Source organism: Toxotes jaculatrix, chromosome 16 (assembly GCF_017976425.1).
Source record: "Toxotes jaculatrix isolate fToxJac2 chromosome 16, fToxJac2.pri, whole genome shotgun sequence".
In the NCBI taxonomy this organism is placed as follows: Eukaryota; Metazoa; Chordata; class Actinopteri; family Toxotidae; genus Toxotes; species Toxotes jaculatrix.
Genome location: NC_054409.1, coordinates 18,882,260 through 19,015,265, shown reverse-complemented (window position 1 = coordinate 19,015,265; position 133,006 = coordinate 18,882,260). Strand labels below are relative to the sequence as shown.

General features: G+C 36.6%; 1 protein-coding gene across 1 annotated transcript; it reads left to right on the top strand.

The window, feature by feature from the left end:
* Positions 1 to 55,789: 55,789 nt before the first annotated feature.
* Positions 55,790 to 115,518, top strand: LOC121195552 (potassium/sodium hyperpolarization-activated cyclic nucleotide-gated channel 1). Its single transcript, XM_041059093.1, has 8 exons — positions 55,790 to 56,145; positions 62,215 to 62,638; positions 82,068 to 82,229; positions 92,440 to 92,658; positions 98,287 to 98,433; positions 101,674 to 101,914; positions 107,242 to 107,406; positions 114,404 to 115,518. The coding sequence occupies exons 1-8, from the start codon at positions 55,790 to 55,792 to the stop codon at positions 115,516 to 115,518; spliced, it is 2,829 nt and encodes a 942-aa protein (XP_040915027.1).
* Positions 115,519 to 133,006: the final 17,488 nt, after the last annotated feature.

Genomic DNA, 133,006 nt, shown 5'->3' with positions numbered 1-133,006 from the left:
TTTTGTCCGAAAAAAACGCCATACTATACTATGACGTTTTTTATGACATTTTGAGGTCAAAATTTTTTTTGACTTTTTTTGTCCGAAAAAAACGCCATACTATACTATGACGTTTTTTATGACATTTTGAGGTCAAAATTTTTTTTTACTTTTTTTGGCCAATTTTGACGCCTTACTATACGATGACGTTTTTTATGACATTTTGAGGTCAAAAATTTTTTTGACTTTTTTTTTCCGAAAAAAACGCCATACTATACTATGACGTTTTTTATGACATTTTGAGGTCAAAAATTTTTTTGACTTTTTTTGTCCGAAAAAACGTCATACTATACTATGACGTTTTTTATGACATTTTGAGGTCAAAAATTTTTTTGACTTTTTTTGTCCGATTTTGACACCTTACTATACTATGACGTTTTTTATGACTTTTTGAGGTCAAAAATTTTTTTGACTTTTTTTGTCCGATTTTGACGCCTTACTATACATGACATTTTTTATGACATTTTGAGGTCAAAAATTTTTTTGACTTTTTTTGTCCGAAAAAAACGTCATACTATACTATGACGTTTTTTATGACATTTTGAGGTCAAAAATTTTTTTGACTTTTTTTGTCCGAAAAAAACGTCATACTATACTATGACGTTTTTTATGACATTTTGAGGTCAAAAATTTTTTTGACTTTTTTTGGCCGATTTTGACGCCTTACTATACTATGACGTTTTTTATGACATTTTGAGGTCAAAATTTTTTTTTTACTTTTTTTGGCCAATTTTGACGCCTTACTATACTATGACGTTTTTTATGACATTTTGAGGTCAAAAATTTTTTTGACTTTTTTTGTCCGGAAAAAACGTCATACTATACTATGACGTTTTTTTATGACATTTTGAGGTCAAAAATATTTTTGACTCTTTTGCCGATTTTGACGCCTTACTATACTATGACGTTTTTTATGACTTTTTGAGGTCAAAAATTTTTTTGACTTTTTTTTCCCGAAAAAAACGTCATACTATACTATGATGTTTTTTATGACATTTTGAGGTCAAAAATTTTTTTGACTTTTTTGCCGATTTTGACGCCTTACTATACTATGACGTTTTTTATGACTTTTTGAGGTCAAAAATTTTTTTGACTTTTTTTTTCCGAAAAAAACGCCATACTATACTATGACGTTTTTTAAGACATTTTGAGGTCAAAAATTTTTTTGACTTTTTTTGTCCGATTTTGACGCCTTACTATACTATGACATTTTTTATGACATTTTGAGGTCAAAAATTTTTTTGACTTTTTTTGTCCGAAAAAACGTCATACTATACTAAGACGTTTTTTATGACATTTTGAGGTCAAAAATTTTTTTGACTTTTTTTTTCTGAAAAAAACGTCATACTATACTATGACGTTTTTTATGACATTTTGAGGTCAAAAAAGTTTTTGACTTTTTTTGTCCGAAAAAAACGTCATACTATACTATGACGTTTTTTATGACATTTTGAGGTCAAAAAAGTTTTTGACTTTTTTTGTCCGAAAAAAACGTCATACTATACTATGACGTTTTTTATGACATTTTGAGGTCAAAAATTTTTTTGACTTTTTTTGTCCGAAAAAAACACCATACTATACTATGACGTTTTTTATGACATTTTGAGGTCAAAAAATTTTTTGACTTTTTTTGTCCGAAAAAAACGCCATACTATACTATGACGTTTTTTATGACATTTTGAGGTCAAAATTTTTTTTAACTTTTTTTGGCCAATTTTGACGCCTTACTATACGATGACGTTTTTTATGACATTTTGAGGTCAAAAATTTTTTTGACTTTTTTTTTCCGAAAAAAACGCCATACTATACTATGACGTTTTTTATGACATTTTGAGGTCAAAAATTTTTTTGACTTTTTTTGGCCAAATTTGACGCCTTACTATACTATGACGTTTTTTATGACATTTTGAGGTCAAAAAAAATTTTTACTTTTTTTGTCCGAAAAAAACATCATACTATACTATGACGTTTTTTATGACATTTTGAGGTCAAAAATTTTTTTGACTTTTTTTGTCCGAAAAAAACGTCATACTATACTATGATGTTTTTTATGACATTTTGAGGTCAAAAATTTTTTTGACTTTTTTTGGCCAATTTTGACGCCTTACTATACTATGACGTTTTTTATGACATTTTGAGGTCAAAAATTTTTTTGACTTTTTTTGTCTGAAAAAAACGTCATACTATACTATGACGTTTTTTTATGACATTTTGAGGTCAAAAATTTTTTTGACTTATTTGCCGATTTTGATGCCTTACTATACTATGACGTTTTTTATGACTTTTTGAGGTCAAAAATTTTTTTGACTTTTTTTTTCCGAAAAAAACGCCATACTATACTATGACGTTTTTTATGACATTTTGAGGTCAAAAATTTTTTTGACTTTTTTTGGCCAAATTTGACGCCTTACTATACTATGACGTTTTTTATGACATTTTGAGGTCAAAAAAAATTTTTACTTTTTTTGTCCGAAAAAAACATCATACTATACTATGACGTTTTTTATGACATTTTGAGGTCAAAAATTTTTTTGACTTTTTTTGTCCGAAAAAAACGTCATACTATACTATGATGTTTTTTATGACATTTTGAGGTCAAAAATTTTTTTTACTTTTTTTGGCCAATTTTGACGCCTTATTATACTATGACGTTTTTTATGACATTTTGAGGTCAAAAATTTTTTTGACTTTTTTTGTCTGAAAAAAACGTCATACTATACTATGACGTTTTTTTATGACATTTTGAGGTCAAAAATTTTTTTGACTTTTTTGCCGATTTTGATGCCTTACTATACTATGACGTTTTTTATGACTTTTTGAGGTCAAAAATTTTTTTGACTTTTTTTTTCCGAAAAAAACGCCATACTATACTATGACGTTTTTTATGACATTTTGAGGTCAAAAATTTTTTTGACTTTTTTTTCCCGAAAAAAACGTCATACTATACTATGATGTTTTTTATGACATTTTGAGGTCAAAAATTTTTTTGACTTTTTTTGTCCGAAAAAAACGTCATACTATACTATGACGTTTTTTATGACATTTTGAGGTCAAAAATTTTTTTGACTTTTTTTGGCCGATTTTGACGTCATACTATACTATGACGTTTTTTCTGACATTTTGAGGTCAAAATTTTTTTTTACTTTTTTTGGCCGATTTTGACGCCTTACTATACTATGACGTTTTTTATGACATTTTGAGGTCAAAAAATTTTTTGACTTTTTTTGTCCAATTTTGACGCCTTACTATACTATGACGTTTTTTATGACATTTTGAGGTCAAAAATTTTTTTGACTTTTTTTCCCGAAAAAAACGTCATACTATACTATGATGTTTTTTATGACATTTTGAGGTCAAAAATTTTTTTGACTTTTTTTGTCCGAAAAAAACGTCATACTATACTATGACGTTTTTTATGACATTTTGAGGTCAAAAATTTTTTTGACTTTTTTTGGCCGATTTTGACGCCTTACTATACTATGACGTTTTTTATGACATTTTGAGGTCAAAAATTTTTTTGACTTTTTTTGTCCGATTTTGACACCTTACTATACTATGACGTTTTTTATGACTTTTTGAGGTCAAAAATTTTTTTGACTTTTTTTGTCCGATTTTGACGCCTTACTATACATGATATTTTTTATGACATTTTGAGGTCAAAAATTTTTTTGACTTTTTTTGTCCGAAAAAACGTCATACTATACTAAGACGTTTTTTATGACATTTTGAGGTCAAAAATTTTTTTGACTTTTTTTGGCCGATTTTGACGCCTTACTATACTATGACGTTTTTTATGACATTTTGAGGTCAAAAATTTTTTTGACTTTTTTTGTCCGAAAAAAACGTCATACTATACTATGACGTTTTTTATGACATTTTGAGGTCAAAAATTTTTTTGACTTTTTTTGTCCGAAAAAAACGCCATACTATACTATGACGTTTTTTATGACATTTTGAGGTCAAAAATTTTTTTGACTTTTTTTGTCCGAAAAAAACGCCATACTATACTATGACGTTTTTTATGACATTTTGAGGTCAAAATTTTTTTTTACTTTTTTTGGCCAATTTTGACGCCTTACTATACGATGACGTTTTTTATGACATTTTGAGGTCAAAAATTTTTTTGACTTTTTTTTTCCGAAAAAAACGCCTTACTATACTATGACGTTTTTTATGACATTTTGAGGTCAAAAATTTTTTTGACTTTTTTTGGCCAAATTTGACGCCTTACTATACTATGACGTTTTTTATGACATTTTGAGGTCAAAAAAAATTTTTACTTTTTTTGTCCGAAAAAAACATCATACTATACTATGACGTTTTTTATGACATTTTGAGGTCAAAAATTTTTTTGACTTTTTTTGTCCGAAAAAAACGTCATACTATACTATGATGTTTTTTATGACATTTTGAGGTCAAAAATTTTTTTGACTTTTTTTGGCCAATTTTGACGCCTTACTATACTATGACGTTTTTTATGACATTTTGAGGTCAAAAATTTTTTTGACTTTTTTTGTCCGAAAAAAACGCCGTACTATACTATGACGTTTTTTATGACATTTTGAGGTCAAAAATTTTTTTGACTTTTTTTGTCCGAAAAAAACGCCATACTATACTATGACGTTTTTTATGACATTTTGAGGTCAAAATTTTTTTTTACTTTTTTTGGCCAATTTTGACGCCTTACTATACTATGACGTTTTTTATGACATTTTGAGGTCAAAAATTTTTTTGACTTTTTTTGTCCGATTTTGACGCCTTACTATACTATGACATTTTTTATGACTTTTTGAGGTCAAAATTTTTTTTGACTTTTTTTTCCGAAAAAAACGTCATACTATACTATGACGTTTTTTATGACATTTTGAGGTCAAAAATTTTTTTGACTTTTTTTTCCGAAAAAAACGTCATACTATACTATGACGTTTTTTATGACATTTTGAGGTCAAAAATTTTTTTGACTTTTTTTTTCCGAAAAAAAAAACGCCATACTATACTATGACGTTTTTTATGACATTTTGAGGTCAAAAATTTTTTTGACTTTTTTTTTCCGAAAAAAAAACGCCATACTACACTATGACGTTTTTTATGACATTTTGAGGTCAAAAATTTTTTTGACTTTTTTTTTTCCGAAAAAAAACGTCATACTATACTATGACGTTTTTTTATGACATTTTGAGGTCAAAAAAGTTTTTGACTTTTTTTGTCCGAAAAAAACGTCATACTATACTATGACGTTTTTTATGACATTTTGAGGTCAAAAATTTTTTTGACTTTTTTTGGCCGATTTTGACGCCTTACTATACTATGACGTTTTTTATGACATTTTGAGGTCAAAAATTTTTTTGACTTTTTTTGTCCGAAAAAAACGCCATACTATACTATGACGTTTTTTATGACATTTTGAGGTCAAAAATTTTTTTGACTTTTTTTGTCCGAAAAAAACGCCATACTATACTATGACGTTTTTTATGACATTTTGAGGTCAAAATTTTTTTTTACTTTTTTTGGCCAATTTTGACGCCTTACTATACTATGACGTTTTTTATGACATTTTGAGGTCAAAAATTTTTTTGACTTTTTTTGTCCGATTTTGACGCCTTACTATACTATGACATTTTTTATGACTTTTTGAGGTCAAAAATTTTTTTGACTTTTTTTTCCGAAAAAAACGTCATACTATACTATGACGTTTTTTATGACATTTTGAGGTCAAAAATTTTTTTGACTTTTTTTTCCGAAAAAAACGTCATACTATACTATGACGTTTTTTATGACATTTTGAGGTCAAAAATTTTTTTGACTTTTTTTTTCCGAAAAAAAAAAACGCCATACTATACTATGACGTTTTTTATGACATTTTGAGGTCAAAAATTTTTTTGACTTTTTTTTTCCGAAAAAAAAAACGCCATACTATACTATGACGTTTTTTATGACATTTTGAGGTCAAAAATTTTTTTGACTTTTTTTTTTCCGAAAAAAAAAACGTCATACTATACTATGACGTTTTTTTATGACATTTTGAGGTCAAAAAAGTTTTTGACTTTTTTTGTCCGAAAAAAACGTCATACTATACTATGACGTTTTTTATGACATTTTGAGGTCAAAAATTTTTTTGACTTTTTTTGGCCGATTTTGACGCCTTACTATACTATGACCTTTTTTATGACATTTTGAGGTCAAAAAAGTTTTTGACTTTTTTTGTCCGAAAAAAACGTCATACTATACTATGATGTTTTTTATGACATTTTGAGGTCAAAAATTTTTTTGACTTTTTTTGTCCGAAAAAAACATCATACTATACTATGACGTTTTTTATGACATTTTGAGGTCAAAAAAGTTTTTGACTTTTTTTGTCCGAAAAAAACGTCATACTATACTATGACGTTTTTTTATGACATTTTGAGGTCAAAAATTTTTTTGACTCTTTTGCCGATTTTGACGCCTTACTATACTATGACGTTTTTTATGACTTTTTGAGGTCAAAAATTTTTTTGACTTTTTTTTTCCGAAAAAAACGCCATACTATACTATGACGTTTTTTATGACATTTTGAGGTCAAAAATTTTTTTGACTTTTTTTTCCCGAAAAAAACGTCGTACTATACTATGACGTTTTTTATGACATTTTGAGGTCAAAAATTTTTTTGACTTTTTTTGTCCGAAAAAAACGCCTTACTATACTATGACGTTTTTTATGACATTTTGAGGTCAAAAATTTTTTTGACTTTTTTTGTCCGAAAAAAACGCCATACTATACTATGACGTTTTTTATGACATTTTGAGGTCAAAATTTTTTTTTACTTTTTTTGGCCAATTTTGACGCCTTACTATACTATGACGTTTTTTATGACATTTTGAGGTCAAAAATTTTTTTGACTTTTTTTTTCCGAAAAAAACGCCATACTATACTATGACGTTTTTTATGACATTTTGAGGTCAAATTTTTTTTTTACTTTTTTTGGCCAATTTTGACGCCTTACTATACTATGACGTTTTTTATGACATTTTGAGGTCAAAAATTTTTTTGACTTTTTTTGGCCGATTTTGACGCCTTACTATACTATGACGTTTTTTATGACTTTTTGAGGTCAAAAATTTTTTTGACTTTTTTTTCCCGAAAAAAACGCCATACTATACTATGACGTTTTTTATGACATTTTGAGGTCAAAAATTTTTTTGACTTTTTTTTTCCGAAAAAAACGTCATACTATACTATGACGTTTTTTATGACATTTTGAGGTCAAAAATTTTTTTGACTTTTTTTGTCCGAAAAAAACGCCATACTATACTATGACGTTTTTAATGACATTTTGAGGTCAAAAATTTTTTTGACTTTTTTTGTCCGAAAAAAACGCCATACTATACTATGACGTTTTTTATGACATTTTGAGGTCAAAATTTTTTTTGACTTTTTTTCCCGAAAAAAACGTCATACTATACTATGATGTTTTTTATGACATTTTGAGGTCAAAAATTTTTTTGACTTTTTTTTTCCGAAAAAAACGCCATACTATACTATGACGTTTTTTATGACATTTTGAGGTCAAAAATTTTTTTGACTTTTTTTTTCCGAAAAAAACGTCATACTATACTATGATGTTTTTTTTGACATTTTGAGGTCAAAAATTTTTTTGACTTTTTTTGTCCGAAAAAAACGTCATACTACACTATGATGTTTTTTATGACATTTTGAGGTCAAAAATTTTTTTGACTTTTTTTGGCCGATTTTGACGCCTTACTATACTATGACGTTTTTTCTGACATTTTGAGGTCAAAAATTTTTTTGACTTTTTTTGTCCGATTTTGACGCCTTACTATACTATGACATTTTTTATGACTTTTTGAGGTCAAAAATTTTTTTGACTTTTTTTTCCGAAAAAAACGTCATACTATACTATGACGTTTTTTATGACATTTTGAGGTCAAAAATTTTTTTGACTTTTTTTGTCCGAAAAAAACGTCATACTATACTATGACGTTTTTTATGACATTTTGAGGTCAAAAATTTTTTTGACTTTTTTTTTCCGAAAAAAAACGCCATACTATACTATGACGTTTTTTATGACATTTTGAGGTCAAAAATTTTTTTGACTTTTTTTTTCCGAAAAAAAAACGCCATACTATACTATGACGTTTTTTATGACATTTTGAGGTCAAAAATTTTTTTGACTTTTTTTTTTCCGAAAAAAAAAACGTCATACTATACTATGACGTTTTTTTATGACATTTTGAGGTCAAAAAAGTTTTTGACTTTTTTTGTCCGAAAAAAACGTCATACTATACTATGACGTTTTTTATGACATTTTGAGGTCAAAAATTTTTTTGACTTTTTTTGGCCGATTTTGACGCCTTACTATACTATGACGTTTTTTATGACATTTTGAGGTCAAAAAAGTTTTTGACTTTTTTTGTCCGAAAAAAACGTCATACTATACTATGATGTTTTTTATGACATTTTGAGGTCAAAAATTTTTTTGACTTTTTTTGGCCAAATTTGACGCCTTACTATACTATGACGTTTTTTATGACATTTTGAGGTCAAAAAAAATTTTTACTTTTTTTGTCCGAAAAAAACATCATACTATACTATGACGTTTTTTATGACATTTTGAGGTCAAAAATTTTTTTGACTTTTTTTGTCCGAAAAAAACGTCATACTATACTATGATGTTTTTTATGACATTTTGAGGTCAAAAATTTTTTTGACTTTTTTTGGCCAATTTTGACGCCTTACTATACTATGACGTTTTTTATGACATTTTGAGGTCAAAAATTTTTTTGACTTTTTTTGTCCGAAAAAAACGCCGTACTATACTATGACGTTTTTTATGACATTTTGAGGTCAAAAATTTTTTTGACTTTTTTTGTCCGAAAAAAACGCCATACTATACTATGACGTTTTTTATGACATTTTGAGGTCAAAATTTTTTTTTACTTTTTTTGGCCAATTTTGACGCCTTACTATACTATGACGTTTTTTATGACATTTTGAGGTCAAAAATTTTTTTGACTTTTTTTGTCCGATTTTGACGCCTTACTATACTATGACATTTTTTATGACTTTTTGAGGTCAAAATTTTTTTTGACTTTTTTTTCCGAAAAAAACGTCATACTATACTATGACGTTTTTTATGACATTTTGAGGTCAAAAATTTTTTTGACTTTTTTTTCCGAAAAAAACGTCATACTATACTATGACGTTTTTTATGACATTTTGAGGTCAAAAATTTTTTTGACTTTTTTTTTCCGAAAAAAAAAACGCCATACTATACTATGACGTTTTTTATGACATTTTGAGGTCAAAAATTTTTTTGACTTTTTTTTTCCGAAAAAAAAACGCCATACTACACTATGACGTTTTTTATGACATTTTGAGGTCAAAAATTTTTTTGACTTTTTTTTTTCCGAAAAAAAAAACGTCATACTATACTATGACGTTTTTTTATGACATTTTGAGGTCAAAAAAGTTTTTGACTTTTTTTGTCCGAAAAAAACGTCATACTATACTATGACGTTTTTTATGACATTTTGAGGTCAAAAATTTTTTTGACTTTTTTTGGCCGATTTTGACGCCTTACTATACTATGACGTTTTTTATGACATTTTGAGGTCAAAAATTTTTTTGACTTTTTTTGTCCGAAAAAAACGCCATACTATACTATGACGTTTTTTATGACATTTTGAGGTCAAAAATTTTTTTGACTTTTTTTGTCCGAAAAAAACGCCATACTATACTATGACGTTTTTTATGACATTTTGAGGTCAAAATTTTTTTTTACTTTTTTTGGCCAATTTTGACGCCTTACTATACTATGACGTTTTTTATGACATTTTGAGGTCAAAAATTTTTTTGACTTTTTTTGTCCGATTTTGACGCCTTACTATACTATGACATTTTTTATGACTTTTTGAGGTCAAAAATTTTTTTGACTTTTTTTTCCGAAAAAAACGTCATACTATACTATGACGTTTTTTATGACATTTTGAGGTCAAAAATTTTTTTGACTTTTTTTTCCGAAAAAAACGTCATACTATACTATGACGTTTTTTATGACATTTTGAGGTCAAAAATTTTTTTGACTTTTTTTTTCCGAAAAAAAAAACGCCATACTATACTATGACGTTTTTTATGACATTTTGAGGTCAAAAATTTTTTTGACTTTTTTTTTCCGAAAAAAAAAACGCCATACTATACTATGACGTTTTTTATGACATTTTGAGGTCAAAAATTTTTTTGACTTTTTTTTTTCCGAAAAAAAAAACGTCATACTATACTATGACGTTTTTTTATGACATTTTGAGGTCAAAAAAGTTTTTGACTTTTTTTGTCCGAAAAAAACGTCATACTATACTATGACGTTTTTTATGACATTTTGAGGTCAAAAATTTTTTTGACTTTTTTTGGCCGATTTTGACGCCTTACTATACTATGACCTTTTTTATGACATTTTGAGGTCAAAAAAGTTTTTGACTTTTTTTGTCCGAAAAAAACGTCATACTATACTATGATGTTTTTTATGACATTTTGAGGTCAAAAATTTTTTTGACTTTTTTTGTCCGAAAAAAAAAAACGCCATACTATACTATGACGTTTTTTATGACATTTTGAGGTCAAAAATTTTTTTGACTTTTTTTTTTCCGAAAAAAAAACGTCATACTATACTATGACGTTTTTTTATGACATTTTGAGGTCAAAAAAGTTTTTGACTTTTTTTGTCCGAAAAAAACGTCATACTATACTATGACGTTTTTTATGACATTTTGAGGTCAAAAATTTTTTTGACTTTTTTTGGCCGATTTTGACGCCTTACTATACTATGACCTTTTTTATGACATTTTGAGGTCAAAAAAGTTTTTGACTTTTTTTGTCCGAAAAAAACGTCATACTATACTATGATGTTTTTTATGACATTTTGAGGTCAAAAATTTTTTTGACTTTTTTTGTCCGAAAAAAACATCATACTATACTATGACGTTTTTTATGACATTTTGAGGTCAAAAATTTTTTTGACTTTTTTTTCCCGTAAAAAACGTCATACTATAGTATGACGTTTTTTATGACATTTTGAGGTCAAAATTTTTTTTGACTTTTTTTGTCCGATTTTGACGCCTTATTATACTATGACATTTTTTATGACATTTTGAGGTCAAAAATTTTTTTGACTTTTTTTGGCCGATTTTGACGCCTTAATATAGTATGACGTTTTTTATGACTTTTTGAGGTCAAAAATTTTTTTGACTTTTTTTTTCCGAAAAAAACGCCATACTATACTATGACGTTTTTTATGACATTTTGAGGTCAAAATTTTTTTTGACTTTTTTTCCCCGAAAAAAACGTCATACTATACTATGACGTTTTTTATGACATTTTGAGGTCAAAAATTTTTTTGACTTATTTTTTCCGAAAAAACCGCCATACTATACTATGACGTTTTTTATGACTTTTTGAGGTCAAAAATTTTTTTGACTTTTTTTGTCCGAAAAAAACGCCATACTATACTATGACGTTTTTTATGACATTTTGAGGTCAAACATTTTTTTGACTTTTTTTGGCCGATTTTGACGCCTTACTATACGATGACGTTTTTTATGACATTTTGAGGTCAAAAATTTTTTTGACTTTTTTTTTCCGAAAAAAACGCCATACTATACTATGACGTTTTTTATGACATTTTGAGGTCAAAAATTTTTTTGACTTTTTTTGGCCAAATTTGACGCCTTACTATACTATGACGTTTTTTATGACATTTTGAGGTCAAAAAAAATTTTTACTTTTTTTGTCCGAAAAAAACATCATACTATACTATGACGTTTTTTATGACATTTTGAGGTCAAAAATTTTTTTGACTTTTTTTGTCCGAAAAAAACGTCATACTATACTATGACGTTTTTTATGACATTTTGAGGTCAAAAATTTTTTTGACTTTTTTTGGCCGATTTTGACGTCATACTATACTATGACGTTTTTTCTGAAATTTTGAGGTCAAAATTTTTTTTTACTTTTTTTGGCCGATTTTGACGCCTTACTATACTATGACGTTTTTTATGACATTTTGAGGTCAAAAAATTTTTTGACTTTTTTTGTCCAATTTTGACGCCTTACTATACTATGACGTTTTTTATGACATTTTGAGGTCAAAAATTTTTTTGACTTTTTTTCCCGAAAAAAACGTCATACTATACTATGATGTTTTTTATGACATTTTGAGGTCAAAAATTTTTTTGACTTTTTTTGTCCGAAAAAAACGTCATACTATACTATGACGTTTTTTATGACATTTTGAGGTCAAAAATTTTTTTTACTTTTTTTGGCCGATTTTGACGCCTTACTATACTATGACGTTTTTTATGACATTTTGAGGTCAAAAATTTTTTTGACTTTTTTTGTCCGATTTTGACACCTTACTATACTATGACGTTTTTTTATGACTTTTTGAGGTCAAAAATTTTTTTGACTTTTTTTGTCCGAAAAAAACGTCATACTATACTATGACGTTTTTTATGACATTTTGAGGTCAAAAATTTTTTTGACTTTTTTTGGCCGATTTTGACGCCTTACTATACTATGACGTTTTTTATGACATTTTGAGGTCAAAAATTTTTTTGACTTTTTTTGTCCGAAAAAAACGTCATACTATACTATGACGTTTTTTATGACATTTTGAGGTCAAAAATTTTTTTGACTTTTTTTGGCCGATTTTGACGCCTTACTATACTATGACGTTTTTTATGACATTTTGAGGTCAAAAATTTTTTTGACTTTTTTTTCCCGAAAAAAACGCCATACTATACTATGACGTTTTTTATGACATTTTGAGGTCAAAATTTTTTTTTACTTTTTTTGGCCAATTTTGACGCCTTACTATACTATGACGTTTTTTTATGACATTTTGAGGTCAAAAATTTTTTTGACTCTTTTGCCGATTTTGACGCTTTACTATACTATGACGTTTTTTATGACTTTTTGAGGTCAAAAATTTTTTTGACTTTTTTTTTCCGAAAAAAACGCCATACTATACTATGACGTTTTTTATGACATTTTGAGGTCAAAAAATTTTTTGACTTTTTTTGTCCGAAAAAAACGCCATACTATACTATGACGTTTTTTATGACATTTTGAGGTCAAAAATTTTTTTGACTTTTTTTTTCCGAAAAAAACGCCATACTATACTATGACGTTTTTTATGACATTTTGAGGTCAAAATTTTTTTTTACTTTTTTTGGCCAATTTTGACGCCTTACTATACTATGACGTTTTTTATGACATTTTGAGGTCAAAAATTTTTTTGACTTTTTTTGTCCGGAAAAAACGTCATACTATACTATGACGTTTTTTTATGACATTTTGAGGTCAAAAATTTTTTTGACTCTTTTGCCGATTTTGACGCCTTACTATACTATGACGTTTTTTATGACTTTTTGAGGTCAAAAATTTTTTTGACTTTTTTTTTCCGAAAAAAAACGCCATACTATACTATGACGTTTTTTATGACGTTTTGAGGTCAAAAATTTTTTTGACTTTTTTTTCCCGAAAAAAACGTCGTACTATACTATGACGTTTTTTATGACATTTTGAGGTCAAAAAATTTTTTGACTTTTTTTGTCCGAAAAAAACGCCATACTATACTATGACGTTTTTTATGACATTTTGAGGTCAAAAATTTTTTTGACTTTTTTTGTCCGAAAAAAACGCCATACTATACTATGACGTTTTTTATGACATTTTGAGGTCAAAATTTTTTTTTACTTTTTTTGGCCAATTTTGACGCCTTACTATACTATGACGTTTTTTATGACATTTTGAGGTCAAAAATTTTTTTGACTTTTTTTTTCCGAAAAAAACGCCATACTATACTATGACGTTTTTTATGACATTTTGAGGTCAAAAATTTTTTTGACTTTTTTTTTTCCGAAAAAAAAAACGTCATACTATACTATGACGTTTTTTTATGACATTTTGAGGTCAAAAAAGTTTTTGACTTTTTTTGTCCGAAAAAAACGTCATACTATAGTATGACGTTTTTTATGACATTTTGAGGTCAAAAATTTTTTTGACTTTTTTTGGCCGATTTTGACGCCTTACTATACTATGACGTTTTTTATGACATTTTGAGGTCAAAAAAGTTTTTGACTTTTTTTGTCCGAAAAAAACGTCATACTATACTATGACGTTTTTTATGACATTTTGAGGTCAAAATTTTTTTTGACTTTTTTTGTCCGAAAAAAACGTCATACTATACTATGACGTTTTTTATGACATTTTGAGGTCAAAAATTTTTTTGACTTTTTTTTCCCGTAAAAAACGTCATACTATAGTATGACGTTTTTTATGACATTTTGAGGTCAAAATTTTTTTTGACTTTTTTTGTCCGATTTTGACGCCTTATTATACTATGACGTTTTTTATGACATTTTGAGGTCAAAAATTTTTTTGACTTTTTTTGGCCGAAAAAAACGTCATACTATACTATGACGTTTTTTATGACATTTTGAGGTCAAAAATTTTTTTGACTTATTTTTTCCGAAAAAACCGCCATACTATACTATGACGTTTTTTATGACTTTTTGAGGTCAAAAATTTTTTTGACTTTTTTTGTCCGAAAAAAACGCCATACTATACTATGACGTTTTTTATGACATTTTGAGGTCAAACATTTTTTTGACTTTTTTTGGCCGATTTTGACGCCTTACTATACGATGACGTTTTTTATGACATTTTGAGGTCAAAAATTTTTTTGACTTTTTTTTTCCGAAAAAAACGCCATACTATACTATGACGTTTTTTATGACATTTTGAGGTCAAAAATTTTTTTGACTTTTTTTGGCCAAATTTGACGCCTTACTATACTATGACGTTTTTTATGACATTTTGAGGTCAAAAAAAATTTTTACTTTTTTTGTCCGAAAAAAACATCATACTATACTATGACGTTTTTTATGACATTTTGAGGTCAAAAATTTTTTTGACTTTTTTTGGCCGATTTTGACGCCTTACTATACTATGACGTTTTTTATGACTTTTTGAGGTCAAAAATTTTTTTGACTTTTTTTGTCCGAAAAAAACGCCATACTATACTATGACGTTTTTTATGACATTTTGAGGTCAAAATTTTTTTTTACTTTTTTTGGCCAATTTTGACGCCTTACTATACTATGACGTTTTTTATGACATTTTGAGGTCAAAAATTTTTTTGACTTTTTTTTTCCGAAAAAAACGCCATACTATACTATGACGTTTTTTATGACATTTTGAGGTCAAATTTTTTTTTTACTTTTTTTGGCCAATTTTGACGCCTTACTATACTATGACGTTTTTTATGACATTTTGAGGTCAAAAATTTTTTTGACTTTTTTTGGCCGATTTTGACGCCTTACTATACTATGACGTTTTTTATGACTTTTTGAGGTCAAAAATTTTTTTGACTTTTTTTTTCCGAAAAAAACGCCATACTATACTATGACGTTTTTTATGACATTTTGAGGTCAAAAATTTTTTTGACTTTTTTTTTCCGAAAAAAACGTCATACTATACTATGACGTTTTTTATGACATTTTGAGGTCAAAAATTTTTTTGACTTTTTTTTTCCGAAAAAAACGCCATACTATACTATGACGTTTTTAATGACATTTTGAGGTCAAAATTTTTTTTGACTTTTTTTGTCCGAAAAAAACGCCATACTATACTATGACGTTTTTAATGACATTTTGAGGTCAAAAATTTTTTTGACTTTTTTTGTCCGAAAAAAACGCCATACTATACTATGACGTTTTTTATGACATTTTGAGGTCAAAAATTTTTTTGACTTTTTTTGGCCAAATTTGACGCCTTACTATACTATGACGTTTTTTATGACATTTTGAGGTCAAAAAAAATTTTTACTTTTTTTGTCCGAAAAAAACATCATACTATACTATGACGTTTTTTATGACATTTTGAGGTCAAAAATTTTTTTGACTTTTTTTGTCCGAAAAAAACGTCATACTATACTATGACGTTTTTTATGACATTTTGAGGTCAAAAAATTTTTTGACTTTTTTTGGCCGATTTTGACGTCATACTATACTATGACGTTTTTTCTGAAATTTTGAGGTCAAAATTTTTTTTTTACTTTTTTTGGCCGATTTTGACGCCTTACTATACTATGACGTTTTTTATGACATTTTGAGGTCAAAAAATTTTTTGACTTTTTTTGTCCAATTTTGACGCCTTACTATACTATGACGTTTTTTATGACATTTTGAGGTCAAAAATTTTTTTGACTTTTTTTCCCGAAAAAAACGTCATACTATACTATGATGTTTTTTATGACATTTTGAGGTCAAAAATTTTTTTGACTTTTTTTGTCCGAAAAAAACGTCATACTATACTATGACGTTTTTTATGACATTTTGAGGTCAAAAATTTTTTTGACTTTTTTTGGCCGATTTTGACGCCTTACTATACTATGACGTTTTTTATGACATTTTGAGGTCAAAAATTTTTTTGACTTTTTTTGTCCGATTTTGACACCTTACTATACTATGACGTTTTTTATGACTTTTTGAGGTCAAAAATTTTTTTGACTTTTTTTGTCCGAAAAAAACGTCATACTATACTATGACGTTTTTTATGACATTTTGAGGTCAAAAATTTTTTTGACTTTTTTTGGCCGATTTTGACGCCTTACTATACTATGACGTTTTTTATGACATTTTGAGGTCAAAAATTTTTTTGACTTTTTTTGTCCGAAAAAAACGTCATACTATACTATGACGTTTTTTATGACATTTTGAGGTCAAAAATTTTTTTGACTTTTTTTGGCCGATTTTGACGCCTTACTATACTATGACGTTTTTTATGACATTTTGAGGTCAAAAATTTTTTTGACTTTTTTTTCCCGAAAAAAACGCCATACTATACTATGACGTTTTTTATGACATTTTGAGGTCAAAATTTTTTTTTACTTTTTTTGGCCAATTTTGACGCCTTACTATACTATGACGTTTTTTATGACATTTTGAGGTCAAAAATTTTTTTGACTTTTTTTTTCCGAAAAAAACGCCATACTATACTATGACGTTTTTTATGACATTTTGAGGTCAAAAAATTTTTTGACTTTTTTTGTCCGAAAAAAACGCCATACTATACTATGACGTTTTTTATGACATTTTGAGGTCAAAAATTTTTTTGACTTTTTTTGTCCGAAAAAAACGCCATACTATACTATGACGTTTTTTATGACATTTTGAGGTCAAAATTTTTTTTTACTTTTTTTGGCCAATTTTGACGCCTTACTATACTATGACGTTTTTTATGACATTTTGAGGTCAAAAATTTTTTTGACTTTTTTTTTCCGAAAAAAAACGCCATACTATACTATGACGTTTTTTATGACATTTTGAGGTCAAAAATTTTTTTGACTTTTTTTTTCCGAAAAAAAAAACGCCATACTATACTATGACGTTTTTTATGACATTTTGAGGTCAAAAATTTTTTTGACTTTTTTTTTTCCGAAAAAAAAAACGTCATACTATACTATGACGTTTTTTTATGACATTTTGAGGTCAAAAAAGTTTTTGACTTTTTTTGTCCGAAAAAAACGTCATACTATACTATGACGTTTTTTATGACATTTTGAGGTCAAAATTTTTTTTTACTTTTTTTGGCCAATTTTGACACCTTACTATACTATGACGTTTTTTATGACTTTTTGAGGTCAAAAATTTTTTTGACTTTTTTTGTCCGAAAAAAACGTCATACTATACTATGACGTTTTTTATGACATTTTGAGGTCAAAAATTTTTTTGACTTTTTTTGGCCGATTTTGACGCCTTACTATACTATGACGTTTTTTATGACATTTTGAGGTCAAAAATTTTTTTGACTTTTTTTGTCCGAAAAAAACGTCATACTATACTATGACGTTTTTTATGACATTTTGAGGTCAAAAATTTTTTTGACTTTTTTTGGCCGATTTTGACGCCTTACTATACTATGACGTTTTTTATGACATTTTGAGGTCAAAAATTTTTTTGACTTTTTTTTCCCGAAAAAAACGCCATACTATACTATGACGTTTTTTATGACATTTTGAGGTCAAAATTTTTTTTTACTTTTTTTGGCCAATTTTGACGCCTTACTATACTATGACGTTTTTTATGACATTTTGAGGTCAAAAATTTTTTTGACTTTTTTTTTCCGAAAAAAACGCCATACTATACTATGACGTTTTTTATGACATTTTGAGGTCAAAAAATTTTTTGACTTTTTTTGTCCGAAAAAAACGCCATACTATACTATGACGTTTTTTATGACATTTTGAGGTCAAAAATTTTTTTGACTTTTTTTGTCCGAAAAAAACGCCATACTATACTATGACGTTTTTTATGACATTTTGAGGTCAAAATTTTTTTTTACTTTTTTTGGCCAATTTTGACGCCTTACTATACTATGACGTTTTTTATGACATTTTGAGGTCAAAAATTTTTTTGACTCTTTTGCCGATTTTGACGCCTTACTATACTATGACGTTTTTTATGACTTTTTGAGGTCAAAAATTTTTTTGACTTTTTTTTTCCGAAAAAAACGCCATACTATACTATGACGTTTTTTATGACGTTTTGAGGTCAAAAATTTTTTTTACTTTTTTTTCCCGAAAAAAACGTCGTACTATACTATGACGTTTTTTATGACATTTTGAGGTCAAAAATTTTTTTGACTTTTTTTGTCCGATTTTGACGCCTTATTATACTATGACATTTTTAATGACATTTTGAGGTCAAAAATTTTTTTGACTTTTTTTGGCCGATTTTGACGCCTTACTATACTATGACGTTTTTTATGACATTTTGAGGTCAAAAATTTTTTTGACTTTTTTTGGCCGATTTTGACGCCATACTATACTATGACGTTTTTTATGACATTTTGAGGTCAAAATTTTTTTTTACTTTTTTTGGCCAATTTTGACGCCTTACTATACTATGACGTTTTTTATGACATTTTGAGGTCAAAAATTTTTTTGACTTTTTTTTTCCGAAAAAAACGCCATACTATACTATGACGTTTTTTATGACATTTTGAGGTCAAATTTTTTTTTTACTTTTTTTGGCCAATTTTGACGCCTTACTATACTATGACGTTTTTTATGACATTTTGAGGTCAAAAATTTTTTTTACTTTTTTTGGCCGATTTTGACGCCTTACTATACTATGACGTTTTTTATGACATTTTGAGGTCAAAAATTTTTTTGACTTTTTTTGTCCGATTTTGACACCTTACTATACTATGACGTTTTTTATGACTTTTTGAGGTCAAAAATTTTTTTGACTTTTTTTGTCCGAAAAAAACGTCATACTATACTATGACGTTTTTTATGACATTTTGAGGTCAAAAATTTTTTTGACTTTTTTTGGCCGATTTTGACGCCTTACTATACTATGACGTTTTTTATGACATTTTGAGGTCAAAAATTTTTTTGACTTTTTTTGTCCGAAAAAAACGTCATACTATACTATGACGTTTTTTATGACATTTTGAGGTCAAAAATTTTTTTGACTTTTTTTGGCCGATTTTGACGCCTTACTATACTATGACGTTTTTTATGACATTTTGAGGTCAAAAATTTTTTTGACTTTTTTTTCCCGAAAAAAACGCCATACTATACTATGACGTTTTTTATGACATTTTGAGGTCAAAATTTTTTTTTACTTTTTTTGGCCAATTTTGACGCCTTACTATACTATGACGTTTTTTATGACATTTTGAGGTCAAAAATTTTTTTGACTTTTTTTTTCCGAAAAAAACGCCATACTATACTATGACGTTTTTTATGACATTTTGAGGTCAAAAAATTTTTTGACTTTTTTTGTCCGAAAAAAACGCCATACTATACTATGACGTTTTTTATGACATTTTGAGGTCAAAAATTTTTTTGACTTTTTTTGTCCGAAAAAAACGCCATACTATACTATGACGTTTTTTATGACATTTTGAGGTCAAAAATTTTTTTTACTTTTTTTGGCCAATTTTGACGCCTTACTATACTATGACGTTTTTTATGACATTTTGAGGTCAAAAATTTTTTTGACTCTTTTGCCGATTTTGACGCCTTACTATACTATGACGTTTTTTATGACTTTTTGAGGTCAAAAATTTTTTTGACTTTTTTTTTCCGAAAAAAACGCCATACTATACTATGACGTTTTTTATGACGTTTTGAGGTCAAAAATTTTTTTGACTTTTTTTTCCCGAAAAAAACGTCGTACTATACTATGACGTTTTTTATGACATTTTGAGGTCAAAAATTTTTTTGACTTTTTTTGTCCGATTTTGACGCCTTATTATACTATGACATTTTTTATGACATTTTGAGGTCAAAAATTTTTTTGACTTTTTTTGGCCGATTTTGACGCCTTACTATACTATGACGTTTTTTATGACATTTTGAGGTCAAAAATTTTTTTGACTTTTTTTGGCCGATTTTGACGCCATACTATACTATGACGTTTTTTATGACATTTTGAGGTCAAAATTTTTTTTTACTTTTTTTGGCCAATTTTGACGCCTTACTATACTATGACGTTTTTTATGACATTTTGAGGTCAAAAATTTTTTTGACTTTTTTTTTCCGAAAAAAACGCCATACTATACTATGACGTTTTTTATGACATTTTGAGGTCAAATTTTTTTTTTACTTTTTTTGGCCAATTTTGACGCCTTACTATACTATGACGTTTTTTATGACATTTTGAGGTCAAAAATTTTTTTGACTTTTTTTGGCCGATTTTGACGCCTTACTATACTATGACGTTTTTTATGACTTTTTGAGGTCAAAAATTTTTTTGACTTTTTTTGTCCGAAAAAAACGCCATACTATACTATGACGTTTTTTATGACATTTTGAGGTCAAAATTTTTTTTTACTTTTTTTGGCCAATTTTGACGCCTTACTATACTATGACGTTTTTTATGACATTTTGAGGTCAAAAATTTTTTTGACTTTTTTTGGCCGATTTTGACGCCTTACTATACTATGACGTTTTTTATGACTTTTTGAGGTCAAATTTTTTTTTTACTTTTTTTGGCCAATTTTGACGCCTTACTATACTATGACGTTTTTTATGACATTTTGAGGTCAAAAATTTTTTTGACTTTTTTTGGCCGATTTTGACGCCTTACTATACTATGACGTTTTTTATGACTTTTTGAGGTCAAAAATTTTTTTGACTTTTTTTTTCCGAAAAAAACGCCATACTATACTATGACGTTTTTTATGACATTTTGAGGTCAAAAATTTTTTTGACTTTTTTTTTCCGAAAAAAACGTCATACTATACTATGACGTTTTTTATGACATTTTGAGGTCAAAAATTTTTTTGACTTTTTTTTTCCGAAAAAAACGCCATACTATACTATGACGTTTTTAATGACATTTTGAGGTCAAAATTTTTTTTGACTTTTTTTGTCCGAAAAAAACGGCATACTATACTATGACGTTTTTAATGACATTTTGAGGTCAAAAATTTTTTTGACTTTTTTTGTCCGAAAAAAACGCCATACTATACTATGACGTTTTTTATGACATTTTGAGGTCAAAATTTTTTTTGACTTTTTTTGTCCGATTTTGACGCCTTATTATACTATGACATTTTTTATGACATTTTGAGGTCAAAAATTTTTTTGACTTTTTTTGGCCGATTTTGACGCCTTAATATAGTATGACGTTTTTTATGACTTTTTGAGGTCAAAAATTTTTTTGACTTTTTTTTTCCGAAAAAAACGCCATACTATACTATGACGTTTTTTATGACATTTTGAGGTCAAAAATTTTTTTGACTTTTTTTTTCCGAAAAAAAACGCCATACTATACTACGCCATACTATACTATGACGTTTTTTATGACATTTTGAGGTCAAAAATTTTTTTGACTTTTTTTTCCCGTAAAAAACGTCATACTATAGTATGACGTTTTTTATGACATTTTGAGGTCAAAAATTTTTTTGACTTTTTTTGTCCGATTTTGACGCCTTATTATACTATGACATTTTTTATGACATTTTGAGGTCAAAAATTTTTTTGACTTTTTTTGGCCGATTTTGACGCCTTACTATACTATGACGTTTTTTATGACATTTTGAGGTCAAAAATTTTTTTGACTTTTTTTGGCCGATTTTGACGCCATACTATACTATGACGTTTTTTATGACATTTTGAGGTCAAAAATTTTTTTGACTTTTTTTGGCCGAATTTGACGCCTTACTATACTATGACTTTTTTATGACATTTTGAGGTCAAAAATTTTTTTGACTTTTTTTGTCCGAAAAAAACGCCATACTATACTATGACGTTTTTTATGACATTTTGAGGTCAAAAATTTTTTTGACTTTTTTTGTCCGAAAAAAACGCCATACTATACTATGACGTTTTTTATGACATTTTGAGGTCAAAATTTTTTTTTACTTTTTTTGGCCAATTTTGACGCCTTACTATACTATGACGTTTTTTATGACATTTTGAGGTCAAAAAATTTTTTGACTTTTTTTGTCCGATTTTGACGCCTTACTATACTATGACCTTTTTTATGACATTTTGAGGTCAAAAATTTTTTTGACTTTTTTTTGTCCGAAAAAAACGTCATACTATACTATGACGTTTTTTTATGACATTTGAGGTCAAAAAGTTTTTTGACTTTTTTTGGCCGATTTTGACGCCATACTATACTATGACGTTTTTTATGACATTTTGAGGTCAAAAATTTTTTTGACTTTTTTTGTCCGATTTTGACGCCTTACTATACTATGACGTTTTTTATGACTTTTTGAGGTCAAAAATTTTTTTGACTTTTTTTTTCCGAAAAAAACGCCATACTATACTATGACGTTTTTTATGACATTTTGAGGTCAAAAATTTTTTTGACTTTTTTTGTCCGAAAAAAACGCCATACTATACTATGACGTTTTTTATGACATTTTGAGGTCAAAAATTTTTTTGACTTTTTTTGTCCGAAAAAAACGCCATACTATACTATGACGTTTTTTATGACATTTTGAGGTCAAAAATTTTTTTGACTTTTTTTGTCCGAAAAAAACGCCTTACTATACTATGACATTTTTTATGACATTTTGAGGTCAAAAATTTTTTTGACTTTTTTTGGCCAAATTTGACGCCTTACTATACTATGACGTTTTTTATGACATTTTGAGGTCAAAAATTTTTTTGACTTTTTATGTCCGAAAAAAACGTCATACTATACTATGACGTTTTTTATGACATTTTGAGGTCAAAAATTTTTTTGACTTTTTTTGGCCGAATTTGACGCCTTACTATACTATGACTTTTTTATGACATTTTGAGGTCAAAAATTTTTTTGACTTTTTTTGTCCGATTTTGACGCCTTATTATACTATGACGTTTTTTATGACATTTTGAGGTCAAAAATTTTTTTGACTTTTTTTGGCCGATTTTGACGCCTTACTATACTATGACGTTTTTTATGACATTTTGAGGTCAAAAAATTTTTTGACTTTTTTTTCTCGAAAAAAACGGCATACTATACTATGACGTTTTTTATGACATTTTGAGGTCAAAAATTTTTTTGACTTTTTTTGGCCGAATTTGACGCCTTACTATACTATGACTTTTTTATGACATTTTGAGGTCAAAAAAGTTTTTGACTTTTTTTGTCCGAAAAAAACATCATACTATACTATGACATTTTTTATGACATTTTGAGGTCAAAAATTTTTTTGACTTTTTTTGGCCGATTTTGACGCCTTACTATACTATGACGTTTTTTATGACATTTTGAGGTCAAAAATTTTTTTGACTTTTTTTGGCCGATTTTGACGCCATACTATACTATGACGTTTTTTATGACATTTTGAGGTCAAAATTTTTTTTTACTTTTTTTGGCCAATTTTGACGCCTTACTATACTATGACGTTTTTTATGACATTTTGAGGTCAAAAATTTTTTTGACTTTTTTTTTCCGAAAAAAACGCCATACTATACTATGACGTTTTTTATGACATTTTGAGGTCAAATTTTTTTTTTACTTTTTTTGGCCAATTTTGACGCCTTACTATACTATGACGTTTTTTATGACATTTTGAGGTCAAAAATTTTTTTGACTTTTTTTGGCCGATTTTGACGCCTTACTATACTATGACGTTTTTTATGACTTTTTGAGGTCAAAAATTTTTTTGACTTTTTTTGTCCGAAAAAAACGCCATACTATACTATGACGTTTTTTATGACATTTTGAGGTCAAAATTTTTTTTTACTTTTTTTGGCCAATTTTGACGCCTTACTATACTATGACGTTTTTTATGACATTTTGAGGTCAAAAATTTTTTTGACTTTTTTTGGCCGATTTTGACGCCTTACTATACTATGACGTTTTTTATGACTTTTTGAGGTCAAATTTTTTTTTTACTTTTTTTGGCCAATTTTGACGCCTTACTATACTATGACGTTTTTTATGACATTTTGAGGTCAAAAATTTTTTTGACTTTTTTTGGCCGATTTTGACGCCTTACTATACTATGACGTTTTTTATGACTTTTTGAGGTCAAAAATTTTTTTGACTTTTTTTTTCCGAAAAAAACGCCATACTATACTATGACGTTTTTTATGACATTTTGAGGTCAAAAATTTTTTTGACTTTTTTTTTCCGAAAAAAACGTCATACTATACTATGACGTTTTTTATGACATTTTGAGGTCAAAAATTTTTTTGACTTTTTTTTTCCGAAAAAAACGCCATACTATACTATGACGTTTTTAATGACATTTTGAGGTCAAAATTTTTTTTGACTTTTTTTGTCCGAAAAAAACGCCATACTATACTATGACGTTTTTAATGACATTTTGAGGTCAAAAATTTTTTTGACTTTTTTTGTCCGAAAAAAACGCCATACTATACTATGACGTTTTTTATGACATTTTGAGGTCAAAATTTTTTTTGACTTTTTTTGTCCGATTTTGACGCCTTATTATACTATGACATTTTTTATGACATTTTGAGGTCAAAAATTTTTTTGACTTTTTTTGGCCGATTTTGACGCCTTAATATAGTATGACGTTTTTTATGACTTTTTGAGGTCAAAAATTTTTTTGACTTTTTTTTTCCGAAAAAAACGCCATACTATACTATGACGTTTTTTATGACATTTTGAGGTCAAAAATTTTTTTGACTTTTTTTTTCCGAAAAAAAACGCCATACTATACTACGCCATACTATACTATGACGTTTTTTATGACATTTTGAGGTCAAAAATTTTTTTGACTTTTTTTTCCCGTAAAAAACGTCATACTATAGTATGACGTTTTTTATGACATTTTGAGGTCAAAAATTTTTTTGACTTTTTTTGTCCGATTTTGACGCCTTATTATACTATGACATTTTTTATGACATTTTGAGGTCAAAAATTTTTTTGACTTTTTTTGGCCGATTTTGACGCCTTACTATACTATGACGTTTTTTATGACATTTTGAGGTCAAAAATTTTTTTGACTTTTTTTGGCCGATTTTGACGCCATACTATACTATGACGTTTTTTATGACATTTTGAGGTCAAAAATTTTTTTGACTTTTTTTGGCCGAATTTGACGCCTTACTATACTATGACTTTTTTATGACATTTTGAGGTCAAAAATTTTTTTGACTTTTTTTGTCCGAAAAAAACGCCATACTATACTATGACGTTTTTTATGACATTTTGAGGTCAAAAATTTTTTTGACTTTTTTTGTCCGAAAAAAACGCCATACTATACTATGACGTTTTTTATGACATTTTGAGGTCAAAAATTTTTTTGACTTTTTTTGTCCGAAAAAAACGCCTTACTATACTATGACATTTTTTATGACATTTTGAGGTCAAAAATTTTTTTGACTTTTTTTGGCCAAATTTGACGCCTTACTATACTATGACGTTTTTTATGACATTTTGAGGTCAAAAATTTTTTTGACTTTTTATGTCCGAAAAAAACGTCATACTATACTATGACGTTTTTTATGACATTTTGAGGTCAAAAATTTTTTTGACTTTTTTTGGCCGAATTTGACGCCTTACTATACTATGACTTTTTTATGACATTTTGAGGTCAAAAATTTTTTTGACTTTTTTTGTCCGATTTTGACGCCTTATTATACTATGACGTTTTTTATGACATTTTGAGGTCAAAAATTTTTTTGACTTTTTTTGGCCGATTTTGACGCCTTACTATACTATGACGTTTTTTATGACATTTTGAGGTCAAAAAATTTTTTGACTTTTTTTTCTCGAAAAAAACGGCATACTATACTATGACGTTTTTTATGACATTTTGAGGTCAAAAATTTTTTTGACTTTTTTTGGCCGATTTTGACGCCTTACTATACTCTGACGTTTTTTATGACATTTTGAGGTCAAAAATTTTTTTGACTTTTTTTGTCCGATTTTGACGCCTTACTATACTATGACATTTTTTATGACTTTTTGAGGTCAAAAATTTTTTTGACTTTTTTTTCCGAAAAAAACGTCATACTATACTATGACGTTTTTTATGACATTTTGAGGTCAAAAATTTTTTTGACTTTTTTTGTCCGAAAAAAACGTCATACTATACTAAGACGTTTTTTATGACATTTTGAGGTCAAAAATTTTTTTGACTTTTTTTTTCTGAAAAAAACGTCATACTATACTATGACGTTTTTTATGACATTTTGAGGTCAAAAAAGTTTTTGACTTTTTTTGTCCGAAAAAAACGTCATACTATACTATGACGTTTTTTATGACATTTTGAGGTCAAAAATTTTTTTGACTTTTTTTGTCCGAAAAAAACGCCATACTATACTATGACGTTTTTTATGACATTTTGAGGTCAAAAATTTTTTTGACTTTTTTTGGCCGAATTTGACGCCTTACTATACTATGACTTTTTTATGACATTTTGAGGTCAAAAATTTTTTTGACTTTTTTTGTCCGAAAAAAACGCCATACTATACTATGACGTTTTTTATGACATTTTGAGGTCAAAAATTTTTTTGACTTTTTTTGTCCGAAAAAAACGCCATACTATACTATGACGTTTTTTATGACATTTTGAGGTCAAAATTTTTTTTTACTTTTTTTGGCCAATTTTGACGCCTTACTATACTATGACGTTTTTTATGACATTTTGAGGTCAAAAATTTTTTTGACTTTTTTTGTCCGATTTTGACGCCTTACTATACTATGACGTTTTTTATGACATTTTGAGGTCAAAAATTTTTTTGACTTTTTTTGTCCGAAAAAAACGTCATACTATACTAAGACGTTTTTTATGACATTTTGAGGTCAAAAATTTTTTTGACTTTTTTTTTTGAAAAAAACGTCATACTATACTATGACGTTTTTTATGACATTTTGAGGTCAAAAAAGTTTTTGCCTTTTTTTGTCCGAAAAAAACGTCATACTATACTATGACATTTTTTATGACATTTTGAGGTCAAAAATTTTTTTGACTTTTTTTGGCCGATTTTGACGCCTTACTATACTATGACGTTTTTTATGACATTTTGAGGTCAAAAATTTTTTTGACTTTTTTTGGCCGATTTTGACGCCATACTATACTATGACGTTTTTTATGACATTTTGAGGTCAAAATTTTTTTTTACTTTTTTTGGCCAATTTTGACGCCTTACTATACTATGACGTTTTTTATGACATTTTGAGGTCAAAAATTTTTTTGACTTTTTTTTTCCGAAAAAAACGCCATACTATACTATGACGTTTTTTATGACATTTTGAGGTCAAATTTTTTTTTTACTTTTTTTGGCCAATTTTGACGCCTTACTATACTATGACGTTTTTTATGACATTTTGAGGTCAAAAATTTTTTTGACTTTTTTTGGCCGATTTTGACGCCTTACTATACTATGACGTTTTTTATGACTTTTTGAGGTCAAAAATTTTTTTGACTTTTTTTGTCCGAAAAAAACGCCATACTATACTATGACGTTTTTTATGACATTTTGAGGTCAAAATTTTTTTTTACTTTTTTTGGCCAATTTTGACGCCTTACTATACTATGACGTTTTTTATGACATTTTGAGGTCAAAAATTTTTTTGACTTTTTTTGGCCGATTTTGACGCCTTACTATACTATGACGTTTTTTATGACTTTTTGAGGTCAAATTTTTTTTTTACTTTTTTTGGCCAATTTTGACGCCTTACTATACTATGACGTTTTTTATGACATTTTGAGGTCAAAAATTTTTTTGACTTTTTTTGGCCGATTTTGACGCCTTACTATACTATGACGTTTTTTATGACTTTTTGAGGTCAAAAATTTTTTTGACTTTTTTTTTCCGAAAAAAACGCCATACTATACTATGACGTTTTTTATGACATTTTGAGGTCAAAAATTTTTTTGACTTTTTTTTTCCGAAAAAAACGTCATACTATACTATGACGTTTTTTATGACATTTTGAGGTCAAAAATTTTTTTGACTTTTTTTTTCCGAAAAAAACGCCATACTATACTATGACGTTTTTAATGACATTTTGAGGTCAAAATTTTTTTTGACTTTTTTTGTCCGAAAAAAACGCCATACTATACTATGACGTTTTTAATGACATTTTGAGGTCAAAAATTTTTTTGACTTTTTTTGTCCGAAAAAAACGCCATACTATACTATGACGTTTTTTATGACATTTTGAGGTCAAAATTTTTTTTGACTTTTTTTGTCCGATTTTGACGCCTTATTATACTATGACATTTTTTATGACATTTTGAGGTCAAAAATTTTTTTGACTTTTTTTGGCCGATTTTGACGCCTTAATATAGTATGACGTTTTTTATGACTTTTTGAGGTCAAAAATTTTTTTGACTTTTTTTTTCCGAAAAAAACGCCATACTATACTATGACGTTTTTTATGACATTTTGAGGTCAAAAATTTTTTTGACTTTTTTTTTCCGAAAAAAAACGCCATACTATACTACGCCATACTATACTATGACGTTTTTTATGACATTTTGAGGTCAAAAATTTTTTTGACTTTTTTTTCCCGTAAAAAACGTCATACTATAGTATGACGTTTTTTATGACATTTTGAGGTCAAAAATTTTTTTGACTTTTTTTGTCCGATTTTGACGCCTTATTATACTATGACATTTTTTATGACATTTTGAGGTCAAAAATTTTTTTGACTTTTTTTGGCCGATTTTGACGCCTTACTATACTATGACGTTTTTTATGACATTTTGAGGTCAAAAATTTTTTTGACTTTTTTTGGCCGATTTTGACGCCATACTATACTATGACGTTTTTTATGACATTTTGAGGTCAAAAATTTTTTTGACTTTTTTTGGCCGAATTTGACGCCTTACTATACTATGACTTTTTTATGACATTTTGAGGTCAAAAATTTTTTTGACTTTTTTTGTCCGAAAAAAACGCCATACTATACTATGACGTTTTTTATGACATTTTGAGGTCAAAAATTTTTTTGACTTTTTTTGTCCGAAAAAAACGCCATACTATACTATGACGTTTTTTATGACATTTTGAGGTCAAAAATTTTTTTGACTTTTTTTGTCCGAAAAAAACGCCTTACTATACTATGACATTTTTTATGACATTTTGAGGTCAAAAATTTTTTTGACTTTTTTTGGCCAAATTTGACGCCTTACTATACTATGACGTTTTTTATGACATTTTGAGGTCAAAAATTTTTTTGACTTTTTATGTCCGAAAAAAACGTCATACTATACTATGACGTTTTTTATGACATTTTGAGGTCAAAAATTTTTTTGACTTTTTTTGGCCGAATTTGACGCCTTACTATACTATGACTTTTTTATGACATTTTGAGGTCAAAAATTTTTTTGACTTTTTTTGTCCGATTTTGACGCCTTATTATACTATGACGTTTTTTATGACATTTTGAGGTCAAAAATTTTTTTGACTTTTTTTGGCCGATTTTGACGCCTTACTATACTATGACGTTTTTTATGACATTTTGAGGTCAAAAAATTTTTTGACTTTTTTTTCTCGAAAAAAACGGCATACTATACTATGACGTTTTTTATGACATTTTGAGGTCAAAAATTTTTTTGACTTTTTTTGGCCGATTTTGACGCCATACTATACTATGACGTTTTTTATGACATTTTGAGGTCAAAAATTTTTTTGACTTTTTTTGGCCGAATTTGACGCCTTACTATACTATGACTTTTTTATGACATTTTGAGGTCAAAAATTTTTTTGACTTTTTTTGTCCGAAAAAAACGTCATACTACACTATGACGTTTTTTATGACATTTTGAGGTCAAAAATTTTTTTGACTTTTTTTGGCCGATTTTGACGCCTTACTATACTCTGACGTTTTTTATGACATTTTGAGGTCAAAAATTTTTTTGACTTTTTTTGTCCGATTTTGACGCCTTACTATACTATGACATTTTTTATGACTTTTTGAGGTCAAAAATTTTTTTGACTTTTTTTTCCGAAAAAAACGTCATACTATACTATGACGTTTTTTATGACATTTTGAGGTCAAAAATTTTTTTGACTTTTTTTGTCCGAAAAAAACGTCATACTATACTAAGACGTTTTTTATGACATTTTGAGGTCAAAAATTTTTTTGACTTTTTTTTTCTGAAAAAAACGTCATACTATACTATGACGTTTTTTATGACATTTTGAGGTCAAAAAAGTTTTTGACTTTTTTTGTCCGAAAAAAACGTCATACTATACTATGACGTTTTTTATGACATTTTGAGGTCAAAAATTTTTTTGACTTTTTTTGTCCGAAAAAAACGCCATACTATACTATGACGTTTTTTATGACATTTTGAGGTCAAAAATTTTTTTGACTTTTTTTGGCCGAATTTGACGCCTTACTATACTATGACTTTTTTATGACATTTTGAGGTCAAAAATTTTTTTGACTTTTTTTGTCCGAAAAAAACGCCATACTATACTATGACGTTTTTTATGACATTTTGAGGTCAAAAATTTTTTTGACTTTTTTTGTCCGAAAAAAACGCCATACTATACTATGACGTTTTTTATGACATTTTGAGGTCAAAATTTTTTTTTACTTTTTTTGGCCAATTTTGACGCCTTACTATACTATGACGTTTTTTATGACATTTTGAGGTCAAAAATTTTTTTGACTTTTTTTGTCCGATTTTGACGCCTTACTATACTATGACGTTTTTTATGACATTTTGAGGTCAAAAATTTTTTTGACTTTTTTTGTCCGAAAAAAACGTCATACTATACTAAGACGTTTTTTATGACATTTTGAGGTCAAAAATTTTTTTGACTTTTTTTTTCGAAAAAAACGTCATACTATACTATGACGTTTTTTATGACATTTTGAGGTCAAAAAAGTTTTTGCCTTTTTTTGTCCGAAAAAAACGTCATACTATACTATGACGTTTTTTATGACACTTTGAGGTCAAAAATTTTGACTTTTTTTTGCCGATTTTGACGCCTTACTATACTATGACGTTTTTTATGACATTTTGAGGTCAAAATTTTTTTTGACTTTTTTTGTCCGAAAAAAAACGCCATACTATACTATGACGTTTTTTTATGACATTTTGAGGTCAAAAATTTTTTTGACTTTTTTTGTCCGAAAAAAACGCCATACTATACTATGACGTTTTTTATGACATTTTGAGGTCAAAAATTTTTTTGACTTTTTTTTTCCGAAAAAAACGTCATACTATACTATGACGTTTTTTATGACATTTTGAGGTCAAAATTTTTTTTGACTTTTTTTGGCCGCTTTTGACGCCATACTATACTATGACGTTTTTTATGACATTTTGAGGTCAAAATTTTTTTTGACTTTTTTTGGCCGAATTTGACGCCTTACTATACTATGACTTTTTTATGACATTTTGAGGTCAAAAATTTTTTTGACTTTTTTTGTCCGAAAAAAACGCCATACTATACTATGACGTTTTTTATGACATTTTGAGGTCAAAATTTTTTTTAACTTTTTTTGGCCAATTTTGACGCCTTACTATACTATGACGTTTTTTATGACATTTTGAGGTCAAAAATTTTTTTGACTTTTTTTGTCCGATTTTGACGCCTTACTATACTATGACGTTTTTTATGACATTTTGAGGTCAAAAATTTTTTTGACTTTTTTTGTCCGAAAAAAACGTCATACTATACTAAGACGTTTTTTATGACATTTTGAGGTCAAAAATTTTTTTGACTTTTTTTTTCCGAAAAAAACGTCATACTATACTATGACGTTTTTTATGACATTTTGAGGTCAAAAAAGTTTTTGACTTTTTTTGTCCGAAAAAAACGTCATACTATACTATGACGTTTTTTATGACACTTTGAGGTCAAAAATTTTGACTTTTTTTTGCCGATTTTGACGCCTTACTATACTATGACGTTCTTTATGACATTTTGAGGTCAAAATTTTTTTTTACTTTTTTTGGCCAATTTTGACGCCTTACTATACTATGACGTTTTTTATGACATTTTGAGGTCAAAAAATTTTTTGACTTTTTTTGTCCGATTTTGACGCCTTACTATACTATGACATTTTTTATGACATTTTGAGGTCAAAAATTTTTTTGACTTTTCCCCAAAAAAACGTCATACTATAGTATGACGTTTTTTTATGACTTTTTGAGGTCAAAAATTTTTTTGACTTTTTTTGTCCGAAAAAAACGCCATGCTATACTATGACGTTTTTTATGACATTTTGAGGTCAAAAAGTTTTTTGACTTTTTTTGTCCGAAAAAAACGCCATACTATACTATGACGTTTTTTATGACATTTTGAGGTCAAAATTTTTTTTAACTTTTTTTGGCCAATTTTGACGCCTTACTATACTATGACGTTTTTTATGACATTTTGAGGTCAAAAATGTTTTTGACTTTTTTTTTCCGAAAAAAACGCCATACTATACTATGACGTTTTTTATGACATTTTGAGGTCAAAATTTTTTTTAACTTTTTTTGGCCAATTTTGACGCCTTACTATACTATGACGTTTTTTATGACATTTTGAGGTCAAAAAATTTTTTGACTTTTTTTTCCCGAAAAAAACGTCATACTATACTATGACGTTTTTTATGACATTTTGAGGTCAAAAATTTTTTTGACTTTTTTTGGCCGATTTTGACGCCATACTATACTATGACGTTTTTTATGACATTTTGAGGTCAAAAATTTTTTTTAATTTTTTTGGCCGAATTTGACGCCTTACTATACTATGACATTTTTATGACATTTTGAGGTCAAAAATTTTTTTGACTTTTTTTGTCCGAAAAAAACGCCATACTATACTATGACGTTTTTTATGACATTTTGAGGTCAAAATTTTTTTTAACTTTTTTTGGCCAATTTTGACGCCTTACTATACTATGACGTTTTTTATGACATTTTGAGGTCAAAAATGTTTTTGACTTTTTTTTTCCGAAAAAAACGTCATACTATACTATGATGTTTTTTATGACATTTTGAGGTCAAAAAAGTTTTTGACTTTTTTTGTCCGAAAAAAACATCATACTATACTATGACGTTTTTTATGACATTTTGAGGTCATACTAAAATATGACTTTTTTTGGTCGATTTTGACGTCTTACGGCCGTATGACGTTTTTTATGACATTTTGAGGTCTTAGTAAAATATGACTTTTTTTGGCCTCATTTTAAACACGTTGACAGGACGTACGTTGCAAACTTTGCCACACTAGGCTAAATTACTGTGGCAATACTAGCAACATGAGGGCTCCAGGTTCGAACCGCGGTCTTAACTCTTCGGTGCAGAATTTGCATGTTCTCCCTGTGCCTGCGGTGGTTTTCTTGATGGATAGATGGATGGATGGATGGATGGATGGATGAGGGCTCACATGTCGTGCTTCCATCCAGAGAAGGCTGCGTGGGTTAAAGACAACCACCTGAAGTATGTCACTCCACCATATTAACGTACCCGTTCACGTGACGACAAAATTAGCCCCGGTGAAAGACTACATCTGAAACGAGTTAAAATAAAAACTAATTGATGTTTCTCAATAAAAGAGAAGTTGAGCAATTCAGCAGCTGACTGTTTTTTAATGGTGCAATACATTTATGGTGTACTTTGGATTACCGTTTTCAAACGGAAACTCAAATGGAGACCTCAATAATCGTCATCAAATCGAATCCTGATTGGTGCCTTGAAATACACAACATAACCAACTTCAAATAAGAGCACAGATAAAAGATAAAAGAACACAAATACAGAAATCTGCCATGTAAAGCACAGCTCTTAAACAGAAAATTACACCTTATGTACAACAATTTCCACCTATGGATATCCTCTTCCTATGAAAGGCTAACAACACAAAAGGAAAAACTTCTCTTATTACAAAAACAGATCTTAATTCAGTTCCCTTGAGTCTAATGTTGTCCTGAGTCAGCACTGCTGGTGAGTCTGCAATTTGTCTCTGCTAGTGAGAGGTACGTCTGCTGTGACCTTATTACCCATCTGTTTCCCTGTGTGCGCTGTGGCCAGTATGGCAGAATTCAACCTGCAGTCAGCAGCCCTGCAGCTGAGAGAGGAAGGCTTTTTCATGAGAGACCTCGCCTTGTATAAATATAACATCCATCTATCAACTTAACAAGTACACACATTTGGAAAAACGAGAAAAAAAAACATGATCTAAAGCTGAATTATACAGCCCGGAGTCTACCTGTTATTTTCACTGTGATTCAGCTGTGAATTCAGGTATATTATTTTAAGTCCTCTTGCAAAGACACGGGGGTAATTTAGGGAGAACACAGAGAACATTAACACACTCTAAGCAACTCTGAACTCTGCAAAAAGAACCCACACTTATACTGTCTACAGCTCTAAGTGTGTTAATTTAAAAAATGAGAGTTTGATAGCACGAAGACTAAATATGGTTTGACTTGCAGGAATAATGTGTAGTTTACTTTGAAACTGAACTCGAAATGAAATCCTCCCTGCATCTAAAGTGGCATATTTTCTGTCTAGTATATTAAAAACTCTCAAAAACACTCAAAACAATCATAAAAGCCAAGGTCTTAAAATTCATAATAGTAATCAGGGCTAGTGGATCAGTACTGTTGACTCTCTGTAAAACAAGCTTTAATGTTCTTTATCAAAGTGGTTATGAATATGTAATACTTCCTATTCCCACAGGAGGGCAGTGTGGTTGTTGTGCGTAGATATTCCACTGCACAAAGCAAGTTCAAGGGAGCACTGAGAATAAGCAGAGATCTCTCACACACACACACACACACACACACACATGAATGATACATTTCACTGTCAGCTAATCTCTGTCACCCTGTTTCTCCTAATCAGCTAATTTGATCTGTACAAATAGATGTCAGCATACTGGATGACAAACTCTATGTGGTCAGATTACACCAATAACACACCTTACCTTTTCAAATCTCTGTAGCACTGACGCATTCATCCTTTCGGATTGAAGCGTTCTGTATAGAGCTGTGTTGATAAAATCAATTCTCCTATTCTGAATCGATTCTCATTTTATTTTCTAAAGATCGATTCATACGTGCTTGCGTACGAATTTGCGTCATCGAATTCATGCATGCGCGCGTGGTGTGAAGCTACCAAACAATGAACATCGTTGGACAGTAAGCAATGCTTAGTTAACGTTAAAAATAAAAAAGTGCAAACTTGGGCATTACTAAATTACCCGTGGTAGCTTCACACCACGTGCACATGCGTGAATTCGATGACGTGAATTCAATGACGTGAATTCGATGATGCGAATTTGTACGCGAACATGTATCAACACAGCTCTGGTTCTGTATAATAAGAAGTGCAATTGGCCTTAGTTTGAATCATGAAATTAATTGAAAAGCAAGAGCTGCTTGCATGTCACAACTAGGGCACCTACGTTTCTTTCAACCCAGGTGCAATTCACAAAAAATGTCTTTTTCTAATTTATCCAACAGAAATTTGGCTTTGAGAAGCCAATAGCGCAGGACCTTTGGTCAATTTGTGACCTGTCTTATAGGGAGCAATCCCTTAAGATAGCATGTTTGTTAATAAGTAGGCTACATGAATTTAAAGCAGCACTGTTGAGAGAGTGGGGAGGGGGGGGGGGGGGGGGGGGGGCTTGACAATAATTTAACACACTGCATGGGAGCAATTCAGCATAACTACTGTGGTAGCTGTGCAGCATGCCTTCATCAACAGTGAATAAGAAAAGCAGAGCTCGTATTCACCAGTCAAATAAACTTTTTGCAATGAATAGCTTCCCTTTTTTTTACTCCTGTGCTTTAGTTTTAGTACATTATGATCCATTATGATGATTCATGCATTAACAGAGTTGATAATCGCCATGTTGACAGTTACCCTCCTCCATTTCACACAAATCTAATATCTTTAAGCGTTTACCTTGAGAAATAACCCCAGGCTAATAAACAAAAACCTATTTCAGCTTGCTTCACTGAGCTCGCCATTATCTTTTAGAATTGCAGTATCACCAAAGAAAATGAAGAGTCATTGAAATAATGTTTTCATCTCTCTTTTTTCCACACTGTTGCTCTTCAGCTTTCTCAAGGTGAGACATGCAGGTAATAGATCATTCACTGCATTCTCCCATAGACTCAATCGTCATTTCAGCTATGACAAAAATGGACACCTTTCATATAAAACTTTGATTAGCACTTTAAAATTTGAAGGTTATAAAATCCTATAAGACACAAAATTGTAAAAGTATTATAATGTGGAGACTAAAGTGAATAATAATGAAAAATCATGAAGTGCTTGTATAACAAAATATAATGTAAGGTTAAATAAAAAATGAACTAAATGTCAACTGTAAAAATGAATGTTGAAGAGAGTTAGAGGTGACAGTGATTTAGGTAACCTGAGTCTTAAAACTGTGACTGTCAAAATCACCTGTTGTATTTATGGTGACTGTGGGAAAATCAGTATTGAACTAAAATATTAAAGCTTCAATTTAACTGCTGCTATATTTTGTAAAACACTTGAGATTTTATTTTTATTTGTAGCAAAATATTTTTCATGACTCCGGAGAATGAAGCAGGTCTCTCCATCCTGAATTTTTAATTAGTCAAAGGAGGGTGTGACCTACATAGTCTCACTGAGGCAAAACAGGGAATGTGACTGGTCACCTGATCCCCCACCCCCACCCTCTACTCCCGCTCCCCTACAAAATCAGAGAAGCTCATTTCATCTAGACGGTGAATGGATGAGGGCTGCTGTGAAAACAAGGGCACTTGGGCGCGGGTCAATGAACTGCTGAGGTAACGCGTTGATGTGATGTGTGCCTGGGCCGCTAAGGGCTTGTTTGAGTATCCTGGCTGGCACCCTCTCTTCTCTTATTACAGGACAGGCAGAGTGTGTCCCATGTACCTCACAGACATTTAAGACTCTGGTACGGTTTCAGTCAGTGACGTGATATGGACGTGCTTACATGCCTGCCAATTGGCATTCAGGCTGTTGTGATAGGTGCCAGATAGACGACAGGAGGATATTGAGGACATGGCGAAAGGCTTTGGGTTTGATTTACAGTTTGCTAAGTGTGAGTCGAAATTTACAGTATCAGGAATAGTTCCAGAAAAGTTCAGACAGAAAGTTTTTGTGTTTATTTCCCCACCAAACAGCTAATCAACCACCTCTACTCTCGCTCCTTTTCTTCTCTCGTCTTACTCCTATGAAGCAGATTCATGAAGCTGAATAAAGCTGAATTAGAAATATTTTGAACTCACACTGACACGTCTTTGCATTGCTTCCCACTACCCCAGGCAGATTTATATCTAGTTCACTTTGTGTTCTGTCTCAACACATGCTAAGCCTCTCAACCAAATTGCATCAAAGTGCCATTACTGAGATTTAACTACTTACTTATCAGCTACTTATGAAACCCTGAAATGGAGGGATGGAACATGATAAACACAAAGGTGACCCTGCTTTTTACACTAACATCTCAAGTCAAAAGTGTAGGGTTATTGAAAATTTGGCAGCTGCAGTGTTACGCTTTCTTGCTTTTCATTTTTAGCCAATCATTTTATGAACTGCTGACTTGCTTTTTTTTATACCATTTTAGGGATTTTAATATGACTGGGCAGGTGTTGCTGTCATGAGAGCAAGCTTTTACCAACTTGCTCTTTAGTTGTAGTGAGTGGCCTGTGGAGTGAAAAGCTGAGGTGTGTCACAGGACGTCAGGAGGATTTAAGTGGCAGTAGGTGGGAACCTGGTGAGACTGCTGTGATTAATAATGCAAGAGTGTCTGAAGGGGCAACACAATCTCCTCATACTGGACCTTTCTGGAATGAATCAAAAGAGGACTCTAAAAGGCTTGTATCATGTGCACCTGTTTAATTCATCTGGTTAGGTATTCCAGTATTTTCTCAAATAAACTTGAATGCAACATCTCTTATAGTGTATATAGTATGTTGTGTTTATATTAGTCTTTTTCCGCTCAATACCATTACTTCTGCTACACTCTAATTTCCTCATGTGGGTCATCAGACAAATAATCCCTTCTGAAGAGTGATGTTCCCCTACCCAACCACTTTGGCTCTTGTAACAGAGGCAGCTGCAACACCGGATGTCAAATCAGATTTAGAATTTAACTTCAGCCTATTAACTTGATATACAAAATAGAAAATTATCCTGAATTGTTTTCCTGGGGCTAAAGAGGACAACAGCATGAGCCACTGAGAGGAGTAGGACGCAAAAAGCGTAAATCTGTTAACAGTGGCTAATGCCTAACCCAGGGCTGTGGGCAGCATTTTCACCAGGTGCCTAAAAGAAACACAACTTGCTGCTCTCAGTGTGACTAAGATGCAGTCTGACATCGTCACACGTCATAAAACTGAGGCCAGACAATCAGAAACACAGTCTTTCACACCATTTTCTAATAAGCTTCAATGAAATCCTGAATGCAACTGACACAAAATACCCACTGATGCTCAGTGTGTCCTCTTTTATTTAAAATCCTGTTATGATATGTCATCTCTCTCTACCTCCTGTGGCTGGCAATGGGCATCAGCTCAGCTTTATACTGCCAAAGCTGGCTGGCTGCTCCCAGAGGTTTGAAGCCAATACCAAACAACAGAGCTTTTATTTTCAATGAGCTATTATGCAACAACATCTGGGCAAGGGACCTTGCAAGACCGGCCCATCTCTTTTATAAATCAATGGTGATTACATCAACACCATCTATCCCCTCCCTCTCTCCCGCTATGGGATCAAAACACGAAGGGCATTCCTATTTGCGTTGTTGATTCTCAGCCAGAAACAGGAATTTCTTTCAACCACCTCCCCCCGCTCTCTCTTTTTTATTTGCTAATGATGCTGAAATCGGGAATCATTTTGTATTCTCAGTAATCACGAACATCTGGTGTATGCCATCTGGTCATGTTGTTTTCTGATGGGCCTGACCATGATTATAAGTCAAAAAAAGAGACATATGAATGTACAAGCTGGTTTAAGCTGAGCTATTTTTGCAAGATTAGTGATGTACAAATATTTCCAAACACAGGAGGTGAGGTGTAATATGACTGAATACCTTATGTACTTTTGTTTTGCTGTTTGGACATTAAAAAAAAAAGAAAAGAACTCTGATTGTTTGGCACCAGAAATAAGTGAGGCAATGCTTTGATGTGTCTCAGAACATTAGCCAATCTGCTGTTGGCTTTGAGACATCTCAGAGATAAATTTTCTGGGACTACACAAACCTATATATCACCACTAAACGCAAAATACAACCCCATGTTTGCACACTGGGACAGAGGGATGATGTCACAGGAGAAAGGGGACGGTGGGATGTGTTGGTTAGGGACCTAGTTAAGCTCCCTGTGAGCTTAAAATACCAAACAAAGTAGGCCTGTATCATGCAGCACCTGGGATGTTGCGCGTATAGCACAGTCTCGCAAACAGTACATTACACACTAATGTGTGTGGATACACGTACACTCAACTGTCAAGCAGCCCACTCCAGCTGCCAAACTGTGTCTGCGGGGTGATCGCAAAGACCAAAATAGCTGTGTATCAACCTTTCTCGTAATTTACATTCTTGTATAGTCTACTCCTTTCATTTCTCCCTCAGGTTTATTACGTCAAAGACATCTTCTCTCTTCTGAGGACATTAAACAATCCTTGATTTTTACATGCTGAGACCCAGAATCATAAAATAGCAAAAAACAGTGTATGATGTCTGCAGAGCTCTTTCAAGATGCCAGTGGCGCTGAAAGTATGATGGGCAAAAAGGGATAATCAAAAGGAACAGAAAGGCTGAGCAAATGAGAGAATTACCACAGAACAAAATATGACAAAGATTATTTCTAAAGTACAATATACTGCAGAAATTTCATGTGAGCCTCCTCTGTGCTGTGTACACATCACTGCAGCTAAGAATAAGGACATAAGTACATCCGTGCCGTAAAAAAAAAAAAAAACAACTTCAGTTAATTCCGAATGCCAATTCAGCTAGCTTTGAAAGGGAATTTTAATGTAAACACATTATACTTCAGGGTTAGAAGCCTGATGGCCTTAACATGTAAAATCTATTCGGCTGATGGTTCAATGAAAAACTGAAAAAAAAATGCACACAGAAACACACACAGGCAGATAAATGGATCTCTAGTGAATATTGGTGCAGTGTGTACAAGTGGCTGCTGCACTGGGGCATTAGTCTGAAGAGCAGGAAAGAGCAGTAATGGTCAAGGGGGCTTGAGATGGGCTCACTTGAGTGTGCTGTTAATACCAACCAAACAGTACTAGCACTACTACTGTATGCGTGGTGTGTGTGTGTGTGTGAATAGAGAAGGTATGTGCTTGAAAACATGTATGAGAATGTGGCGAGAGCAAAGGAGGTACAACAAATATGATGCAACACTGAGATGTCATTCTGCATCCTGACTGATTTTTTTTTTTTTTTTAATTAGAGACAAAATTCACTCACTTTTCAAATCCTGAGATGCAGGTGGTATTGGAGGGGGGGGGCTAGAATACTGTATATCAGGCCAAACCTGATATATATTACATAATTTTGTAAACCAGATAGGGATGGGGGATCAATTGCCGATTGCACTTTGAGTGTACAGCTAAATTATTCCACTTTTTTACTCCAGACCTGATCTTACACTGTATGTTAGCTATCCATGAAAATACAATTTATTAACCTGACCTAGATAAAAGTCCTTGTATACAGTTGTGCTGACATCAAAGCCGTGAAGATTATATTTTAAGCAGGGCCTGTGATTTATCTTCAGCTTCTTGGTTAACTGCAAAATTAATCATGCAGCGAACTGCGCCTCGTGTTTAATCTAAAACCTGCAAATACAACAAACTCTCCCCACGCCTGTGACGTCCTTCTTTATATTCAGCAAGATAAAGAAAATAGTGAATGTGAAAATAGTGAAAAAAGTGAAGACCTATTACAATTCTGTAAGTTACAATTTAGTAAGAACTTGTTTGTTAAGGGTAAGAGCCCCAGAGATTTAGTCAGATGGACTGTCCTTTCTTTGCACTTGAGGTGTCTGTGATCAACCTTTCTCCTGCAGTGTCGGTGTGAGTGTTGTGGGTACTGTTCTAGTGTTACACACAAAGTGTCAGGTGCCCTGGGTGCACTTGTAAACACATCCCAGTTCGCAGACAGAGAGAAGTGGCACTGAGATACTTGAGAGCATCTGCCCACCTTTCCAACTGTGAACAATTCTATAGTAGTTCATACTCACATTGCTAAGCTTGCACACAAATGCACACAGTGAAACCAATAGAAGACAGACATCTGCACACTCACAGCCAGTTATTCCCACACAATTTAAACAGTAAGACATCAGGTCAATGTGCAGCTTTATACTTGCATTAATGCTGAAATGTATAGCAGATAATAAGAGCAGATACTGGATACACAGATACAATCTGTACAACTGCAAGCACACTCATGCATATGCACACACACTTTCACACAAAGGTCCAGCAGTGTCTATGGAAACAGACAAGAAACAATTGTGCCCATAGGCAACAGCATTCATCATTAAAAACTGGATTTACAGCACTGTAACTATCACGTCTGGGTAAAAAGGTACAGTATAACATGATTAATTAAAATGGACAAATGGTCAACATGTACGTACTGTATGCGAAACATATAGTATTTATCCAATCATATGGAATTTCAAAATGACTATACTATAGCTAGAAGCACTGTAATTTAGATGTTTTCCATATTTATGCCTAGAATCATCTTAATGGTGGCTAATGGCTGTTTATCATGCAGAATTCTATGAAAATTCAAGATTTCATGGATTTAATTTATCATGGGTTTATACAGGTAACTTAACTATACAAAGCTTACCACACAGTGCCCATTTGTTAGTCTGATGGATTCGCATACAGTGTTACAGTTTCTTGGCGGAACACCAGCTTCCCTGATGAACATAAATATCAGATAAGGAACTGTAGCCTGGGATAGTACATACAGTATATACACATTAGCCTAAAGATGACCTCCCAGAATGAAGCACATACACACACCAGTTTATATGCCAGACAATCCGGCATACAACCTTACTCTAAAAATTATTATGAGATGGTTTTGCCAATGTTATGGAGTCAGATGGGCCAGTTTCTATATCTGCTTTATATGAGGCTATATTGCGTTTAGATAAATAAATTTATCTTATGAAAGTCACTGTATATAGAATACATCATGGCATCATAACAACTGAATCACCTCTTTCAATGACACTGCCTTTATGAGACAGTATAGAATATAGAACATTGTGTCCAAAATTAGCAGCAATAGCAGGAATTAAAAAGCGGTATCAAATCTAGATCTCTCAGAAAAACCCCACCATGAAGCATATTTTAAGCGAAAAATTTAAAAGCAAGAGAATTGCATAATGAGATAAAACAAGGGGAACGGTGCACAGCTGACCTCCCGGGGTGAGGGTGCTGGCAGGGAGAAGGGGAGGAGTGGACTGGTAGCTGTACCAGCTGGTAGCTGAAACAGCTGTTCACCACATGTTACACTGGCTACATTATTAGTATGATAATGAAGTTGGATGATATATCGAGACAGGCTTTTTGTGTCGTTTCAAAAGTGATTTCGATTTGCCACAAAAGGAAGGAAAGACGACAAAAAAAGGCTCAAAGAAAAAGTAGTAAGCGAAGGGGCAGACAGCATATGAACAGCAGCAAATGAATGGGAGTGCCTATGAGAAAACTATGTGTATATGCATGTGTGGTGTGTTGTGTGTAGTGTTTCTTCATGCATAAAGTATGTACAAATGTGCGCATGTTTGTATGTTTCGAGCTGATGTGCCTGGCTGGCACACCGTCTTCAATTAAGGCAATGCTTGGGCTTATCAATCACGATATAGCTCGTTCCCTGTGTCCCAGTCACATGCCCCAGACAGTTGCTGTTTACTTCTGCTGCTGATGCTAGTGCGCTCTGCAGAACATTATGTTGGGTTTATGGTGAGTTTTCATCATCACCTGGGAACACAGCATTTTGCCTAGAGATTGAAATGCACGTCTGTGTAGATACTCGGGTACAGACACCAGACACCTGACACTTGTATCATTCTTGATTAGTGAGACTTCACATTGACCTTCCATTGAACCACCTCATGCACTGAGTAACAAGGGCGGCGAGGAGGAAGGAACCCTTTGCCCTGATGTCCATAAAGGTGAAAAGTTGAGTGCAATCCATCAGTGACTATGTTCTGGCTTTGAAACCTCATTTTCTTGAAAGCTTCCTCATGGTTATAACATCAGTCAAAGGCTGGATGCTGCCAGCTTCCCGTCACTGCCGACTCTGAAATACAGCGACAGTTTGTAACCACTCAGCTCGAGTCTTTCTGTATTAATTGATAGCTTTCTGTCAGTGGGGTTATAGTGGCAGAGCAAAAGGTTTTTCACATGTGATGCATGACTGTATGATGTAAGTAGGTGGACTTACTCTGAGTCACCTAAAGTCTGTGCCGGCAAAGCAGATTTATTGCAAGCTGGTAAGACAGAGCTATGGATAATAGAAAAAAAGAACATCCACTATCCTAGATACAATCCACTATCCTAAACAAACCGATAAATACTGTGTGGATTTATTTATATCGATCTTGATGCTACTTTTCACTTTTCAAACAGCTGGCACTGTTTAGACATGAAACTACGGAATAACAAAAGGTTCTTGCCCATATAAATAGCAAGTACATGTAAAAGTCACAAATGTCTCATACTGACCTACCGAGAACGCAAATTTCAACACATTTAAAATGTAACGCAGTTAATATGATTTCTAAAGTTTCTTTTACACAACCTACAAATGTGTGTGTGACCATTCCTAAAGAGAGGAACAGATATTCTACTAACAGGTCCTCATTCATGAGTTTGAGCCTCAACTCCCCCTAAAGCCAGGCAGATTAATTATCAAAATGGCAGTTGATTTATACCAGTGAAAAGATTAGAGTTATTTCCATAACCCATCACATGTTGTAAACATAGAATGACAGCTTTGTTGCCAAGCCAGAAAAAAGTTTGCATCCAGTTACAGCATCAGAGGCTTTCTGAGCCACGCATTGAAGACAAACATGCACACTTCACACAAATAAGGGGATTTAAAAACAGAAGTCATCTGGGTACACTACTTGGTCTTGGTCTGGATGTTTTGTTTTTGTTTTTTTTTTGTTTTTTTAAAAAGGAATTACAGTGGTAAAAACAGAGACTACTGTTCTGTTTTATTATTTCCAGATGCTCTTTGTGGTGTGGACCACTTCCTCCAGCACATGTGATAAAAATCTTAATTTAGAAATGTGTCTGTTAAGTGTTGAAGATATAAGGGTTGTGTTCATGATATTAAGATCTGGACCACTAGTTTTTAATATCTTTTTTCAATGTTTAGATAGCATAATATCAAGAGGACGGCTATAGAATATTTTCACAGCACACCAAACAGGTGGGGTTTATTTATACTAGATTAAATCTCTATTTTCTCCACAAAAAAAGATGAAAATGTCTCATTCCTGGGAAGAGGAGGTAGCGGTTTTGTATCCTGTTGACTCCATCCTCATCCTTGAATGGCTTAAAAAGACAGCATATAAGCCCCCAAAACAACTCTAACACTCACAGCACAGAATGGGTATTGAATTGGAATCCTCTTTCTCGCCATCTGTCAAATACAAACTAAATATTTACTGACAACTGACCGAGAAACAATACCTGAGTCTCTTGCCTTGCTGGATATTTTACTATCTTCACCAGCCACTTGTTTATTTTGGCACTCTGCCATTTTGTCCTGTCCAGGTAGTGTATAATCAGCTTGTACTGTATCAGCTTGAGGGCTGAGAGTTTCTGCCCACAGTTTTATGAATATTGTTTTGTTTTGCTAGAAACCAATATTTATACTGTGACCTCTCGGTTAGGGGGTGGAAACAACATCTCCAGAAGTAGCTTGGACTGATATTTTTCAGAGTGCTGCATTCATTTGATCAGATACAATTAATTTGCAGACATATTTTGCTTCATGCTGCATTGATGGATCCTTCACATTATGCGTAGAGAAAGGTGATGTTATTCTACTTTATAATTACCGACAATATAGTCAGGTTTGATAAATATCACCCACTTCAGCACTTTGGGGACCACCAGATAATCTCAGTAGGCCTTATGTGGGAAGTAATGTAGCTTGCCAGATAATTGCAGTAGACTTAATGAATTACTGCTGATGATATCCTATTATTTAAAATGCTGTCATCACTAACATTCACTAGACTGTTGTGTGTTTTTTAACCATCTCTTGTCTTCAGCTCACTTGAAAGAAGGACAAAGTCAACTGTAAATTTCTGAAAAAACTACAAATAAATATGATTTACTTCAATAAAGTAGAGCAAAGCAAATCAAAATAAATTTCCATACATACATAAATCAACATAAAGTTAATAATATCATCAACATTATGATATATAAGTAGGCTATATAGCTTAGAATTCATATTAATGTTTTATTAATTCCATTTGTGTTTTGTCTTGTGTGCCTGGGAAGTTACAGTAAACTCAATTATACATTTCTACACTAATCCAGGCTCATTAGTGTGGTTTTCTACGAAGGGGTTCTAAATGGGATTTAAAGAATATTTAAAAACTTTGACTCTGGTCCACAACATGACAGACCAAAAAACACAAGGAAATCACACTCAACGAGACATGCAACAGTCCAGATAAATCCATCCAAAAAGAACAGGCATTAAAATGTGGTAAAAACAAGATTGGATCAGTGAAGCTAAACTCCAGCCAGTTAAACCCTCAATATTTTAAAAGAATAAGACAAGCAGGATAATAAAACAGACAACTGCTCTTCCCCTATCAAATCCTCTGGGGAAATAAGAGTTGCTGAAGACGAGACAGAAGAGGAGCTTTGACACCTCGAGCTAACACTTCAAGCTAACAGAGTCATGCTGAAGTGTTGTTGGTTAAATGTTGGGTCTACTGATGTCAAGCCTGATGAGCTAAGTGAGCCATTAGTGATAGATTCATTAGCTTGGGATCGAACTGGGGCACCTTGCCATTGTGGGCTTCTTAATTATTCATAAGGCACAGCTCAAAGGACTTAAACCTGGATTTAAAGCTTTGTCCTGGGCCTCGTAATATAAACCACAGTCACTATATGTCACTGTCAAAAGAACATGTTACATATTTGGATGTTAATGCAGACAATGCAGGGTTAAATATAAATAATGCATAAATGCTTTTCTTTTTATTATCTAGAGAAGAATTTTAAAAGATATATTGTTATCATCTTATGCTATAGAGGTGCCCTGCCCACTAAAACCAGCAACCTTGTGGTCACAGTCTCTCTAACCTCCACTGGGCCACATTACAGAAAACCGTCTCCACAGAACTTATCTTCTGATCATCTTAAGCAACTTATTAAGAAACCAGACAAATCACTTGCAAAGAAATGACATGTTTAATCAGGTGTGACTGTTTAAATGGACACCACACACTTAAAAAACACTTGATTCCCAGCAGTCAATTAAACTTTAAGGGATCTTGACAGTATAGCTGTGACCAGCAGGTTCTTATCTCACTTTCAGAACCTGGTAGAAAGAGAACGCAATAAATAATGCATCGGTTTAGGCTGCCATGGCAATCTAAACCAATGCAATGCGTCAGTAAGAGATTTTGTATCATGTTAAAAAAGCAAACTAAAGACGTTTTTTCCTGGAATAATTTGTACTCCTGCTTAAGGATGTTATCTGGACCTGAATACTGTAAATATAACCACTGCATTACAGCTTGTAAAATCTGCATGTAAAATGCCATGCAATTCATATGACCAGCAGACAAACTCATTCGCTGTACTGAGCATCTGAATGAACGCTGCTTTTCTCCTCACCACCTGAGCCAGGACAGAAATGAAACGGAATAAATTCAAGTCATATTTCAATATAGAAGAGGGCTGTTTCCCAGGTATAACATCATGTTTACTCTGCTACAGATGGAGTTCATCATCAATACTAGTGTCAAACCAGACACATTCAATTTTGGGATTTGGTTTCCAACAAAAATAGACTTGAACGTAAGGCGTGGCGTCTTTAACCTTTTCAAAACAAGAGCTCTAACATAAATGCATGTGTATAGTGCAACTGTTGGCCAGCTTCCTCCCTCCAGTACTGATAGAGCATTATTTTCAAGGACAAAGTGCATATCATTAACTATCTAGGTAATGAAAAAAAAACAAACAAGAACAGTCTTGTTCATAACTAGCACATCACCTGTGCACTGTTATATTTCCCCACTGTGGGAAAGCTGGTCGTGGATTCAGTTGAAGTTGGGGTAACATTAGCTGCTCCGTCTTTATTGGATTTGGGGAACTTAACACTCTGGCAAACCCAGCCAGCGTTACCTGAGATAGTGCTACTTTTGCCAAACACATCAGTTAGTCTTCATCTCAAAAGTTTTTTTTTTTTCTCTTGTGACATTAAAAATGAAAGCATACTGATGGAAAATACAAACAAGTTTAGGAGCCAAAAAGAAATAACAGGCTGTTCTTTTTCCTAATCATACTTGTAATACTAGGAGACTGAGGTCACACTGCAATTCGGTGCTTCATTTAATTTATCCTGGTAGAAACCTTCAACATGGACTTTTCTTTATCTGTCTTTCTTTCTTTTTAACAAGTTGAGTGTCCCAGACAACACTGCGCCTGCTTACAAATCCTGGTGTCTTCATGAGGATTTACAGACCCTAAACATAATCATCTGATTGGTGAAGCTTGCTGGGGGAAGCTTGGGATTAAGCACGGCCTGAGGGGCTGAATTCAAGACAAGAAAGTTCAGAGATTAAGAGACTTGGTCAACGTGAAATGACCCTGACTGCTCCTTGACCACCTCTGATCTGTACACCTTCACCTTTATTACAACCATCACAGTGAATTTAATCAGGGTTTGTGCACTCCTGAGACAAACAGATTTTTGCCTTGATGAAAACAAAAGTATCTTGCATTGATTGGATATTGAAATTCCAATCACACAAGGACATTCACCATGGTGCATGAATCTTTCAAAACTTCCCCCTTTTTTTAGCCTTTTTGTGTGTGAAATGTATAATCAAGTCAGTCAGTCTTCTAAGGTGAGGGCACCGTATGTGGTGATGGGTAGAGCTGCAGGGAACCTCTTTCTTTTGGGAGACTTAACCTTGCTGTGCTACTGAGGCAGCAGACTAAAACACCGGGAAGCCTCACCACCATGACAGAACGGGAAAAATACAGAGAGCTGAGTGATGGGTTGGGGTTTAGGGAGGACAGCTGAAGAGGTAAGAGGTAAGAGGAGGATAAAAAGGGTGGGAACAGGGGAGGGCTAGCGTCACTTTTAAAATGCGGACTGAGAGGAAAAGTCGACAGGGAGGCTCAGTGTTTGGACAGGGAAAAAGAGGGATAAGGCAGAGGATGGATGAGAGACAAGGTGACGTCACAGGTTACGTATGTGCACGTATTTGAGATCTGTAGAGTAACCCTTCACTTCATTTCCCCAGCCTTGGACCGGGAGCACATAGTATCCTCTTACCCTAAAACGTTACGAATTCATCTAAAGTAATTCCCTCCTCTTGTTCCCTGCCCCCAGATGCAGACAGACGCACACATACAAGCATGCACGCACATAGATGCACACTTGTCTGTCTGCAACTGGCCATGGTCTGCGCTGTCTGGGAGCTAGAGTACTTCAGATCACCATGGATTACTACGGGATTTTCCCAACAGCCTCTAAAATCTCTGGCTTTCAACGTTTAGGCGATTTGACTTTTTGGAGCCATAATTAACATTTAGATTCCTCTCATACTCAGCCAGCCATGACGTAGCCATTGTTTTACTCTGGGGTTTCAACTTGCTCATAGCATGGCAGACACGTATACACAACATTTCTCACATGATAAGGTTTAAAACTGAACTGCAGATCCTAAAAACAGAAAAGTCACACTATTACAGACAATGAAATAAACAACCTAAAGATAAATATGAGAGAACCATCACGAGGTAGAAACTTGGAGTTAGTACAGCTTTGTGTCCACAAAATGGAGACAGCGGCCCCATCCACTTTGTGGTAAAATCATTATCTGCAACAGGTGCCTCAAAGAGAGAAGACAGACAGCTACACTAGCCAAGACCCATACTCAGAGCTCACACATTCACCCTAATTCACACTAATTCAGCAGATATCGGAAGTAATAATCCTGAGAGAGAGGCAGCACCAAGACGCTAGGCTGGTCATATAATAGTAAGAGCAGAAAAGTTTTTCTTTTTTTCTTCCCTAATTGCTAGATGAAATTGTAGATTCAGAGACGTGGAAAACACTCTGTTCCCCTCTGACTGAGACAGGCACACAAAGGCGCGATGGTACGAGCCCGGGCAATCACAGATGCATTAGCAGAAGCACTTTGAAGACAGATCTGGCTTGAAATCCAGGAGGTGGGTCAGTGTAGGCAGTGCTTTAAAAATGTGTTGGAACATTGTAAAGGTGGAACAATGCTGTCTTTGTGGTATCTCTGATGTGCCAGTCAAATGACAGTTTCTACCCCTTTCAAATGGTAATTTCTTATTTCTCTTATTTCAGTTCAGCACGTATAGGGCATCGACCTTGCAACTGAGAAGCTGGGTTCTAAAATCAGTTCAGTTTCCTACAGTATTGTCAATATTTGGTCCTTGTGGAGAAGAAATGATGATGGGATGGGATGGTGAAACAGTACTCGTTGCTGACAACACAAAGGAATAACCCATGACAACTTTGAGAGACTCCTCATCCAATACTTGTTTGGTTTTCGTCACGGTGAGTTTCAGATAAGATGGCAGACAGAAAAACACTGCAGCTATCTTTAATTAGATTGGAAACCTGATTGCATTCCCCTATAGGGTTTAGTCCATTATTCAAACACTGTGGTTGGACCTGCAAGTAGATGGCTAAGCATACACCGCCCTCCCCCCACACACGTGCATACCGATAAACACTTTGCTCAGCAAGGCTGGGACGGCTCACTCCTCCATGACTGTTCTGAAAGACGCCACCCATCAAGGGATCAACGGACGTCAGTAAATCCATTACTAAAAATACTTGCCAATCCTTTGGGATTACTACGCTTAGCAAGTGGACACTGTGTATGCCATAAATCTGGAATTAGGCAGTGAAAGGCTGTCAATGGTGCATCAACACCTGATCCACTGTCTAGGCATATGTATTCCCAGGGCAAAGGTGCCTGTAACCATGTCATTTTCACTAACCTGCATCATGTTATGTTGAACTTTGGCAACTTTAATGAAAAAGGTTCATAAGGAACTGGCAGCAATGCTGCTTAAAATCAGTTTAATACAACAACAAGCTTCAGTGTTTCTTATTGGATTACATGTTCTTCTGTCATGAAGAATGGTGTGGTGGGGACCAGGTCACAGTAGTGCTGTAGGTGCTGTGTACACAGTTTCACGAACAAGTGTAAATGGATACAACAAGAATAGAATCACTAAAAGAATTCACTTGTAATAGCCCACAGTTATCAGTCAGCAAAGCTTATCAGGATCAGGTGTTAGGTCAGCTGGGCTCAAACCAGGTTAGGCAAGTGTCCCTAGGGCCCTAGGGCTAGGGCTGCCTATATATATAAAATATATATATATATATATAAAAAAAAAATAATAATAATTATATATATATATATATATAGGCAGCTGTGTTTTCTTAATTGTCTATGATAGGACTGTCGGTGGGACAAAACAAGACATTTAATTTTGTCAGTTTGGGCTGTGAGAAATTGTGACAGGTATTTTTTTTTCTTTTTAACTATTTTCCACACATTCTATAGACTAAACAACAAATCAATGAATTGAGAAAATAATTAGAAGATAAATCAATATTGAAAGCCCCAAAGCCCAAGATACAGCTACTGAATGTCTTCATGAGTGGGTCAGGCACCGGCCACCCAGTGACAGATCTGTGTTACAAAAACTCATTAGCTTTGAGGGACACAGCATCTATTTCTTACGTAGCGTTGATAAGCAGTAGAATTCATGTACATGAGCTCAAAGGTTAAGTGCAGCTGTAGCCTAGTAGCTGATAATCTGTTGAGGTTAAACAAGAGCTCGGCTGTGCGGATCTAATTATGATATGGTAATGCCAACTGTCACATTAACCCCACTAACATGTTGCCGGTTTACTTATTTGATTGAAGCATTAAGTCCCACCCCACTATCCTGTTGCAACCTACAGAACACAAAGTACAGGCAACGGGATGCTCTGCAAATGTTCTGTTTTAGCTTTGGATTTTTAATAAAATATTTCATAGTGTTTCTATATTGTAATGGGATCCCAACAATGAACTAGCAGGGATTATTCTGGAGAAGTTTATAGCTGACATTTTGACATTTACAAACCTATACCCCATTATTTGGTGATAATCATCTTCTTGACAGAGCATCCTAAAGCTCTCATTTATTTCATGCCAGTCATGTGTGCTAGTCAACCTTGGCATCAGCTGGTCCCTGTCCAACGCCTCAGCCTCATCCCCGAGGTCCATGATATCCTAACGGTCTCAGCTGGAGATGGACCAAAGCTTGCAATCCTATTACAACACTACCATCTTCCCAGCCCCAATCAGGGTTTAATTAAAGTAGTCAGTCATGGGACAAGGGTCCAAAGAGGACAAGTGAATTAGTAGTCATGCCTGGCCCAGGAGGTGGAAGATTTGTATTTTTAATTTGTGTCGGTTATTGAGCTTGGTCTCTCAGATGTTTCAGTGACACTAAAACAGGTGATTTACAAGGGAAGAAATGTTTACTTCCAAAATTTACTCTGTGATGGGTATGGTAATACCTCTAATGCAACAGATGCTGTAACAGAGCAGATGATTTATTCCACTGTATTTATTAATTAAAAAAAATAACAAGAAGCCTTCATGACATTCTGCTGCCACTCTATGATTTACTCTAAATGCTGCCTCAAAATAATGAGACCAGGAACAATGTGTCTCTTATGGATAAAGTGGCTATACATTGAAATGACTTGCAGAAAATGAAAAGGGGCCAAGGAGGGGGGGGGGGCAATGTAACACAATGCTGCCATCCTGTAACTGATGCTATTTGTGGCATAAGCAATGGCAGAGTGGCGGTATGTAATGTTTCATGTCCAGATGAGGTATTGACTGTAAGCAGAGATGACTGGATGTAATCTTAGAGACACAATGCAATTTCAGCAGGACCAATGAGACCATCAGGAGAATCAGGAACATATTTTACCATGCAGGAAACTGGATATTTGGGGAAGCATTTTCTGGATATTCTGTATTACATCATAAAGCAACATTCACTATAAATTTGATTTTAAAAAATGTGTAAAGAAAATCAAAATTACAATAGTTCAGCCATCTCATATTTGATAGTGCTGGAGAAAAAAAATTTGATATTTGATTTTTACCAAGGACATCGCAGCCCACACTCACTCTTTCCCTAACATACTATTGTAAATTTGAAGAGTTACCCCACAGTGTCAGATGTGTGACAACACTTAGGAACAACGATGAGACTTGGCCAAACCAAAATAAAAGTTTACCCCACATGAATCCATCTCCTTCCGTGACGCAAGTTCTCTACCCAGTAAATTTATTCTTGTTGTATTTATTTCCGTGACACGTGAATGGGCCATCTGGGATTTGCACTTTGTTCAATATCAGTATTACTTTAAGCCATAAATCTTATGCAACATTTTTTTTTCTCTCAGTACCCCTCCCTGCCCCATTAACAGTGTAATTGAAGTTACACAAGCGTTGTGTAGGGGAAACAGTTGGCATGCCAACTAATCCAACCCAACACAAACCCAGCTGAGAGAGAAAACGCACAAAAAAAATCAAGGGATGTCTGTTTCAATTACGATAACATTTGGATCATTACATAATAATCCACTACCAAGCATGCAAAATATCTGAGCTAATGTCCTCTCCAGTGATGTACACAGCCAGCTGCGCCATGAAAAGACTGAGTGCGTGGGCTCAGCGTGGGTATGTAATGCCACATTGTGCAAAGAGTCGCAGCCCAACTGACTGGTGCTCTCTGACTCAACCATTAGAATGGTTCTAGGAATTGTGTCTATGATTTTTTTTTTCCTGAGAGATTTCATAAAAGCCTCTTCTAAATGGTTCAGCTCACATTTATTCATTCAAAAATCAAGCAAGAATCTTAATAATCTCACAATAAAAGACACAATAAAACACAAAACAGATAAAAGTTTTTAAAAGTCTTACGATAATTAAAGCATCTGTCTGTGTATCAGCAATGTCTCGGAAAAATATACCTCTAGGTGAAAGTCCTGCATTCAAAATCCTATGAAAATAAAAGTATTTCCAGCAAAATTTGATAAACTTCCTCATTATGCAGAAAAATGCCTGACATGACTGCATTATGATATATATTACCACCGAATTATCAATACTGACAAATGCATAAGTAGCATTTTGCTATTTTAGTTTGTCATGGTGAAGCTAATTTTAACTAATTTATGTACTACTGGGTCATTTAATCTATAAGTTTTGTATGTAAAATCTTTCTCTGAAAAGAAACTAGTAACCAGTGTTAGATTAAAAAAAATGAATTAAAGTTACTTTCAAAGTAAATTCTATTCAAAGTACAGTAATTAGTTACAACTCACTGACCCATGTTGAAGCCTTTATAGAGTGAAATAAAATACCCACCATGTGTAATTGTACAATGTAGAATCATGGTGAATGGATACCTCATTTTATGGGGGAGGGAAAAAAAATCTAAATTGATGAATTGATGCGGTAAATGCCTCACAGCGGTGGCAGCAGTGGAAACAGCTCTGTGAGCTCTTATCGCTTTCGCTTCTTTTCATCCACTGTTCCAAGCTAGTTATTAAAGGCTGCAACTAATTATTATTTTCCTCATCAAATAATCTGAAAATTAATTTTTGGATTGATCAATTAATTATTGGGTCTATAAAATGTTAGAAAAGAAAGTGAACAATTCATCAGCGCAACCAACATCATCATCAACAGCGATATCAAATGACTTACACAAAAACAAACCAAAGTTTCTGTGCACCATCCCTCTGCTGTCTCCATTCTTCATAATAAATGTCCCTCTCCATCTCCTCACTCTTCGGTTATTTTCTCTGAGCTCTGTTTTTGTAATTCCAATCCCCAAATTCACCTCCCTTTATATTTTCTTTAATCTTGTTCTGTCTGGGTCTCTTTTGTCCTCATTCTGTCTTTTTTTTTTCAGTAGCTAATCTCATCATCCTCAGTTATTTGGACTGGTGCCCCATATCAAAACGTGGTTGGCTTATCAAAACAACAGTGAACCCTATGATTAAATTATGAATGTCTGGCCAAACGTCTTAGGAGCTGTATTGGAGCAGTTGGTCATCCCAGTTTATACACTGTCATAATGCATTCTGCAGACATTACCTAATTAACTCTGGATTAAAAAGCTCCAAGCAGATTTTATTTGGAGGATATAATCTACTTGCAATACATATAAAAGCCCAGGTGGTTTGGAAAAGTGGAAATGCAAACAAGTGCTTGGAACTATAGAGAGTACAACAGAGTCGGTACGTTCACACTCTAAATGTTGGATCATATCTGCAACACCTTAAAAGGCGTGATATCCACAAGATGTTCCATTAGTTTTCTCATATGACCAGTGGCACAAACTATAATCACACCGACATTACAATCTGTTTCACCGTGTTGTCTTCTATCATCACTCCTTGGTGGGAAGCAAACCTGCTGCCAACCGACCCACGGGAAGCACACACGCTGTATCAAATTGTTTTAAAAAAATAAATAAAAAAATAAAAAAACAAAAAAACAAAAACAAAAGCCCACGTCTTGATTAACTTCACATATGAATTACATTCGCTCTGATCCTACAATATGGGCTCCCTCCTGTCATGTGTGAAACTGATGACAGAGGAGGAGAGAGGAGACGGAGGGGGATATCATGATCCACATTATGTAAATAAGGTGCAGGAGCATGTGCCAGTTAAACCGCAGTGCCGTGCGAAGTGAGACTAGGCAGAGGCTTTGGACGGCAGAAGCCGGGGCCGTCGGTAGATGGCGGTAACCCAAGAAACCTGATCCACCGGGGTCTCGGGCAGTCTGTCTCAGTTTGCAGCACTCGCGTTGAAGGCAGAGGAGCTGAACAGTTTGAAGGACATCAAAAAGAAACAGGAGAGCTCACGGCGGGTCCTCTCGAGTTTTGCGCGCAGGAGACGGAACGCTTTGTCACACAGGAAAACGGGAAAACTAAGAACACCATGGAAGACAAATCTAATTCGTTCTCCAGCAACAAGGAGGAGAAGGCGGATGGGAATAATGTTTTTCAGAGGCAAGACTCGATACAGAAAAATAACACGGGGAGCCAGAATATGAAGGACCATGGCAACTCAGTGGGCTTCAAGGGGGAGCGGGAAGAGGCCATGGTCGGTTTTGACGATATAGAGGGGGCGTCCAGGCAATATGGTTTTATGCAGAGGCAATTTGGGGCCATGATGCAGCCCGGAGTCAATAAGTTCTCCTTGCGTATGTTCGGCAGTCAGAAAGCCGTGGAGAAAGAGCAAGAGAGGGTTCAAACGGCCGGATACTGGATCATTCATCCATATAGCGATTTTAGGTAAGGGCTGGAAAAGACACCTGCTCACTCCCCCCCTCCCCTCCATCCCTTTTTATCCACCCCTCCCGTCACCCTAGGGTCTGCAAGCTATACACTTTCACACATAACGCTCTGTCATCGGCACACGCACAGCCTGCCCCAAAGCGCATACGCTAATCTACCGCTGTATTTAGGCAATCAGGCTTCCACTGGCTGAGGGGCTTCACTGTCAAAATGTGCTCAGTGAGAGTGTGTGTGTTCCATTGCGGCATTTTATTATAAGAGAGAGGGGACGCGTAAAGGCTACAAAGGTGTATCAGTGAAATGCCCTTGGAAAAAGGATGGTGAATGTCATGATTTGAAAACACACACAAACGCAGCCTGTCTGATCGTTTCACACCGACAACACAGTGTCCAGGTCCCCATTGCGACATATTCCGCTGGTGTAGTGGCGACAGTACCTGGACACAACGTGACAATGCCATTGCACCATCACGGTTGTAAACATTTCATTGGAGGCGGCGGTAAGACGACGGGCCTGTGTGAAGAAAAAAAAATGCACAGAATGCGGTAAAATCGTGCAGGGAAAAAGATTAAAGAGAAAATGGCCGTATTTTGAATTAATTAGTTAAAACTGATCTTCGAATCTAATCCTGGAGTTGCAAACATCTGGCAGCACTGATGTGTGAGTGATGTATTTTTGAAGCTGAGCCCTGCTGAGGAAATGTGATGGAATGTGTTTGTTTGAAAGGAGCCGCAGGAGGATCGTGCCACTCTTCCCTCCCTGGCATCCCCTAAATGCCACAGTGACATGATTATTGGTATTTGTTTTTCCTCTTTGGTTTTAGCTGACATAAGCCTATGGTGCATTGTCCTATTGAGAGGGGCCATGAAGTGAAAACAACATTTTTAAACTGCCTGTTAAAGGACGGCAGCGGCTCCACAAATGATCACAAATTTAGGTGAGGTAGGGGAACAAATGAGCCCTGTCAGTTCGGCTTCATTCAAACTGCCTCCAATTTGTTAACATTTCCAACGCACTGCGTTCAGATGGTAAACAAATGAGATCAGGTTCAGGCAGGACTGGTCCTCCACAAGCTGCATGTTTACAGTTCACCACTTAACCAATTAAGCATCTCATCTGGCCCCGGTCTCTGCACCAGCGTCCCCTGGCACAGCTTGATGGTGACAATCATACCCGTTTTCCGCTGTAGCATGAAACGTGCCAGGGCACGTTGTTCCCTCCGCCTTTAACAAGGAGCTGTCCGTGGTCCTGAACACAGAGCAGGCCTGTGTATACAGCTTTTCTGCTGCTGGAGCCTGCAAACTGAATTCTAGCCCAAAGAATTGGTGCACTAAAAGTTGGAATTACTCCTTCACTTGGCCTCATGACTGTGTAGCTTTGCCTTGCTTGTACTGATTGATAGATAGATTATGTTGGTAGATTTTAGTATAACAATGAGATACAATGCAACGTGCACAATGGCTCTAAACTGCAAAAAAACAAATTTTTTTTGCTCCAACACTTAATATATAATCACACATAAGAATAAAGCTAACTAGGATATCCTGAACTCACCCACTCAAAGACACAGGCATATGCACAGGCCCATGTGCACACACAGATGTACAATGATGCGGGGCAAGGATTAGTAGCACGACACAACAGTCAATGAGCTTAGCAGTCTCTGAAAACAATTATGTAAGGAGATTGACCCCTTCTAAAAGATGGCCAGAGGTGAGGACCTGAACAATTCAGTGATATTTGTACCTTTTTCACAGTTATTAATTATTGCTTTAATTAATTAGTTGTCATGTGTATAGGTTGCATTTGCAATCTACTGCATGCTCAACTTTTTTGTTAGAAGGGAGAAATTCAGGGGGAAAAGTGCTTGCAAAAGCACCATCATGGGAAACGATGGCTCATTTCACTGTACTAGAAAAATGTACAGAACAGTATGTCTTAGAACATATTCTATGTGCTATTCTATGTATGTAAAATAAGATACAAATTGGCCTATCAGTGGGGAGTTTGCAATTTAATCTCTGCTCAAGGAGACTGACTCCTTTATTTCTGCTGTACTACAAAATACCAAACTCAGATAGGTGAAGACCCCCTAAGGTTCCCTTCTAATGACGTTTTCCAAAGGTCGGTTTTTCCGAGGAGGTCCTCTAGTCAAAGTAAAGACACATTCCTTTTATGCCAGTGAGACTCCCCTCTGGTTTGAAAGTGGTACTGTGAGGTTATATCTCAATCTATCTATCATGCTGGTGCATAACTGATGGAGTTGCAAGGGTGCACTTATTTTGGCAGGTCTTCTTGCACCGTAACTTAAAAGATAATCTGTTTCTCTACTGTGGGGCTGGACTTAACAACTTAATTATTTCTGTTTGTTCAGTTTTTTTTCAACAGGAGTGCATATCACTAGCAATATTTCATGGTTATATAATGGTATTAAACATGTACTGTCCATATTCATTCGTATACCGTGGACGAAACACCGTATGACCAAAAGGAGAAAACAAAAAAACACTGTATGGTCTTTTACTGAAGTCTTACGTAAGTACAGTCCATGAATGACACCACTATTCACACGGGCTTTATATTGCTTTGTGGGAGTGTTTGAAACTCAATATCCAACATATTCTTTGTACACAGTGGCTGCTTAAAGATTAATGGCAGGTTAGTAATATTCATTATTCATAGATTTTTAGAGAGGCCTCATGCATGGCCTCATACACCTCTGGTTATGCTAAGGAGAGGCCTTTGTCGTAGTGTAAAAGACTCTCAGTGATGTTTTCTTTCAGAGCCTGTTTTAAAGACGCGTCTGTGAAGGCACGACACATGGGTCTGTTTTACCAATTACAAAGTCACATCTGATCATAGGTAGAGTGCCACGTTGCTGTTCTTGCCATAATTTTTGTCGACATTTAAATTTGTCCTTGGTGCGTAGAATGTGTTGTGCCGAAAACTAAAGGCAATGTTTTTATTTTTAGTTTAAATACACTTAAGATATAAAAATAACACATTATAATCTATATATATATACATATTACAAAACAATCAATGAATGCATATAGGGGTCCAAATTTAGTAATGTCACTTTGCTATCTCTATAGGAACTTCTTCTATTTAAAGATTTAAGGATGGAGAACAGATAGTTTAGAACATTTTAGTCAGTAAAACAAACATATTACTGCCCTCAAGACCTACAGTGAATGATGTGGGATACTGCTGTGTTTGATCAACTATCTAATATACTTTGTTTCATTAACTTTATCAGACATGGATAAAATTGACCTTATCTGAAGTCCACATCTTTCTCAGTGTGTACATCCATACGACACGTGATCTCTTGCAGCACAGCATACCCATTACATTGCAGATTGGATAGGGCCGGGCTGTGCTGACTAAGATCGTGTGGGGTTCCCTCTGTTGCTTGGCAGGAGTGGTCTGGCATTGATTATGATAGAGCGCTTGTTTGAGGGAAGAAACCTACAAGAAGAATATGAGCTGGCTCGATTTGGAGCAGAATTGTTCCAATAGTGATTCCTCTGCCTCATCTGGAGCTTGTTCCCTGATCCATCACAGGAATGGTAGCTACAGTACAGTATCAGTGCTTCAGGGTTTTTCTTTTATGGGGTCTATATATATATTTATATCAAGCAGAGGAACCAGTGCTGTCTCTGCAGTGATGCGGCAGTGCCTACTGCGTTTGGCAACAGATGATCCCAACTCTCACTTTAATCAATCAGAACAGCAGCTTGTGTTTCAGAATGGGTTTACAAATTGAACCTCAACTCAGGACAAAAAAAAAAAATGACTGTCAGAATGCAGAGCTCATCTTGCTGTGAATACATAGCTGGGACAGGTGCACAAATAGGCTGCAAGCAGAGGTGAGTGTGCTGCTAGAGCACCAGGTGAATGTGGAAGTAGAATACTGTAGGTGTGCTGCTGGAACTGTCGAACCTGAAGCAAGAGTGAAAACTGCTGACTGAATGTTCTGCTGGTGTCGAAGCTGCAATTACAGTTGGGTGCACTGCACTCGCTTACTGGTTTAACTGGGGCTGGGTGCATTCTGTGAATTGGAGCAAGAGCCAAATACAATGATGTTGCAAGAGCTGGATACAGATTTAGAGCTGTTGTTGGAGCTGACCGCAGTGGCACGCTTCTCACTGGCAATTGCCTCAGATTTGCCTTACAATGAGGAATGTGACTTGGCATTCAAACATCTGAACTGCTCTTCATGTTTTTAGGAATTTCCTGTACCCTTTAAGTCTGTCAAGAACTTCTTCCTGCAGCAGAATAGTTTGAGGGCTGCTTAATGATTTCTTATTCAAGAGGAGAAATATTATGTATTATTCATTAGATAAGTGGGTGTGTTAGAGGTCATGTACAGTATAAATACCTCCTACATAAGTCAAGAGAGAAACAGAATTATCTTAGAGATGTGGGCACTCTGTGGGCTCTCATTTTCAACACAAGGCTTTTTAATTATTATTATGAATATGAGTGGAAAGCATCCACCATTTCCATTACTTGAAACATAGCAATGCAACAGATACTGATAGTTTTTTTTTTTTTTTTTTTTTTTGGGACTTCTGGTAAGCCAGCCCTCAGTTTTCCTACGTGGTTTCAAATTAGTTTAACAATTAATTGAATACTTCACTGTCAATGTTAGTTATTACACTGCTTACAATATGTCTACCTTTTACCCTCTTATTAAACATTTATGTACAAGTAATAAAAAGAATAACTCATGCCTCACACACACACACCAATAGACTGATGACTGATGAGGATGACAATAGCACCTGCCTGTATATTCAAAATCTGATTATGATTTAGGGTGTGAACTCACACTCTTTGCCATTATTGAATAAGTATTTCGCTATCCTGCAGACGAGAGGAACAACATGCCTCATATTCTCTGCTTTGATGTCCCACTCAGGGTGTTAAGCCAAGGCTCTCCATTTGAAGAGTCCACTCCACAGGCCCCAGTTCAATGCCTGCTGGTGTAAAAATACCCACAGTGTACATTATGAGCCACCTAGAAGACCGCTGTTTAGTTGAAGTAAAGACAATTATCGGACACATGATCTGTGGATATTTATAAAGCCAAGGCCCTTGCTTAATTTATTCAAACAGATCCATTACTGGGCGGCCAGTCTGCCAGCCAGACAGGCAGCCTGCCAACCAGCCAGCCAGTCCATTTCCATCTTCAACAACAGCAATGTTCGGGCAGCAAGGCAGAGCAGAGGCAGGCAGTCAGGCAGCAGGGATGGCGTCAGTGGAGAGTTTTTAGCATGAGATAGGATGAAAGCATCTATTTTCATTCATGGTTGCTCGGCCTTTATGGGGACCCGGGACACTTCGTGAAAAGAGCAGGGTGCTGATGAATCACTTCGGGCTCTCCATCACAAAAGAGAGGGCAGGGACATTAACACGGCCAGGGCACTGCATACTGTACATACAGTAAGCGCCTGATGTCCATAAACTAAAGTTAAGTTTTGGGCCCCAACTGTCAAAAGACTAAGAGGAGTTTTGGTAACAGCACAGCCATATGTACTTGTCAGAGCTGCACCTGCTGTTAGCTCCCCTGAGTGGGACAGCTTGTGAGGTATTTTCTTCTGGTTGTTTGTTTTGGCAATTTGTAATGTAATATCCTTCTGATACATCCTACTGGACCATAATCCGTGATCGTTGACTTTTCACCTAGTGCCGACCAAATACCTGCTGCTCTAGACGTTGAATATTCTCTATTTGCCTTTTCTTTTACGTTTCGATGCTCCCCAGTCTCACTGTAGCCTCACAGAAAACATGGAGGATTTTGATAAAAAAAAAAAAAACACTGGACAGCTTTATACTCTCACAACATTATCTGGAAATGTGACACGGTTCATGGTTGCATTTCGTTTTGATAATTTCTTCTAAATCCAGTTTTGCTAAGAGAGCAGCGTCTGACCTGTTTAACTTAACTCTAATAGCTCCTGACACATTCTTCCCTTTTTATTGACTATTTTGCCTCTAATTAACTGTCTACAGCACGTTTTCTCACTTGCATTACTGATTTGTGTGTTGCTCCGCAGGTTCTACTGGGACTTGATAATGCTCATCATGATGATGGGGAATCTAATCATCATTCCTGTGGGAATAACCTTCTTCTCAGAGCAGACTACCACCACCTGGCTGGTCTTCAATGTGGCCTCGGACACCATCTTCCTGGTGGACCTGGTCATGAACTTCAGGACGGGGATCGTCAACGAGGAGAGCTCCGAGATCATCCTCGACCCCAAGGTCATCAAGATGAACTACCTGAAGAGCTGGTTCGTTGTGGACTTCCTCTCCTCCATTCCAGTGGATTATATCTTTTTAATAGTGGAGAAAGGCTTTGACTCAGAGGTATATAAAACAGCCCGTGCCCTGCGAATCGTCCGCTTCACCAAGATCCTCAGTCTACTGCGTCTGCTAAGACTGTCCCGGCTCATCAGATACATACATCAGTGGGAGGAGGTGTGTATATGTTTGTGTATATCAGTGAGCAGGAAAAATAATTAAAAAAAAAAAGAAACTGACTTAAAAGCAAGACAGTGACTCAGGGAGAGTTACGGTTTAGATGTTTTTCATGTCCCTGTGCTGCGTGGTGGTTCTTACTCTGCCTGGGTGCTTTTCCCAGCTGCACGGCAACAACCTTGAAAGGTTAATGCACAGATATAATTGTGCGAATATAAAACTAATAGGCGCTGTCAATCAGCACTGGTCAGAGGGCTTATCAGTGGATGACAAGTGGTAATGTCAGTTTCAGCTCATTGATGGGTGAAATTAATTCAAAAATCAGAAATCAAAAGTAATTGCCTCCAGTTTTTCAGAAAAATGGTTTAGGTCTAACTACATAGTGGGTTTATATGGATTCAGGTCATAATATAATGTAGTTAACTATTTTATCAAGAGATGAATGTAGTGTATATTGGAGGGACTTTCTTAATGTTTTGCTGGTGTGGTTGTTCTAGATGACTCTGTTGGATGTTTTTTGTGAACATCCACAAGGTTAAACCCCACTGGACATAACTGAGAGTGATATGTTATTACCCTACATTGAGTCACTGCATTCCCTGACTCAGACTATTTAACCAAGCTCTAGTGTTCTCTTTCTCCTGGTAACAGTTTCATTACACTCACTGATCTAAAGATTGTGCTCCTCCATATCACAACTGAGCCATTTCAGCAGATGGAAACTTTTTAGACATTGTGGCCAAAGCACTGACATTACATTTCATCTCAAATGTTGCTTAGTTAACATGTAAATAGGTGACCATAACACTGTCATTTTTAATGACATAGCTTCATCCTCATCCTGAACGTCCTTGTCCTAATGCTCCCTGTCCATCTCCCTCCCTTGTTGTTATTGCGGCTGTTATCCATCCTGTTTGTTACACTGGTTGAGGCAAATTGTGTTGTTGTCCGGGTTCAACCTGAGCACACATACTGTATGGTTCAATGGCACATCAGTAACAAAGGCAGTGAATATAAAGATGGATTTGGTGACCTAAAAGGTTATGAACCAGTAAACATAAGCTTTTATATGCACACTAACATTTATGGTTATGAGCAGAATCCAGACAGAACTTAGTGCAAAGATTATAATACTACAGCGTGTCCAATTCCCAGCCGCCATGCTATGGATCAGTGAACATTTACAGTGCAGGAAATGGTCATCTTTATGTGTTTTGGATTTAGACTCCACACACACACACACAGCATCCACCATATGGATTGCTCTTGCTTGGGTACTATGTGGGAAGCTGATTATGAAATTCAGATAGGGCAGTATATTATATTGCTGTATAGTTTGCAGAGCTGTATGCAGTGGGAGGATGAGACAGTATGGACCAGGTTAGAAACACAAATAGACAGTGCCGCAAGGTTAATGAAAATCTGCAGCGAGCATGCAGGGAGGCAGTGCAGTATGTAAGGATGTGTCATAATGCTCGGATACAACAGCAGAGCTTACAGCCCTGCACTCTCAGTTCGTCTCTCTCACGCTCAGTCATTCCTCTTTGTCTCTATCTGTCTTTCTGCTTATCAAACTCTGGCTCCTTCTTCCTCTTTGCCCCCCCCCCCCCCCGCCCGCATGGTTTTTCTCACCCTCTCACTCACGATATGTCATCCTCCTTTAGCACTCTTTCTGTCTCTAGATGTTGTGGTGTCTAACCTCAGTAAGCTTAAACATACAGACTGCGTAGTATAGAAACTGAATATAGTTACATCAGTGTAACCACATTAAATAGACACACTGAATAATAAAACAACAGCGAATCAGACACATCCACAGGAGACGCGAGAGGAAAGAAAAGGCACTGAGTGGAAAAATTCCAAGCTGTCGCAACATTTTAGGTGTAGGATGCAGGATTAGCACTTTAATGGGGGGACAAATGCAGTCTTCTGCCATCATAATGGGCTTCAAGCAGTGAATGATCATTACATCAGCCTTGGGATGGACTCAGTTAGTTATTCAGTCAGTTTCTACAGTAAGTCGTCCTCCAGCCTGTATGTCCGTCATTCTTTCAGCTGTCGTGTGCTCTCTGCCCCCCCCACTTTGTCACCATTTCTTCCCTCCATCTGTGCCGTAAAGAGGTTCGTTATTTCATCAGAGCAGGATGGACAGTCAGAGTTAAGCTAGGCCAGATTGTTTTATTGTCAATATTCCCTATTAGACACATTCACAGACAGTTTTCACAGACTTTAATGAGCAATAGCCAGAAGAAGATGAATGTGTATTGAGATAATTACCTGATAGTTTGTCTCAATTGTCGCAATTAATACTCTTCCTTCCTTTTGTCACAAGCGCTCGTGCTGAACCAGGAGCTTCTTGCAGGCAGTACTGCTGAGAAGTGGCTGCTGGGTATTATAGTCTAAGTAAAACAGCTGAATGACTGTATTAGTATCCACAAAGGATCTGATGCATATTATTTAAGCAACTCACTGGATTGTCACTCTTTAAAGGAACAGTAGATGACTCCATCTGGCTGTGCTAATTAGTGGGAAAATTAAAAAAGGAAATACACACTTGATGCAATACTTTGAGTTAGCATTAATAATAGCTCTTTCTAGACTTTAAGATCACCAGTGAAACTGGAGTTGTGATTTTTGGTTGTGTGTGTTTGGTCAAACACCACAATTTAAAGTGCACACCAACCAAATTGAGGCTGGTGCACTATTTACACAATTGGGAGAGACTCTAGTTTAATTTAATTTAATTTAATAACATTTTACTTAAGAACTAATTGCAACATCTGTTGTACAATAGTGTTTTGGTATGAGGTATTTTCTTTTAAGCTGCATCAACCAATATCTTCATATCAACAATGGCTCAAATGTCATGTGAAGAGTGTGGTTCATAATAATCCAACACTGCAGTTCCCCTCTACTGGCTATTTTAGCATCTTTCAGCTCAGTGTTTTGGTTTTACAGCCACTAATTTACTGGAAGCATTAATGTGTACTACTATATGTGTGACGTTAATGTCTACAAAGCAATATTTTCCACCCAGAGAGGGAAAAAAAAAATCACCTAGTCATAGGTTCCTATGACTCACCAAGAGTGACCCCCTGGGAATCATTTTTAATGAGTATTTAACAGTTCAGTAAAATAATGAGTATAGTCATTCAGGGCATTTTTTTTTTTTGCCCTTTCATCTTTAATTTCTCAGGGATTTTTAGATCTTTCAAGGGCATTTTTGCCCCCTGCTCCTATTCATTTCTAACTCTACCTCCCTTATGTTTCTCTTATTATTTCATGCCCTCGCAGATAAAGAGCTAATTATCCCAGTGACCTTACAGTCACGACAGACTCCAACTTCTGCTGCTACCTTTGGATATACACTACTGTTGGAGAGATCTTTGTGATTTATGTTACCAGGAATAGCTTTAGATATCGCCCCGTCCAGTGCTGATTTTGGCTCATTGTGATTAATAAAAAATGCAAAAGCAGACTAAGGAAATAACATTTTTAAACTGCTGTAGAGAATCCCCACAGCTCCCAGTGCCACATCTGGCTCATCACAGCCACCAGGCCTCCCGCCAGATCCCAACTCGAGCACAAGGGCTCAGGTTGAGCTTGTGGCAGCATACCAGCCCCCAGGGGTAGCTCTACCCTTTTTAAAGCCTGAGGCAGAGTCTGTTTATTACTCCACTATGGGTTAAAACTTATCAGTAGCAAATCAGTAAACATGATTATTACATATTATATTGCATTTTGTTTACTGATATACTGAATTACACAACTTGTTATGGTTCACTGTAAGTAATGGCATACGAGATAGTACTATCTAGAACTATGTTAGATAAATCACCAAACCTGTGCACACTAAAAAGAACGTGTGTTTGTTGTAATGATCTGGACGCAGAAAACTACCACTAATTCTGTTACTGTTCAGTGGTTTTTATTAGGTGCAATATATTGGCTCCACATTCTGGTGAAGTCTAAATATTCTGAATTTGGTATTTATTTTTGACTGTCAAAAAATAAATAAATAGAAACATCAGTTTAAATTAGCTACTAAATCATTTGTTGTATTTTTAAAGTCTGTTCTCTGCAGAAAAGTCATAAGAGATTGAACCCTGAACCACATCTGTTGGGACCTAATTATACTCATTCTGATGCTGCATTGAAGTTTTTAATGAATACATTACTATAACATTTTGAAAGCTAATTCAGCAAACTGCATAACTAGAGCGCTAACATTAGTCTAAGCTTTTATAGTTGAGTTAAATAACTGATATATCAAAATACATTGCAATATAATTCTATTGATAAACTAGCTCCAGCATTGTGATACTTTCTCTTATTATACCACTATGATACTCCAATTTTGAGGTTGTTTTCCGTCAAACAGATATTGTGCTGTATCACACCTCATGTTGTCTTCGGTCATGTTGCAGTCAACTGTATTTTGATACCGTGGTAATACGTGGTCACACCTGGTGAGTCACACAATGATTCCTACCCCCTGTAGTCAGTATAAACAAACTGCAGTAGCAGGACATGAGGTGATGTTACTAGTTTCACCTGCCAATAATTCACCTGCATTGCTACAACCTTGCTTTATTCTTATTTATTCTTAATCCTATGCAATAGTGCAGTATAGTTCCTGACAGGTGTTATATTTCTTTGCTCCCCCCTTTTTCAGTTTACTTTTTATGTTCCTTCCAGAACTAAATGAACTGAATGCGAGTGATGCACTTAACAGCTGCTTGTAGGAAGCGGCAGCTTTGCCAGCCCCTACGTGTAACTCCACTTTGTCAGCATCAGAATCATTGAGCTGTCATGCAAAAGTACAACCTGTTTCTGTGAACACCTATGTGACGGACTGAGTCACTTCTCAAGATCAGATTGTTCTTTTAACTCCCTACTATTAACTATTAACTATTACACTTGAAATACACAGATACGGGCTATGGAAAGATATTTTCTCTTTTTAGCTGACTGTGTTTACAGGAGGAAGGTAGTGTCTGCTACAGCGGACTGCAGAGCATGATGCAAGTGATCTGTTTAATTGGAGTGTCTGTAGGGATCTGTCGTCCTGAGCAAAGGCACACGGTTGATTCACAGCTAAGTCGGTAAATTGATCTGAAAGGGGGAAAATGTGAGCCAACTGACCTGGGTATCTAGTTCACTGCGTGGGAACAGAAGAGGAGACTTTAACTACATTACACTGGCTAAATTTGGTCTCCACTGAAATAACCCATACTGTTGTGTGACAGCCTGACAGTTTTTTTTTTTTAATCTTCCATCTTTAGACACAGCATGTCAACAGACTGTCTGAGGAGATGTGAATGTTTGTCTCTATATTTCCACAGTATCTTATGTTTTTTAGAGTAGTCACCATGTCAAAATAGTAAAGGCAGAACTTCAAAGGCTCAGTTTTGCGACAAAAATCAATTTCTAGAATATATAATTTCTAATGATGTACTGCACATTTACTGAATGAAATTAGACTTTCATATGAAAGAAATAGCAATTTCAAGTCAACGTACGAGACAGAGAAGATTGAAATTAGGCTGCAACTCAGGATTATTTCTGCTGCTTGATAAATGATTCGTATTCTGTCGATCAACCAATCGCCTAATCAGCTCATTGTTACAGCATTAGTTGGACAAGGCGCAAGGCACAGGCATCGTAAGGTGACGAGAGATCACGATAGAGCCACTGTGTTCTGTAATTTGCCACCTCAGCAACAGATAGTTTGGTGCCAAAGAAGATTAGTCAGCTTTGGTTTATAGAGTCCTGTGGACTTGATTCACCTGTCTCAAAATAGGCTATGCCAAGTGCTCTGTGCCTCGAGGCCACCGCCCCAGTCTCATGCCGGGACACAGGTGCATAATCACATACACACACACAAATGCACGCACACACACACAGACGGTGTGCTGAATTATGAAATGCTGAATCATGCTTGAGGTTGAAAGAGAGAGTAAGAGAGACAAAGGCTGATAGAAATAGAGAGACAAAGCGGGAGGAAGGCAGTGTGTGTTACATTTTATCTTTGTGTGTGTATCATACAGCAGCCACTGTGATTCCTGTACAGTGTTCCCCTCATTGATTTTCTACTGCCTAATTACAGCTTGTAAAACGATGCTAAATAAGGTAAGGTACGGTTTTTTTTTAAATGCGATCTGGAATTTTTTTTTTTTTATATCTGTTTACGTTTTAATACATGCAATTAACTTTTGATCTTTTTAAGCTGCACCTATATGCAATGCATCACAGTGCACTGCAGCACTGCCTTAAGCAAAGACAAGCTGAATCTATAAAGAAAGTATACAATCCATTCATTACACAGAACAGCAAATGACATTTATAGGAGGATAATTAAAAGGAGCCTGGCCTCATTACCATGTTCTCTCAAATGGCATTTAGTTGTAGGACACACATACAGTAGTGAGGAGCAGAAATGTGACTGGCTGCAAGGCAAGGCAGGACTCTCCTCTGTGAAAGCACTGTGTTGGAGCAGAGCCTTTGGCTGATGACTGTATACAACTGTTTCCTGTTATGGGACGTGATTTGATGTGAACTGATGTGATGTGTGAGGCTGAAGATTGTCGTGGGACTGTGTTATATCTACGGTACGTGTCTGTGTCCGTGCATCTGGATATTTCATAGCCTAGAGGCATAGAGATGGCATATGGTAGCTTGGTAGGGCAACTGATCTTTTTCATTCCTAAAATATATTGTATTTTCACAGGCCAATACTTTGTAAATGCCAGTGCCCCAATACTATACATGGGTTCACTGCAGCAAAGACAAATAAGAGAAATAATGTCTCAAAATGAGTGTTTGAAGCCATGAGAATAAAACTTTAAGCAAGACATACACACGCAACTTAATCAGATGATCATTACAGCTGAATTAAAGTTGCTTGAAAATAAATCACACACTGTTGGAAGAGATCTACAGTAACTCTGCCCACTGACAAAATCCCCAAGAGGCACTGTAGGGCTGCAAGGAACTTTGGAGCAGGTGTGAGTTACCCCAGATTCTGTATTGCTGTATCTGCTGCACAGAGCACACACAGCCAGGGATGCACAGCTGTTTTTCTTTCTACTTCATGTCCCAAAAAGAACTTGGGACATTAGGCCTTGTTTTGCAAAGCAAAGAAAGGTCTGATTTCACTTAAAGGTATGCTGAGGACACTGAAAGACTATTTTTCTGCGCCTGGAGATGTTCATGTCAACAGTGGCAGCAGCCTGGAAGTGCAGTCTGTAATCTGAGGTGCAGCTTGTGTGTCATCACTGAAGTTTACCTTTTTTTTATGCACTGAAGGAGGAGATGTGTGTCTGGTTGACTGAGCTTTGTAAATTGCATGAAGGTCCAGATGAATGTGCAGGTTTCCACATCTAAAGTGTACTTGATGTCCAATGCACCATGGCGATTACACCATGACATATTTATGGCATAGCATTTGGATACAGTTGCATGTGAGTCTGGGGAGAAATAAATCATATCAGTGCCACCTATATATTTATGAGAATTTTTTTGCCCAGTGTTTGCAGGTGTAGGTGAACTGTGAATTCATTCAGAGCTCATTACCTCAATAATAATAATAATCTACTCTTTTTTTATTCTGATGGACATATTCCACCCCTAAACTGCACCTTGTAACCTCAGCGCAACCAGAATGTAGCCACAGTTGCTGATTAAGTTGAATGTGCTTAATGTACTGTATATAAAGCTGCCTCTGAATCTTAGACCAGGAATTAAACACCTACAACAGTAACAAAACTGAACAAAAAAAAACATTATGCAAACTAATGAAGCTACATCTTAATTTGATGTCAGTAAAAATGAGCACATTCGTCACTAAAGCATGTGCAGAAGCAAATTTGCTTTCCAGAGCTACGAAGCACTTGGCTACGGAACAGTAAATTCATTGCTCCCTCTTCTTTACTCCTGCATTTTTCATCAGTGTTCAAGCTCCACAGTGGTGTTTGTGCATGCTTTGTTGCATTTGGTTCAGCAAGTCTAAAAACAACAGCCATTTCAAGAATGACCAATGTTTGCCTCTTTGGGTTTGACTTGGTTTTATATCCAAATCAGATTCTGTTCTGCTTTGCTTAGCCCCACCCATTTTACAGTGCTGCGCAGCATGGTCAGGCAGGCTGTTGGAGGTGAAGCAGACCTTTGTTGTCTTGTGTGTGGGAGTTGCAGCCTGCAGGGGGGCTAAAGAGCTCTGTCACATGTCTTCATGTGCAACAATCTGCCTGTCACACATTTGACATGTCGTGAGGAAGGGAACCTTTCCTGCTTAACTAAGGGGAACCCACACTGTCAAAGCAGTACTCACTAGTGTGACCGTTAAATACTCTGGATGACAATACTATTTTGTCTATGCAAATATTTGCAAAACATACTATACATTTAGAAAATTTGCTTTTCAAACGATAAATTGTCATTTGTTACCACAGTTGTCCTACCATTTTTCCACAGACATACATTGTCTCTCTTACTTTCCCTGCCTCTTTGTCCATTTCTCTCTTTTCACCCTCTCACACACACATCTACACACAAACAGCCTAATGGACTCCTCCAGTCCAATTTTGTCAAGCAGACAAAAATGAAGGACAATGCTTTTTCCCTCTCATGCTGTCTGTGTTCTTGTCCTCTCTGTTTTAAGACACGGCTCTCTGACGATGAACATAATGTGCCTCGAATCATGTTCTTGCTCAGCTCACTGAGGGAAGCTCACTCTTGGCCCACGGGGTGGAAAATCCCAGACTCCACTGCCTGAAAGAAAGAGTTTTTCTCCTCATCCCCTGTAGATTTAACCCATTTTCCCTTGCCAAGTCACTGAGTGCTCCTTCTGTTGCTAGTTGGTCTTGTTAACTGCGGTAGAGAGTGTTAATTGCTTGACCATATGGTTTAGAGTACAGAGTTAATTGTGAGACCAGTGGTGTTAAAGTATAGAGAAAAGTATACCTTCAAACACCCTAATTATAGTGCCAGTGCTGCACTTTTTGAGTTAAACAGAAGAACATAGTTTTACACACAGCGCTATAAATACAGGTCTGTTAAAATTAGTATGTCAGCAGAAATGCCTGCACACCAACTTCAACCCAAGATTTTATTCAAACACACTGGTTAAATTAATATTTATATAAGTGTGGATTGGAGGTGCTGTGTAGGCGTCGCTCTTAATATATCAAACACTGAAAGTGCTACACATAAAAGTGTGTCTTCTAGATACAGAACGGGAAGAGAGAAAGGGGGCATGGAAAACACTGAATTAAGAGGAAATATAGGTCAAAAATAGGCTCCATCATTAGCACCCAACATGTCCTCACTATGTCCAGTGAAAACTATTGTCAGTTTAAAATGTTTAAACTGCTACTTAGATAATTTCACATTTTCTTTGATGAGACATACAGAAGTATAATATTTGATAGCAGACACAGGCTAACAGATGCTGCTGATGAAAAACATGCTCTCTTGCTGTTGTGTTAAACTCTGCCGTGGCATCTTTATGTTATATAAACTACCATTTTTTTTGTTAGTTGAGGCAGTTCGGCAGAATTATGTATATATGTGAAAACTGCTAATGGATCATATTCATTGTGGTTGTACTTCCAGTAAGTTCACCCATACTAACAGCTGCTAACCTTACAGGTCACTCTGTATCATACTGTCAATGTAAGCTGATGTATGACCTTTAAAATGCTGTGTACTCCTCCACTGAGAGTGCCTCCATGTATCTCTCTGTCTCTCTCTCTTCATCTCTCACTGTCACTGTCAGTCTGTCTCTCAGTTTGGCCCTTATTTGATGTAAGATATAAGCAGACACATCTGCACAGTAAACACTGTGAGACAGAAAGGCAGTGACACAGAGGCAGAGGCTGAGAAACAGAGAAGGAACACTTTGTCCAGAGAAGAGGCTAAATCTTACGCCTTATAAAACAGAAGCATTTTAATCTTTTTTTTTGAAAGATAAAAGGATGCGGGTTTTTCGCTATACAAATAACAGAATTAGAGTAGTAAGCGATTCATGTGGTACCCTCAAACCACTGTTATCTTCTGTTATTGAGCCTGGGGTATAACTGTTTCAGCAGCCCCATAGGAGTCAAACAAAATCAACATCTGCTATTTCTTGTAACATCTGCTGCTTATTTTTAGCAGTATTTTGTTTTTAAACTCACGTCATATTTTGGTATTCAGCAACATTTTTTTTTCTTGATTTGTATTATCCCCCTCCAGAGTTTTGAGTAGGAAACAGTCGGTGAAAGCAGCTTTGATCTTCTGTCCATCCCCATGGGATATCCCCCTGTGAACACAAGTTTCCCTCTGCATGGTGTGCACGGTACAGTAAGCAGGCAGATGACAGATATAGTCTTTGGAGGGGGCTAAAGTGATAAGAGTGGAGATTAGGCTAATCTCGGTTATTTTTGTTCGCTGGGCTGTTGTTTGTGGTTGCTGTGTGTGAGCAGAGGGTATGTTGGGGGTAAGTGGGGAAGGGGAATCAGATGCATTGGTGATTTAATCGTTCGGTCTAATTAACCTCAGAAAATAGTTGAAAAAACCTGCTCGAGTTTGCCAGACTCAAAGATGACATCTTCACGTCTTGTCTTGTGTTTTAGTGAAAATCTAAAACTCAAATATATTAAATTCATTATAATGTACAACAAGGAAAAAAATGCAAATTTTAGACACTAAACCACTAAAAGTTTGGAATTGTTTTGCTTGGAAAATTATTTACATGATGAATCAGTTTTTAAAATAGTTGCTGATGAATGTCCTGTCAATTGAGGGATTAATTAACTAATCCTTACAGCCCTATGTATGTGACTGACTGATTCTCCATGAGGCACATAATGATCCCTTGGTTATTTAGAGGGGGAGCAACTCTATTCATGGAAGACATCCTATAATGATTCCTCGTGCAAATTAATTAATTAGTAACTAGTGAGGCATTCGGGGTTCTTCTACTTCTACAAGACTTAATGTTGTGGTGGATAGATTTAGTGCAGCACCCTTCATCCATCTATCATAACAACAGCAGTTTATATTGCCTTGTATAGGGGAATCATTATAGCAATGAACTATTATTACACCATAGATAAGTATTATTATGGTGTGACTACAGTGCAGATTAGATTATGTAGCATATCAGGTGTAGTCATGATGCCACAGCCAACACAGTAAGAGGTATGTGAGACTAGATAATGTGCTGTTGCTCCACTGTGGATCATATGACCATTTGTGCTGTGTATTTACAGTTGGACTGCTGTATTTACTGTGTATTACTGTTATATAGAACCACCTGTTTTCCTCTTTCTACTATAGTATCTATATTTATTCCACATCATCCGGAGAAGAAACTTATACCACTATTGAAGCCATCATAAATTGTGTTTGAGCTTCAGAGAGGATCAACTTCAGCTTTAAGTATGGATGTTTCAGACATGAGACATCCAGAAGGGTATGTCCCGGCTATAAACGGTGGTACGAAGGGTCCATCTTGCTGATGTTTACATGAGCACAGCAGGTCACCCTGTGCAATCCAGTCAAATCCTTCCTGCTCTCACATGGGCACTAATCTTCCCTGACTGCCTTCTTAGCACAACCACAACTAAGGCCCACTCGCCCTTCCTCTATTTCACTCCTCCATGACATTCGCAAAAACTGAATCTAGTCTTCTTACCGCCTCTGCCCATTACTTACTCCTTCTCCACTTTTTTCTCTCTCTGTTTCTTCCTTTCTTACCTTTGTCTTTTTATCTGTCAGCATTCTTGCCTGCCTTAGTGATATACATGAGATGTACAAACATTACATTTCTTTGTACTTAAACTCCTCAGAGTTCAAATCTAATTGTAAAGTTGAAAAACAACTCAGTTTAGTTCAGGAAACTCTTGTTTGGAAAGTTAAATGATGAGAGTTGATTAGTTTGGCTTAGCAAAAAGATTGGAGGAAGGAGGAAGCAGTTAGCTTGGTTTTTAAATACATACACAAACAGAAATTTAAAATGACAAGTTGTGGTTATTTTATCAAAATGCTAAAGCTATTTCTTTAGGGGTGGTGGTGCACATATTTTTGGACCTGCAGACAACGCTAATTGAACTCAAACAGCTTTAGACAATATTCTTGTGGGATCCTTGCTGACTGGCTTGCTACCAAATCCATGAGATGTCATATTTATCCTGCTTCTTTTGTAGATGTTGCATGCCTCTGCGTTACCTCCCTGTTATCTCTCAGTTCTTTGTCTCTTTCCCTGTCTCCTCCATCAGCCCTCCATCACAGACTAACTGACTGAGGACGCTGATTTAATTCCTGGAATGATGTTGTCAAACTGTCGTGCTGAAACAGACTTGCATAACCAGACGTTTGGTGGGAAAATGGGTCACATGGGGAAAACAGTTTTTCTTGAGGCCACTGGCATGTTTTTGAACAGTATGTCCACATCTACCGTATTCAACCGTTTCCTCTGCATTTTTTCCTCATTGCATTGACGAGTGGTACAGGTGTTGCTGCCTGAACCACAATGCGGCTCATGTTTAGAGATGTCAGTCATGTGTACATGTTTTCTTAGAGCTGAGATGATGTTGTTTGCATTTTGCTACCACTGCTCAGGTTACAGGTACAAATCAATACAACATTCAACCTCCTCCTCATCCATAAATACATTTACTTGTTCACTGAAAACACAAGCCTTTTTCCCCGCACAGAGAAGACCTTTATAAACCCTGACAGAAAACGTAAAGAAGAATGTGCATAAATTAACCGCATACATTAATCCCTGCTGACTCTGAGAATAATGTCCACATAGGGACAAAAAGGAGGCTTAGCAGACCATGTGGGTCAAAATGTACTGAAGTACTGACAGATGAGGTGCAGGATTCTTACATAACATTTCAAGTTAACGTTTCAATCCTAAAGCCATTAACTCCACTGTTACACTACACATTGAATTCTATGCAGGAAAAACATAAACGTGACTCCTGTGGCTGTGCGAGCTTCTGCCCCAGAGGATGCTGTCTCTGCCAATGCAGCTCTGAATGGTAGAGCACAGATTAAGGCAGAACAGAAGTGTTGAGGTTATCACGCTCACACGACCAAAATAGACGCAGAGCGGGTGAGACAGCGGGCAAGGCAGCTAGGCTCGCGGTATAGTGTGATGTGCTTAGAGGAAGAACAAGAGAATACTGCTGACGGACACAGAAACGATGGAAAACAGAGCAGATGAACGGCGGTGCTCCCACAGGAATGAGCTGCTTGGGCAGAAAGAGTCTTTCTTTTAACTCAAGACTGACACATTACCAAGGGATGACTCATCCAATTAAATGGATGCACTGATTAATGGTTGGTACAGGCTAATCCAGTAAAGAACAGCATTACCATATATTCCCAAAAAACCTACCACAAAAACTACCACCATTTTTATCCTACACTCATATATACATACAAACACACATGTTTATGTTAATTTGTGGAATCTGAATCCTTAATGTAAGCAGCTGTATTTGATGATCAAGAATAAGCATCTACTGAGGCCATGAGGCGACATTCAAACATTTGAAGATTAAATGCGTTGCAGATTTCATATCAAAGTAGCAGCACAAAATAAAAACGAGGAAAATTATGACTTTACTTTGTAAGATGGAAATCAAATGACAGACTTTAAAAGAAAGGAAAAAGTTGGTAGCACTCCAATTTATAATTCCCATTGTGGTTGTAGCTACAAGTGTCTGCAACATGTGGGTTTGACTACAACATGTTCTTTCATTAGAGGTTAGCTGCTGAAGTAATGCAAAAATCAGGTTGTAAGTGCTTAAAATTATAACCAAATAAACCAGATGAATGAGTGACAGAGTATGACAGGGCATTGCGTGGGATCAATCCACATGTTAAAAACTGACAAATGACTAAGTGATGTTTTTAAATCACCTTTTGTCTTCTCACTGATAGTTTAGAGAAATGCTTTTTTGCAGTGGTGAAACTGAACTTCAGTCCTTTACTTATGTTGAAATACTGAAATACAATTTTTCATACAGACCATGATCAGCACACAAGTATTTAATACTGTTATACTACAGATTTGACTATGCAGCAGTGTATAATAGAGTTAAAATGATCCCCAGCTTGACCAGCTACTATTAAAATTATGGTATTGCTTACACATGAATGGGTCAATAATTACAATCCAATATAATATAAAATATTAATATAATATCCTGTATATAATAATACTACCCTCTAAAAGACACCCTTCTGCATTATGAGTACTTATGCATTTGATACTCCATATTTTACTTCTGTTAAGTTCTTACTAGTTCTTCTTCCGTGGATATCATGCTTCGCTGGGTGCGTAAGGCAGAGGTGCATGCAGAGAAGAAATAATGATCTCCTCTTTAAAGTGTTTTCTGTTACAGTAATAGATCACCACTTGTTTTGCTGCCTGTGTAAAGATCCCATCGATCACCACCTGCCTTTTAATTAAGTCTGACTACAAATTACTGTTGGGCCTCATTACCTAAATGTATTGCCTCTGCGCTAACGATTCAGAGTTTTTTAATGCAGGGAAACAATTGTTCTGTGGTTTTTACACAGCATTGATGTAATCAGGAGGGAACCAAGTTACATGTATGACACTGCTCTTCTTGTGTAGTCTAGTCTGTTGTTGACTGTGTTGCATGCAGATTTGCACACTGATTAGCTTCTCAGAGCATGCAGTATGCTGCCTGAAGCTCTGAAATAATGCCAAGTCTATTTATGTTTATTTATTGCTGAACTATACATATATCAACATGATTATACATAGCACATTACAGTCACGTGCACTGCAATTACTTCCAGCAAGCTGCTTTTCTTTGGGGGGGAGAGAACAGCACTGGAAATGTATTTCCAGTGTATATGAAATATTCCATTTCAGCTTTATCTGCTAAGACGTTCATTGTCTTTAGGAGTTTTGAGTTAAATGGCCAACAACTTTTCTTGCATACAGAAGAGAGAGAGAGACAGAAGAAGAAAACACGAGAGTTGCTAAATCCCAGTGAATTCCCATTACATGATAATATGATTTTTCAAATCCAAGTTCAACTGTAATTTTGTGATTAAGCAAAACCAAGAGAGATCCAAAAGGAGATTTACAAGACGATGTTAAGCGGGAGAATTCCAGATTTTCCTGGAAGCAGTTTTGTCATCCTTCAATGTAATAGCCAGTGGTGGATTTAATCCCCTCAAATTAGTCCCTCGCTAATCCTCACTAACCTCAAACAGAGGTCACTCATGTCCAATTTGAAGATGCATAAAGAACACTTTGTAATTGCATGTTTAAGGCCCACAGCTTGACGATGACTAATTCTCCTGCATGCTCCTTTTTCTGCACATCAGATTCAAAAAGTTAACCTACAGTAAACATATCAATCTGGCTGACTGACGTAGTGTAAATCTATTTAAAATTTAAGTAAAACACATGTCGGATTACCTGTATGATATTTATACACATAATGTGCAGGGCCTCTAGTGTATAAATTCAGCAATGATTGACATATTGTCACGCTTTTTCACAAAACTTTATTTGTGTATGTACCTCTCAGTTTTACCTCCATATCCTCATCTACTCTATTGTACCGTATTGTACTGCTACATGGATGGGGAAGGGCCAAATGTGAATGAGCGCCGTGCTGGCTGGACACAACCAGCGTGTGACCTTGTGTCGCTATCACATCACATCTTGGCTGTTTGTCTCTACTGTATTAGAGGATTATATTGACCTATTCCCCTGTCCCCAGTCAAATTTAAGCTTGATGCACTTAATTCTAAGCTTATATTTTGCCCATGCCAGCCAAGAGTAATGGTGGTGCTTTTGGCTCTCTGTCAGTGCCACCTATTTCCTGTAGTCAAGCAGCGTATGAGAGCTTATAATGGCAGAGGGCACACTCAGATGTTGGAATACAGAGCTCGGTCGACTGGTTTGTTGTGTTGAACATTTGGGACAATGCTCTGAAATGTCAATTTAATGCCACTGCCTTGTTCTCCTGTGTATTTGTAATGTGAGCAGGTGGTTCAAGATTTTTACAGGGCCCCTTTCAACCTGAGACACACAAGCACAGTCATGCAAAAGCACAAACACTGCACCAAGTAGATATAGACAATGGCCATCCTTTGGAACTACACAGATAAACACAAACAGACAGTCACACTTGCAAAATCAAGTCAATGCATTGATAAAGGAACAGCACATCAGACCACAGAACTGCAGAAAGACACATGGTCTTGCATGACAGCACAGAGCACAAGCTTATACTAATGCTGTATAGCAGCTTTGCAAACATCTTCTCAAAAACTCAGATTGTATGACAGGCTGGTACTACAGCCAATCAGAAGCCCTGAATCCTGTTGCAAAAAGCGCTTGCTCTCCTGTTAAAACATCAGCGGGCAACACTTTCATAATCATTGTTATTCGTCTTTAAAAACAGTGCTTTGATGCTCCCAGTCGATAGGAAAGCCTGTTCATTCTCTCATTGGCCATGCTGCTTTGCAAATAGTTTCTGAATAGTTCCAATATGAAAAAAGAAACTGCTGTGCTTCTTGATTGAGAAGTCACTATGAAAGTATTCTGCACTGTATCTCCAGAGGTGCTTGCTTACTGAACTCCAAAGTAACTTCCTCCAATTTAATGACGTGTGTTTTACTTCACAGAGTGAACGCAAAGACTGTAACGTTGTCAGTGAGGCGGTGCTTTTATTTTTAGGTCTGGTTTGACTTCCCTTACTGCGCGTGTTGAACAAATACGTCAACGTTTTGTGCTGCACAGCCACACAGCTGTCTCCCTCTCTGTGGCCTCAGCGCGACTCATAAACACTCTGTCACAGATAGTAGCTGGGTGATGATCCAGCGTGAACATGTTTGCCAGTTGTGGAAACTGAAGACTGTTGCATATACCCTGATCATGACATAGCATTCCTGCTCCCAACTACAGGAATATGGGCCCCCTCATTGAGACACCAGACTTCTATGTGACCCACAAACCTAGACCGTAAACTCTCTCCCTTCCTTCCCTCACCCTATGTCTTACTTTCTTGTTTCTTACTTTACTGTATTATTAACTCTTAGCATAGAAAAATAGCACAAACACATTATATTCTTTGTATTATTACAAATGAAGTGAATTTGATAATATGGACTAACAGACTATAATTCAGCAACAACTGAAAGACCTCATTTTAAATAGTTAAAATTCACCCTAACATATTCCCACATCACAATGAAGGTTATCCTGTAAAATCCTCTGACCTGACCAGTGATCTAGACCCGGAGCCTCTATTATTAAGAACTCTAATAATAGACCGCTACCTTGTGGCTACCGGCTGCCACTAGCAGACTTTTCAAACTGGTGCCCCTGAAATACAAACCCAAACAAAATCCCACATTGTGTTAATGAGTTTCTACATCTTTCCTCTCTGGCCTCAATGACTCAGCGTGACCCAAAGGTCACGGAGGCCTCCGAGCAAAGTGAAATGATCCCTGGGAATTTGCAAAATCCTCCCTGCAACCTTCACACACACACACACACCACTATCACTTGCTGTCCCCCTCAAAACCCGTACCCCATTTTTCTCTCTTTTGTTGTGTTTTTCAATTACACATTAGTTGAAGGAGAAAAGTGCAGACAAGCAGTCGACCCTTTTCTATTTCTGACGGGTGTGAATCATTTGCAATTCAAAGAGGGACCAAAGTGCTACTTCCTGTTTTCCGCTCCTATTGTAATCCTCCAGGAATATGTAGTCTACCTGTATTAGTTACCTTTATATCTTTCTGTCTTTGTATTTTGTCTCTCCCATTGTCTTTGTCTGTCTTGCCCTCTTGAGTCTGTTGTTCTTTCTAGTATGTCATCAAACTGAGAGGGAGAGAAAGTTCTGCTAAATTAAGAATAAAGATGTAGGCAGCAGAAGAGATACTGGGTGCATTGAGACAGCCATCATGTAAGCTAGTGGCTAATTTTAGCCTTTCAGGGCAGTGCACTGTATCTCCCTGTGGATGAGTTGAACCATAGAGGGATCTGAGCATCAGCTCAGCCTCTTGTTCTTTCCTCTGTTCTGTGTGTGGACACTGTCCTTTGTACAGAAAGGTTACAGGACATTCACAATAGACCGGGGTGGAGAGATGTGGATTCAAAGAGCTTTTAAAACACCTGGGGTTTGTTGCGGTTTTAATGGTAGATTTTGCATAAGCATGGCGAAACTGGATCAGAATTATGCCAGTAAAATATAGAGTAAAAGACAGTTACAAAATAGAGATATTCAATATAACACAGTATTGCTCATTTAATTTCTTATTCAACAGACTGTAATTGAATTGTACATACACATTATCATTTGTATTATTTATAACTTTGAAACTCTGTGTAAACTTACCTGAATTAAAAAGTTCAGTTTTTTTTTTTTTACTTTCTGTCTTTTTTTTTTTTTCTTATAGAAGTGTGGTGTAACATAGGCCAGTCATTACACAGTAGAATGGGCAGTTTACAGAGGATGGAAAGCCGTTAAATTAAAAATAGATAATTACCTGAAATCTCTCATTCAACAAATTGGCAAATGGGACAGGTTTATTATGCAAAACCCACAAATCAACCAATCTTTTTTTTTTTTTTTTTTCAATATTTAGCTTTTTTTAGAAGGAGAAATTTTGCTTCAGTATGAGGATGATTATGGAATAACTAACCTGGAAAGAAGTAATGGGTTTCACATGCTAATGAGAAACTCTGAATTAGTGCCCCAGCCAACCGGGCGTGAGTCAATTCTCTTTGCCCAGATCCAATGTAAATGAAACTGCTTCTCATTGCAGATATGGTTACTCATCCTGCTGATGACTTTCTATTCTGAAACTTCCTGCTCTGATTAAATAGCCACACCAGCAGTAACACTTGCTCCAGCTCATGGCATTTAAAAACACACTTCTTGGCTGATTATTCCAGAGGTCTGCACTCCCTTCATGGTTCAGCATTTCATTCACCTCATTCTCCCTGCATTACCTACTCTGTGCTCCAAGTGTGTTTCCTCCATTGGTCTGTTTGTTTTGGAAAGCAGCCATGTTGAATTATGAACAGTTCAGCATCTGTGAGTGCAAAGATGCACACACTCACACACACACAAACTGGCAGCAACACCATGCCTCCACTTCAAAGGTGACTTTGTACTTTTGTGAACGTTTTAAGTGTCTCAAAATTTTTTATTTTATTTTTTTTAAATATCACTACATGTGACATTTAAGAAAACTTAAACACTAAAGGATCTAAATTCAAACCACTATGCATCTGTGTTAACTGCTCCAGTTTGTATCACTTCATAACATTGTTCTACAATTTGATGTATGATCATAATTTAAACACACAAACAAAGGAGCCGCTGAGGATGTCTAACTGAGGTCTCTGTCTCTCTCTCTCTCTATTTGGCAGATTTTCCATATGACCTATGACCTGGCTAGTGCAGTGGTAAGAATATTTAATTTGATAGGGATGATGCTGCTTCTGTGTCACTGGGATGGCTGTCTCCAGTACCTGGTGCCTCTCCTCCAGGACTTCCCCCCTGACTGTTGGGTGTCCCTAAACGGTATGGTTGTAAGTATTACACACTCTTCTCTTTTGTTTGTTATTTTTGGCATTTGGTATCTGTGTGTGTGTCAGTGTCACTGAACACAGCACTCTTCCAACTGACCATTCACTAAACTCCGGTACCCACTCAGTTACTTTTGCTATGCCTGTCAAGCTTTCCGTTCTTGCACACATATTGTGTTTACAGTGGTAACAGTGGCAGATTTATGACTTGAAATTCTTGGTAATTTTTTTTTAAACAACAAGCCCACCATTTTAGACAGAGGTAAACAAAAGCAGGATTATCATTTAAAGCAGGCAATCATTAAATTTATCACCTGAAATGACAACTGTGTTTGGAGGATTTTATCAGTTGAAGCTAATTAGCTAATTAATAACTGTTTTTTTTTAGTAATTTTTTGTAACCAAGTTAGCTGAACATTTAAACTACTCAACCAAAACACGCGCGTCATGCCCTCTATGCCAAGCTATGATTGGACAGTCACTGTGTGTGGGTGGGGTTTAGCAAATGGTCAACTTATGTGTATACTTTACACATAGGTGAGTTGTTAGTAGATCAAATTCAGCCTCAGAATGCAGTTCTAGATAAGTTCATTGCTTGGAAGAGGGCTAGGAGTTTAATCAAGTGCTGAATGAGCAATCAACAGCAATTACTGGTAACAACAACTGACTCCCAGTTCACTCTGAACTTGAGTTACAGTGAAATATTTGGAGAAAATAAGGGAAAACTTGGACACAGCTTGATGTGGTAACTGTTTTAGACCGACATTTGTCAGAGTACTTCAGAAAGTCAGGTGTCAGGGAAAAGAAATCTGTAGTTTATAACCTCTCTCAGTCTCTCATCACTGCAGCTTCTTGGGCTGATTTGACTCATCAGTCTGGGAGCACCTGCTTTGAACCTCATGTTGTCAGTTGAAGCATCTGATTTTTTTCTGCTGCACCACAGTATAATGAACACCACAGGATAACACTTAAAATGATATACCTGTCAGCCTAACTGCAATGGAAATAGAGCAAATGGTGATGGAAAATCTGTAGAGGAGTATAACAAAGCTCCTTCCCTGCCCTTCTCACCCTTTCTTTGCTCTCTGCTCTGCTGCTTGCAGCTCCAGTGTTGAAAACTAGCGTTGCTGGGTTAACCAGTCTTGAACCAGATCAGGCAGTTACTCCTTCCTCTACCGCCGCCCAGTGTGAACACCACTTTAGCGCTGTAACAATGCTCCCCTGATGATGTTAGACATCAGCAAAGGCACTAAACTGTGAGTCTTATGGGTAAAAGGTGAGATTTGACATGTGGGTTTTTGTAGGAGGTCAGTCTAAGGTGACTGCTCTGCACAATGTGCTGGACTGTAGTGTCAATGTGCAGAGCCTGTGGAAAGTGGAGTATTTCTCATAATCCTAAGTGTATTGATAAAAAAGAATTCTGAAGTTATAATGAGTATTTTTAAAAACATAAAAATATCAGCAGATCAAAAGCAGCAACCACTGAGTGACATGGCGTGCTGAGGTGTGGATGCAGGCCTGGCGTTGTATTCTCTTGGTGTTTTGTTTTGATATAGTATCTAATTTGGAGCTGGAGTCTGTCTATAAATAAGAATTGCAGGCACATTTCATCAGGGACATTGCTGCAGGTACATTATTGCTTGCCAACCTACAAAGAAACACAGCCTAATGAGGCAGTGAGCCATTTTTTTTTTTTTTTAACCAAAAAGGTTCAACATTTGCAGCAACTTTCCCTGTTTTCCCTGGCCTTCTTGTTATGGTAATATTTACACTTTTTCTAAACTTTTTTGTGTTATTTATTCGTTTATTTACTCATGTCAGACCTCTGCAAAACTACAGAGATTCTCATGCAGAAAATTGCTTGGTTTGAGGTGTTTCCGGACTGTCTCCTCTCTGTGCTTTTTCTTTCACAGTGTTTTTATATGTCCGCGTTCCTCTCTTTCTCTGAGTTGGGGTCAAACGAACTGTGGTTGTTCTTCTAAGAGCAATGTGATAGTGTAGAAGTGTGTACAGTCCTCTTGGGTATTACTGATTGTAAATGCTCGCCCGGGGATCTTTTCTGCCTTCTCATCTCCCTCTCTCCGACAAATATTTCTGTACTCCACATGCACACTGACTGCTCAGAGGCATCAGACTGGAGGTGAAAGTGTCAGTTTCCCTCAACATCACAACTCTGTATCCCACTCTTATCTTTACTTTGAGGCTATGAGTTGCCTGAGTGAGCCCACTACCAACTAACATGTGTTATTCATCCAAACAGACATTATCCATCTCTATTTGCACCAACATGAATTTGCAGTGATACAATTTCCCATGTAACTGTCACAATCCATCCTAGCAAACACAAAAACTAGGAAAAACTGATTTTTTTTTTTACTTTCCCTTGATCAGCATAGCTCTGGATTCATATTTACATGTAATCACCAGGCTTAATGATGAACATCTCCTCTTGCTCAGATATATTCCCCTTCTTGTATGCTAATCAATACAAAATGGGAAACATGTAAAAGGCTAATTTGCTGCCCCCTGTGTGGCAGGATCATTTGTGCAATGAAAAGCTAAAGCCACAGTCAGAGACTGCAAAAGTACCTCTGAAACAAACAGCTAATACAAGATACCTGTGTGCTGAAAACCTATAGGTGAATTAAACCAGTGACGACTGATTAATCTACAATGTAATTTGTGTGCAGTGTGTAGAAACAACATTACAAAGATATCTCCCAGCTCTTCAAAGATATTTAAGCTTTCTGGTGACACGCTCTCATGTTCTGCTGGATAGCATACCTATATATAGAACCTCACACTGTCTGTACGTGAGTCTAAAGGGATAGTAATACTTTCAAATCTCAGACCGGTGGAGTGCAGTGACTATGTATGTCATCTCCAGTTTTTCCTTCAGCTGTTTGAGTATGAAAATACTAATTTTGACAGTATTGAGATTACTTTAATTTTGATTATTTTCATTTTATAAATGATGAATCTCAAAACCTTGTTTTGTGAAAGGTTTACAAATATGAATGATAATGTTTTGAGTAATTAATGGTGTTCACAAATGAATTTTCCAATCGAAAATCGAACACCAAGCAAACTAGACAATAAATACAACCCAACTGGAATAAATGTCAGTATTCTAGATTCTAAATATTAATAAAGTTTATTAATCTATTAACATTTGCTTTTGAGATGCATTTACATGAAAATGCATATACATGCATATATATTATGTATGTCGAATACTGACCTATTTTTTTAAGTGGGGTTGTATTTATTAGTAAAACAGCACAAAAGAAAGCTGAGCAGATACATCACATCACAAAAACTTAGGATAAATCAAAACACAAAGTGCTCAGGAATTCATTTTAATTTCCTGATCGCTTTCTGTATTGATTTCACCTTCATTGGACCTAAGTGTGCAGTCTTCTTTTCGAAGCAAATAATCATTAGTTGAAGCCCTACATGAGACATACTGGAGTTAAAACCTGTGTGTATGTAATAAGCACTGTAGGATGTCGGCTCATGAGTAGCGAGCATAGTGTCACTGTCTGTGATGTGGTAGAATGAGCAATTTGTGGAAACTTTTCCCTGTGGATCCTTGCAGAAGTAGAGGCCTATGCACTGACTGCGGGCTGGTAAATTCAAAGTGAAAAGCCCAACCCACATGTGGGATCCCTCTTCTCACACCATCACAATGCATTAGTGTTCATAAGCTAAAATTTTTTGAAAAGATATCTCCCCATTCTGTTTTATGCAGTTTTAACTACATACTATGATAATCTGGAGTTGAGAGAGCGATTGTCAGGTGAATGTTGCCTTCAAAGGGCGCGTCTCTCAGCTGCCTTTGTTCAAGAATGTCGAAAGTTCAGATTGCGTCATGTTTTTTTTGTTTTGTTTTTTTTTCCTCTGTTTTTGGCTCTGTACTTTCTGTCTCCAGCGGTGAGAAGAAGAGTGGGGCCAATGAGGACTGCAGATACTGCTGAGTGGTGCAGTACAGGGTGTAGGGCTGTTATCTTTGTGACTAATGGCCTGAGAGTAGCTTCTTACTCTTTGGAGGCTGCATTTACTTAATCACCAGACAAGATAATGCTTGCTGTCACTGTGTTGGTTCGGGTGGCAGGGTGATGGGCTGTTGCTGTTGTCTGCAGGTACAGTATAAAAATATGTGTGTGTAGAGGCATGTGAGTGTATGTATGCTTTCAGTTTCTGTCCAGGCTCATATTAAGAGACAGACAGCTGAGCAGTGGCCTGCTGAGGATTCATGTCTCAGAGAGAGTAAGAGGCAGACAGGCAGGCAGACACTCTAGGTGGACACACACACACAAAATAAAACAGAAAAGCCTGGCTAACCATGCATAACCGCCCTTCAGGATCAGTCACCCTTGCTGGCCTCTTATATCCCTGGACCACCCACCACTGTCCCATGTCTTTCTTCTCAAACCCCTGAATGAGTCACTTCCAACAGTTCAGGCTCAAAGTTACAAATCAAACTTTTTTCTTCTTCCTCTCATTCAACAAGGGGATGCACTGCTTTCATGTCAGTAAAATTCAAGACCGCTTTTGTCCTGAAAATCGCATTTTCTTTTTCTCTTTGTTTATTATTTGGTGCAGAGTCCCTTTGGTTGGCTGAAACTGTTGTGATGTGTTCTTTGTTGTATGTGTTATTTACCCCTCAGCCTTGGAGAGTCCTCACTGATAATGGAAGGGTTTAATACTAAGAGCTGTTGAGTCTTAGTTTATTCAGAAATGCTGGAGTATTTTTCTCTAGATGTCAAGCGCGGCTGCTGAAGTAGAGCTCACTTTTGAAGGGCCGTCGCAGGGTATTTGAAAATGAGTTCTGATGCTCAAACACTTTTGACTGACACAAGATCACTTGTTATATGTGGAGTCTATTGTCATCTGGAGAATTCAGACAGTTTCTCATTTCCAAAAATAACAGGTTGCTTCCTTGCTGAGTTTAACCTTTCTGATTGAGGGTGCACTAATCAGTGAAAGTGGCTGATGCATACTTGGTTGCACATGATTGAGGAAAAAGTAAAGTCACTTCTCTTCTCAGAATGTCATCCTTCATTTATTCACAACCCTTTAGAGAAAGTTAAAAGAAAGAGCCTACCAAGGATGAAAAGTTAACAAAACAAACAAAATGGGCATTTTCATTATTTTCTAATATTTTTTAGATCAATGATTATTCAAGAAAAAAAATCTGCAGATTAATCCATAGTAAATAAAAATAGTACTTATTTGCAGTAGTTGCAGCCCTACCAGCAGTACTAAAGTACAAAGCTTGATCCAACGAAGGATCCTTCATCAGGACTGCTGAGCAGACACTAAACATGGAAACATTCAAAGCAAGGAGAAACCACAAACTCCACACTGAGCTACAAGACTGTGTGCCAGCTTATTCATGCAAGCCTGCAAACCCCTTCACTTCCTCGCTCGTGTGTTCAAAGACTATTGTGCCTTCTGTGCCCTCCCAGGGAGAACAGCTTGTAGTTTGATTATGTAATTGAAAAATGAATATTGTGCGTCACATTTTTTCCCATGCATGGGACAGCTTGCCGGATTTCAGAGAGTTATATGATTGAGTAATTAAAAGCATCAGTTAATGCGGATGTTTTACTCTTTCAGTTGCAATCAAAAACATGAAGGGAACGTTTACTCTACCTAGAATGAAACATGAAAACAAAACATGACAAAGTTCCCCAAAATATATTAAAAGTCTAAAATCTACACATGCAGGCACATTCTGCAAGACACTGTATTGTTATTAAGAATATGAAAGTATATCAATGTATTTCCCTAAACTTTCACAATTAAGTTATTCTGAAGTGAAACAAGGACAGCTAATGAATCAGTGTGTGTCTGTGGGAGTACAGAGGTGAACTCATTGTGATTTTTGTTATTTCTTTTTTTTACTCTACTGTTGCTGAGGGGTCAAATCGTGTCCTTTGCAGCCGTCCATTACATCCTGTTAGTCTCATAGTTATCCGTCCGTATCAACAACAAGCAACGCCTCTGGGTCACACTCAACACTTAGGACGCTGGTGAATCATCGATTGCATTCCTGGTCACATAACCAGTTACATCTTGTGTGAGAAGACTGTTGGAGGCACGATGTTGTGATTAATGAACTGAAATACTGGCAAGTTGTTGAATGTACAAACAGTCAAATGCTCGGCTCAGTCTAATTATAGAAACTTATAAGTTGTTAATTGGAATACTTATGACAGTGGTGTGGGTTGAGATGAGTTTTAATGCATGTGATAATGACGCCTGTGAACTCACTCATAAAACAAAGGCAGAGCCGCTGAAAGATGAATATGCAGTATCTGACGCCACATGTTTTGATGCATCCAGTCCTTAATTATATTTAGAACAACTCTGGAGGAATTGAATACATCTGCTTTGTCAGCCACATTTATTAAATTCAAGGGAATTGTAGAGTTTAGGACAAAAGTGGAAACTGCATTTTCTGGATGAAAAGTGTAAATACTGCAATGACTCACTCTCCCCAAAGGACAGAAGGCTATACAGCAAGAAACACTTAAATTATTCTGTAAATCTGTGAGATTTCTGGTGGTTCTTAACACATATACTTGAGAAAAACACATGTTTGCCTGTCCTTTGATTACAGTTGTATGCGCACACACACACACACACACACACACACAAACACACACACACACACACACACACACACACACAATCCAATATGCAAGTGTATGATTGGCTGCTACAATCACAACTCACTGCACCAGACCTACAGCGCGACATTTACTGTGATCGCGCAGGGAATAAAACACACTCAAGGAATAAAACAGGAACAACAGTGAGCAAAGACAAGTGATTTGAAAAATACCCCTAGTTACTGCATCGCTGTTGTTTTGGCTTGTGTTGTGGTTTTGTGGAGTTACGTGGAGAGCTCCTGTGAATTCATTTTACAGGCTTTTCTGCCACAATGTTCTTTGTTAACAAGGGCTCCTCTTTCTCACTCTGTCTGATAAAACTGTCTTCAAAACCTTCGGACATTTTACACCTGCACCTGCCAAATTTTAAATCAGAGACACAAATGCTTCCACCACAGTGGAATGGATAATGGCAATAATTCATCAATTTTAGCTACAACTCCTTTGCATTTTCATATTTGAATTTTCCTCACATATTTGGAGATCTTACAGTAATCCTCTACAACAGGCTACAGGCTCAAGCACGTGACTTTTAATGGCGTTTATATTATTTAGTGCGAAAATCTTGAAAGAGCAGTGCAGACGAGCCCTGTTATATCTATTTATCTGTCCACCGAACACACACAAGGACAAATAGCAAAAGGTGCAGTGAGTCACTCCAGCTTATCTAACGTCTAGCAAAAATTGTACTTCTCTGCTTTTCCATGCATATAAATGTGTCAACACAAGCATTATTGCTCAATAAACAGTCCCCCACCATCCCGACCACACATGCTAAATGTATAAATGTGGAAGGACACCTCAGGTTCATGACCTCACAAATAGCATTTGTTCCAGTGACATGGTTGGGTGCGTTTGTTCTCCGTGTGTGTAAATAGATTATTCATTGTATGTGTTGTGTGTCACAGCAAAATATTACATATTTCCTCACATGCAGTGGCTCCAAATATTTCCATCACAGTGAACATTATGGCAGCAATATGACAGTATTTTGTTGGCCAAGCTCTCGGGAGTAAAACAATTTCAAACTGCCAAAGCGAACAAACTGGACTTTATTTGTTATTAAAGCTGGCAAGTGTAATTATCACAAATTTCCCAATCAGTCTCTGGAAGAAACAACTAATCAGTATGGAGATGAGAATTGGTGAGTCATCCAGGGCAGATGATTAGCTGTAAATTTACTCATTTACCAAATCCCTGTTGATGAACAGTGTGGAGTCGAACAGAACGGAGAATGGCGTTACAAAAGGAGACACCAGTGCATCGTGTGGGAGGCCAGAGAAGAATTATATCTTCTAGAGGTGTCATATTTCTTTCATTAGCTATTCTGTTTTGGGTGAGGTAGGTATTCTGTATGGAGCGCTTCCTCAGCACTTCTTGTTCACTGGAGGTGAAGCTATTGGAGGAGTCAGCAACTTGGCCATGGCTACGAGGCCTGTAGCAGAGAGCTGTCTCGTTTGTCTCTACATAGGGACTTACTGGGTTTCACAGATGTAGCCTCTACGGGCCTCTTCAGTTGCTCACTAGAGATTTTGCACATCCCCAGGGAAAAGGCACACTTTCCCATTTGACATGTACTGTATTAATGAGGAGTCTAAATCCTGCTCTGACTCCTAGACGGGACTTCTCCTAAGGCTGAGACCAACAACTACAAAAAAAAAAAATTTAAAAAAAAAGCATGTGAAAAAATGCAGTTGAAAAGTCAGTAAATTTTCAAACCTCCTGTGGTGATTTCATATTGCAAAAAGTAATTTTAAAACAGTGAAGGAATTGCCTAAAGGCTTGGATGTACTTGAAACAAACTAGTTCATATAATGTGACATGTGACCACATCTGAAGGCAAAAGTGTTTATACAGTAGCTGCTCTGGACTGCCACACTGAAAAGCAGGAAGACAAGCCTGGCAGGGGTGAGATGCAATAATCATTCAAATGGTGATAATAGCACACACATTTGGACAATCTCTCCTTGAAGGCATCCGTGATGTTGCACACATTTCTACATAAGAAAACTGTCAGTAGTTGTGTGAAGAATATTAAAAGAGAGCTTGAGGGAAAAGTTCAAATCCTCCCTGCTTTCTTTCACTGCGAAAAGATGGTGCGCTTATCGGATTGTTGGTTTCAGAAAGTTACAGGAACTGTCAGAGGCAGTCCCCTAATTCTGACATCAGAAGGGTTTGGAGGGAGGGGGTTTAAGGCATCTTTGGAGGATCTGACAACCACTTTGCTCGATGTATACCGACTCCTAAAATTTCTCGTGGTGCTTGTGGAGTGTTCATTCCCTCACCACTTATCTAGGATATTCATTTAGAATTATCACTGACTACATGGGCCCTCTGAATCTGGTGAAAGAAATAATAAAACTCTACCAAATACACAGGGGAACAACTTTAAGGCATCTATGTATCTATGACCAGGGGCCCATGTTTTCATAATCCATCCATGCCTCATAATATCTCAGTTTTAGAGTGTATTTTGTCACAAGGAGTCACAGAAGCTGATCTTGGCCAGTGGCAGCGTTACACTTCTCTGCTTGTTTCCCCAGTCGACAGCCACTGATCAGGTTCTTCGCAAACAACTTAGTCTGAGTAATGACAAGTCAACAATGAAATGGCTTCTCATAAACCCAGCTGGACTCATTATTGGATAATAAGGGCCTCATGAACCCAGCCCGGGATATTATTATGCAGTTAAAGGCGCACAAGAAGACGTCACTCTGTGAAGAGAACACATGCGGTGAACGATAAAAGGAATGACTCTCACCCAGAGCAAATCGCTTCCCTTCATTTGTAACAAAGAGCTGCAAAAGAGTCGCTGGTGACTGACTCACTAAAATTTCAACAAGGAAGACTCTAACACAGTCAAGCTGATATGTGACATGACTGTCAGCTCTGAATCCTCCGCATGTGTGTGGGGACTGCAGCCACGGTTTCTTTGCTTCCAGCTCTGCATTTCTGTTCCAGCCTCTAACGCACTGAATCCCATTACAACACTTATGAAAATCAAACCTGAGAAGAGAGAAAACATAATCCAAGCCAGTCCTCACCTCCTTTCCATGTGCCCCCTCGCTTTGAAAGGTGCCCTGGGCATTAAGGGAAAGGATGCCTCAGGCTTCTGTAAATAATGCAAGTTTGGGCGTTTTTTTAAGCACTTGCAAACATGAACTGTTTTCCACCCTTTGGCAAATAGGAAAATGAAGAAGGCCAGGTACATCCAGGCAGAGAGAGAGAGCAGAGAGGGGAAAATAACATGAAGTGTTGAAAGACTGGAGACTGAGTGAAGGAGGAGACAGGAAAAGACGAAGGTAGAAAGTTCAGTCACTCAGTGAGGGCATTAGGCTTTGAGGCATGAAGAGTGTGTTGGCAGAATGTTTGGTAGAGGTTCAGTGATCCATCAAAGGAAAGCCTGTCTTTCCATTCTGCCTGCTGGAGAGCCTTCCCTCTCTGCCTTGCCTTGCAGTAACTCCCCCCACCCCCCTCTCTGTCTCTCCATTCCTCTCTTTTTCTCCACCCTCCCTCTCTCTCCATCTTTATAGAATGTTTCCTGGGGTAAGCAGTACTCTTATGCCCTCTTCAAAGCCATGAGCCACATGCTGTGCATCGGGTATGGCGCCCGGGCACCCGTCAGCATGTCTGACCTGTGGATCACCATGCTGAGTATGATTGTAGGCGCCACGTGCTACGCCATGTTTGTGGGCCACGCTACAGCTCTAATCCAATCACTGGACTCCTCACGCAGGCAATACCAAGAGAAGGTAAGAACCAAGCAGTGACACACATTACAATATTAAATACCTGAGACTAAAAAAATAATTTACACAATATTGAATGTAAGTAACTTTAAAGTAATCCTTTAAAAAAAGGGAACTGCACAGTATGACGTACAAATCATTAATGTTTTGTTGTTTCAAGGTAAGTAATGCTAATTACCACTGGGATGGTCTTAAAGTATTAATCTGAGGGTTTTGCTCTTTCCGGCTGCATAAAATCCTGCTCATTGGAGCTAGACTTAAATGAATTAGGTCTTCTCTCAGGGACTCCGTGGACCAATGGGTTGAGCTCTCATAGATCACAATATCCAGCGTCTTGACTAGGAAAGAGGATTTTCTCTGCCCCAAGCAGATCACACAAGGTCAATGGGGTGAAGAGGTCTATGACACGACCAGCCACCTCACTGTCTGCATGCTGCCAGTGAACACAATTTATTCTTCCTGTTTCATTTCAGTCCCTATTACGCCTGTCTTTTTTTTTTTTTTTTTTATGCGTAGAGGGTGATTATCCAGCATTTCAGCCGAGCCACCATCTGTGATCCCGCCGAGGGGCCTGGGCAATTCCCAGAACACACGGCGCCATGACTGATGCACTCTGTGCTCGCATGCAAGAATCTGAGTTTAGCTCCCAAACTTTTCCTTCGCTTATGCTGCAGAATTCCATGTACATACACCAGGGGATTATAATCCTCCATTGTATGTCTCGATCCACTTCCGAACATGGTTATGATTAAAATGAAGAGCTGACCTTTGACTTATGCGGTAACAAAGATGATGTAAGCTTGGACAGACTGATGCATCTACCATGTCTAGACAGTTTTTTGTTTTTTTTTTTAATATAAGTGGTTTGTCAAAAGAAACAGCATTTCACATCATTTAGGGACACTGAATTAAGTGAAAAAGTGATGAACAGAAACTGGAAATGTCATATTATCATATTAAATTCACATCTAAACTGTGTCTAAGAACTGACACAATGAGTCAGTTATTCCAACAATGTTTGTAAATGACTAACTGTTGACATCACTTTTCAAGTCCATCTTTTAAATTTTGAATCCGTTTGCTGAATTAGAGCTGCTACAATTAGTCGATCGCCAGAACAGTGATATACAACTATATTCAATTCATCATTTAAGTCATTTAAAATGTTTTCTGCTTTTCAGCCTCTCCAAAGTTTGCTGCCTTTTTCTGTTTTTTAAATATTATCAATATTATCTGACATTTAACAGACAAAAAAATAATGAGCAGAGTAATCAATAATAAAAATAATCATTATCTGTATCTCTAATCTGAATGTCTGAGTTTTTAATTGCTTGGGGCACAAAACAAGCAATTTGATGAGTCGATAAAATTAACACAATTAACACTGCAAATAACTATTTTTCTTTATCCTTGCTTATTTTCTCAGTTAATTTTTTTGTCTGTAAAATGACAGAAAGTACTGAAAGTCCATTATAATTCCCATTAATTTTGTTTGACCAAACCCAAAGATATTAAAAATATATAAAATTGTCTTATATGACAAAGAACAGAAGACAATCCTCACATGTGAGTAGGTGGAACCAATGAATGTTCAGCAAGTTTGATTGAATAATGATCGAAATTGTTATTTTCTTGCCAGTCGATTGAGTGATTAATTGACCAATTGACCAATCATTTCAGCTCTATGGCAAATGAACTGGTGATAAAAATAATCATAGTTGCAGCCTTATCATCTGTATGTCCACACAAACACAAACACAAACACACACACACACACACACAGGACTGAGACTCCTCATTTATCCTGTGGGAGGCTGTTGTCATGATTCTTATTAGAGAATTGGTAGAGTCACCTTGGCTGTGACTATAACAGGACATGCAAAAATATCAGTTCATTAATTTACATGCACTGGCAAATTAAAAGCATTTAGCTGTTATCAATTCATTCTAGAGTAAAACGATGGCCTGACCTCGCCAGACACTCTGCCATGGTCAGTGCAATCTAGAGAAAACATCCCTCTGTGTTTTTGGTGCAGAGCTGTTTTTTGTGCTTAAAACTTCTCGTCAAAGCACAACTATCACCACCATTACAACCACAAATACGCTACAACCACTACTGTACAAAGCCATCCACAACTCACAATTGGAAAAAAAAAAAAGAAAAGCCTGAATCACGTAAGGTCAAGAGGACAACAGGTTAACGTCAGTGAGATGCCTGGAATGCTAATCATTTGATTTCTTCACTCCCTGACAGACTTCATTTCATCCTCACACCAAGCATCAGCGGGTTCACTCAGTCACTCAGGTGTTGATTCACACAGAACTGACAGCAGATCAGAAAACGTCAATGCACTACACAAGCACACAATCAGGACAAAAAGATGCACACAGAGGGCTCAGTGAAAGAAGAACTCTTAGCCTGACAAAAAAAACACTGCCAGGTACATGTACAGGTATACTGCTTATGAAGTATACCTGTACATGTACAGGTATACTTCATAAGCAGTTTTTCATTGTAATTCAAACCATAATTTTATGATTGATCATAAACAGATGTCACAGCAAATTTCCCCCAAAATTAATGACAGGAGGTCACCCACAGCAAACAAATCAGCTGTTTGAAGTCACTGTTTGAATTAGTGACATGCCTCTTGCTCAGTATGTGATGTACATCTGCTTCACAGCAAATCTGCTTAATCTACATCCCACTTTATCCTTTCAGCATCCCTCCAGGCATTGAACTGACAGCTTTGAGGCTGTGAATGCCATGTTCATGGTAACAGAGCCCCAGTGTGTATCCAGATTCAACTAGGGCTGATTTGCTGCATGGCTGTGCATATCAGTGGAACAGGCTGAGGAGCAGCAGGGATGGGTTCAGGGTGCTCAGCCTCTAGTCATTACATCTATCGCTACCACAGCTGGGGGGGTTTGTTGGAAACATGGATGGAAAGATGTACGTGGGTGTGAGTTTAGAAGTTAGCTAAGGACAGATGATGTTTATGAGAAGGACAGAAGATGAGAAAGGGGGAGAAAGAGTGATTCTTATCTATATACTCTACTTAAATTACAATAACTTATCCTTAAATGACTTGTTCTAACATAGTTTTCATGCTGTTATGTTTAGAATAGGAGAAAAAAAAAACTGAAACATGATTCAAGGGAGGAAGGCCATCATTTAAACACATGGAAGGAAACACACTAAGAGAAAGATATAGAGGAAGAGAGGAATCAGAGGAAGAGTAAGAGGGGGTGGGAGGAAATGAGGGTGTAAAGCGTGCGTGATCTCTGCCTCCTGCCAGCGTACAGCTGCATGCCATTCAGCAGCTGAGGAGTTATTCTTTAAGACATGTCCAAGCTGTGCCGTATTTCATATACAGGGCTTAGAGTCTAATGTAAACCTAACTTAACTGTTTGGTTAAGAAGCAGGTTAAGAAAATGCCAAAAGATTCAAAACCAGTAGTCAATAAATGTCACAGTGTCAAAATAGTAATTGAAACATCAGTGTCAAAAACAGCCCTTAAGTGAAATCTACATTTAGATGCACCCAAATATATTTTTGACTTACAGATTACATAAGCAGCCATATTTAAAGCATACAGTAGTTCAACACGTTGGGAAACATTCTTGTTCACTTTCCTTCCGAGAATTACATGTGCCAGTAGCTGGTTAGCTTAGCTTAAAATAAGCACTGGAAACAGTGGGGAAACAGCTAGCTTTGCTCTGCTCAAAGGAAACACAACTCAGTAATTCACTCATTATGTTTGTTTAATCTGTACCAAATCCAAAGTGTGGTTTTACAGTTAGTTACGTAGCCATTTCCTTTTGGGTACCAGAAAACCACTCATTTTGACACTGCTTGCCACGAGTCACTACAGATGCTTTTCAACTTGTACTGTGTGAACTCAAAATAAATCAGTTTCCCACTAACAAAACCTTGGCCCCTTATCACCTTTCTCCAGCCGGGAGAGGAATGAATGAGGGAGACATGTTACTGAAGTGTCTTCTCTCTCACTGACAAATTTCATTTTGTTGACCATGCTTGCGTCACACTGGCCATAGAGCTCGTCCCTGGACTGGGCTACCAACCTCACAGCTGATGTTGGCTCTCACCTACTGCTTTACTGTGATTACCAGAGGCAATGTGAGAGACCGTGTTTATTTTCAGGTGTCAGGGCCCTGGACTGGCTAGGAAGATTGTGTTCACTGCCCTGTCTGCAGCAAATTCTGTGAGGAAACAGAGACTAATCAAAATAGATGAAATGATGTATTTTCTCTCTCTTTCCATCTTCTTTGGGTCAATAATTGCCTTCAGGTTCTCACATTTTTGTGACTGCCAGTAATGCACAAATGGAAAAGTCCCGCATCCAGCCAGGAGTGAACAATAAGAAAAAAAATGTAGGGTCACAGGCCATCTGGCTTTCTCACAAAGAGGCCACAAAACATTTCATTCATTCCTCTATCTATTTTCTCCTTCTTTCTACCTCCATCCCTCTCTCCCACTCTTCCTCTGGCATGTCTACTGCTCTGTGAGTAGCAATAATAAAATCAATAGTTTATATTTGTTCCAAATTCCCTGCATCTCTCTGGGATTTACAGTATGTCCCTCCAAATCTAGAGACCTGACATATATTTTTCCTTCTGAAGGTTGAATTGTGTGTAAGGTGCAACAAGTAAGTAATTATCTAGTTAATTATTAATTACAGTAAATATACCTAACTTAGTATATAACAGCAGATATATCCAACTTAATAGAAAAATTAGTACACCGGTTATGTTTTCTTCTAGTATGAATTAAAATAGTAAACTACAAAGGACATAAAAATACAGAATAATTTTGGTTTGTAACAAAATGTTTTATTCCACTTTTATATTTTTAATAACAAAACAGTGATTACTGCTAGAATATTTTGAAATGTATAAAATTTATTTTTTGCCAGTTACTGTGCTCCGAATTTGAAATTACATCAAAAAATATCTAATCAATAATAATAATACAAGCAAAAACAAGATAATCGCAGACGAAGGACACGGAAGCTGTGGAATCTCTTTGGTATCACCTTGGATTCTTGGCAGACCCTAGTAATCAGTAGCATACTCAATATAACTTGTATTCTCAGAAATAAAGAAATTACAACAAAATATTCAAGCCAAATCATGCAAATAATACTTGATCAGTCATGAAATCCCTACCATCTGGTTCAGAGTCTATGCGGTTCTTAAATCTCTCCAGGATACCAGGTATACCTTGCTAGTTCACATTAGATCATAGCTTGGCTGCTTATTAGAAGTGGGCTTCCTGCATGGGTGAGATAATCAGAACTGCTACCTTGGTCTGACATAGCCCCGGGCCTGTACTTGTTCCTACTTTCCTTCACCACCTGCCTCCCCTGTTCTGCCTCTCCCTCCCCACACACAGAACCAGGACATGGCACTGTGACTATGTGAGAGCACGGCTTGTCCTCAATACAGAGGCGCAAATACACAGTCTGTGATGACCATGCTTTAATGCAGCTTTGCTGTTTATTCAAGGTGGACTCTGAAAACTGCGGCTTGTTATCACCTGTCACTAAAATATCTGGTGTTTTACAGATTGATGAATTTCTATCCATCTGCTTTTCTTTGCCTTCCCAGTACAAGCAAGTGGAGCAATACATGTCCTTCCACAAGCTTCCAGCAGACATGCGACAGAAAATTCACGACTACTACGAACATCGCTACCAAGGCAAGATCTTTGATGAGGACAACATCCTGAGTGAACTCAACGACCCGCTCAAAGAGGTGAGACAACTTCTCTCTTAAGATCCTAAACAGAATTTAAGCATTGGCACTTTCAGAAGCTCCTTCACTAAGTCACATCTTCTGAGACTCAGAGTTTCCGTTTGAAGGCTTTAGTTTTATTTTTAGAATGGGCAAAAAATACACACATCTGAAATCGAAAAAAAAAGAAAAAAAAAAAGAACAGTCTCTGACAGGTAAGCTGTCACACTGTAGTTTTAGTTTTGCAACATGAATGAGTTTATTATGAGGAGTGAATCTTCATTCGGCACTTTTGAAAACCAATGAAATACCAACACCTGCCATCTCATCTGAAAAGGTCAAGAAGAAAAACAACAAAACAGATTCTCCCCAGTATCTTGGGTGAACCCAGACTGAGCCTCCACCAAGAGAGGAAAATATTTTGTACAGAAACATTACCTGCCTCTTAGTTACAGAGCTGCTGAACAATTTCTATTTTGTTTACAATATTTACAACTCTGAAGTCAGCAGCGTGGCACAGATAAACAGCCACTCAACGGCAGGATCAACTGGGCATGCTGTATATCGTTCACAAAGAGAGGCAATGTGAAGTACAGACAGAGTGTTTAAGTTTATTGCGGAGTCAGTGACCACTTTTTAAGTTCTTGGCTGACCTCCGCATATCAGCGCATTACATGGGTAATTATGCACAGGGATATGGGAGAGGAGAGGAATAAAAAGCAAAGCATGAGTCGAGATCGTGACCATCTCTCATGTAACCCCATTAAGTCACCTTGCAGAGTCGAACGCTTGTGTTGTGGGGAGTTTCTGTACGGTCCCACACACTCACGGGGAGGTGCAGGGATTTAAAAGTACGACTTACAACACAGAAAATCCTACAGGCTTAATTCACCGTGTATAGCGAGCAAAGTTAAAATCTGCATGGAGACAGTGTCGCACAGTGAAAGCTATGCCCATGGGACAGACGGGTAAAAACAAACTGAGTTGCACAAGAACAAAACAGGACACATGAACCAGCTTACGTCGCCATTTTGCCATGTAACAGTTCATAGGATGTGTCAGTTACAGATTATTTCAGCTGTCTCGTCCTCCCCGAGAAGGTTATTCAAGTAAATTGAGAAACCACCTTTCAAGGAAAGGACCTACAAGTCTGTGTGGCTTAGGTGGGGCCCCCTTCAAGGGGTCACGAAATAAACTGAAGGGGTCATGAGATGATTAAAAAAAAAAAAAAAAAAAAAAAACTATGTCTGATACACAAATGTGTTCTCATCTTTTGGCTTAGAATGTGTCTGTGAATTGCAAGTGAATTAAAATAAGAAAGTGAAACACTTAGTACTGCATCCATTTTTTATCACCACCATTAAGTTCCTGTAAAATTAACACAAAAGAAAAGGCCTGTACTGTATCCAGCAGCCTGTTATTGCTTTTAATTTTCTTTTTACACCTACCCCACCCCTCACTCATTCTCTTCTTAGACCAACCTTTTACAAAGTTAGATGACTAATGATGACCTTCATGAAATGAGCTTGATTTTGCTAACTCCCATTTGATTCATGTTAGACTTTTTTTTTCAATCTCTGTATCCATAGTCTGCATCCCAGTCCCCAGAAATCAATAAATGCAGATTCAAGCCAGACCCATTCCAGGTAGACTGACTGTGTCAGAGGTAGCTGAGTCGGGCTGATTGCAGCTGAGTGTCAGCGTGTGGTGTTCCGGCACAGTTTTGGGATTGCCAAGTTACAGGTCAATTTGGGATCAGAATCAGCTCCACTTAGCAGCACTCAGACTCGCTTTGGGACAGAGGAGGACCGTGAAATCAGCCCAAGTATCTGTTGGCTGATTCTGGCATGTCATTTATCACAAGATTTAAGCAGCTGTTGGCTCAAGCAGTTATGACTACGTGGGATTTGCATGACAACGCTGTTTCAGTTTACAAAACAAATTTGGGCTCACATTTTTGGGGCTGGGTGGGTCAAATATAACGACTACAGCAAAAATATCAGTAACCATCCTGGTGTGCAGAAATGGACAATGTTAATATAAAACTGAAGATCTGTTGTGATGAGAGTTAATATATATACTTGGAAAAAAATATAATATAGTATATTTTTAAATATATTTTACCCCATGTCTGCAAATCCTTTCCAAGAATGCTCAACTTGATTGTATTAATTTTTCTATGAAGATCACCTTGCACCTTCAGTAATCAGTCACAGACAGTTTTTGGTTGTATGCAGCTGTGGAAAGAAACCACTTTAAAAACTCTCCTTGGTGTTGTTTTCAAGGACACTCTGACATCCAACAATTGATTGTTAGCTGCCAAAAAGCATGATGTACAAGACACACAAGCAAACACAAACAGTATGAAAAAGAAAAGGAAAATTTGGTTGATTTTCAGACTGTAGTAAAAGGAGTAACGAGAAAGAATAAAATATATATTAATATAATAATGTGAAAAATGTGCATTTTATAGTTAATCAGCTACAATCCGCAAACAGGAGACTTCATATTAGCCAGACTCTTTTGCTGTTCTGCTGTCCCACTCCCTTCCTGTCCTCTGTCTCTCTTTCTCTTATTCTCCACCATATGACAAATCTTTAAATAGGCATAGCCAAAGATTGTTTCCCCAAGAGGACTCCTGGCTGGGCATGAAAACTGCTTACTATCTAATTCATTAGTTCTGGTGCATGATTGAGGTCAGAGCCCCGTGGCATTAGCTGACACCGGCATCTGAGGCTGAGCTAACATCTCTTTGCGTCGTCCTCATCTTGCTAGCAAGTGTCTCAGAGATTGGTTATCTCTCTGTTAATGTCCTGTTGTCACTGGAGGAGAGTTATCCCTCATGGGGGGTCAACAACACACCGCCGCAGATGCCAAGTGCCCCAGCTTTCCATCTGCACAGCAACAGAGATGTGTGGGTAAACAGACAACAAGCTCCTAATCTCCTGCTGGGTCTGAGGGGACAGGATGAGACCAGAGAGATGGCCTGTAGCCGGCACCAGAGGGCAAACTCATCAGGATCTGACTTGTGTGCCAAAAAGTTTCTTCTCAGGAGTGATGGGAAGTGCTTTAGAAGTATTAGGGATAAAGCAGCAATATGCATCCAATTCGTTCATGCTTGCAGATGACAGAAGCAGAGATGAAGGATTTGTGGTGGTGTTTTGTGTCCGACTACCTAACCGATGCTCATTTTCCATGTTTTAGGTAGAAGTAAGAGTTATTTATGACATTATCTCATCTGTTTCCTTTTGCCTCTACTAGGAAATTGTCAACTTCAATTGCCGTAAGCTTGTGGCCACCATGCCTCTGTTCGCCAACGCAGACCCCAACTTTGTGACAGGGATGCTGAGCAAGTTGAAGTTTGAGGTCTTTCAACCCAATGACTACATCATCCGAGAAGGCACAGTCGGGAAAAAGATGTATTTCATTCAACATGGTGTCGCGAGTGTCATCACCAAGTTCAATAAGGAGATGAAGCTGACTGATGGATCCTATTTTGGAGGTAAGAACAAAAAACAAAACAAAACAAAACAAAAAAAGTCTGTCAAGTCAGTCTGTCAAATTATGTTTTTGATTTTTGTCAGTTTTATTTGCTTTTTATAAATGTTCACACAAAACTGCAAACATGAGTTCTACATTTCTGCTGCTATGCAAGAGCACCGAGCTCACAGTCACACATGCATTCCTTCAGTACGTTCATACAGTTATATATTGAGACACAAGTCTAGCCTGAGGTCTCGCGTTTGATGCTGTTTGAAGTTAAGTTATTGTAGATGTAGATTCTCATTAACCAGTGTTGGACGTTAGTCAGCTTCCGCAGTTACATAACCTCTCATCTGGTTGTTAGAGTAGGCCAAGGCATGGATCAGGCATCCCTTAGGACACACAGAGGTTCCTCCCCCATCCTTACCCTCACACACACACGCATGAACTCCTCTCCCCCTCCTTACGTCCTTGCTGCATATATTTGGCACTAACAAGAGCAGCTACTGTAGATGTTCATTGTGTGTAAATTCAGAAGCTGTTCAATCGCTCTATTTTCTGCTGTGTTTTCATTTTGTGTCCTCTCTCGTTTTTTTTTTTCTTCAGCTCGGGTACCATTCCCTCTTCAAAACATTACAGATATTAATTTTTTAAATGTCAAATGTAATTTCATTGCACATTGCTTACTCTTTACAAAATGCAGCCAGACATTGTGGTGTCTATGTGGAAGCAAAGCAAAGTTTCCTATTTTAGAGGCTCTTGCATATTTTATCTCATGAGTTCATCCCCACTATGGAAAGAGGCTGAGGAGTCTAAGAATACCTTTCTTTTGGTGTGTCTGCTGCATGCAGTTCATGTCTCACAGGCAAGCAAGGGAAGGCAGTGAATCAAAGAAAGAAATGAGTCGTCTTTTCTCATGCTTGTTCAAACCACAAGATTGCTGTCACACACTCTCTCATCACAGCACTCAGTTTGCAAAGCTACTTGTTTTATATATGGGATTGCCGGAGGAAAGGGGCATCTTAAACTCAGCATAGAGTGGACATGTCATACAGTAAGATATGTGGCAGTACATCTCATTCAAACAATTCATCCTCTGGTCTGTAGCTCAGATATATTCTGGTAAAGAATCATTGTCAGGCTAAAACCTTCGACCAATAAGGCTCTGACAAATGGATTTTACGGGTAGGAAGTGAGGGTGCATTTATCAATCAGTTTGAGACAAAAAAGGAAAGAGACCACCAGCAGTTTAACCAGCTATCTTAAGTAATTCTGTGTTTTGATAGCTTGAAGCTTGAGTAACAGAATTTAAATTTAAAATGATTAGGCCCTTTAGGAAGCCTAAACTTTTAGTCTTGTGCAAGACAAGGACGAGTAGAACTTTAGCTAAATGTTATTTTCTTTATCGACTGATTTTCTTTTTTTATTAAATGATGCATTGTTTTGTCCAAAAAACATATATATATATATATACAATATCTCAAATTGCATTTATTGTCAAAGCAACAGCACAAACCCTTCAAAATTTGTTGAATTATAATCATATAACACAAAGAAATGGCCATATTTTATAAGCTAAAAACAGCAAGCTTGTATTTTTCCTTGACAAATGACTCTATTAAGTACTGACACTATTAACTGATTATTAAATAGTTACCAGCTGATTAATTGACTAACAGAGTGACTGTTTCATCTCTGGGCCGAAGCATAATGGAAGCATGCAGTAAAAATGGGCAAATTGCTAGTCTCCCTGCAGGAGATAAAGTGCTAGACTGTTCACTAACAGGAGTCTCAATGAACTCCTCCACTGCACTGACCTCTGGGGACCAAATTTAGAAATCCAGAATATGCACTGAGGCAGCTAGACAGTTACTGCTTTTCAGGGATTTTTGGATTATGTTTTTTGAGCCTTGTGTGAAACATTTAGAGGGTTATACCTCAAAATATCAACTATTTTTTGTGTGTTTGTATTGCATCTGTCTGGCATGCTCTCATTAAGTGCAGAGAGTAGCCAAAGGAGAGTTTACAGTGAAAGATCATGTCAGCATCTAAAACCAGCTCAATGAAAAGGGAAAAGCATACAGAGAACATGGAGAACAAACAGTAGATGTCCCCATTTAATTAATGATTTAATAATTTCATTAAAAATATGTGTTGTATCTGCTCAAATAACAAAGGGTGCACTGCTCATTTTGCCGTGCTCTAACGGTGCCTGGCCACCTGCTCTTGTCTTCTGCCCAGCTGGTATTTTTACCTGTTTGTATGGCGTTAGTAGATCAGTACAGAGTTGGGAGCAGCTGGCTGTGCCAGGCACCTCACTCGTCCCCTTTTCTCTGATGATTCACACTCCTCTCACAACCAGGCCAAACGGCATCCAGAATGAGAAATCAGCGAAGGGGACTGAGACAGAAACAGAGGAAGGGAGAGAGACTAACAAAACTGAGCCCAGAAACAGGAAGCTATTAGCATAGTAATGAACAGGACATCTATGAGGACAGTAGGTCACAAAGCACCTCCAACAATGGTCAATGCCACACCTGCATGCTAAAAAGGTATCATTGTAATCACTCCTGGGCCTCCGTGAATGGGATTACATATTGGTACCACAGCTCTGTAGTGAAGTCACTCTGAGGCCGAGGGACTAATAGAGTATAATGCTAGGACAATGACAGTGGATGAAAATCCCTGTTGCACTTGAATGTCTTACTCATGTGGGACTCTCTTCAACCCAGTCATGGATGGGAGATGGGGTAGGTTAGCTGGTTGCCATGAGAGTACGTGACACATGGAGTGATTGAAAATCATCCACAATGCTCCTGGGGTCAACGGTAATGCTTTGTGACAAGGCAACAGACACGTGTCAAACCGCATCATGTAAAGTGTTAACACAGCTTTGCGTTACACACATACAAACACACCTTGAAACATACATGCATACACATCAGTCTTCCAGGTAACAGGGTTAATGATTCCCTTAGAGGTTTAAACGTTTCTCCATTCCCGAACTGAAATTCTGTTAATTTTGTCACGTACCAGAACAGATTCACATCTTAATAAGTCTGTCTTACGAACACTCCCATATGCACATTGAAATAGTTATTGTTGCACATCTAATATAAAGCCTCAGAAGTATCTTCCAAAAAGCAGCCATTTTAGCATGAAATTACTTCTTTGTGTTACGATTCCTCCACTTCATCTCAGCAAGAACACACTGTCCAGGGACACACACACATACACACACGAAGGCAGGAGAATGTGTGCTGTATGGACATACAGTGGATGTAAGCACAGCCTAAAAATACAGACATACAGTCAGCATGGAGCTTTCGTGTTCTCCAACAATCTCTCGCAACTGGAGTTCAGTGTAGTCTGACAGGATGAATTAACACCGTTTGAAGCTGCTATTCCACCAGAGGAAAGAGGTAAAATTCAGTTATGGAGCAGTGTGGTTGCTTGACAACAACAACAATATAAAGTGAAATGGCAAAACAGTAATTAGAAGCCTCTGGTGCTTTAGGGAAGAGAAGCTTTTAACCGTAACAAGTTTCAAAACTGTACATAACACCAGTCCACATTTAGTGCTATGGCAGGCAGCAATCTGAGGGGGGGTGGTTACTGTTTCTCACTGTCAAGCAATGCGTTCACATCTTGAAGTAACTGTACAGAATGTCATACGAGCTTGTTGGGAGTACAGTCTGATTTTTACCAACACAGACCAACCACTCACTATCTGTCTTTCTATCTTGTTTCTGTCCCTTTGTGAAATTCCATTTAACAAGACACATGTTTTTCGTTCTGTCTCTCCTTTTCTATGTGTGTCCTCTTGTGTTAACGGAGCTACCACTTACAGGGAGCTTTTCCATTATAACAGCACTAACACCTTATTCACACCCACAGCTTGAGAGTGTTGCTCTCACATCTTGCACAATCTGTGCTCTATTTTCATGACAGCTCATGGCACAGCCAAGAAAGATCACACCACAAGTTAACATTTAACGATTTAATTAAGATGGAAGTTCTGCTGTAGATTGCACAGAAGTGCAAATGTGGGTGGAGGTTGAGCTGTGTTGGTGGTAGAACAGGACTGAGCAGAAACCAAGGAATGTTGACACATAGAATGTGATGGTTCATTTGATTAATGTACAGCTGAAAGATAAAGAGAAGAAATAAGGGTTGGACATATAGGCGACTGTTCACTTATCTCCTTGTGTCGCTGGGTCATGAAAGCACAGAGGAGATCAGGCAGTGGATGTCAGGTGCTACCACACATATTCATGTATTTAGTGCAAGATAAATACCGTGCTTATGAGAGGAAATTCAGTTCACTTTGAAAATTCTTTACCGGCAGAAAATATGCTCATATAAATAAAACGATGCAATCATTGAGTCATTGTGAGAAACAGGATTTTGGGTCTGTTGTTATTGACAACAGAAGTTAAACGTCATTAGCATTTTAGGTTTCATTACTGAACCAAAAGCATCCCTTTTTTCCTCTCGACAGGAGTTCACTTTGCAGTCATCTAATCGCTGTTCTAAAGATTCTATTACCGGAATGAGAATTAGCAATAATAAGCACCCCACTAAGAGAAATACTTACTATTTCACGTCCTAATAAACTGGACTGAATTAGACTTAGGGTCAATGTCTGCTGTAGTTATAAGAAGGACCAGCCTGAGCAGAGCGCTGTGAACTGCCCAGTGTGTGGTGTACTAATAAGGATGACCAGCTTTGGAAAGCAAATAAGTACATTTACTCAAGTACCTAAGTAGAATTTTAAGATCCTTTACTTCTCTGTCTGCATCTGATTCTACTTTTTACTTTTACTCCCTCTATTTATAGGGAAATATTTGTAATGTCATTTGTTTTGATGCATTGTTCTATACACAAAGTAACATGTTCTCTTCATGTCATGTCAGAAACTACAGTGACTGAACAGGATGGCAGGAATAGTATGTAACCATACCCCTGTTTCGTTATAAGTTACATTTGAGAACAGATCCAGTTCACTGATGCAGTGATGCAGTGATGCCTGGCAGGTTTTTTTTGTAAAGCTGAATACTGTATCATATTATGGGGCTGTTAGCTCCCTGCAGGATGATGAATTATCTTTGTGTAATGCAAGTGATGGCACCGCTGATGGGCTTCTCATTTTATTTACATTCACATTAGCTTCTGCTTCTGTACCTTTTCCCACTCAAGGTTCATCTATATGATAATCTGTACTGTAATTACTGGGATGATTTCCTTTATGTCCCTCTGCACTCTCCACTGCAGTTACTGCTTCTTCATGTGTCTAAATTTTTTATGCTCTCACTCTTTGTTTTCCTTTGTGCTCCTGCCATACAGAGATCTGTCTGCTCACCAAGGGCAGACGAACAGCGAGTGTGCGTGCAGACACCTACTGTCGACTCTTCTCTCTCTCTGTTGACCATTTCAATGAGGTGCTAGAAGAGTACCCCATGATGCGACGTGCTTTTGAAACTGTTGCCATTGACCGATTGGACCGCATAGGTAAGACCTGCCTACATCTAAGTGTCCTGTCTGGTTGGTCGACTCTCTTGCCTGTCATCGTGCCTTGTTGTCTTGTCTTTATCAGTATTCGTTTGCCTTCTTTCTTCATAAAAGCATTGTGTCTGCCATCTTGTGCTGCATGACCTGTATGCTATCTGTTTTTTTATTCTTTCTTGAGTCCTTTTTTTTTTGTCTTAAATAACATTAAAGAAAAATTTTTGTAACCAGCATTAATCCTTCTAAAGAACCAAAGTAGCGTTTTGTGGTTGGATTAACTGGAAGGCAGTGCATGTCGCTGTCTGGGAGGGAGTCAGGTCGCCCCCTCGTTGGTTTGGTGTTGACCCCCCCCACTGGATGACAGCGAGTGGATGGAAGCTAACCTCACATGCATGTGTGTCTGGCCCTCTTTCCACTCATCTGCACTCCTGGGTATGAGCAGCACCCCACCCCATATCAGAATTGTCAAAATCAATCAGACACAAACCCCATAGAAAGAAACAAGGAGCAGGGCCAGGTGACATAAGGGAGTTTATTCCCACATCCACCAGGTCCAGCCCAGTTTGCTAACAGGAGGAGGCAGGGCCCTGTAGTTTCATTCAACTATAACTACATGATCAGCTATACTTCCTTATTTTTATTGTCTGATAGATAGAACTTGGCCATAGCAGATTATAGTTGTAATAAAGTAAGTGATAAGACACACATAGATTTGTTACAGTTTAAAAAGGGGCACATGTATGTAACACAAACAGGGCAATAATTGGCTGCATTGACCCTAATTGTGCACATTCTCCCACTCCTTCCTGTACATGTGTTCGGTCTGCTCTAACACTTTGATTGGAACTGACACATCGATAAATTAAACATGTAGAAGATCATATGATGATATGAAAGTGTCTAAAAAGAAGTAGAACACTTGTCTTTGTCTTTGCTTATATTTTGCTTCATTAGAAATATGTCTCTTTTTGAAATTATAATGTTTGCTTTTTATAATGTTTTTTATTCATAAATTTAAGGGCACACTTTGTTACTCCTACATTTCATGCGCATATGTCAGTGCCACACTCAAGTAGGAAAAAAAGCATTTAGTGAATATACTGTAAGTGTATAATGATGAAGATTTTCATCATGTGTCGATGTCTTGGATACTGTGCTTATTTTAAGATCTGGCATCACAGTTGTCTCAACCTGTTTTATCAGACAATAAAATGACAGTTCTTCTAAACTTGAAAGGTACAGATTCAAAGTAAACTATAAAGTATGAACACCTGCAAACAGCACAGTTCTTACAGTAGTGGTTCTTTGTAGCTACTGTGTGCTGTCGATAAGGCGATAGCAGAGAGCTGCAAAGTATGTGGCAATCCTAATGTTGGTGTGCTATGAATATTACGACAACAGTGTACAAGTCTGACTTGTGCATTTCCACCTCTGGCAACTAGCAAACAAAACTCTTCCCCTTTATTTGATCAACTTCTGCACAGATCACTCAGACTGACTTGGCAAAATAAACACCAATAAAAGTCAGGAGGATACAGCCTCAACATGTTATTTGCAAATTTATAAAGTGTATCATCTTTATTATAATTATTATATTGTAAAAAAAAAAAAATCTTTAACATTGAAACATAAAAATCTATAATGAATTTCGCTGCATTATTATTTCATTATTAGTACTGCTATAGCACATAATGTTTAGGTATTTTATTTATTTCCTTATTATATTAACCACAAAACAATAATATCACCTGTATTCAAAACTAGTTGAATTTCCATAATGACAGTGTGCCAATGTTGTCTCATATCAGTGGTTTAGCTTGCAGTCTGTATCTACTTTTCTATCTGTTTTTGTTGTTTTTCTTTGTCATGGCTTTGTATTTGTGTATTATTTTGCCGGACACAGGCACACCACAATTTAAAGTGTTGACTCACTCGAAATTCTGTAGTGTCAGGCCAGTCAGAAACAAGCAGTGAACAAAAGATCTGGAACAAGACCTCTCCAAGTCAATCAGAATCCAACAACAGATGTGTGTCACTGTTGAGACAACCTTTCCTCCTTGGAATTACGTTCATATGCAACTATGTTTTTAGGGAAAAGTTGCTTGGATGACTGGATTACATCAAAATATCTGACACTACACAATGTTTAAACTATGTCTGCAAAAGTTAACACTCAGTTTGTAATTCAGTATTTTTTATTCCTACAGTATCTACTCATGCTTACTAAATCACGGCTATGGTGTGGTTAGTGCTAGGCAAATAAAACTACTTGGTACAGTTGAGGCAAAGAATGTGGTCATGTTTAAATATTACAGTGCTTCACAATACTAATTTAATATGGGACAAAAACCTTCATCTCTCCCTCTTTACACTTCCAGTCAAGCAGATCTCAGCACCCACTGTTCCTTGTGCTATATGAATGTAACACTATTTCGTGCATCAGAATTGAACATGAATAACTAATTGTGAATTAGCTACATATGAACATAATTCACAGAAGATAAGGTTGTATTTTTTGGACTAATATAAAAAAAAAGCACACACCCATAATCCATATTTGCCCTGTACTGAAGTGTGTGAAGTTGTTTTCACAACATGTTGTATGCCCTTTAATCTCAACAGTGCTAATCTACATTTGCCCTTTTTATGAGAGCTACCAGCTGATTTAGCTTTTCACTGTAGCTAAATGTTAGAAAATGAAAGCTGCCCACTCTGACTGACACCTCTCAGAGTGATATAGATTGGATCCATCCTTTCAGACTAACCATGAAGGGGGTTTTGTCTCATACGAGGGAAAATACTTTGTCATGATCCGTGCTGGTTGTATCGTTTCTATATATGAACTGCATTTGGTTACATGCTTGTCTTGCTCTAAAAAGGAAAGAAAAAAGTAACCATGCTTTGAAACCAATAACGTGTTGCACATTTGACATTATCTTTTATCTATCTAAAAATTATTTGACCAGGAGTCCGTCTTGAGACGAGCACATCTCGTTTTCAAGAGTGTCCTGGCCGACGAGTAGGCATCAGGTAAACACTTTATTCCAATTCCAGTGTTCGAACAGGGACAAATTGACCTATAGAGGCTTGCTAAATGGATCCGGTCACAGAGTCATCCTCCAAGAGTTTGACCTCTTGCTGAAGGTTACATTAACTGTCTAATTTCTGCATCAGTGACACATAATTCAAGTCACCCACACTAGTCCTGCAGATGTTTTGATGGACACATTCAAAATGTCAACAACTAAGACAATCAAAGAAACAAAGAGTGTTATTCATTCAGTGTTACATGCCATGTTTTTTTGTAACAGATTTTTCACAGAATAATCAGCTGGATTATGAACACATACTCAGCTCTATCGATGTGACATTTTTATTTAATCTTTGAATCCTTTGTTCAAAGTGTATTCACAAATGAAACCATGTCTGCAGATTAGTAAAACCTTTACTAATGCAATGCCACATACAGTTTTTGTTACATGCAGAAAATCCATTTCATTTTTTGTTCATGTTTTCACCAATGGAAAATATTTGTTTCTGATTGTCTGACTTCAATAAGAAATAATTTGGGAAAAGACAATATTGACACTATTAATCAGACAAACGTCAGCCTCATCTATTGAGCTACAGTAATGTCACGTTGACCACATGTGGAGGGCAGAAGTTTATTTAATCCATTAAGAATCACTTTCTCACACACATTTGCACCAGCTACCCTCTCTAACAATTTCTTTAGTAATGGTGTAGTAAATAACCCTCAAGAAGAAGAAACTGAAGAAATTCAACTCCTGAAATAATTTGTAAAAGAAAAGAAATTATTTATAAGAGGTTTTGGTGAATGATTTGTCAAACTGCATTGTAAGTCACAATGAGTGAAGGAAATGTGTAATTTCTTTGTGAAGCCTCGAATGCATCTCAAAATGTTTCGTTTTCTTTCTTTCTTTCTTTCTTTTATTTGGCCTTTATTATTTATATGATGTTTGTAATTGTTGTGATGTTTGTGTTTTGTTTTTTTATTTGTTGTTTGTTTTATTTGGTGTGTTCCTTGGCTTACAAGCTGTTCCAGGTTTTTTTCAGATATGGGTTAATGTATGATTTTTTTCAAATCATATTGATAGGTGAAGTTTTTATATTGTACTAACCTCATTGGTTCCATTGTGCCAGGAAAGGCATATTAGTACTACAGTGCTATAACTGTATTAATTTTCAAATGCTGACTTGACCCATATCTGATCTTTTTTTTCCCAATATAACAGGTTTTGTACATGAAAAAGGAACCTTTTCTTTACCCATAAGTGGTGTTTACATTTTCTTCATGTTGTTTTTTTGTTTGTTTGTTTCTTAGTTTTTCTTTGTTTTCTTTCTTTCTTTATTTTTGTTTGTTTCTATTTTAAGTCAGACAGAGTTTATAGTTCAGGGAATCTGCATTTTGTAGAAATGTTCAGAAATGACCACTGGCAAAATATTTTGAACAGAAAATATACCGTATAAGTTGGGTTTTGCAAAATATCTGTTTGCCTCTCACTTCACTATGAGTTAGTGGTCAGAGCAGCGCAATAAATGTACAAGAACAAGCTTTGTATCATGACACAAAATAAAATCATGGTAATAGTAAGTGGTACTAAAATGTTTCCAGACTGGCAGTTGGTTACTCAGTCTTTTAAGTCATGCCATTCAGTTTTAAAGTGAACTGAATTTTTGCAGCAACAATAGACCTATCAATTCTACCTATGCACAAGAAGCTTTCATTGCCATCATAGCCTTCATGCCTTTATCCATAAAGCCAGGAAATGGTACAGAAAAAGATTTCTAGGAGAAGATAATAATTTGCTTAAAATAACTTAAATGTAAGTGTATATAGCTCTGAACGTCTGATAATTTCTTTAGTAAGTGGCTGTTTATCTTTTGCACATCCTTAACTGAATAACAGAGATGATAAGACCAAGAGAGATTAGAGGAGGAGAGATATAAGACAAAGCCAGAGAAGAATCTAGAAGGGCAGCAGAGACAGCAACAGATAAGACAGATGGCACAGTGTAATACATTACTGAAAGCCTGTTACAGTGCAATTTGTATAAGCTGTTATTTCTTCTGCCTGTCTTAGAAAACTGTATGTGGTGCATTGTAATGTGCAATATACACATTACAATGCACCACAATAATAATTTTCCTTTAAAAATTACAAAATTTTAAACTGATGCCTGTTGCTCTGAAATCCTAACAACAGCCCTCTAACTACTGTGTATTCAGAAGCAAACGTTCACATCCTCACAGGTTCTGTTTGGAGTAATAATAAATATGTGTTGTCCTTCCAATCTACAGAGTTTAACCCCATCAGCTTTAAAAATGCAATGAAAGCAGCCTTGTAAGTTAACAGTAGTCTTGTAGTCAGTACATGGTGCTAGATTTAGCTCTTTACTGCCCGACCCTGTAGTGACTGTTAAAGTCAAAGTGAAAGTCAAATGGAGAGCTTGATTCTGAGAAACTACCAGGAAAAAAAACAAACAAAAAAAACAAAACACCACCAGACCATTTTCAGCTGCTGCAGCAGTGAAAGTCCTGTCTTATAGCTGAATGGATGGCTTGCTGGCAGCCTTGAGGCTGAGGAGAAAAGCCGTCAGGCAAATGTAAACTCGGTGGAAGAACTCTTCCGTCGTCAAGGACGGAGCTTAATGATTGATTGACTGTGGCTAAAGCCTTCAGCACACTAAAAGTCTACTCTGTCTTCTTTACCGACAAACAATGCTTCACAGCCTGTCGATATACAAGGTCAACAGTACTTACAGGAAACCCAATAAATTTGGACCCAATCATTCAAAGTAAAGCTGTTAAATTGATTTTTATTATTATCATTATTGACAAATATTGAAAAAATCCTTGTCAGGGAAAAAAACAAACAAAAAAAAAATTATAATTCAACTTATAACTCAACGTCTTTCATGTCTGTAGTACCACTTAGCATTTTACCACAAAACCACAAAAGTGGTTGGTGTTTAAAGAAGCCATTTGTCAGAACTTTATTATCATAGTTCATGACTTATGACAGGCTGGGAAAGATTTCCAGGCCTATGGGCTCTGAAGCAAAACCGATTTGTTAACTCTACTAAGGGAACAATGTATGTTTATTATCATTATTATTATTATAAGTATATAATCTTGCAGACAAATTGGTTAACACTTTGCTCAAATAAATGCTAATCTCCAGAGAATTTCACGCAAATTTTAATGATAAAGATAACACGGTATTCTGTGGTAAGATGTGTAAGGTTTAGTTTTATATATATTATTATATATATTTATTTTTTATCTTCTGTAACCAGTTATGGTAAGGTACAGTAGTATATTAGGAATAGAACTTTGTGGCTTTGTTTGCTTGTTTTTATTTAACCTTGTTTAAAAACTATAAAAAAGTTACTCTAAGTGTCCTTGTGATGTGTTTTAGCTGAGTTGTCATTGTGATTTAAATAGAATGTGACTCTAAATTTATTCCTAGAGTTTAGACTTTTTGTCTTTTCTTCTAAAAACTGTCCAGTAACGTGATGTGTGGGTACAACTCATCAGTATTCTTCTCTACTTCACTGTCCACATCAGCACCTTCACAGTCTATGCTATCACATCACACTTTCAGTGATCTTTGTCTCCTTATGTGTCCCTTCACTCTTGTATACCGCCCATAGTCATTACCATTCAATGTCCTTCACACTTTATATTCAATACAAAAAAATCTTAGTGGACATGAGAAGATGCAGCTTGTAAGATTCAAAAAGTTGAAATTAGTTGAGTGTATTTATACATTTTGTGGAATCGAGAATATGAATCTTCTCTATGTAAAATTTGGTGTCTGTGTTCAAAGGAATCAATTTGCAAAAGTTTCCCACAGAAATATATAAGCTGCATCTTCATTAATACTGTCCTGAATCCTGCCCTTTTCCTGTGGTTTAGTGCAACCAAAGTTTACCATGGCTGTATGTGCTCACCTCTCCTGACTGCACCCCAACAGGGAAGAAGAACTCCTTGCTGCTGCAGAAGTTCCAGAAGGATCTGAACGCCGGCGTTTTCAACACACAGGAGAACGAGATATTGAAGCAGATTATCCGCCAGGACAGGGAGATGGTGATGATGGTGGACCGCAAACAGTCAGTCACCGGGATGAACTCAACACCAATGTCCGGAAACTCCATCATTAACTCACCAGCCCAAGCACCCTTTTCCACTGCCTTCGGCACCAGTCAGCTCCAACAGTCCTCTGTACCCCTGACCTACAGTGCTTCAGCTATTGCCAATGCCTCTGCCGCCCGCATGCTGCCAGCCGCTGCCGCAGCAGCTGCTGCAGCACAGGGGATGTACCCTGCTCCCAGTGTTTCCCATGGCAACCTGAATTCTTCCTCAACCAACCCACAGACCCCACTCCAGCAGCAGGGAGCAATCATGTCGCCCTGCTCCTTCACGGCTGCCATGTGTAGTCCGCCCGTGCAGACCCCTCTGGCTAGTCGGAGCTTCCAGTACGGCTCGCCCACAGCCTCCCAGCTGTCACTTATCCAGCAGCCCATTGCCCAACCATCTCTATCCACACAGCAACAGCTTGCTCAGCAGCCTGCTGCGTCAACTGCAGCTGCAACCTCTGCAACACAGCAGCAGCAGCAGCAGCAACCGTCACCTCAGCAGCAGCAGGTCCCTTCACCTCAGCGGGGAGACATCCACAAGAGCACACAGGCTCTTCAGTCAGGCAGCTTGAGTCGAGATGTCCGACACCTATCGGCCTCCCAACCATCACTGCCACACGACACATCTCTGGGGCCCAGAGCACACCCAGCCTCAGGAGACTCTCTGGCCTCCATCGTGCCACCAACGGCAGCAGCGATCCAGGGAATGAGTCTGCAGAGTGGCATCCGCACCACAGTGCCCCAGCGGGTCAATTTATTCCGGCAGATGTCGTCAGGAGCTTTGCCCCCGGTTCGCTCAGCCACAGCAGCCGCGGCAGCGGCGGCAGTGGCAGCAGCATCCTCATCCTCATCCTCTACCCAGCACAGGGAATCCCCTGGATCTAGGAGAGATTCTGTCCTGAGCAGTACAGAGACTGAGCAAGACAAAATGCGTTTTGCATCAAATTTATGATCCCATTTTTCCCTTTTCATTTTTTAAACTTAAACACGTTTCAATTCAGTTTTAAAAATGGAGATACAGCAAAAGAGATAAAAAATGAGGAACTTCAGCATTTTTGTTTCTCTCCGGTTTTCTTCTGAAATAACCTCATAGAAATCCTGTACATACAAGTATCCACACCTTGTATTATATTATATTTTAGACACATTGTCTCCCTACTTAAGAATGTATATTATACAGACACATCTTTTTTTCTTTTATGCCATATTAATCATATATATATATGTGTGTGTGTGTATATATATATATATATATATATATATATATATATATATATATATATATATATATATATATATATTACACACACATATTTCTGTATGAATGGATGTGTGAGAGAGTGAGTGTGTGTGGTGCATGTAACCGCGACTGTAAAATCCAACAACAATATTTGGCAATGGCAATTTAAAAAGCTGTAGTATAAACATGAGTCTTCCTTTCTGAGAAATATAAAGAATTATATACAATGTATGATTTTTTTTTTAATTTATGTTTTTCTTTTTGCTTTCTGTTTTTTTAAACTGGAATGCATTGTGGATTCTGACAATGACTATTTCTTTTTTTTTTCTTTTTTTTAACACGGAGGAAGAGGAAAATTATCTTCTCCTATTAAGCAGCTTTAGGCACCACTGTGGAATAACAAATGCAAGTAACTCTGACAATTAATCTCAAAAAGCACACTCAGAAAATGAATCTCATACCAATTTCCCGAACCCTCATTTCAGAAACCAACATGAATACTGTAACTAAGTGTTATGTTGCTCTCAGCAACGAAAATACAGTCTGCCGAGCCACTATATCCCCACAGCGGCTCACATACAAACCATGACAGTGTTATGGGTCCAAAGGGAACAGATAATAGAAATGCTGCTTTTTTGTTTATTTTCAAGGAGAATGGAGTGTGGAGAAAGATATGGATGGATGCTATTGTTTTCTATTTCTGATTTCAGATGGCTGAGATGTTATGTAATGTTACTTAAAAATTCTGTGTATATTTATAATATTTATAAACTAAAGATTATCACCATTATGCAATAGACTGTGACATAAAGATTACCTATATGTGTGCTGTAAATAGTTTTGTAGATCTAGTATTTACAGATACTGTGTGGTGCATTCTCTATCATAACAATGTCTTACTTCTATCAGGAACCTGGATATCATCTATATGCGACAAAGGTTAAGTGACAAAATACATATGTTTCATAAGAGATAAACAAACCTTAATGCAATAGCTAGCACTACTTGAGGCTGAGAAATGCCTGATTGGAGGACATTTAAGAATCCCTCTCTCTTTCTGTATACTATTCCTAATCCTAGTATAGTTTTTGATTTCACATAAAGTGAACATATACAATATTTACCTACAATTGAAAGTCGTCCTATTGAAAGTAAATGTCTTTTCTATCGCCTCTTTCCCCAAATCTGCTTAGGATCATTTTAAGAATGATTCTTTGGTTAATATTAAAGGTCAAATGGATTACTTTATGAAATGTATCGTTTAAGGACAGAAACGAGGCTCACATGTTTGATTTATTACACCGATTTTTTTTTTTTTTTTTAAACCACAATTTATATTCAGTGCTTGCTCATCTGCTTCATGAGTAAAACTGTACTGTACGCTGTCATATCATAATTACTGTAGTTGAAGAGCCTGTCACAACATTTTCAACACATACGTTTTAAGTTAAAGACGTCAGGTATCGAGTTGCTCTAGTGTGCAGGGGCACATTTTCACCAAGGGGATTTTGTGCTGCTGGAAATGGGGAGGGGAAAAAAAATGCTGGTTTGCATTAAGGTTTCTGTCTCATGTAAATCCATTATGTGGGCTTAGGCACTCTAAACTGACCTGGACTGATGCTGAGGCAGGGAAGGAAGGTCAAGCCAGAACAATGTGACTCTATGAAAAAAAAGGAAAAGAGCTATTTCTATTACAGCTATTATAATCTTATAATAACTAAAGTATTTGATGACTCTACTAAAATAAGCCAGCCATTGCGACTTGCAGGTCATTTCCCTGCACGTACTGTTGATTGTACATTGTGCTCAAGGCTTTCCTGTGGTCTTCTGATTCAAATGTGACAAAGTGCTCTACTCTCAGTCATGCAAAATTTCTATTTAGAGTCACAGCTTTCATGGCACCAAATATCCCATCAGTTCAGAGTGGCTGTAGCTCTAAAAAGATTAGAAGTCTTCGCTACAGATTGTGTCGATAGTGTACCAATACAGTCAACCCACCAATGTCATGAAAGCATGCACTGTCACAAATACTTAAAAAGATACTATCTCAAAAATGTTGACGTTAAATGTAATGTTAGATTATGTTTTGTTCATTGTCTGTCTGCCTAGACGTTATCTGTGTGTGAACAGAAGCATTGACTTTTCACATGGACATTCTTAAGTATTTGTGCCTAAACTATAGCCATGTTCCATCCTTTGTTAAGAGTGTGAGCTCGGTGCGTACGGGGGGCACTTCTGCACACAACTGCGCATTCATTCTTACTATACTCTATGTGTTCTATGTCTCAGTGTTTTTAGACAGGAAAGGAATAAGCAATGATGATGGCCAAATGTCTCAGTTTATCCAATTGGTATCGTTACTTACAATGTGAACTTCTAGAGGCAGGTTCTTTTCTAACATTCTCAGTCAAGCTATATAGAATATTTAATGAGGTTATGTACAGTTTAAAAAAAAAGTGCAATCTTTAGACTTGCAGTAATATCGTGAGACAAATTTGGAGAATCTTTATACCTTTCTTTGTAGCTAGCCACTGATGTTTGGGTTGAATATTGATGTGTGGAAGGAAACTGGCCAAAGCAAAACATTCTAAGTCATTGTCTTTGTTTTAAATTGCACTTTCTGATTTACTACTAAAAAAAAAGAAAAAAAAAGAAAAAAAAAAGGACAGATTCTTTCAGCTAGGTTAGATGTTGAATGAGTTAGAAAGGGAGCAATATCCCCGAGAATTTGTGCTGCCCTGATCCTGTATGAGGTTCTAAATGAGGGGGGAGATGTTCTATTTACAACTGAAAGCGCTTAATTGTGAATATGCCATAGTGTATAGGAACTAGTACACAGTCAAGATGGATAGCAGCACTGTTGGTTTGTGCTGTTTTTGATACTTGCCTTTGGAGGGAGAGCTTCCCAACTATGTGCTTTTTTCACTATACCAATCACAACTAACATACTGGAATGGGCATTAATGGTGATGTACAACACAATCTAATGAGCTTACATATTAGCAGTATAGAGACTCTCAACAAACCAGCACATATATTTGTATATTTCTTTTTGTTTGTTTTGTTGGTTTGAGAAAAAAAAAAATAGATGCAAAAAGAACTGAGAATAATGCCCAGAGAGGACAAACCAAATGTTCATTTGGTTTTGATGACCACAGGTTTCATATGTTTACTGATGATATGCGTAGTGGAGAGAGGGGCAGAAGCTACAACAAGCTGCTCTGTTCTCTTAAACCCCACTCACATGGTCATTATTCAGCTCATTCATGTAAATCCAAGGCTTAGAGAAAATGAACTGTTAGTTGGTTACTTGATACAGATGAAAGAAAGATAAATGTAAACTTTCTTACAACAATATGCAGACAAACAGTGTTTGTCAAAAAATCTTTTTGATTTTTTTTTTGTTTATTTTGTTTGTAAATAATAAACCTTTAAAATATAGAAAATAAACGAAATATTGTCATTTAAAAACAAGCGTGTGTCATTCTGTTGTGGAACAGTGTGTGTTTTGATGGAGGCAGAGCTTTCACTCATTTGCAATTTGATCGAGGGAGAAAATGGAGAAATGATATCAGAGATGAGGCAGTGATGGAGAGGGTCAGAGAGTATTCGGGAATGGTGTCTGTCAGCAGTTACAGCGGAGGTGAAAAATCCGTCTTTGTGGCCACCATGGATTTCCATTCATTACCTACAAATCCAGCTATCAGTCATAAAGTCATCTTACACAAGGCAGATTTCTCTGTATGACCTTGTGCTCATACACTGGAGTTACTAAATGCAGGCTAATGTGTTGCTTTTTATAACAAGATTAAAGCTACACTCATATTTGGTAGCATTTGGGTTTTTTTTTTTTTAATAAACCAAAAGTAACATTTGTTGGTTTCTGCTTCTCACGTATCTGTATTTCATTATATGGATATCTTTGGTCTGTCTGCTGTTGGTTGGACAAAACAAGATGTCTGCAGACAACACCATGGGCACTTTTCACTATTTTCTGAAATTTAATAGACCAAACAATTAGCTGGTTAATCAAGAAAATAATCTTCAGATTAACCAATAGTGGGAATGATTGTTATTTGTATCTCCTAATGTGCCAACACCACAAATTTATAGGTACATTTGTCAGTGAATTCTAACACTCTTGATGAAATCTCATAGGATAAACTGAAGTTGTCTTTTTTTCTCCCTTAGGACTCCAAATAGAAGATGAGTGCAGCTGAAACTGCTGAGATGGTTTGCCTATAAGTAAACCTTGCGTTAAGATTATTTTGTCAAACCACTGTTTCCAAGGTCCAGAAGGTTTCTACAATGCCGCAGACAAGGATGTTCATCTACCGTGGAATAAAGCATGACAAGTGTTTCTAAAACTGCTACTGCTCTTTGAGCTGCAGTGCAAACAAGAGCAAGGCACATCCATTCATTTTCCATTCCGCTAGTAAAATTGTTCAACTTCTTTGTAATTACAGAAATACACAAGCTTAATCGGTGAACTGAACCTGAATGGCCTGATTAGCATGTTTAAACACTGGCAATGAAACAACAGCCAACATAGATTTGGATTTGGATGCTCTTTGGTTGCTCTCCAGTATACTTTGCACTGCCTTGTTACATCAGTTCCTGCTCAGACTACTGTTTCATAGCATAAATTCTCATTTTTCCTGCCTTTTCCTTCTGTTATTTCTGCAGCAATCTTCCTTATTTGAACCCTGAGGATAGCATGGTAATAAAACATGTATATAACATCACAATACGTTGTCCTGTCGGGGCCCTATGATTGGCTGCTGGGTCCACATGGGACTAGTGTGGAAATTTTAAAACATCTTGAAGCTGCAGTATGCTCATCCATCCAGTAACTGTCCTATAAAGGTTTAGAAGCATAAGTCAGATGTTCTTGAATCCCACTTGGGAAAGTTTGAATTTATAACAACTTTCATCTGCTTGCCAAATGACTGCTCACTACACAGCTGTAAGAAGCCCATACTATACTTGAAGTCTCATATGCAACAAATGTACCCATGGAACTACCCTAGAATCAGTGGCAGGTTCAGGGTATGAGACCATTATGACCATAAAGCAACGGTCATCAGTGTTGTGTTGAAAACCTGAGAAGAAGATGAGAGAAGAGCTCACCTGGGTGAGTAGCACCCATACCACTGACTTTATTTTCTTAGTTAAACTGGAACTAGCAATCATTACAAGCTGGTTGTTACCATGGAAAAAGATCATTACTAAAGTCCTTGTCCTGTCTTGGCCTCCTACTTTCTTTTTAAAATAATCACCCTAATATATGATGCATGGCAAGAGCAATGGAAGCTAATACTTTCACTCAGAAGCTACTTTCTGCACTGCAGTTTAGTTCTTTGTGGCACCATCAGGCCACCACGAGGCAGTTCATGGCTTTTTCCGGTCCTTTCTAGGGAGCTGAGATGTCAAACCAGGTTGCAATGAATGCATAAGAAGGTCTAACTCCCAGGTTGCACCCGTCAACATCGCCAAAATAAAAAGTCTCTCATCCCAGCGTTCCTGGAGTCTGTCATTCCCTTTCATTCATACTACTTTAGCTTTGTCCTCGGTGCCAGGCCTGCATGTCTATGGTTAGGATTAGTGGGGGTTATCTCCTTTGAAATAAGACTAAAATAAGGTTACAGGCTTAGGCTCGACCTTCACTGACCCAGCAGTAAGTCATGGTAGACGAATGTGTTTGAGAGAAACGAAAGACATTATATTAATAGTCAATATTATTATCATTAGTTAGAATATGCCCTATCTCTTAAACTTAACCAGCACTAGGACATCGCATGTTTTACTGACGTACATGATCTACGCAGCAAAATTACATACTGAGCAAAAGACGCAGAATTAATGCTTATTTGTTCTGTGGCCATCATGAAAATCCATCATTCTAGTGTACTATATTTACCGATTAGGTTTAAGTCCTGCCTGAATTGACTGTTGAAATGTATTCAGTCAGGGAGAGTTTGAGGTCCTTGCATAATACCCATCTGTGTGGCAATTCTGTGATGTTGTAGTTTCATTATTGCATTGAGAGAACATGAGCCTTAACCTTGGCGTGACCATGAAATGATTTGTGACCTACAGTTAAATTTGCTTGTCCTATAGAATGATGATATACTATAGATTGAATTTATTTAGAGTTGCATTGTGTATAAAGTGTTTTATATGACCTGCAGCACTGGGATCAACAATCATGTTAAAGTTAAATTATACCAAGGACAGTATAGTACATTATACTGTGAGGTGAAGACCACAGAAGTGTATGGTAAAGCATTTTACTGGTGACTGACAGTCACACTGTTAGTTTGGACACACTGTAGAGTTCTCCTGAGAAATAATGGATTTGAAATTTCATTTCTTTCCCATTCAGATATATTTTAATGAATCTGTAGCACAAGTGGCCATAACTTATGATTTCCCATTCATCAAGAGATTACTGAGCTACTCTGCTTACCCCATCACACCAAGTATCTTCAATGGGTTTTTTGTAACATCTGAATATGTAAATCCACTGCTGTGTTCTGGGATACCACATTGTCTCAGATTCAGGAAAAAAAAAATGTTTAGAGAACATGACTTCCTTTTTTTATCATGCTGCAATAAGCCCTGCAATTTCACAAGTAGAGAAGCATAACTCAAATACAGCAGTAACAGCTGTTAAACTCATTGCTGTAAGTGATACAGTTGTGAATTTCGGTAGCTGTGACTTTGCTGATGATTAACATAATGCTCCAAACACTGATGCTCTTTTTTTTTTTTTTATCCTTGTCTAAAACGTGTAATTAATTACTGCATGCACATCAACACTCAGTTTACAAAAAGGTAGCTCCTTCAGTGTGTGTCCTGTTTGTCCCTGTGATCAAATTTTATCACGCCAGTCGAATCAATGTCATCTTAACTTCCTTCCCTCCATCCCATTTCATTTGCAACAACCACCTCAAGACATTTGTAACATTAGGAAATGAGCGACTGTCCTCAGGTGCTCAAGTAAGGTCACACCTACCAGAAGAGACAACCGCAGTCATTATCAATGCAAAATACAGAGGTTCTGATCTGAAATTATTCATGTTTATGTTGCTTTTCATTTCAACGACAGTCCAGAGATCGATTGGGGTCATCTCAGTTTCTGCGTGTCCTACAATGCTCTGCCATCTTTTGCATCCAATATTTCCCCACTGTCCTGAGTCAGACTCATCTTCCTCAGCCAGTATGTGCTTGTGTGTTTTTGTGTTTACTCAGTATCTGTGCCAGCGCTGATGAGACACACAATGTCCTCAACCGTTGGGTGAGAGCCTCCTGGGAGACAAAACAGGGGACTCTGATTAGAATGCAAGAGGCCTCTTCCTCTGCTGCTTTGTCTCTGTCTGTGTCTGCCCACCCTATTTGTCTACAGATCACACACATACACACACAGCACCAGCCGGTCTGTTTTGTGTTTTGCTCCTTTTGTTCTTCACTCTTTGGTGCAAATGTCGCTAAGAGGAAAATTAGATAAAACATTAAATAACTTGCATAATTACAATATATGCAAAAAACCAAAAACAAGCTTTAAAATGTGGTAATGACCTGAATGAAAAGCTCATTACTCCTTTGACCTCAAAAGGAATACGAATTCTATCCCACTTCACACTGACAGTGAACCAGTCAATGACTGCTCAAGAAAATGCTGTCTTTATAAGGTGCTCCTTGTCTGTAGCTTTATAAATACACTATTGCAATATGTCCATAAACTGTGATATCAATAAATATAATGCCTGGAGATGTGATGTACAAAACCACAGGTGTAGTTCTCGATAAATACTTCACTTGAGCAAGAACAGATTCACACAGTCCTTTCTAAAAAAAAGTACAGAGTTACATCGGTAAAGCTGGGTCATTTACATACATTTATGGATGGCGAAAGGTCAGAGGTTATTATGCATTGCAGTGGAAATGGAGCCATCTGACTATGCACCTTCTTCAAACAGGACACAGCAGGAGTGCTGCCTCTGTGATCTGAGCTCAATATTGAAGTCTGTAGCCACAGAGAAGTCGATCAAGATTAGCTCTGTGAGGTCTCTGTCTGCCCTTCACGGGAGGCCATTTTCAATGTGGCACACTGAAAGTGTTGCAGCCGTGCAGAAACGAAAATTTGGAGTGTTGTTTTCTGCCTCTGTTCGTATTATAACTCTTTCAACCTAAGCTCTGTGTTAAGCTACAGGAATAGAAACACAAAAAAACATTTCATCCTCTTTTACATAGACTGTGATTTTAAAGGCGATTGATTTGCATGTCATTTAAAAGCATTTCACAAAATGCAGCGATTCACATTCAAGGCAAAAGTTTGCTCTGCTGAACTCCAAGTTTATTTCATTTGTTTTTGCCTGTGATTAGAAGGCCCAATCAATAACAACAATCGACTTCAAACATGGCAACAGTTCAGCTACATGGCCACAATAGCAACACTGGCGGATCACCTTGTTGTTTACATCTCACAGCAGCTGACGTTCTTTGATAGAGTCCATAAAAATGCACTCAGACATGGGCACTTTGGACCCAGTCAAATGACATGTCCTTACTAAAAAATGCTTACAGTCTACAGAAGGTGCACAGTTGCTGACAAGACGTTTTGCTATTTGCATCATTTAAAAACTACCTTGGTTTGCCGAGGCTCAGTGGCACAAACTATACAGTAACCTGCAAATGATGGTTATTAGTCGATTATTAAACCTGCCATTGATTAATTTTCAGCTGACTGAACAATTGATCCTTTCAGCATCCTTACATGAATTCTTGTGCCAAGCAGACTGCATACAGTAGCTTTTCTCTCCTCCCACAGGGATCACACTGAAGACAACAGACATTTCCTCTGTCAAGCAGAATATATATTTTTTTCTTTTGTTACTTGCGTGTGGTACCCAGATGCGCTGTGAGTCACTTTAACCTTTCCCAAGCACCTTGCCTTCACATAGCATTTAACCTCAAATATGACTGCTGGATGTCTCCGCTGACCTCGCGGTAGAGGTTAGAGGCTTCTTGTTATCTTGTAACTCGCACGCACGCACACACACACACACAGTTTCTACTTGTGCAAAACCCTCCCTATCTCCTGTATTAGAAAAACTGAGCTGTATGAAAGTGACAAGAGGCAAATTTAAATATGAATATTATTCTATTATTTATCCAAAGGCCCTCCATGTTGCTGATCCTCCCTTGCTTCCACCACTCAAACACCTATTGATGAACTGTCAGCAGGTGGTGTCCGTCACCTCCGTCATGGAACACATCTTTCAATCAATTACACCTAGAGGATTTTTCTGCTCTGAGGCCCGTTCCTGCATCTTTATTCTCCTCTGATCCTTCCTGCAGCCCCAAAATCTGCTGTCAACACACAGTCAAAGGGAGGAAATAACAGTCTGTGTCTGTGGAGTCTAAAGGCTTTTATAAGTGGGAATGAGTCTACTGATGACTAGGTCTGACAGCCCAATACAAAGTGTTATGTGCTAGGAAAGTAGACGTGATAGTCTCAGTGGAACTAGTTATGTAATTATGTATTTTTTTTTAATGTTTCATCAGTAGGATCTATTACTTTGCATTTCTATACACTACAACATATACAACAAGATTAAAATCCCCCCACTATCTTCACAATATAAAGTCTATCAGTACATACCCACAGGGGAAGTAAAATGATTAGAAAGGCACAGAGCACCACAGGTTTGTCCCAATTCAATTGAGCCTCACCATCTAGAGATAACAGCTGTATAAAGTACTGACTAACTGCAGGCAGAGGAATATCCGATAAGTGGGAGATGTTATTAAATTCATTCTAAAAGTTTATTTTGCAGCCTTTCCAATAATCATTTATCTTCATTTGCATGCACAAATGCAATTTAGAAATCATCTTCTCTCAGGTTTTGACAAGGATTAATTTGTCACACAACAAATTTATCAACATTATCCAAAGAATCTTGTCTTGCGCAACATTTAATGTGATATCAAATGCATGACAAACACAACTGTGGATGAACGCATCGTCCCATGAGAAGCTCCATATCTTCACTTGTTCATGTGAATCCTTCTGTCTGACTGACTCGTGGCTTTCATCCCACACACATGCAGCAGGGGTCCTCTTAAGGGGTCTCGATCAGCAGATTATCTTATAACTGCATCAAGAACGATATACAATATCCCTTTACTAGACCCACTCTTCTGCTCTTCAACCTTAATCCGTCTGAACAAGGCAGGATTAATATTTTCCCAGAAATGCCAGCCTACAATATGAACAAGTGATAGGGCAAAGGGAAACCTGACATCCTCCTACTGATCCATCTAAGGTCAAGGCCTCACATACAACAGACAGGGCTGACAAGTGTGCACTGAGCCTGAAGCATCTGTGCACTGGGCTGATCTTCAGGATATTATAATAAACAAAACACAAGATTCCAAAGAGGTAAGGGTATTACTAGAGCTGCAAATATTTTCATCACTGATTGACAATTCATCCAGTGGTTGTTGAGGTATTTCACTCAAAACCACAAATGTGAACCTCATGGTGGTGCTACATGAAAGGTCAGGGAAAAGCAAAAAAAAAAAAAAAACCTTTAGCTTTAGTTATCGACCAGACCAAGTGCAACATGTGATGCAATTAGCTACAATGTCCGTGACATTGTTTTGAATGTGACACGCAAAACTCACCACTGTCACCATCAGGACTCTCTACAACATCAGTAATTTTGCCATGTAATGAGGTTCCACTTAACTGTAGAGAGGATATGTGTAATAATTAATTTCTGGACTTCCCATTAGAGTGATGGAGCACCACACACATAGAAGGCTACTGACAATTTAAAAAGATGAATGGTCATTCTGATTAGATTGCCAAAGGGGTAATCAATTTATACTGAGTGGATTATCTGGGCTGCTTTATATTACAGAACCATTATACTTGCTTTCCAAACTATATAATAAGTAAATAAGATCACGTGTACACACAGATATACACATTAATTCATGTCTTCATCTGATTGCATATGCAATTTGTGTAAAAATAATGCTGATAGGATTTAATATAATAATAATAATAATAATAATAATAATAATAATAATAATAATATGTAGACCAATCTGAGTTTGAAGTCTTATAGCAGGGAAGCTTAACTGCTATGTTTCCATTTTTAAACTGTACTGTAAAAGCATCTTTGAGCAACGCCCCTCATCCTGCAGAACATTTTCTACTAATGAAATGTATGTATGAAAATGTGTATTTAAAACTAAGCAATTTCTTTCTGTAGTGTGAAATTACTATGAGTGTTTAAAAGCCTAAATGTGTAGTAAAAATCAAGTACTTTCTGTGACCTTACTTTTTCCCTAATATTGTAGAATGAGCAAACCACCAAATCATCTGCTGAACAGCTTGAAGGGGCCTAATAACCTTGAGCACTGTTATAATGCACAAAAATAGAAGAACTGACTCACTGTTATGAGATACAGCTGTACAAAATCAAAATTATGTTCAGGCATCACCATTACCAAAGCAAGTCAGGAGCACCACTCCCATTAGTCTTGTGCTCCTTTCTAATTTACTATTTGTAGAACTGCCTTTACTCTACAAGTTCAGAGGATTTTACACACTGCATGTTGTATGTAAGCTTCTCCCTGGTACCAAGTTCCTAAATATATCCATACAAGATCACAGAGACCGACTTCAGAGAGTTTTTCTTCATCACCTATAGAGAAATTACAATACATCTTCAAGGCATATTTCATGGCTTTAATTGAGGTTTGGTGTCACTATCACAATAGAACTCAAGAGCTGATCTATGAATGGCTTCATGTCCTCTCATTTATTCTGCTACCCCTGCTTTCATATTTAATGGAGTGTTGATTACAATGTGCATACCTAATCATTTCAGGATGCTGCATCAATTACTGACTGATCATATACATCCTACTGTAATTACTGTAATAAATAAAAGCCATATGATAAGCAATTTAGCACTAACCGAACATGTCTCATGTAGAACATAACCTGCACATGACACTGTATGTGACAAGCACCCATTATTGCAGGGGGGACAGAGCTGACGGGACAAAAATCACTGCAAGCCCATCTAATACTCTGTGCACTCGTTGGCCTCAGAGTGTGGTGTAACGTGGCCAAACATGTTAGTGTGCAGCAATTAAATTCCCCCCAGCTACTGACTGTGACAGATCACCACCTTTCTGCGCTCGCTCTGAGTATAAATGGGAGTTTGTTTGCTCTTGTTTGATTCTGGTTACAGATTGATTTTTGAGTTAGTGTGAGTTCATTTCATCTCAACTCTCAACAGACCACTGTAAATGATGTTTGTCTTGTTTTGATTTCAAATTACACCTTACAGAAGCTCTATAGTCCAACCTCAGTCTGCCCTCAAAGAAACAACTATTATATGGAACGAACCCAGCAATCCTGATATAAAGAAGCAGTCAAAAATACATAATTATTAACCTACAAACATATTACAAAAAACAAACAAACAAACAGAAAAACATTAAAATTGTACGCTTTGGAGGTGACCATATCCTCTTATGAAAATGGGTAATAGGCTCATTTAACATCTGGATACAAGCTGGAGATTGGAAATGAGTACAGCTTAAGGGAACAAGAGTGTAAAGAATAAAACAGAAGCTCTGCAGTTTGGATGTAGCAAAGAAAAGCTAATGCTTTGAATGAATTCTAACGATCTGCTGAATAGTGAAAGCACAAAATGTGAATACTTCTATCAGGAGTGTCACCAAAGCCATAATGAGTTTCAGATGAAGGGAAGTTATGTTAATGTGCAATATGTGCAATAAAACAGCCATGTCCTGAAGTCATTATGAAATATTAACCTCAACTAGAGACCGTCCTGAACCATCAGGAACTCTCCCAAACAATATGGACAACCTCTGGGGAAATATGCCACAAAACCAGTTCAGCTCATTTCACTCACAATACCCAAACCTGAGTGTTTCCCCACAGTGTATGTAAACAATATGAAAGCATCATCTGCACCAGTCAAAGAACTAATAGTTAAAGACAGTTCAAACAGCCCATACAAGCATTTGCAGTCAGAAGATTATCGGCGGAACAACAAAGCAACCAGGAGGAGGTCTGCAGCCTCACAAAGCAGTCCACAAACAAACACGAGTAAACACAGCCACGGGAACTTATCGTGTGCATGTTACCACAGGCGGACAATACACAAGGTCTCAACTCACCTTGATGAAGGAGTGAAGCAGTGAAGCTGTGATCGTCGTCCTTTCAGAAGAACTCTTTGGAGAGTCGCTGTAGGCCCAGGCTGAAGAAAACTCTTAATCCAACTGGAAAGTTAAAGTTTGTGGCCGACGCTCACCGGGCTGGGAGGCTTAACAAGTTACTGGAAGGACACCTAAGTTTAAAAAACAATGAAATGAAATGAAATTTTAAAAAAATCCTCTGCCGCGACAAAAGTGAGGAACAGCTGCAGACCACGCACTCCATGACAAAGATCCCGAAATCACATGACCAACCTGTCAGCAGGTGTGCTGACCTGAGAAAACCTTTTAAAGCAACAGAGGAAGCTGGTGTCCGGTAAAGTTAGTTGCTAAATAAGCAGCGCAGAAGCAACACAGGACTGACAGCTTCAGTTTACTAAATAGGCATGATTTTTAGGGTTCAATTCACTCAGTTAGAATCACCTTGCTGAAACTAATGCACTCCGATTCAACAGTGTTTTAAAGTTCACTTTGTTTTGATAAATTGTTTTGGTAAAAAATAAAAAGATGTTTAGTCAGCTTTATGGAGGCTGTGGTTTGTGGTGCTGTTGAATTGTACTGCATTATATTGACAGCTGTTTCTATTATTTTGTCCACTCCATTTAAATCACTATGGGTAGGCTAAATAACAGGAACACAACAGCACCACAAACTACGTCCAAAATGATCACTGACTTTAATCAGCACCTCTCTAAAACCATTTCAGCCCAAAGTCAACATTACTGGTGAAGGGAGGATTTATTTTAGGACTATGGGAGACTGCATTAGTTTGGGCGACTGTAGGCTACCTAATAAAATGGCAACTGAGTTCATATCACAGCGAGATAAGTGTCTCCTGCAGAGCAACTCCATCCATCAATTTGAACCAGCTGGCATCTTGTTTTGCAGCGCTCACTGAAAAACGATGCAGCTGCTGTTTACATGGTGCTGATCATTTTCAGCATGAAGTCGGAGTGTTACGTTTTTGCCTTCACCACTTTTCCCAGTCACTCTAATATCATATATCATTTCAGCTGCACACTCGGCCGTGATCGTATAATTGATTATTTGAGTCATGTGGTGAAATAATTTCCCTCCAAGGTCAAATGATGTCATGATGTCACAACTTGTCCTACAGCTGCGGGAGAAGTATTGAAATACAAAGAGCAATTCAACCATGGAAAAATACTCTAAGTAAAAAGTCCTACGCTAAGTAAAAAGTCCTACGCTTAACTTTTACTGAAGTTAAAGAGCATGAGTATTATAAGCCAAAGTTCCCTGTGGAGAATTATGGAGAATGACCCACTAAGAGCGTTATAGCTATCAAGCTATTATTTTTGATGCTTGAGTAAATGTGCTGGTCGAGTTGGTGCTTGTTTTAAACTGTAGTCTGCTGCTGGGCAGTCTACAGTTTAATCTATAACAATCTATAACAATGCATCATATTTTATAAAGTGAGCATATATTTTGTATGTAAAGTCTTAATCTGCACATGGCTGATGTTTATATTTTACCAGTATACGCCGAGAGCGTTGAACTCTAATGTAGTGAAAGGAAATTACATATGATTACATAATTGCACCACAGATCATGTCACGGTGTGGGTTATATCATCAGTTTACAAAGGAAAAGAGCAGCCAGTTGTTAAGGTCTTTGTGGAAGAATGTTTTCTTTCAGAGAACTGCTTACAACAATTAATAACTACAGTATAATATTGTTGGATTATGTTTGATCTGAGGAAATGACGTCTGCGTTGTTTTCAAAGCGTGAGTGAACTGAACTGGTTTTCCCACAGTAATAATGTAATACCACAATGAAGAGTTATTCACAACATCCTCCAGACCTTATTTTAGACATTTTGTTCCACAGAAGTATGCTGAAGTGCCTGTGTATTTCCATTCAGATAGCAGGGTCATTATGCAAAGAGACGTCACATTAGGAAGTGTGAATTGAAAATATGAGCATTTTGTATCGGCTTGTACATGCATAGAGTTGACATGGATGCCTTGTATGAATTATTGGGTTTGCAGGAACATTGTGTTTTTGCATTTTGTTACATGCTGTGCCTAGATGGACTCAAATCCTGGTCAGAATCAGTTTGTCATCACTGAAGTAAACTGTAATCTGGTCAGTTGGAGGGCAAATGGATGTCAGAGGTTTCCCTCTGATGTAGAGCCCTATCCCTATCCCAGACCCCATGGACATGTGACACCTAAAACCTCCTGCGTAACAGTAAATAATCCTGCCATCGTTAAACCCAGCAAGATTAAAGCAAATCCCTTATGAATTGACTTTTTGTTGTAGTTTCCATAACCATATTAATGATAATATTGTGATTTTCCCCTCGTTTTCTCTTCCGTGTATCATCAGGACAAGGATGTGAACAGATTGCAGAACTGGTGTGGCCAGTACAGACAGAGCAGAGTACATTGGAAAACTACACTGGATGAAACTCCCACTGACTAACACGGCACATTCAGATGTACCAAACATGTATTTGTGATTTAATGAATTGAGAAGTGAATGACCTCTGCAGCTGGTTAAGTCTAAGCTGTGGAATCCTGAACCATCTGTTAGACGACTTAAGCTTTTATTTTATTTTTTTTCCCAAATAAAATATGAAAGGGATCTGATGTAATTCTATTATAGTACTGATACTGCTGCCAGTTCCCCTGCTAGTGTTATTGCCTCTGCTACCTCTAGTAGCACTTCTATTTGTACTATAGACGACACTGGTGCAGAGAGGAAGAGGTATTGTATGCGAGTACCGGTGCACCATGCTTTCCACATATTATTTGTCCTCAATGCATGGTTTGCAGAGTTCAGTGTCATACAGGGGTGGAACTGTGGGCTGTTGTTTGTTGTACAGTTTCTTTTTCACTATTTAATGGTTTTGCAGTCAACATTCATGTAAACATTCTTCAATGTAACATCATAAAAATGTTGGTTTATTTGTTATAATCTACCTACCGATCTTCCCAACACCCATAAAAAGTTCCCACCTACAATAACATTGGTTGCTTTTTATTTCTGCTCTCGCATGTCAAACATATAAACACATCTTGAACTCTCTCTTTCCGTTCCTTAAGTCAACAGATTAAGTTTCTCATCCGTGACACTCACAAGTCCTGTTGTGCAGTTTACTCAGCTCCTTGCATGACAGATGTCTGATGCAATCCTGATATAATCTGGTATTACGGTTGAACCAATGGAGACTTTGTAAATTCTTTCTCTTTTTATTTTCATTCATTTTCTTTCAAAAATCAGTGCCATAGTAGACATTCTTAGCCTCTTTTACATGCAAGCCCTAGATTCTGAGACGTGTTGTTGTAGTGCAGATTTGTGTCAGAATCCCTCACATGGCCTGGACTGGACTCTTATACAGCTACTACGTGAGCTGAACTGAAGACAATCAACAGTATTTTTCATGAATATATACATATTGTCACAGGTAATTGATAAAGAAACAGTATGAATAAAAAATGTATTATTTAAAGATAAAGATACTGCAATCTTCTAGAGAGAAGCATTTTATGTATTCATGAGATTTCTGACTATATGTGTGATCAAATCTAAGTTTTCAATCAAAAAAAAGGAAAGATAAAGAAAAAGGAAATTGTGATGTCAAAAATATTTCATTTTTCAGAAAATCATGAACATTATGTAGAATAAGATTGGCGCTTCACTAGGGACGGGAAAGCCTTTCGAGGGCAAAAACATTAATATGTTTATTAAAAAAAAAACCCATCTGCGTGACCCGACATCCCCCCTCATGTTGCAGGGCCAGCACTCGGTGCTCTGACAGAAGCTATGTGATAATCAAATGGTTTCCTGTTTCATCAGGGGAAGGTATTACATCACAGAATGAACGGACATGTACAGATGTGGTGTAAAAGTAGTCAACCAGACACTGATGGTCAGCCTGGAGTAATGATAGGCACACTCAGTG

What these genes read in the sequence shown, in the direction of transcription:
- LOC121195552 (XM_041059093.1), top strand. Translation starts at nt 55,790, where the DNA reads ATGGAAGACAAATCTAATTCGTTCTCCAGCAACAAGGAGGAGAAGGCG. An exon ending in TGTCCCTAAACGGTATGGTT is followed by an intron (nt 82,230 to 92,439) that starts GTAAGTATTACA and finishes CCATCTTTATAG; the next exon opens with AATGTTTCCTGGGGTAAGCA. An exon ending in GCAGGCAATACCAAGAGAAG is followed by an intron (nt 92,659 to 98,286) that starts GTAAGAACCAAG and finishes TTGCCTTCCCAG; the next exon opens with TACAAGCAAGTGGAGCAATA.